Raw genomic sequence first — 121,896 nt, forward strand, 5'->3', positions numbered from 1 at the left:
CTAAACCACGCCCCCCTCGCCACATACCCCCACCGCCCGACTCAGGCCGGGGAGCCGTCCGGCCTGCAGGGGCCCCCCCCCCCCCCCCCCCCCCCCATTTCTGGAGAGGAAGTCGGCCACAGCCATCTGAACACCCGGCCTGTGGATCACCTTGAATTTAAAAGGCTGTAAAGCAAGATACCAACGAGTGATCCGCGCGTTGGTGTCCTTCATGCGGTGGAGCCACTGCAGAGGGGCATGGTCCGAACAGAGGGTGAATTCCCGCCCCAGGAGATAATAGCGGAGGGTGAGGACGGCCCACCTGATGGCTAAACACTCTTTCTCCACGGTGCTGTACTTAGCCTCTCTCTTAGAGAGCTTGCGGCTAATGTACAGCACCGGCCGCTCCTCACCCTCTATCTCCTGGGACAGGACCGCACCCAGCCCTCTGTCCGACGCGTCTGTCTGCAACAAAAAGGGGAGAGAGAAATCAGGGGAATGAAGTAACGGCCCGCCACATAAAGCAGCCTTCACCTGGGTGAAGGCCTGCTGGCACAGCTCCGTCCACTGGACCGTATCTGGTGCATCCTTTTTAGTCAGATCAGTCAACGGGCTGGTGAGGTCCGAATAATTAGGAACAAACCTTCTGTAATATCCCGCCAGCCCGAGGAACTGTCTTACCTCCTTTTTGGTCTTGGGACGCGGACAGGTTGCAACCGCTGCTGTCTTATAAATTTGGGGACGCACCTGTCCATATCCCAAGTGGAAGCCCAGATACCTTACTTCCACGCGCCCAATTGCGCACTTCTTCGGGTTGGCCGTGAGCCCAGCTCCTCTCAGCGATCTCAGGACAGCCCTCAAATGCTGCATATGCCGCTGCCAATCATTACTAAAAATAATAATGTCATCCAGATAGGCAGCCGCATACGCAGCATGGGGCCGTAAGATCTTGTCCATGAGTCGCTGAAAGGTAGCCGGTGCCCCGAACAGCCCGAACGGAAGGGTCACGAATTGGTGTAATCCAAACGGCGTCGTGAAAGCGGTCTTTTCTTTGGATAATCTGCCAATACCCTTTAGTTAAGTCCAGTGTCGAATAAAAGCGAGCTGTACCAAGCCGGTCAAGCAATTCGTCCACACGCGGCATTGGATACGCGTCGAATTTCGACACTGCATTCACCTTGCGATAATCCACACAGAACCGCACTGAGCCGTCCGTTTTGGGAACCAAAACTATCGGGCTCGCCCAGTTACTGCTGGATTCCTCTATTACCCCCATGTCAAGCATTGCCTCTAATTCTGCCTGAACCACTTTTTTTTTGTGTTCAGGTAACCTATACGGCCGGCTGCGAATCACCACGCCCGGCTCGGTCTCGATGTGGTGCTGAATGAGGACAGTACGGCCCGGTAGGGGAGAGAACACGTCGGCAAACTCAGCCTGTAATTTGGAAACATCAGTGAGCTGTGAGGGCGAAAGGTGATCTCCCCCCGGGGCCAGAGCGAGAGATTGTTTTTTTACATTCGCCTCTGGCCCGAGATCATCCTCTCCGCTAATCACCGTCGCCAGCATCACTGACTCCGCCTCACTCCACTTTTTCAGGAGGTTGAGGTGATAAATTTGACGTGCCCCTCTCCTATCGGACCGTATTACTTCATAATCGAGATCACCAACTCGCCGTGTGACCTCAAATGGTCCTTGCCACTTCGCCAGTAATTTTGAGCTTGACGTGGGGAGTAATACGAGTACTTTCTCTCCCGGTGCAAATTTACGCAGATTAGTTCCCCTGTCATACAACCGGCACTGTCTGTCCTGGGCTTGTAACAAATTCTCCGTAGATAGCCGCCCCAAAGTGTGGAGTTTTGTTCTCAAGTCCAGCACATACTGAATTTCATTTTTCGATTGAGATGGTCCGTCCTCCCAAGACTCTCTTAGGACATCCAGCACCCCGCGGGGGTGGCGCCCAAAGAGAAGCTCAAAGGGGGAAAACCCCGTGGAGGCTTGCGGGACCTCTCGCACAGCGAACAACAGGGGTTCCAACCATTTATCCCAATTTTTGGCGTCTTCTTGAACGAACTTACGAATCATGGATTTAAGCGTGCGATTAAAACGTTCGACCAACCCGTCCGTTTGTGGGTGAAAGACGCTGGTTCGAATCGATTTAATGCCCAACAATTCGTACAGTTCGCGTAGCGTACGTGACATAAACGCCGTGCCTTGATCAGTGAGGATTTCTTTCGGAATGTCATCCAGATAGGCAGCCGCATACGCAGCATGGGGCCGTAAGATCTTGTCCACGAGTCGCTGAAAGGTAGCCGGTGCCCCGAACAGCCCGAACGGAAGGGTCACGAATTGGTGTAATCCAAACGGCGTCGTGAAAGCGGTCTTTTCTTTGGATAATCTGCCAATACCCTTTAGTTAAGTCCAGTGTCGAATAAAAGCGAGCTGTACCAAGCCGGTCAAGCAATTCGTCCACACGCGGCATTGGATACGCGTCGAATTTCGACACTGCATTCACCTTGCGATAATCCACACAGAACCGCACTGAGCCGTCCGTTTTGGGAACCAAAACTATCGGGCTCGCCCAGTTACTGCTGGATTCCTCTATTACCCCCATGTCAAGCATTGCCTCTAATTCTGCCTGAACCACTTTTTTTTTGTGTTCAGGTAACCTATACGGCCGGCTGCGAATCACCACGCCCGGCTCGGTCTCGATGTGGTGCTGAATGAGGTCAGTACGGCCCGGTAGGGGAGAGAACACGTCGGCAAACTCAGCCTGTAATTTGGAAACATCAGTGAGCTGTGAGGGCGAAAGGTGATCTCCCCCCGGGGCCAGAGCGAGAGATTGTTTTTTTACATTCGCCTCTGGCCCGAGATCATCCTCTCCGCTAATCACCGTCGCCAGCATCACTGACTCCGCCTCACTCCACTTTTTCAGGAGGTTGAGGTGATAAATTTGACGTGCCCCTCTCCTATCGGACCGTATTACTTCATAATCGAGATCACCAACTCGCCGTGTGACCTCAAATGGTCCTTGCCACTTCGCCAGTAATTTTGAGCTTGACGTGGGGAGTAATACGAGTACTTTCTCTCCCGGTGCAAATTTACGCAGATTAGTTCCCCTGTCATACAACCAGCACTGTCTGTCCTGGGCTTGTAACAAATTCTCCGTAGATAGCCGCCCCAAAGTGTGGAGTTTTGTTCTCAAGTCCAGCACATACTGAATTTCATTTTTCGATTGAGATGGTCCGTCCTCCCAAGACTCTCTTAGGACATCCAGCACCCCGCGGGGGTGGCGCCCAAAGAGAAGCTCAAAGGGGGAAAACCCCGTGGAGGCTTGCGGGACCTCTCGCACAGCGAACAACAGGGGTTCCAACCATTTATCCCAATTTTTGGCGTCTTCTTGAACGAACTTACGAATCATGGATTTAAGCGTGCGATTAAAACGTTCGACCAACCCGTCCGTTTGTGGGTGAAAGACGCTGGTTCGAATCGATTTAATGCCCAACAATTCGTACAGTTCGCGTAGCGTACGTGACATAAACGCCGTGCCTTGATCAGTGAGGATTTCTTTCGGAATGTCATCCAGATAGGCAGCCGCATACGCAGCATGGGGCCGTAAGATCTTGTCCACGAGTCGCTGAAAGGTAGCCGGTGCCCCGAACAGCCCGAACGGAAGGGTCACGAATTGGTGTAATCCAAACGGCGTCGTGAAAGCGGTCTTTTCTTTGGATAATCTGCCAATACCCTTTAGTTAAGTCCAGTGTCGAATAAAAGCGAGCTGTACCAAGCCGGTCAAGCAATTCGTCCACACGCGGCATTGGATACGCGTCGAATTTCGACACTGCATTCACCTTGCGATAATCCACACAGAACCGCACTGAGCCGTCCGTTTTGGGAACCAAAACTATCGGGCTCGCCCAGTTACTGCTGGATTCCTCTATTACCCCCATGTCAAGCATTGCCTCTAATTCTGCCTGAACCACTTTTTTTTTGTGTTCAGGTAACCTATACGGCCGGCTGCGAATCACCACGCCCGGCTCGGTCTCGATGTGGTGCTGAATGAGGTCAGTACGGCCCGGTAGGGGAGAGAACACGTCGGCAAACTCAGCCTGTAATTTGGAAACATCAGTGAGCTGTGAGGGCGAAAGGTGATCTCCCCCCGGGGCCAGAGCGAGAGATTGTTTTTTTACATTCGCCTCTGGCCCGAGATCATCCTCTCCGCTAATCACCGTCGCCAGCATCACTGACTCCGCCTCACTCCACTTTTTCAGGAGGTTGAGGTGATAAATTTGACGTGCCCCTCTCCTATCGGACCGTATTACTTCATAATCGAGATCACCAACTCGCCGTGTGACCTCAAATGGTCCTTGCCACTTCGCCAGTAATTTTGAGCTTGACGTGGGGAGTAATACGAGTACTTTCTCTCCCGGTGCAAATTTACGCAGATTAGTTCCCCTGTCATACAACCGGCACTGTCTGTCCTGGGCTTGTAACAAATTCTCCATAGATAGCCGCCCCAAAGTGTGGAGTTTTGTTCTCAAGTCCAGCACATACTGAATTTCATTTTTCGATTGAGATGGTCCGTCCTCCCAAGACTCTCTTAGGACATCCAGCACCCCGCGGGGGTGGCGCCCAAAGAGAAGCTCAAAGGGGGAAAACCCCATGGAGGCTTGCGGGACCTCTCGCACAGCGAACAACAGGGGTTCCAACCATTTATCCCAATTTTTGGCGTCTTCTTGAACGAACTTACGAATCATGGATTTAAGCGTGCGATTAAAACGTTCGACCAACCCGTCCGTTTGTGGGTGAAAGACGCTGGTTCGAATCGATTTAATGCCCAACAATTCGTACAGTTCGCGTAGCGTACGTGACATAAACGCCGTGCCTTGATCAGTGAGGATTTCTTTCGGAATCCCCACTCGGGAGATTAAACTGAAGAGGGCGTCCGCAACACTCTTAGCGGAAATGTTGCGGAGAGCCACTGCTTCTGGATATCGTGTTGCATAATCCACAATGACTAATGCAAAACGATGCCCTCTCGCTGATCGCTCTAATGGCCCAATGAGGTCCATGCCAATTCGTTCGAAGGGAACCTGCATTAATGGCAGGGGGCGCAAAGGCGCTTTTGGAGTGGCCGGAGGATTTACCAGCTGACATTCACGACAAGACGCGCACCACCTGCGCACGTTCTCGTGAATGCCCGGTCAAAAGAATCGGGTCATGAGGCGATTTAGTGTCGCTGTTTGTCCTAAGTGTCCAGCCATTGGGTTAGAGTGAGCCGCATGGAAAAGCATTTCCCTGCGGCTCTTTGGTATCCCCGTGCACACACCGTACCCTAACCATGCGGCCTGTATCCAATGCCCCGGATGAAATCAGGCTTTGATGCACAGAGGTTTGGTTACAACCTGAGTCCACCAAAGCCTGATATGTACCCCCCTTGATACTCACTGGTATCTGGTACTGACCAGCTTGACCGGGGGCAACCTGCAGGTCGTCCGGGACCCGGATCAATGTCCCCGCTCCAGTGGCGGAGAACGGGCCGGATGATTGGCGTGGAGAGAGGGGAGAAGCAGGCGCGGGGTCCAGCCCGGCGGTGGCCAGTCCCGCCCCCCTGGGCGGGCCTCTCGGCGCCACGAACGGCCGATGATCCGTTCCACCCCGCCCCCGGGGCGGAACACGAGGCGGGCCGGGCGGACGGGACCTAGGTAGAGGTACAGGTCTGGAGAGAGAGAGGGGAGGAAGAGAGGGAGAGAGAGAGACAGATGGCAGGGGTTCGCCGACCCCTGGGCACGCCACCAGGTGGTCCTCCGCCAATTGGATGGCCGAATCCAGCGACGTGGGCCGGTGGCACTGGACCCACTCGGCGGTCTTCTTCGGGAGCCGAGTGGTGAACTGTTCCAGCACCACACGATCGATCATCTGCTCCACGTCGCCTCCGTCGGCCATCAGCCATTTGCGGCACGAGTCCCGGAGCTGTTGGGCCAACACGAAGGGCCGGCCCGCCTCCCCCAGCTCCAGAGACCGGAAACGCTGACGATGCTGCTCGGGGGAGCGGCCGACCCGCTGTAGGATGGCCCTCTTGAGGTCGTTGAAGACCAGGAGGTTCTGGATGGGCAGCTGCTGTGCTGCCACCTGCGACTCGCCCGAAAGCAGCGGGACGAGCCGCATGGGCCACTGGTCCCGGGGCCAACCTGACACCTCAGCCGACTTCTCAAACAGGTCCAGGAAGGCCTCCGGGTCGTCTTGCGGGCCCATCTTCTGTAGTGGCAGCTGGAAGGATCCAGCAGCTGCCATGCTGGTCTCCGCGGGAACCTCCCGGTCTATCCAGCTCCGGAACCTCTCGCGGTCCTCCTGTTGGCCCCGTACGATCGCCTCGAAGCGGCACTCCTGATCGTTCCTGAGATCTAACAGGGCCCGGTGTTGTTCTTGATGAAGGGCCGCGAGGGATGAGATGATGTCCGCAAACGGCGTTCCCGCGGCGGAGGTTGCCTGCATGGCGGCGGCTTCCGTCTTCCTTCCCGGGTTTCGGCACCAGTGTAATAAAAGTTCTTGTATCGAAGGAAGGAAGAGGACAGGGATCGGCTTTGGGCTGCTGACAGTCTTTATTCTCACCAGAGAAAAATATCAAACATATAAACAAAAAGACGGTGCAACGCACACTCAATAATTCCACATCCAAGGACGGGCTTCACTCCACGAAACGAGCACAGCTCACTCAGTCCGACTGTTAGCAGTCCCTCTCTCTCCCACGCTCCTGCTTCTCCTGGCGTTTTATCCTGTCTCCACGCCAATTACTGGAACGAGAAACAGGTGTTCGTGATTTACATTCAACCCGTTCAATCACCGCACATCCCCAGACACTCCCTCCTGTTGCAGACCCCGCTAAACCACGCCCCCCTCGCCACAGTTATCTTAAAGGGGGGCAAGGGTAGAACTTATATTATTTAAAAGGGGTGAAGGGTCAAACAACATAACATCAGTTTTCTTCTGATTTAATTGAAGGAAATTATCGTCCATCCAAGCCTTAATGTCCTCTAAACAAGCTAGCAGAGAGGAAACTGAATCAGTACCTGATTTTAATGCAAAATAGAGCTGAGTATCATTGGCATAAATGTGATATGAAACTTTATGGGACTCAAAAATTAAATGAAGAGGGAGTAAATATAAGGAAAATAAGTGGCTGAAGTCAATTGTAGTTCTTGTGTTTCTCGTTTGTCAGTGATTCTGCTTGTTAACAGCAGGTGTTCATCAGTAATGCTCAATCATCACTTAATTAATCTCTTAATTATCTCATTAACTTTAACTTTGCTTCAGTGTTATTTTATCACTATTTAGAGAGGGACCAAATGTACTCTGAGTAGAGTTGATTTAAGAGTTTTTTTAGAGTTTGATTTAGGTTGTTTGTGCCTACTCTTTCACGAGTACTGTAAATTTGGATATATTTCTTTTTGTCACATACTGTTTTTCGCCTACTACAGTATATCATAGGGGGTATATACGATTTTGGATGCAGCCCTTGATTAGCTGGTTCAAGTAGGCTTAATTGATATGCATAACTGTGGTCCTCCAGAAACAGGTTTGGTCACCCTTAAAGGGGACCAATAATGCAAAATTATCTTTTATAAGGTGTTTGAACACAGATGTGTTTCCACAGTATGTGGCCTATAATGGTTAAAATCCAATTTTTTATAATACCCTTAAATTATAAACAGTCTCTCCAAATGCATGGTTCCAGTTTTCACCCTACTCTTACATAAGAGTACGGAAACCCCACCTATGACTGGTGATGATCTGCCCTATTAGCATACTGCCTAAGAAGAGTTTTCAATTATGAAGGAAATGCGCCAAAGAAAGTCGGTAATGTGTTATATATTTGTACAAATCATTTTTCGCAAAACTGCTTCACAAACAAGGGTCAGTGTAACCCTGGTTTTGCACAAAAGATTAACATGATGGTACATGCTAGTCAATGAGTTGAATCAACTCCACAACAACTACATAATCTTATCCATTAACCATTCAGAAGTGTCCAGTTGCATTCTAAAAGTTGTGACTTCCTAAAATTCTACATCAGTGTCCGACTTTGGTTTGAACAATGTAAGGCTGAACACTACTACTGACAATCCTCATTTTGACTATGTGAGATTCTCCAGGTTTGTTGTTGTTGATCAACCAAAGCGCGAGCTGTTGAAGCTGGAAAGGGGGCGGGGAGCAGCAGCTCATTTGCATTTATAGGGACACACACAAAAACACTATTTGGGTGTGTTTTTGCTCACACCCAAATAGGGGCAAATTTGGCAAGCTATAATAAATGATCTGTGAGGTATTTTGAGCTGAAACTTCACAGACACATTCTGGGGACACCAGAGACTTATATTACATATTGTGAAAAGGGGCATAATAGGTCCCCTTTAACATAAACACTTCACCATTCAAGGCATAAAACAATCTAAATCTGATATCAAATGCTATTATTAATGTTAACAGGCATTCCAAATTATATGGGCATGTTCAATTATCTGTATCATGTCATTTTTTCTTCCTCCAGAATCTTATTCATTGGTTTCAGATCCTCAGAATTCATGGAGGGTCAATTACGCCACGATACAAGAATAAGCTACATCCTCAGAAGCAGCCTGCCCTCTTCTAACCTGACGACTGGTTCAGTCAATGGAACACACGCCTTCAGTGCATTTGAAGGGTGCGAGCAAATGGTGAGTGGTATCATTTTTGACTTAACTATACAATCCTTCAACGTGATCGTAGGAATACCTGCCAACATCCTGGTCATAGCAAACCTAATAAACACCCGTAAGGAGCCTTCAACTTCTGACATCTTCCTGGGCTGCCTGGCTTTCATGGACGCCTACTTTGGATTTATGACAATCATAGCTTTCCTCAATCTCTACCACTGGAGGAGTGCTATGGGTTGGATGGCTCTGAAGTTCTCCTTTGGGGTAAAGGACACCAGTGGGCCGCTCTTCCTCTCATGCGTCTGTCTGGATCGCTTTATAGCCGTTCTTTTCCCCATCACATTCGGACAGCTGAAGGACATCAAATACAGGATCGGCCTGACCATTGTGGTACTGCTGCTCACTTTTTCTTATGCTTCAGCCAAAACCGTTGGTGGCATTCACAACTTTGAGAAGGTTTTCACTGGTGAGGTCTTGTTTGCTTTCACCTGGATGGTTGTGTGTAACGTGGCCATCCTCTGGGCACTGAAACGCTCACGAGGCTCTGGTAAAGATGAGATGCATCCAATGAAAAGAAAGGCATTTAAGATGGTGCTGTCTATCTTGATCATCATCGTGAGCAACTATCTCCCACCAGTTGCCATGTTCCCCTTTGAAGACCATTATCCACGTAGGGTCTTTCATTGCTATGTGCAGCCAGTGGGCTTTGCCTTTGTAAACATCAGCAGCACTATCCAGCCCTTAACTTACTTGTTCCGTCTAGAGAAAGTACCATTCTTGCCTGAATCTTGTGTGGAGAAGTTAAGCTGCAAGGAAAAAGACAAGCCTCCAAAGGAATGACTTCTGCCTGAAATAATGTCTCAAATATGCTTTTGAAATATTTAAAGGATTACTGAATTTTTAAATGAACTTTTCCTGATAATTTACTCACCCCCATGTCATCCAAAATGTTCATGTCTTTCTTTCTTCAGTTGAAAAGAAATTAAGATTTTTGATGAAAACATTCCAGGATTATTCTTCTTATAGTGGACTTCAATGGCCTCCAAATGGTTAAAGGTCAAAATTAGTTTCAGTGCAGCTTCAAAGGGCTTTAAATGATACCAGACGAGGAATAAGGGTCTAATCTAGTGAAACGATCAGGCATTTTGCGATAAAAAATATAAATGTATATGCTTTATATAAACAAATGTTTGCCTTATAAGTGCTTCCACCAAAACACGTTTTCGTATTCTCCAAAAGGTTTATGCTGTATGTTTTATACCTTCCCTATTCTACTTACGGAAAAAAATGGAACTGGCGCTGCGTTCATTCATTCCGTAAGTAGAATAGGGAAGGTGTGTGACATACAGCGTAAGCTTTTTGGAGAATACGAAAATGTGTTTTGGCAGAGGCACTTAGAAGGCGAACATTTGTGTATAGAAAGCATGTAAATTTATATTTTTTTCTGAAAATGACCGATTGTTTTGCTAGATGAGACCCTTATTCCTCGTCTGGTATCATTTAAAGCCCTTTGAAGCTGCACTGAAACTAATTTTGACCTTCAACCATTTGAAGGCCATTGAAGTCCCCTATAAAAAGAATAATCCTGGAATGTTTTCATCAAAAACCTTAATTTCTTTTCGACTGAAGAAAGAAAGACATGAACATCTTGGATGAAATGGGAGTGAGTAAATTATCAGGAAAAGTTTATTTGAAAGTGGACTAATCCTTTAACAAACTAATGTAGTAGTACTGCATTTTCATAGCTTATCGGTTTCTATATGACCTTTATATAATCATCATTATAATCTATTATAAATTGAACTTGGATCTTTGTAGCAAAAATAATTATTGTACTGAATGTTTTAGACTCTATTACAGATATGTCTTTAAATTGTAACACTGAATTCTGAATATTAAATCGTTATATATGCAAATATACATTGTTTGTAACTTTTCAAGCAGTACTATGCTTTGTGAATCCTAAATAAAACATTCAAAGGTTTATTAAAGTGTTGTGGCGCCACCATGTGTAACAGAGCAAAAATGAACAAAGTACTTTATGGGAAGTTGTTTTTTGGTCTGTTTGTAATGGACCCCAGAAATTTGTGTTTAATCTATGTTCACACATTTGTTATTTGTCATCCTTGACCATAATTATCCTTTAATTGATTAACTTAATTTAAAATGTGATCCAATGAGTTTTTGTTGGCTCTGACTCATCATAAGTGCATCCAGTTGCTTCATCTTTTCTGCGTCTCAGGTTTGTGTTGATTCAAGAGTCAACCAAAGCTTACAATTGGCCCCAGTCCTCTGCCAGGGTATCCTGGCTCTCCTACTCATTGAAAGCTAGGTTACAGGTGAGTTAAGATCTGGATTACATTCATCACTGCAACACATGCACTCAAGATCTCACATGCAGGCATGTCATGCACCTAGGTTTTTTGAGGGGACACCAGTTACAGTTCTGACACTTTTTCCTGAGGCTGTGAGTGGTATACCTTTATAGTATGCATGGGGACTGTGTTCGAATCCTGATATAATCTAATTTTTATAAAATTGGAACTGAACTCAACTCAATAATTGTCCTGACTTTTTGATAACACCATTTGTGTTTCTTGGGAAAAACCCAAACAACACAAATAAAAATAAATAAAAAATAAAATCATTATATACTTATCAATTATGGACTATAGCAAGAACACACATAATCTCTGCATTTGGAGTAGATATTTGTGAATCAGAGACATGTCTTTAGCCCTTGACACAGATTCCCTAGTGAGTGTCATATTCACATGGGTGACATTTAAATTAATATATTCTATATACACTGCCCTCCAAAAGTTTGGAAACGCCCTAGAAAGGTGGGGTTTTGGACAATATTGGCATGAATCCTTTTTAATTTGTGATAATTTTGCACTGATAAGGGACAACACAAACTATGAAAACATATTTTATTACATAAACATTTTATACATAGAAAAAAATAAAATTTTCAAAATATCCACCATTAGCAGCTGTCTGACCTAAAATGGGTTCTAATTGGTTCATTGTATTCTAAACTTAATTGGCAATCAGTTGTTGAAGCTATTAAGGTGTGCTGACCCAAAAATCTTTTACAAACCTGGGCCAAGTTTAAACCAGTAACCAGGCATCACAGCTGGCAAAGGGGCATGTCTGACTTTGACATGTATATATTGCCATTATTATATAATCAAAATGAAAATTATTATTGCTGGTCTTCAATGATAATGTCAAGTTACTGTAATGTATTAGCAACACAAAATGATAAGCATTTATGCTGATATCGTCCAAAACCACACTTGGCCAGGGGTGTTTCCAAACCTTTGGAGGGGAGTGCATGTGATTAAATCCTCTTCAGTTGTGTTGTGTTGACAAATTCATATTTTGTCAGATTTTGGATGGATTCCCCCAACAACCAGCATACAAAAATTCCTTGGTTCTGGCTGATTCTAGGCTGATTTAAAGATTTCAAAAAAGGTCCCAGTTTTGAGACCCTATTAATTTTGCATCTACAAAAATGTTTATTTTTTGTCTTTTGGAAGTTGCATTCTCAATCACAGAGACAATCATTGAAACAGATTCAGAAAATATTGTTTTTAATAGCAGTAACAATAAACTTGCATATTAATGCATAAAAATCAAAACTGTACAAAAAAAACATGAAGACTCAAAGTGTACAGGCATATTAAGGGCACGTTTACATGGCAACAATGTACTAAATATGGAAAGGTTTTTCTTTCGCATTTTTTGCATTCCTTTGTGTTTTTACAGTGTCAGGTAAACAGCCTCTTAGGCCCCATTTACACTGCACGGTTCAAGTGACCCAATTCCGATTTTTTCCTCCCATGTGGCACAGATCGGATATGAGTCACGACCGTGTAAGCAGGAAAAAAGCGCATGGATTCCGATTTTCACAGATCGGTTTCAGGCCTCATTCATATGTGGTTATAAATCAGATATGAATCGGATATGTGCGTTTGCGCCTGCAGTGTAAGCGGACAGATCGGATATTCCCCTGTAAATGCGACTCCTGCGTCATTGAAAAGTGATGGTTTTTCAACATTTCGCAGTACAGACATACCTATAACAAACGGAACATCTCTAGTTGACTGGTAAATTATTAATTTAATTTGTTTGTGTTAAATAAAGGCGATCTGACGTTGAAATGAGTGCTCGTTGCCGCTGTTGTCAGTTGAGACGGCTCGTGCACAGACGCGCGCTTCAGTCCTGTTGTGGAGACTCTAACTATTCGTTCCATTAAAACCACAAAATAAAAAGCACATAAACTTGCAACTGCCCTTGACATACAATCTCTGATGAACTTATTGGTTTTAATGGAAAAAAAAAAAAAAACTAGTATAGTAGGACGGCGGATTCGAACCCATTAAGCTGTGCTACCCATACCCGAGTATTATTCAACTCGCACGCTTCCAGCAGAGCTACGTACGTATACTGTCATGGAAAATTTGTATTATTTTTATGTAGGGATATAACTATTGCATTAAAATGGTTTCTATATGAATTCATGTCAATAAATTAAGCTCAATGTACCATTGAAACTGATTTGTGATGTCATATAGGTTATTTTTGGTACGTTTCGCCAAGTGCAGTGTAAAAAGGAGACATCCGATACAGGTCACTTTTAAAAGAAATGTAAGCACGTCGTCCAAAAAATCGGATATGGTCAAAAGATCGGATCCGTGCGTTAGGACATGCAGTGTAAATGCGGCCTAAGACACTTCATAAAGTTGGAGTCACATGGATTTCCTTTAATGATGACTTCTGGGGCTTGAAAGTGGTAGTTGTGTAGGCTATCAATGGAGGGATAGAAATTCATTAAAAAATATATATATTTTTAAATTTCATTTAAGTTCTTTAATTTCATTAACATTTGTGTTTTGAAGATGAACAAATGTCTAACAGGGTTTGGAACAACATGAGGGTGAGTAATTAATGACATAATTTTCATTTTTAACCCTTTAAAAGCTTATATTACACTTTTAAAAATAAAGGTTCTTTATTGGTATCGATGGTTCCATGAACTGGTGGATGGTTCCATTCCACAAAAGGTTTTTCATAGTGGAAAAAAAAGCTTCTTTAGAATATTAAAATGTTCTTCACACTTAGAGAAATAGGTTCTTTTAAGAACTGTTCACTGAAAGTTTTGTTGGGGAACCAAGAATGGTTCTTCTATGGCATTCAATGTGAAAACCCCCTTTTGGAACCATTATTTTTTAAGAGTGTACCCTACTGACTGCTTTAGCTCAAACAGGCACTATATGGCAAGATCAGGGGTTAATGTACACGAAATGGATTAACTGATAAAACATAAATCACTTTAAGTATCTGGGTCCCACTTTATATTAAGTGGCCTTAACTACTATGTACTTACATTTAAATTAATCATTTGATACAATGCACTTATTGTGTACATACATGTTTTTACATTGTACTTATATTTTAAAAACACCTGCATGTAATTACATCTGTAATTAATTTTTGTAATTATAATTACACTGTTGACCCATCCCTTACACCTATACCACCAAACCTTACCCGTATCCCACCTCAAAAGCAGCAAACGTGTTTTGCAATTCAATATGAACCCAATAAGTACATTATACTTATGTTTTGATGTAAGTACATAGTAGTTAAGGCCACTTAATATAAAGTGGGACCAGTATCTGTCAAATGTGTATATGTAAAATAATTTTCACAATTTATATTTTCAAAATAGAAAATGTCCCTATTTTAAATGATATTTTCATGTAGACACTAACACAGGCTTGGATAGAATTCGCAAAGGCTGCTTACTCTGCGTGTAGAAGTACGGCAATAACTTTTCTGTGAAGACCTGTTTGAAAGTGTATATCATTTCTTGACATGATGGCTTTGAAAAAATCACCTCCCCTCTGTCCCAGTTCAACTGTACCAAGACCCTCTCCAGTTTGTCCTCCACTTTTAGAGCTATTGGGGGTGATGCCATAGCCCTGTATTGCCCATCACGGAGGCAGATGGTCCAGAAGCCATTCTCTGGTCTCGCATGTACTTCCTGATCTCTCTTCACACGTTCGCTGGCCAAGCCCAGGATCCAGTCCTCATTGTCACCAACCTCGATCTCCCAGCTGTGGCTTGCTGAGTTGAAGGCAGTGCAGCCCAGCACCTCTGCACTGATATGGAAACGCTCAGGGTTACTGGGCAGCCCTTGGTTTGGGGTGCTATAGTGGAGACTGGTGAGGTCATCGGACAGCATCAAGCAAGGGTGGGCTGTGTTTGGGTCCAGAATTATTGGGCCTGATGAAAGAAGACAGACATTGAAAACATACAGTGATCATGTTTACATATACACCGATATGCTGAAAAAAATCAGCTTGATTGAATTAACCCATTGTCCCAGCAATGCAAGTAAACACTGTTTACAAGACTTCAGTAGTTTCACTGTACCACTGCACAAGATGAGAAAACATTTTATAATTCCTTGGGTCAAGAGAGACAAGAGTAGGAGTTTTCGATATATTTTGCCCTCCACTCGCTCTCTGGATGCGCTTAAGTCCGTAGGAAGGACACTTTCCTGTTATATTCACACATGCACACTTCAGGGGACCTGTTACCACAAAAAAATCTAATCTATTGTTTTAATTAAACCTTTAAAGTTGTAAACATTATTTTGTAGTGTTCTGTTGACATAATGTTGATCATTACATCAACTTAAAATTGTCTGTAATTTAAACTCACATTTCTGTGTTAATTGGCTTTTTTTAAATTTCCCAGCATGTTGTGCATAGGACTGGATAAGGAGAATAAATGTTAAAATTAACTGTTAGTTTATTTGTTTTTAGTGAAGGGAAAGACCTGTTAGTGTTGAATGCTGTTATGTTTGACATTTAAAAGTGTTGTTGAAGTTTTTGTGTTGTTAATAAGCAACTCTATATGCAATGACTGAGCTAATACCAGTGACAAGTAATATCTTGCTTGTCCATTAAATATACATGCTAAATAAGTTATGTTAGCATGTGCTATGATAGCTGTGGGGTTTATCTGTAATATATAAGATAAATTGGTTCCAGGGCTACAACTCTGATAGTTGGAGTGACTTTTTTTTTTTTGAGTAATCAACAACAAGGGACGAAAATCTAGCTGTGTTGATTGGTTTATATTCAGCTAATTAAGCATTATTGGGTTAAAGAATGTGCATGTAAGCGTGTTGACTGTTGTCCTTTTTATGAGGTAGTACATGTTGCTACTTGATAATTGGGATACCTGTTTCACTAGTCAACCATCTTTAAATCACATTGGATATGCTCAATTGAATAAATGAGTTGTGATTTCTACACTGACAATGGGAACTGAAAATGCTTGATTTAGTGTAAGGTTACATGGACACTGGGATCAGTAGAAATCAAATATTAAATAAAAGAAAAGGAAAAAAGTATAAATAAAAATGAGTAACTTTTGAAAACCCTTTCTATTTCTTTCTAGTGTTGACATTTTCAAAACCAGGATTTTGCTTTGTTAAAATTGCCGTTGTGAAACTAGACTGGATTTTATTCAGCAGATTAATTTACTAATACTTCATAAACTACTCAACTTTTTCATTATATTTTTTTTCAAGTATGAACTGAAGCAGGAACACATATAATCTCTGCAGTTGTTTCTGCTGGAAACATGCATGCTAAATGATACATTTTGGCTTTGAAAACAGGGAAATTTTCAGAAAAAAAATGGCTTTTTTGCGCCATGCAATTTAATACATTGTATTTACAAGTTTTTAGTCCAAGTTTGTTATTATTTCAGTATTATTTGATCATGATTCAAAACATTCTATTCTTTGAATAATTTTATTGTAGTTTGATAATAAATTAATTATAGCTACTAATATGACTAATATTATGACTAATATGACTCAATATGCAGTATGTGGTCCTATCAGCCATGATTAACCCAGCTTTAAATACTTATTACTATGCAGCAAAATAATTTGACTACAATAACCAAACAGGGTTTCAAAGGTTAAACTTTAGGCAATTCTTATCAGTGTCCATTCTGTACATTACTTACTGTAAGGTGCAACTGCCTGCATGCTCTCCCAGACCTTATATTTCAGATTCCCAAGATACTTAGATTCATCCAACAATGATCCAGACATGCATTCTGGATCCTGTAATGTGCTCCATGTTCTGCAATCAATCAATAAATCAATCAGTCAATCAATCAATCAATCAATCAATCAATCAGTCAATCAATCAATCAATCAATCAATCTATATATATATATATATATATATATATATATAGAGAGAGAGAGAGAGAGAGAGAGAGAGAGAGAGAAAATTAATAAAAGGGAGAATGCAAAGGAAAAAAGAAACAAACAAAAAAAAAATCATAGATATACTTACCCCTCTATTGTAGCTTTGAAGTTCTGTAAAAGATAAAGACAAATGCATGAATGGAGGAATGTTTTTCAGAATATGTTTTTCAACAAGATATCAATATTCTCACCTGGAGCAATGTTAAATCCTCAGCGTTTATGGTTTGCTCCATTGTCCTGATCATGTCTGTAAGAGACGATATCCTCCGTGCATTATCATCATCTCTGTTCTTCACAGCCGCGACCCGCCGCTCTTCCTCTTCCTTCAGTGCTGATAACCTGCGCTCTTCTTCTTCATACAGAAACTGATGAAGCTTGAGAAACTCATCCTTCATGTGTCTCTCAACCCGCTGAGCCTGATTCTAAGACAAATAACTGCCATTGAAGAAATCTACTGACTGACCTTCTGACAAAACTCACTTATCAGATTAAATATAATATTTACCTTAATGTGCTCCAAAGTAAAAGCTGAAGATTGTCTTGCTTTATTGAACACTTCCAGCTTTTGCTGCAGTGTCTTCATGGCAGCGCACATTTTATCCTGCAAATGAAATATCAATAGCACTTTATTTTACAGTCCTGTTCCCCATGTACATACAATGTACTTATTGCAGTAATTACAATTGGGCAATTGGGCCAAGTCATTCTGATGTGCCACACATACTGGCACGTTGGCAATAACAGAATATTGCCATGAAGATGTCTTAAGGTCAGGACTCTAATCAAACATGTGAAGTTTGGGGCAGATCAGACATTGTATGCCCGAGTTACAACAACTTCCTGTTTCATGGCCAAACATCGAAATTTGTCAGGCCGCCACAGACATGCCCTTCAGGGAAAACTCAAGATCTTCGCAATTTAACATTGCAAAGGCCTTTAGATTAGACTGACCAAATATGATGTTGATAAAATCTCTAGGAGGAGTTCATTAAAGTACAACATCTGGAAATGGCAATAATTGCAAAAATTGCAAAAAAAAATCTAAATATCTCACTTCCTGTTGGGTTTTCAGATTTTGCACTCAGTGACTTTTTTGTAGGTACTGGGCTGTTACATGTGTCTGTAGAATTTCATACTTGTACATGAAACATAGCGTGAAGTGCACTTAAAGGGGACCTATTATGCAAAATTCACTTTTTAAGGTGTTTGAACATAGATGTATGTCCACAGTGCGTAAACAACCAGCCTAAAATGGTAAAAATCCACCCAATACTTTTATTCTAATCCTCATTTATCATTTTCAATCTCTCAGAACATGCTGTTTGATATTTCCCCCCTTCTCCTACATAAGAGTAGGGAAACCCCGCCCATGACTGGTGACAATCTGCCCTGTTAGCATAGACACACCCCTGAGTGAGAAGCACAGAGTCCGCCATTTCTGTTTACTCGCTGTATCAGCTAGAGATATACAATGTCTGTGCCAAAAAACATTACAAATGTTCTGTTGTTGGATGTACCAAGGAACATACGAGGCTCCATAGATTCCCGCCTTCTGAGTCACTGAGGACACCGTGGTTGAAGTTATTACTAAAGGATGGATCAGTACAAACGTTCGTGTTCGTGATCCTCTTCGGAGCGATACTGGTCACAACAAAAAGAGAGAATGCACGCACTTTATTACAGTCCATCGTAGTTGTTTTACGGATATAAAGTTTACCAGTTTATTCAGCACCCCCGAAAAGGCATAAAGTAAGTTAGGTCTGTATATATTTGTTTACTGTTAGTTGTAATGAGTGTTTTTGTGTAGTTCGCTGTATATGTTGATGATAATGCAAGGGAGAGTTTATAGATAAAAGACTTTAATGCGCACTTCTTTATTCAGCTCTTAGGCTGATTTTCTGGAGTGATAACATATGTGTCATCTTTTGTGTGATGTACAATAAACTTCACAAACTCATCAGTAAAGATTTGGCCATCATTCGGATGGGTTCGCTACAACAGGCTTCTACTAATAGTGGATAAAAGCAAGATGACAACATAAACGCAATTAAACTAAACTATACCTGTTCTGTCTCCATGCAGTATATATTCTCTGGCTCTGTAGGGTCATTTTCAGACTCCAATTCAAACTAAACTCAGCTACAGAGAGTTTCTGACATTAGTGCGTGAGATTGTTCTGTCACTGAAGCTCAGAGCTCTTGAAGCTCCGCCCTCTTAGGCCATGAGCAGCAGCTCATTTGCATTTAAAGGGCACACACTAAAACGGCGCGTTTTTGCTTAACCCTGAAAAGTGGCAAGTTTAACATGTTATAAAAAATTCTCTGTGGGGTATTTTGAGCTAAAACTTCACATACACACTCTGGGGACATCAGAGACTTATTTTATATCTCTTAAAAAGGGGCATAATAGGTCCCCTTTAATTAAAATTTTGTAGGTGGTGCTTTGAGCCATTTTGCCACACCTAATTCTGTAACCCATAACAGATGTAAGTTTTCACCACTTCTGACGGGAGTTCAGGAGTTTTCGAGTATGTTTAGGCCCTCAAAAAATGTGATTCATTTCGGAGAAGAATAATTTATAGAGCAATTACATGTCCTAAGGCCCTAATAACTAGCCTGTCCCTAAAACCATGTAGTTAAACGCATATAGTTACCTTATATTAGTAGTATTTTGTTTAGTAAGTACACTGTAAATACATGTAAAACAAAGTATAACCCAAATATCTTTCTTAATAGTACAACCAAGGTGTAAAACAGAGCTTCAACAACAAGATTGTGCTTTGGGCATCAAAATTAAAAGTTAATATGTTTATTTATTGTGCTGTCCTAACTATGCCTGATTATAAAGTTTGTTGCATTTGCATTTAGCAATGTTTTTTTTTTGTTTGTTTTTTTTCAGAACAGACCTACAATCCAGCAGTTGAGAACAACTAGTGCAGTAGAACTAACTGAAGCCTCTCTTTTTAATACAAACATCTCTTTCCAGCATTGCCCTAGTCCAACTGTGCAAGATTTATATCACATTTTGGATGGAGTTGATCACATTTTCCTAGAATACAATGGGACGCATATGCCACAATGGGAACTCGAACAAGGGGAATGCAAGAAGGTGTTGTTTGAAAGCCTGCCATGATCTTTTTGGCTGAACAGTCTGTGATAATGTCAAAGCAAACTTGATAAACAGCATTCTTATGCGCTGCGGCTGTAAATCTTGAGAACAGCCGTATTGAGCGCAACACAATGTAACACAGTTTGCTGAAACAATGTGGCTCTGTCAAACTCTACCTTGCAGTCCAGAGCCGCCTCTTCCGTGGGAGAGCAGTCATGACCTTTGTGAATTTTTGAGGCTTGGCACACCACGCAGATGGGCTCCTGATCCACCAGACAGAAGAGTTTGAGCTTCTCCCCATGTCTCCAGCACAGGGTGTTTGATCCAGATGCACTGCCCTGGCCTCTCCCCAGCAGAAAAGCTTCACACAGGTTTTTGAGGGCCCGGTTTGAAAGAGGGCTTTTCTTGGAGGCTTTTCTCCTGCAGACGGGGCAGCTGCGAAAGACTGCGCTCTCCCAGAAGTGCTCCAGACAGCTCCTGCAGAAACTGTGGCTACATGGCAGAAGCACCGGATCCTGGAAGATCTCACAGCACACGGGACAGGAGAGGTCCTCTTCGGGAAGGTTTGCAGACATGTCGCCCAACAGGTAATGCTTTCTTCAGGTTTTAAGAGGAGGGATTGTTGTCTTCGTTAGACATCTCAGCTGAAGCTTTACAGGTGTTCTGGTTTCATGGAGCACATCACTGGTAATGTGTCTGTCTTGACATGCATCAGTAGAGAGGGAGTGGTCTGAGTACACTGAACTAGTAAAACTAGAAGTGATTGCTGAGTGATGTAGTTGTGTTGAATGATGTAGAGAGTGAATGGTATTGATCCACTTCCTATAGCCTGTTCCTGTAGTCTAATTTGAATAGTAGGTGTGGTTTGTTTCATTATTTAAGTTCTGCTGCCCATACCTCATATTAAATACATTATTAGTACATACACTGTAAAAAAAAGAATTGTTGGTTTAACTTAAAAAAAAAATTGAGTTCATTGAAATTACAAATTTGAGTTAATACAATGAAGGCAATTGGTTTAATTAACAGGAACTCTAAATATTAAGTTATCTGAACCACATTAATTATCCAAGTTGATTTTACAAAAGAAAAAATGTTATGATAACAAATCATGAAAATATTTTTTTATGGTGTATAGACAATAAAGTTTCCAAAAGGGGGTTTTCGCAAAAGAAAACAAAAAAACATGTAAAGAACATTTAAAAAATCCAAGCCTCCCACTATATAATCTACCTTTTACCACTATAAAGAACCTTTTGTGGAATGGTTCCAAGGTTCCATTGATGTTGAAGGTTCTTCATGGAACCTGTGATGCCAATAAAGAACCTTTATTTATTTTTATGTAATGTATATAGTTTAAATTATGTAACTATCTAGTGTAACGTACATAGTTTATTATTTATGCATTGTGATACACATGCAGATATCATTACTGTAATGCAAAACACTCATTCTAATTATTTAGGTTGTAATTGTATCGTTTTTTTATCATGGTAGTATTTGTTTTATTGTTTATGCTAATTAAACTTATAACAATAATTCCTCTACTATAATCTATACTGTAACGATCATTGCACAGAACCTCTAACACATGAGAATAATTTATTGTGTAAAATGACTTAAGTCTGGAGAATTTGTGGGAAATGTGGAAAGAAAAATGTAGAAAATTTCTTTATAGTGACCTTTAATTGTTAAACATCTGTGGCTGGTTGCATAAACTGCTAAGACTAGTCTTACAAGTTAGCCATCTATTTTTTTTTCTTCAAGACTGGTCATAACTTTTTTATGTAAAAAGGTAGATTGGTCTAATTTGAATCTGAAAAGTAAGAATGATTAGCCCTAAGTAACTGCTAGTTGGACTAGTTCTTAAGAAACAGTCTTAAAGGCAGGCTAGGCAATTTCGGAGAGGCTACACTGTAAAAAAAATCCCTTTGTTTCTACGGAAAAATACCGGCAGCTGTGGTTACCAGAACAATACTGTAAAAATGACATCAAACCGTAAACATACTTACGGACTTACATGTGAATTTTACATTTTAAATCTGTTAAATTTACGGTAAAATAACGTATTTCATTAACTGATATAATGTTAATTTACCAACCTAATGAAGTACTAATATGTGTTTTGTACCTTTATAATACACTGACAGTCACCAAACACAGTGGTGATAAGAGTCACATGATGAATCAAAGTTCATCACAAGCAGCTTTTCCACAAGCTCAGAAGGACAACACTAACATATAGAAGGTGCACACAGTGTCATTCACACACACACTAAACGCCATCATGGTAACATGCATGAAATTTTAAAAATGCAATAAACATTAATTTAACAACATTAGATGTAACATAAAACGCTAATGTACATAACTGATAAGAAAAAAATGAGAAAAACTAAGAAGAAACAGAGTTATTTCAAAGAAAATATATTAAATGTGAAGTGTCACGCAGGAAATTGTGGGAATGTCAATATACGGTTTTTCACTGTAAATTTTACAATGAATTGTTATTTTTCACTTCCAAAAACTGTGAATTTAACGGTATTTTACCATAAAATTACATTAAATGTACCATTAGATCTATTACAGTTATTCACCGTATATAGTGCGGAAACTTTCTGTAAACCAATTGACAGTTTTTCACCGCAGTATTTTTACAGTCTTTTACTGTTATAATCACGGTCATTTTTTACAGTGTAGCAATAGCAAGCTAGATTTGAAAGCATGAGATCCCACCCTCCCTTCAGAGTTTCTCCAAAGCCACGCCTCAGCAGAGTCTGAAAAGTGTCACAAGATAAGAGACGGTGTTAAATTACCTCATGTCTCAAAGTACATAACAAAAATAATGAATGAAAACCACTTACGAATGCAATGGTTGGACAAATATTTTTTGGTCCTGAGACTTACAATGAAGATATATGTACAGGTTTTATATTGAGACCACTTCTTTTATTGATTGCTTTCATGATGTGAAGAGAGTTTCAACCAGTATAACAAAAAGTGTTTACAGAAAAAATTGCCTACCCTTCCTTTAACCTAGTGTTTATGTGACTAGCCCCCATATATTTAGTTGTATACATTAAAAATTAGTATTGTATCAGCGTTTCATCCAGACAGATCCGGCGTTTTGAGAGCCTGAAACTGCTATTGAAACTGGGTCCCAGAGTGAATAAATCTGAAAACAACACCCTTGCATTATATGTAATATGTAAATTTTGTGAAACGATGTTATCATCAGCCTACGTCTCGACCCTAATCAGACACCGCTATGTCACGTAACAACATTAGAGGACTACATGCCGCAGAAGCTAACGAGCCTATTAGCTTTACTAATATAAAGCTTCATTACTAAGCTTTACTAAAGTTTGTATACAGCGCACAAGGTTTATGCGCATGTCAAAGTCTTCTTCTCCGCTTTTAGTGTATCTCTGTGGCAGAATTACAACGCCACCTACTGATCTGGCATGTATACTACATCGTTTTGAGTCGATTTCAGTGGTACGCAGATACTTCTTGAGATGAGGGAAAAAAAGATCGAATGGGGAAAGCTCTGGCTTCATGTAGATGTGGCCTTAGTTTTGTTGAATTTGTGGCTATGAAATTACAGAAATGTAATCAAGATCTACTGTTGCAGTAGACAGAGAGCTGTATGATCTATTAAGGACCAACCTAATATTTTAGATTTTAGCTGTATTTTCATGATATCTTATGCATCATTTACAGCTACTCATAGGCCTATGTTGATTTGATTTTATAGGTAAGAATTTATTAGTATTGTATAGTAAATAGTTGTACTTATTACTGGATGTACCATGCATAATAATTTAAGTATCAGTGATTGTAAACCAAATAGTCAAGCACTAATATGTCTCTATTATGGTTATGACCTTGCTCTAAATGTAGCCTACTTCAAAAATACCATGGTAGTACCATAGTACTTTATTATTGTAATGAGAAGCCATTCTCTATTCCCCTTTGCAATATTTTTCAGACAAAATAGTCAGTGGTCCTTCACAGAGAGTCGCCTATCATCTCTGTCCAAATCACAGCCAGCATCCTATCCGGTGTCTCCACGAGCTCAAGGTCCTCCTTCTCTCCTCCAGCCTTGGTTGCCATGGGGATGACGTCATCTTGCACCACGAGTTCAGCCCAGTAACGGAGTTAAGAGGCGGGCGTTATAGAGAGACGAGCAGAAACAGCAGCTCAATCCGAGAGCGTGCAGAAGAAGACAGAACCTCGGTTCCTGCATCCCCGCCATTGTCCTTCCTGCAGCATCATGCGCGAGATTGTGCACCTGCAAGCCGGCCAGTGCGGCAACCAGATCGGAGCCAAGGTAAAAATACACAAAGAAATTGCTTTTTGAGAACGGATGGCTCAGATTGGAACATGCGCCTTCCGACGCGACTAATCCGCACTTAAAGAATCTTCCAGAAAGTTCATTTTGATTCATTCTGCAGCTTTTAGCAACTGTATGCACGATTTAAACGCGCATTCATCAGATCTGCAGCTGAACACCTTGTGCGCAGAGATGTGCTCTCTCTCTGGGCGTGGAAACCTCGCATCCATTGTACGATGGAGAATCAATGATTTAAACGTTTATTCCCCTTTTTATAATAGCGATAATCATACAATTATGGCACATTTATGTCAGTTAGACTTTATATACGCCCTCAGGGTAATTTGTTTTTGATGGCAATGAGATTGAATTGTTAGATTGGTTCCTCCCATCGACGATAACGACCTACTTAACGCTTTATTAGCTTACGGGAATAAAATATTCTACTTTAGTGTTTCACATTTTGCTGCTCTAAACATATACATTACATATTCATATAATATAATTACAAATGCATACGAGTCTGACCTACATTTCGGAAACTGGATGTACCACAATGTGATGTTATTTGCTTTCAGCGATAACGTCACATTGTCACATTCCTTTACGCGTTCATTGAGACGCGTAAAACTGACGTAATCCTCAAGATTCCAGACATAAATTAGATAAACGTCCTTTAAAACAAGTAATCTATATATAAAAGTAGGCTATTATTTGTGGGATACAAAAATTGCAGCTCAGCAGCATTAATCGTTAAGTTTTTTTTATTTTTTTTTTATCATACATAAATAAAATTGTAACTCATATTTGCTACTAATTGCATCCTTGATTTTTATCTTTCTAACCAAATACATATGATTTTTTTACTCCGTCTCCCCCTCCCTCTCTCTGGCCGCGCCCTGTTGTCTCTCCTCTTCCTCCTCCTCCTCCTCCCTCTCTCTCTCTCTCTCTCTCTCTCTCAGTTCTGGGAGGTTATCAGCGATGAGCACGGCATTGATCCAACAGGAACATATCATGGAGATAGCGACCTGCAGCTAGACAGGATCAGTGTTTACTACAATGAGGCCTCAGGTATTTTTTTTTTATTTTTTAAATTATTTTAAAGGTTACAGATGCAAAGATTGTCAGCATTCTTATGAAATATTTAAATAAATATTATGATATTTGGTGACAGCATAAATATAGTGGGATCCAAAATCCTAAGACAGCACTGAATCTGGGATGTAAAAGCAGTGTTGTTATTGTTAACTTTAAATATTAAAACTAAATTGTTAAATGAAAGGCTGAAATAAAATAAAATCATCTGATGAAAAACCTAAACTAAATAAAAATAAAAAGAAATGTTGCCTAGCTCTGCAATTGTTGAAATACTAAAATTAATAAGTGAAATAAAATTAAACTAAAACTGAGGGGGGGAAATGAAACTGAAATAGTAAATTAAAAACCTAAATAAAGAAAAAAATTAAATTACAATTAAAAAGGAATATAAAAATAAAAGCCAATACTACCCAATCAATATAAGATGAGGCCTATAAATATGTAGCTGACTCACCAAAGTTCCTGGACAGTTTTTTCAGCATCCCTTCACCAGCCAGTCTCCTCACACTCACCTGATTACTATCCTAACCAAAGATACGGGGAGAGTTCAGAGCCCTCTCCTCAGACAGCACGCCAAATACGCATTCTTTTACTATTTTATCTGATTATTTGTAAGTGTGAACTCATGAAATATCAGTAAATTATGCATAATTACATGAAACTAACCCTAAACCAAACCCTAATCCTATAGTAAGTACAAATTGTCAATTTTGTCACTAATTGTCACTAAAGAATGACAAAAACCAAGCTGATGCTCTTTGGGTTGTTCTCAAATCATGTTGTGTAAGATGAGGGGCTTTTGCACCAGAGGAATGTTTTCATAATTCCTATTACTATTGGTGGAAGTACCTGCTTTTGGTGTGTTTGCACCACAGAAACCGGGAACAATTTTAGCTATAGGAACGCCTTTTGGGGGAACTTCAGAGTAGGTCTACCCTTGCAATAGAGTGGTGCAGGTCAGAACCCTGAGTTTGCCGCTGGTTCATTGGAGATTTTCCTATGGGGTTTTTCAATTAATTTTGTTTACATATATTTACTTCATGAACTTACTCCAAAAACATGGAAAACACTGACAGATGAACCGACATTGAGGTCCAAGGCACTTCTCAAATGATCAAGGCATCTTCCATCCTCCAGTCATTGACGCTGTCATCTGGCTTACGGCACTTCAGAGTTCCTACTGGCGTTGTGAATGCAACCAGGAAAATGGCCCTAGGGGAAAATTTTGTTCTCATGAGGCCGCCCTGGTGACTAGTTCCTATAACTGAGTTCCTATAATTACCCAGTGCAAAAGCCCCTATTGTGCAGCAGGCTTTACACAAATAGCTCGAGTGCTGCCATCATTAAAGCAAAAGGAAGACAGAAAGACAATTTGAAAATCATTCAATTTCACTTAAATTGTTATGCTGATTTTGTATAAAATGTTGCTTTTTCCTATGCAAAATGTAAGCAACAGTGTGTTCTGAGACTTTAAAGCCTTATTGTATGTGCACAGAAATTTGCATGCACATTGAAACAAGTGTGTGGTTGGTATAACCTACTTTATCTGTCTCTCTGTTTAGGTGGGAAGTATGTTCCCCGTGCCATCTTGGTGGACTTGGAGCCTGGCACAATGGATTCAGTTCGTTCTGGACCCTTTGGACAGATATTTAGACCTGACAACTTTGTGTTTGGTAAGTGTTCATCAAATGTTAAAAACATTGTAATGAGTGCAATTAGTAGGTATGAATCTACACTCTAAAAAATGCTGGGTTAAAAACAAACCAAGTTGGGTTAAATGTTTACCAAATGTTTAAAACAACCCAATTGCTGGTTTTGTCAATTTTCAACCAAACGTTTTTTTTTTACCCCAGCATTTTTTAGAGTGTACACTGACAAAAATTAAATGGTCTCTTCGATTAGGTGCTAGTAGGAGTTCAGATTTGACTTGGTAAATACTTGCAAATTTGTGTCAGAATGAACATGCCAAAGACTTGATATATACAAGGACAGTGCACTCGTATTACTATGAACGGGAGAACGTGCAATGCGAAACATGGCGGAATAAGCCCCACCTTCTAAATGAAAGAGCCAGTCGCCATTTGGTGAAGTCATAGAAGCTCCAGTAAATAGGAGTTTGGACAGCAGGTTAAGAGTTTTCAGGATTCCCCATTCCTCCATCAAGTAGATAGGTCAGGACTTGGTCCTGGATGGCCAAAATAACCACAAGGAGGCGTACATCCTGATTTTGCCGAGTTAGACATGTTCCTGGGTCAACCTATTTAACATTCCTATCTGAAAATTTAATCCTAACCATATCCCTACCCCTAAACCTAGCCCTACCCATAAGTTATCCATAAAATCAGAGGGAAATGATAGGTGAGAATAACACTGATGTAGAAGCACTTAACCTTGGTTGGAAGCCTAAACTTGACAGAAACTCTAAACTTGTCCCTCAAATCTGATTGGAATGCTGTTCCAGGATCAATGAGGATGCTGATGTCGGTGCTGATAGCCTAGTGGTTAGTGTGCCGACACATGGCGCAAATGCGTCCACGGCGACCCGAGTTCAATTCTCGTCTCGAGGTCCTTTGCCAATCCCGCCCTCTCTCTCCACCCAATGCTTTCCTGTCTGCTCTCTACTGTCCTCTCCGAATAAAGGCACAAAAAGCCCATAAATATAACTTTAAAAAAAAATAAGGATGCTGATCCAGAAACATGTTTCACTTGGCAAAATCAAGTTCTGCCCAGGAGATGTTGCAACTATGGCCGCAGAGTGAACTGACTTTCCTCTAAAGGGACTATCAATGCTCAATTCAAATTTTAATGATTGCAGGTCAGAGTGGTGCTGGAAACAACTGGGCTAAAGGTCACTACACAGAAGGAGCAGAGCTGGTGGACTCAGTACTGGATGTTGTTCGTAAGGAAGCAGAAAGCTGCGACTGCCTGCAAGGCTTCCAGCTCACTCACTCTCTCGGCGGAGGCACTGGCTCCGGCATGGGCACCCTCCTCATCAGCAAGATCCGTGAAGAGTATCCCGACCGCATCATGAACACATTCAGCGTGGTGCCCTCACCTAAGGTGTCTGACACCGTGGTAGAGCCCTACAATGCCACGCTGTCCGTCCACCAGCTCGTGGAGAACACTGACGAGACCTATTGTATCGACAACGAGGCTCTTTATGACATCTGCTTCCGCACACTCAAGCTCACCACACCTACCTACGGCGACCTCAACCATCTCGTCTCCGCCACCATGAGCGGCGTGACTACCTGCCTCCGCTTCCCCGGCCAGCTCAACGCTGACCTTCGCAAACTGGCCGTCAACATGGTGCCCTTCCCACGTCTCCACTTCTTCATGCCCGGCTTCGCTCCACTCACCAGCCGAGGCAGCCAGCAGTACCGCTCACTCTCAGTTCCCGAGCTCACCCAACAGATGTTTGACGCCAAGAACATGATGGCTGCCTGCGACCCGCGTCATGGCCGCTACCTAACCGTGGCCGCCGTCTTCCGCGGACGCATGTCCATGAAGGAGGTTGACGAGCAGATGCTGAACGTCCAAAACAAGAACAGCAGCTACTTCGTCGAATGGATTCCAAACAACGTCAAGACCGCCGTGTGCGACATCCCACCACGTGGGCTCAAAATGGCCGCCACCTTCATCGGCAACAGCACGGCCATCCAGGAGCTCTTCAAGCGCATTTCCGAGCAGTTCACCGCTATGTTCCGCCGCAAAGCTTTCTTGCACTGGTACACCGGCGAGGGCATGGATGAGATGGAGTTCACTGAGGCTGAGAGTAACATGAACGACCTGGTGTCCGAGTACCAGCAGTACCAGGACGCCACCGCCGAAGAGGGCGAGTTCGAAGAGGAAGGCGAGGAGGAGGTCGCCTAAATAGCAACCAACTGCCGAAATAAAGTTCCACTCAATCCCCAACATTTCATCCTTCTCACCACAAACCAATGCTCTCCAGAACAATTAATAGGTTTTTACATTCACTATCCACCAACGACAGTCATTCCCCGACCAGTGACATTTTGAGGAATTGTGTACATTTGGTTTGGTTTTGTGTTTCTGAGTATTGTGAATGCACGCCATCAAACCCCCCCTCACATCCAAGTGAAACGCAAGTGATTTTAACTGTGAAGCCTTCAGATTCCAGAACGATAAAACTATTGACAATGTCAATCTGAATAAAGGCTAATTCTACATCTGAAATGCTTTTGTTTTTGATGTCAATCTGAATAAAGGCTAATTCTACATCTGAAATGCTTTTGTTGTTGTTGTTTTTTTTCAGAGGTTTACATGAATGTCAAATTTACATCAGTGGTTCCCAACCAGGGGGCCAGGATGGTTTAAAGGATTAGTTAAAATTTCCTGATAATTTACTCACCCCCATGTCATCCAAGATGTTCATGTCTTTCTTTCTTTAGGCAAACAAAAATTAAGGTTATTGAGGAAAACATTCAAGGATTTTTGTCCATATAGTGGACTTCAACGGCTACCAACAGGTTGTAGGTCCAAATTGCAGATTCAGTGCAGCTTCAAGGAGCTCTACATAATCCCAGACGAGGAATAAGGGGCTTATATAGTGAAATAATTTGTCATTTTATAAAAATAAAAATGTATATACTTTTTAACCATAAATGCTCGTCTTTCACTAGCTCTTAGTGAATTCCAAAATCACGTTAGAAAGGTCACGCGTATGTAGACGGAAGTACCGAGCAAGTTTTTACAAAGTGAACGTGCAAAGACTGAGTTAAACGCCCTTTACAAAAAAAAAAAGTAAAACAACGATGTTGGACAATTTTGAAGTTGGAGCAGAAAATGAGATGGAGTTTTTTGCCCTACTGCGGTACTTCCGCCTACATCATGCGTAACCTTTGCAATGTGATTATGTAATGTGTGGCGCATCGCAGAGCTAGTGCAAGACGAGCATTTGTGATTAAAAAGTATATATATATATATATATATATATATATATATATATATTTTTTTTTTTTTTTTTTTTTGTTGTTTAAGAAAATGACTGATTGTTTCACTAGATTAGACCCCTATTCCTCGTTTGGGATCGTGTAGAACCTTTTGGAGCTGCATTGAAATTGCAATTTGGACCTTCAGCCCGTTGAACCCCAGTGAAGTCCACTAAAAATCCTGGAATCTTTTCCTCAAAAACCTTAATTTCTTTTTGACTGAAGAAAGAAAAACCTGCACATCTTGGATGGCATGGGGGTATCCAAAATTGGATAAATCAGGGAATTTTAAAAGTAGGATTTCTAGACCTGAAAAAAGTTATAGAAGTTATAAATTATGTCATGTGAATTTATTGGTAGTAAAAAGCATAAACTCTGAAGAACATTTTATTAGCTATTGAAACTTCTAAGGCTATGGAATTGAATTATTTATCATTTAAATTTTATTTAAATATTTTAAATATAGGCCTATTGCCACTTCCCATTTTTGGATCTTTGGTGCCAATAAAGGTTCAGATTCGCTTATGGTAGTGCCAAAATTAATTCAAGCACTTTCCGTTCTGTGGCCGTTGCTTCTCTCCCGCCAAAGAGCCACGTGAAGAGCTGCAGATGACGCGGTTATTTTAACAACAGAAGCAGAATCACGGTAAGCAGCAAAATAAATTCATACTTTAGCTAAAACAGCTCAGAAAACGAGAATCCAGCATACAATTATTTTTTATCTGTCATATGACTCTGACCATTCAAATAGGCTAAACAAGTTGATTGACAAGATGTTTTTTTTAATCTACATTTGGCATTAATAACCATCATTTCGTAATAAACAATGTTATAATAGGGGAAATTAGCTATTTGTAGATGGCAAGGAAAGACAACTCAAACTTTGAAATTTGTCAATTTGTTCTGCTCATGATGAGGGCATTTTGATTATGTAGGTTGTTGTTTGTTTTAATTTTAAGTAAAATATAAAATGCTCCAGACTTCAATAGGAAAACCCTGAACCCTCACACAGTATATTTCTATCACATGACCTTCTGCCATATATAGGTATCTAAATATAAAATAATAGCCTGATAAAACATCTGACAATTGCCTGTAAGCGGCCAAAATACTCATCTTTCATGACTATTTTGACTTTTTTTTTTTTTTTTTTTTCCTTTTTTTTTTAACAAAGTAGGCTACTGCTGCCCAGATGGAAATTGAAATGGAAAAGCCTTGAAGTCAAGGCTGAAAACCACTGATTTACATGATAATATAGTTTCCTGATATTATCATTCAAATGTATATATCATGGTTGCCATTTTTCTAAAGCAAATGCAATATAAAAAAAAAGACTGAAACACTTTGCAACCACTAGAAGGCAGTGTTCCTGAACAGGTCTTCCTTAGATTCAGTCCTCATAAGTCTTGCTTTGTTCTTGGCAAGCAAAAAGACACTCCTCCATGCACTCCCAGATATTATTATACAAGTGTCAGCAATCATATGACATTTATGTAATGTTATGAAACCTCAAAGTAGCCTACACCTTTTCCAGTTACAAATTCAGAAACCTTTAACAGGCCTTGTTATCCACCTTATTTTTCAATGAGGAATTAAGCTTGCATCGCATGGAATTAAAACTAAATGTACTACAAACTAGTGTGTTTATGATTATGATAATAAATTAAAATACTATGATAACAAATACCAGTTTTGCAACATCATGCAGTGTAACGGACTGTTTATGTACAGCTCAAACAACTGAAACAGGCTAGAAACAGCCACAACATAAACACACCTGTTCCTGATATCACAGCTCCCATTGAGAATCAGGACCATTTCTTCAGTAGAATAACACTTTATGAATTAGCTTAATAAAGCATGTTTTAATGAAAATGTGTTTTGTGTCCTCAATATTTTTAATATGGAGTAACAGCAAGAGCACCTGAGGCCATGCTGAATTGTAAATATAGTAACTCTGCTGAGTGTTGTGCCTAAAAACACCCTTTAGCCCTCATTATATTCGCATGATTATATAGCATAACCTCTCATGCATTTTTGCTTAAATATAAATTGCACAATTTATCAAATTCTAAAAAGCTGAAATTTGAAAAGCCATTTAAGTTAAAGAAAACACATGAAATATTTGAGTGTAAACATTCATGCTATCAAAAAGAAGAATCAAAAACGATTCTAAGTAGAATTCACTGTTGCATTGATCAAATTTCAGGACAATTAATATTAGATTAAAATATATAGATAAAGAAATGTAACTGAGGTAAATCAAGACAAATGCAGCTACTGAAATAATTTGTGAAATGATCAAAGTGGTTTCAACAAATCAGATGTGAGAGTAAAAACCATCCTATATTGTGAGCAAATAAAGGTGTAGTGTGCAAAATCAAGTGCCAGCAAAAAGAAACGCCCCCCAGCTTCAGTCTAACAGGTAGCCCCGCCTCCAAACTCACACTATTGGTTGAGCTGATGTTAAGTCTCAGCTTTAGATATACAAAGAATGTGCACTCATATTACTACAGCTGCGTCTCATTTCAGAGGCTGCGTCCTCCGGAGGTCGTATTTGTAGGCTGCATACGCCATCAAGGATGTCTTATTTAGGAAAAGTAACAGCAATAAAAATTCCTTGAGAGGTGTTATTTCTTTCTTACTTTGCAATCTAACGGTTACTTTTCTTAAACGAGACTCGGTGACATATGCGGCCAACAAATGCGACGCAGCTTATGAATGGGAGAAAGTGCAATGCACAATATGGCAGAATAAGTCCCGCCTTCTAAATGAGCCAATGGCCAATTGGTAAAGAAACAGTCAGCGTTCTGACATGCGTGCTTATGACAGCGCATGCGCATTAGCTGGTCCAGCTTGAAAAAAATGCTGTTTTTTTTGTCATGATTGAGCATTTAGAAACAAAAAATTATGAGATAATTTTTCATTGGTGATTTCAAATATGAAATTTACTTGTAAGCTTGGTGAACAGCTTTGGAGAATTTGATGTTTCCCCATTCAATAAGATTGCATGACTGAAATAGCTGTCCGAGAGTCGTTTTAAAGATGGCCACCGACTGAAATTACTTGCCTTAGACCGTGTGTCCAACAAAGCGTACTTTTCCAATTGTTTTCAATGGGAGTACCATGTTTTTTAAATTCCAGGAGCGTAACGAGGCTCTGAGGGTCTTTTTTAAGCTTAAGCGCTTTTTACCAGTCGCGTTGAGTTGACGAATGTTCAACTTTGAGTAAAACGCTGCACTCATCACTGTCATTTTTTAGCCAGCTGTCCAATCAGAGTGGAGGAGGGGTGGGACAAATGCAACACCGACCAATTGCCACAACATTCTTGCTGTACAACAACATCAACAAGCAGAGAACGGAACAAAATGGATGAGAAATTCATATTGCTGATCTCTGAACATACATGGTACTCTACATTGTGTCGACATTTTTAATCTGAAACGAATTATCTGCGAAATCAGTTACAAGTAATAGTTCTGCTATTCTGTATCATAGCAACAAAGCGCTTCAACTAAAAAAAAACAAAACAAAAAAAAACACTCACAGATAGGCATTTTCAGCAGAGCGCCAAGCATTTTCAGCTGGCTAAAAACGCTTTGGTGGACACACGGCCTTAAAGGGACTTTGGTCTAGCCCTTTTCTGGATGGAAAAACAAACAGATTGCACTTCTGTTTTGTGCCACTAGGGGTGCAGAAATCACACACTTCACCTTTAAACATATCTTAACACTATAATATATCAGCATTTGTATGTGTAAAGCAACAATTAAAACACACAAAAAATATTTTTTCAGAGAAAAGCTCCAAGTCTAAAATAAGAATGTCAATGCTAGGGAGCAGCACATGCAGATCTGTATTGTGAAATATGTTGCCTTTTGGAGTATGTTTCCTTCAAGTTTCTTCCAAGTAGTCAGACTCGCTTTGTTTAGCCACAACATAGTGCCAAGATTGGGCCTTCAGAAACAGTGCTTAGTTAATGTTCATCCGTTTAACCATTTTGGAATTGAGTCACTTTCATCATGTGCTACTGGTTAGTTATAAACCAGTGTGTTAAATCAGTCTCTCCTCCTTGGGTAATTTGAGGGCGTCTGGAGTCTCTACACTACGGGTTCCTGTCTGCTCCTCTGCGCTGGGGCGATACGTCCCCTCCGTCTGTCTCTTCTTCTTTACCACGCAGAACACGAACACCAGAATCGCCGTCACAATAGCCAACACTCCCAGGACCACAGTTGGTACAACAATAGCCACAATATCAGGGCTCTGGACAAAGAAAAGTAGGAATGTTAATCATCCAAACTGAAGAAGTACTACAGAATATTGTTCCCCCCATAAGGCAAGATTTCGAGATTTAGGCAATGTTGAATAATGATTGAACTTTACCTCGTGTAAACACAATACTTCAAATCAAATTAATGTGATTAACTCTTTCCGTTAAAATCTTTCCACATTTAGTTTTTTTAAGTTGCCATCCAGCAGCAGCATTCTGTCAATGGTGGGGAAGCGTTGTGTCATAAATGATGGAAAATTCGGTCAATGGCGGGGAAAGAGTTTAGCTCATATTCGCAGTAAAATGTGGTGTATGCCAAATATAATCGTAATAAACAGGCACTTAAAGACTTATTTGCACCTGTATCACTAGCTTGTGATGTATACAAATGACAATTCATAAACAGAGATAAAAAAGGCGTCATATTTTTGGGGTGCTGAAGAAGCAAACGCATGTTGACAGTGTTGTGCGATAAATATAAGGGAGTGCATATTGATGGTCAAAACCACTGAAATGAAAACATTTTATGCACGTCACCAGAAAAAAAAAAAAAACAATATGTCAATAGAAATGTGTTTTGTATTTGACGCAAGTAGATTAAAACAGTGGCCAGTAATATACACACACTGTATCGTTCATCGTTTGCGTTGTGATTTGAGGTATGTGAATAATGGCGGTAAAAATAACCACAAAAACGGGTTCAGACTACAGAAGTTTTTAAATCTTAACCAACTGTGGAATCTTTTTGCATCACGCACAAACAAAAGTCAGTAAGATTTAAAAAAATTTTTTTGAAAGAAAATACTTTTATTCAGCAAGGATGCTTTAAATTGTTTAAAAGTAATAGCCATAACATGTTCTTTTGAACTTTCTATTGATCAAAGAATCATAGTTTCTTAAAAAATATGAAGCTGCACAGCTGTTTTCAATACTGATAATAATAATAAATGTTTCTTGAACATCAAACCTTCATATTAGAATGATTTCTGAAGGATCATGTGACACAGGAATAAACTGCATTTTAAAATCTTTTCTGTTTTTGATCAAATAAATTCAGCCTTGGTGAACATTAGAGACTTCTTTCAAAAACCATAAAAAAAAAAAATATTACTGACCCTTAACTATGAACTGTGGTGAAAGAATGACTTATTTTAAAGAATGCTCTATTTTACCCTAATCTTTCATATTTAATCTTTTATTCAATCCTGTAATTTGCCAAATCAATTCATATTCATTACTTATGAATACTACAGAGCCCTGCACACAACATATGGACAAAAATACATATATTGTGGCCACAAATTAAGATTTTGTTCCCTTGTTTTACTAAATCATTCTGTGGATATATTCATTTCTTCTCTCAATTTAGTAAATTGTGGCCACGTACTAATTCGCTCCTTTTTTCCCCAAACCAGTTCAGCGTAAATCCCGTCCTGGAGCTGATATATTGGCCATGTCAATCACAGTGACGAGTGCCTACACAAAACACTGATCCCTAAACCTAACTGTCACTGTAACCTCAGCCAATGAAATTTTTTGCAGGGCAGGATTTCCGTGGAACTTTGTTTTGGGAAAAAAAAAAAGAAAAATCATGCGTCTCAGACGATGACATCTTTGTCCTGTGTCAGCCACCATAGCTTCTCTGTGCTTCGAAAGAGAGGGGTGAGCGGTGGACTGAGCCATTAGTTTCAATTTGCAACCGCTCCGCTAGATGCTGCTACAACTTACACACTGAACCTTTAAAACAAGGGATCAAATTATTATATTGTGCACACAATTTACTTAAAACGAGGGAACAAAATGTGCTGACATATTAGTAAGTCGTGGGAACGATTTGTTAATTTCTGGCCGCGATATACATATTTTTTCTCACGTCATGTGCGGGGCTCTGTAGTATTCAAATTCAGAATTTTGGGCAACCCTGATTCTCATTGAGCAAATGAAAAGAATTCTCCAATAGCTAATCAGACACTTATAAGAGAAATCATTTTGACAGTTGATGCCCTTCAGGCTAATATATAGAGGGGAAAGAAACGCAAGGATTCTCTACTTACTGAGCTGGGAGTTGTAGAGTTACTAGACATTGTGGTTGTTTCCCCTGCAAACAGAGGACATTACAATGAGATGACAAAAAATTGTACAGATTATGAATTACGGTCTACAGACTCTAATGTGGCTTTTGTACTCATCATATGGCTCACAAATCTTTGGCTCAAATCGAGCATGTGTTTTCTTTGCGGCTCTTCCAGTATCATAATAGCGCACTACTGTCACAGTACTCACCAATAAGACTATTTTGTTAACACTGTGAAAAGCAGCAAAGCTACTGTATGAGGATGAGAACTAAACATTCATAAAAGAGGAACTTGAGGGGGTTGTTTTCCATGTCAAATGGTGTGAACTGTTATATGTGTGCACTGTGATGGTGAAATCTCACGATTTAAATGCTTTATACCAACAATATGAAATCCAGCACCCAAAATTCAGTGCATGTTCAGAGCTGGACCTTAAACCCCTTGCACTGTTCTCTGAACCTTGTTGGACATCTGGACTTTGAAAACAAAATTTGATATATTATATGATATATAATATTATATTTGAAATGGCATAAGCTGAAGGGTGCTGATTTAGAGTTTATTGTGTGATTCCATATTAATACACATATAAGCAGTATTTGCATAAAAAAAAAAAAAAAAGTCCACTGCAAACGCACAGCGCACATTCACCAGGGTCGAAAAATTAAAGGTGCAATATATAATATTTTCTGTCCGCAAAAAAAAACAAAAAAAAAACAAAAAACAACAAAATTAGTTTTAAACAATAAAACTAAACAGGTTGAGCTATATAACAATAATTCGTTTTCTGTCAATAAATATATCAAAACAGTTGTTGCCTTGTCTATTAAAACATGTAAATATTAAAGCGTCTTTGGTGTTTCCATGGTTTCTACAAAATAAACCCGGAAACCGAGGGTAACGCGGGTATGACGCAATTGACAGGTGACTCCTCACACATCCTGGAGCCTTGGTTAAAATTGCAATGTTCTCATGATTTACAAATAGTTGCAAACATTTGGGATATTGTAAGTACTCAAGTCCAACAAAATATATATCACTGGCCTAGTGGTTTTTGGATATTTTACTGCAAAATTCTTAAATATTGTACCTTTAACAGGGGGTTGGGGCAAAAATGCCAGAAAAAACAAACAAACAAACAAAAAAAAAAACAAGATATGGTACAAAAAAAGTCTCCATAAAAAGTCTCTTCTTGTTTTTAATATATACAAGCAAAATCAGAAAAACAAAAGTGATGTTTTCCTGAATATCGGCACGTTTGCAAATGTGATATTGATTTTATACATTTCAATAAACAATAAGTTAATAGGTTATGAGAAACTTACATTTTAGACACAATATTGTCAATATTGTCTGTTTTCCCCTCTTTTTTGCTGTTTTAATGATTGACTCGACGACTCACTCAGTCTACTTCTGCTTTATACTGAATGAAACAGCCAATTTGAACTAATTGACTGAATAATTCAATGACTAACTCATTAAGACAATGATTTGCGGCAACCTACTGGCAGTTTTAGTATCATTTCATTTTAGCTGAGGGACTGAGGAATGAAGATTGAATGCTGGTTTTGTTTTCAGTCATGATTGTAACAATAGTTCTGCTTAGAGATAAAAATGCGTTTATAAATTGTCTATTAAGAGCAAAATAGGACATTGTAAATAATATAACAGAGATGAATGCCACACAGAATAAGCAAGAAGCTATAAACTAAAGCCTATTGGCTTATTTAAAAAATAGGGATGAGCCTTTCAACATGTCTCCCCTTCCTGTTTTGATAGGCAACATGTTGTCTCAACATGTTATTTGGCCATTAGCTTTCCTAAGAACTGTGTCCTTAGACCAATTTGGTGGTCATTACATAACGGTATTACAACGGTAATTGCTGTTAGTAAGTTAAATTTATTTTCATTAATAATAGCTCAAAACAGTTCAGATTTAATTATTATTTTCCATCAACTCGGTAATGTTTAGAACAGTCTGTATGCCATTTTTCATTGTTAAATGTTTTAGTATAAAATCTAGCAGACAATGCTGTTCATAAATATGCACTGTTAGATTGTTAGATTTTTTTCACCGTTATTATAATGTCTCCTTGTTTAAAATTAAAGAAGGACCAGCAAAGTATCAACTGGTGCTAAACTATTAACCTCAATTCTCTAAACAATAACAAATCTCTCAAATAACAAAAACGTCAAATAATCTCAAAGTTTGGCAACTTTGTAAAATCTCACATTTTGATATGTGTGATCATTGCACTTTGACAAACCATAGTGTGATTTTGAAGGTCAGAGAACAAGTAACGGTACAAAAACTGTTCACTTGATTGAGAATAAATGTTACAATTGCAAAAGTTGTGATTTAGGGCACGTTTACATGGCAATGATGTACTAAAAACTAAAAAGTTTTTCCTTTGTGTTTTTTGTGTAAACATCCCCTAAAAATAATGTTTAAACTCTTTGACAGAACACAAACACAAATACATAGAAAAAAAGAGAGAGAAAGGGAAAGACAGAGAGAGAGAGTGGGAGGATACATAAGAAAAAGCAAAAATGTTAATCATTTACAAGAGTAAATAATCTCTGGAGGACAACAGTCCAAAGATAACTATAAAGAAGGAAAGGAACTTGTTTCATGTCTAATCATGAACCATGTGTATGTGGTTTGAAATACTTTGATAGCGAATGAAAAGTTTTTTTTAAAAAAGTGGCAAAGAAAGAGTTCATTGAAGATGGAAGTTTTTGGAAGTTTAACCTGGTTGAGTTTATTCCTGTCTTTGTTTTGGAAGAATGTGCTTATGTTGCAATAAAGAAATGATGTAATGACCCGTACATGATCTAAGAAAGGGTGTTTGTGACCGTTTACATTCCTGTATGTATGAAAACGGAAAAAAAAATAAAAATAAATAAATATGTAGCCTATTTTTAAGCATTGTGACATTATTTTGACCAAATTTAAACCAGCATCAAAGGATGTACAACAAATACTACAATAATGTATTTAAATAATATACAATATTTCATATTACTGTAATGAGAATTAGATATTTTGTATTACAGTGATTAATTACAGTTTGTGGGGGAAAATGCACCTACAGTACTGGTCAAAACTTTGGAAAAATTACTATTTTTTATGTTTTTGAAAGAAGTCTCTTATGCTCATCAAGCCTGCATCTATTTGATGAAAAAATTATAATGTGAAATTTTATTACAATTTAAAATAATGTTTTTCCATTTTAATATACTTTAAAATATAATTAATTTCTGTGATCAAATCTGTATTTTCAGCATCATTACTCCAGTCTTCAGTGTCACATGATCCTTCAGAGATCATTATAATATGAAGATTTATTATCAGTGTTGGAAACAGTTGTGCTGCTTAATATTTTTTTTTATAACCTGTGATACTATTTTTCAGGATTCTTTGATGAATACAAAGTGAAAAAGAACAACATTTATTTAAAATAGAAATATTTTCTAGCAATATACATTCAAAAGTTTGTGTTTCTCTCTTTTTTTTTAATAAATTAATACTTTAATTCAGCAAGGATGTGTCAAATTGATAGAAAGTGATAGTAAAGATTTATATTTTTAGAAAAGATTTCTATTTTGCATAAATGCTGTTCCTTTTAAAGGGGCGGTTGATTATGATTTCACTTTAACTTTAGTTAGTGTGTAATGTTGCTGTTAGAGCATAAACAACATCTGCAAAGTTACAATGCTCAAAGTTCAAAGCAAAGGGAGGTATTTACTTTTAAATAATTATCTGTTTAAGGACTACAACAAATGGCTGGTAGGGACTACAATGAGCTTCTTTCCAGGTTCGTGACATCACTAACCCTAATATTTACAAAAACCCCACCCCCAGAACACGCAACAGGTGAGGACATGTTGAGCTGCTTTAGAGAAGAGGAAGAGTTGTAGAGCGTTGTTGCCATGCCGTCATATTACGCCAGACTGCTTCGCAAACGAGGGTCAACTGACCGCTCACAAAGACCTGCCTCCTTTAGTTACTGTTGCTATGTCCGACAAGCCATGCCGCTCTCACGCCACACGTTCTCACACAGTGAAAAAAACATTGTGGAGCAAAGAGGACATTGACAACTTATCAGACAAGACAGAGCAGGTTACTTTTGATATGAAACAAAGTCTCACATTTCAAATTTTGTAATTTTAAAAGTAATTTAAACAACAAATACCATTTTGTGGCTCTTGAATTGGTCGTGACAGATGGCTGTAGTGCCCCAGATCAAGCGTCTCATGAACCAATCATCTCTTCTTACTACTTAATGTATATCATCAAATAAACATGAATGCACCACATTTCAACCACATGAAGACGTCAATACACATCATTTTTCAAGTTCAAGTCCACCAACGTTAATCTGCTAACTCCCCTGACTGCTTTGGCGTTATGATTGGTTAGATCGCCTGTCAATCAAACTCCAGGCAAAGGGTCAATTCAAGGCTTGAGTTGCACAAAAGATTGACATGACGACACATGCTAGTCGATGAGTTGAATCAACTCCACAGCAACTACACAAATTTATCCTCTAACCATTTAGAAACGTCCAGTTTCATTCTAAAAGTTGTGACTTCTTCCTGAGTCTCTCCATCAGTGTCCGACTCAATATAAGGCTGAACACCGTTACTGACAATCGCCATTTTGTCTGCGTGAGATTCTCCAGCTTTGTTGTTGTTGAGCAACCGAAGCGTGAGCTGTTAAAGCTCCGCCCTCTTCTGGAAAAGGGGCCGGGACAAGCAGCTCATTTGCATTTAAAGGGACACACACAATAACAGCGTGTTTTTCAGCGTGAACCTGAAAAAAATATCACAGGTTCCAAAAAAATATTAAGCAGCACAACTGTTTCCAACAAATCATTTCCAATAAATCATCATATTAGAATGATTTCTGAAGGATCATTGACACTGAAGACTGAGTAATGATGCTGAAAATTAAGCTTTGATCACAGGAATAAATTATTTTAAAGTATATTTAAATAGAAAACCATTATTTTAAATACAGTTTTTTCTATATTAATAAATCAAATAAATGCAACCTTGGTGAACCAAAATAAGATACTTCTTTCAAAAAGTAATGTTTCCAAACCTTTGACTGGTAACATTACATGTCATGAAAATAATGTCACAATAGAGAAAACAGTAATGACCCTAAAAATAATTACATTTTAAATACATAAAATATAATTTTTTACAGCTTTCTTGTGATTTTGGAGGTAAAATGTGATCTGGGCGGGTTTTAATAGCCTCATAGTTTATGATTACAGAGCTCTCATACCTTTTTTTATCTTAATGGTGAGAACAATTTTATGACCTCCCAACAATACCTTAAATGTTTTTGCAGAAAACTGACATGCTTGAGCTTGCCCGAAGTCCTCCACACACAATCTAGTATAACTTAATACAAGTTAGAGGAGTGTTTCTCAGCTGTTCAGATTAATCTGACGCAACTCCACTGAGCTGTTTAAATGTAGTGAGCTGCAACAGTGATTAATAATCCGGATACTCTCAAAGTTCAGTTTCGGACATGACTGCAGAGGTGGAGCGAGTGACTCACCCTGGGCCGAAACATTCCTGAGAAGCAGCAGCATGAAACTCCCTGCCAAAAGTCCAACCTGCCGTATCATCTCCGGGATGGAGTCAATCTGCACCCCTACCCCCGACCAGAAGGTGCTGATGCTCCCGGTAGGGTGGAGCGGAGGGGGATCAATAAATCATGACCGAGATCAAAGAATAAAAATATAGTCCTATCTGCCTCTTGCGAGCTGCAAGAGAAGAGTAGAAACGTATGTTAGGATCTGAAATTTGATCAAATCACTCACCGATGTGAATAAAAATCCTTCATTTTTAAGAGTGTAGAAAGAAACCATTTGTTTTATAAGTGACTTAAAATTTAGCTCAATAATCTCAATGATCTTCCATATTATAAAAACAAAAACAAATGCATTGATTCATTCCAAAATATGCATTGTTTGTATATATGTAAACTTGGATTTTAAAAAAGGTCACCATTTCTGTTAATTTTTTTAAGATGTATCTGACCCCTGGCCATATGTAGGCTGACAGAAAAAGCTATTTTATTTTCATTTCTGTACATGTAACCTTTATCCAGTTCAAGACATACACATACTTCCAGCTTATCTGTGTTGCTATGGAGACATTCATCCATAGGCTACAATACGAGAAACAAACAAAAACAAACTCATACCTGTGTGTAATACACCTTCATAATCCACGATGTTTCCTGACGAGTTTTTCCTGAATATATGTAGACTATACGTCCAGTAGAAGTGACCACAGGTCGCTTCCGCCTCACCTTACCGGTCGAATTAAGTATTTAAACCGAAACTAGCTCGACACTCCGGCGACCTGCTCATAATAAAACATTGTTCTTCGGGATCCTGCCCTGCTTTCAATGGTGGTCTTGTATTTACTAGTGTGTTGAGTGAATGCTCGAGCTGGGTTTGTCTTCTTCCTAAATTCTCATCGCTGATCACATGGCTCAGTGTCGTGTTACAACACCTGAATCCAGCTACTACCTGCGGCGCGAGACAGGCGCGCTATTGTGCGCAGAGATCCACCTGCGCACTGGAGCGATGCGCGCACTCGCGTCCTAACGACTTCTCTGACGCACGTCGTCAACGGTTCAATCTTTGTTTCCTCACTTTTTTTTTTTTTACGGATTTTTAAGGGTTTTACTCTGTATCCGACTGATTTGGGGTTTTCATTTGAAGCCATTTTTAGCTTTTTATTTGAAGTTTTATTTATTACCTGACATTTGTTAAATAACATAAACAAGCTCGCTCTCTCACACACATTTATCAATCAATAATACCTACAGTTTGAAATGTTCTCTCAGTGTTGCGACCTCCAGTGGTAGTGAATGAACTTTTAATCTTATAAGAAAAAATTCTTGACATACCACACTTCTGCTAATCCCTTTCTTCCTTTTAGGAAAAGTATTAACCACTTCATGCCTGTTTTTTTTTTTTTTTTCGTTGATGTTCCACATAAGAAATTAGCATAAAACCTGCTCGGGAGGAAGTAAAAATATACGACAACAACAACGAAAATAATAATAATGTCCCCAGGCGATCTGCGAATGTGAAGAAATATTAAGAACACAATTTTAAATATGTTGTTGAGTAATGTACAAGTTCCTTTCTTTGCGTATAAAAAAGGTTAAAAAGGTGTGCACATTTATCACACACTACGTTCATTTTATATATATATATATATATATATATATATATATATAGAGAGAGAGAGAGAGAGAGAGAGAGAGAGAGAGAGAGAGACTTAGGCTATATATCTAACTCATATATAGACTTCTATATAAATAAACTTCTGTCCTCTGTAGTGGACATTATATTTTAGTGATTTTCTCTGATATCGTACATGTCACAGTTTTAAGTTTACAGATGTCCTGCACATTCAGGGGTTTTCATAGATAACAAATTTTTAGAGGTTTCCCCATGACAACAACAACTTCTTGGTCTTTAAATATGAATGAAAATTAGCACTCTTATGGAAACATGATTATATTTAGTTTAATCTTCAAATTGTTTGTTATAAATCAGCATCTCAGGAAAATGTTATTTTAATCAAAATACTATTTTCTGTTACAAAACAGGGCATTTATTTCATACATGACCACTGTAGAGGACACCAGGACTTAAATCATGTTTATCAGGCATTTTGGGAGTGAATAGGGAAATAAATTATATATAAATATTTATATTATTAGATATTATTATGAAAATGTTGCCAATTATTAATTCCTTTATATCTTTCATAACATAGTCAAGAATCAACTTCATACAAAGTTTGGTTAAAAACAATCCTGAAGCCTAAAAATTCCCATTATTTTTGCCTATACATTTATACTATACATTAATTTAATGCCATTTTATTTTTTTTAAACAACTTAGGCGTGGTGTCCACTACATAGGTCATAGCATAACATATGATTAAAATATAATTTTTCAAAATGTTTTTTTTTATTATTATTTGTTTCTTATGATCTAAACAATATAATGACATGAAAAAATACTAAATTCAAAAAACGTTTTATTTTTCTGGGTCTCTTTCGCTGAACCCAACTTTAGCCATGAATGACTCTGAAGACAGTGGGATGGCTCGTCGATTTAACATCTGTCACTGTCGTCCAATCAGCGTCCGCAAAATCCGGGACCTTCGGTTCACTGACCAATCAGCGCGCAAACCAATCCGCTTTCCCTGCCGCGTCATCGGAGCTGTCTGAACAGTCTGGCGGGAGTCAGTTTATGAACAGGGCTCGCGAAATAATATTCGTTTCACGTCTCCACGTTACTCTCGATTATATTTTTCTTTCTTGTTTTTGTTTTAATTTGGGAGGAGAGACAACCTCGACGTATCTATTCTCCCGCTTTAACAGTATATAGTCTTCCGTGTCGGACTTTCACAACATAATTACCTTTTAGCTCGCAGGCTAACAAGTGAAGCCAAAGTTTCGAGAGTTGGTTTCATAACGTCTGTCGAGTATTTAAACTTGTTCTCGGTCTATTGAGTAGTTTTTGGGGCACATTGAGACAGTTTCCTTGTTAGTATAATAGAGCTATGGCAAAAGTACAAGTGCTAAATGTAGCTGTCCTGGACAACCCCAGTCCATTTGGAAACCCGTTTCAATTCGAAATAACGTTTGAGTGCATGGAGGATCTTCCCGAGGGTGAGTATTCAAGTTTATTTACATTTTAGTGCATTTTCTCAATGTCTCTTATTAGCCGGCTAGCTAACGCGCTAACGCCTCCGGATGACGTCAGAATGGCGGGTGATTGAAGCGTGCGCGAGGAAGCTGCTGTAACTTATCCTTTATTCTTCATCTGACCCTTTGTCTTGCCATAGAGATAGAAAACCGCTGAACCTATATTATGTTATGATGATGAACCTTACCAAATAATTATCTGCAGTAATACATAGTATTTAATTATTAAAATGACTGCAATTCCTCTGTGACTCTGGAAGCGTCCATGTTTTCTGTGAAACTTAAAGATGATCTCTGAACAACATCCTTATCAAATATGCTTGAATAATCTAGATGAAATGTACATAAATGGTCAAAAGTTTTAAAAAGTTTTTGAAGGTCTCTTCACCAAGGCTGAGTTTATTTGATGAAAAGTGCTGTAATATTGTGAAATGTTTTTAGATGCTTCTATTGTAATATAAAGCTGATTTTTTTTTAGCATCATTACTTCAGTGTCACATGATCCTTCAGAAATCATTTTAATATTCTGATTTGATGCTCAAGAAACATTTATTATTATCAATGTTAGAAACAATTGTGCTGCTTCATATTTTCGTGTTTATGAAAACTGACATATTTTGAGATTTTTTTTGATGATTCAAGAAATTAAAAAAAAAACAGCATTTATCTGAAATATAAAGCTTTTTCAATGTTATAAATGTCTGTACTGTCACTTTTGATCAATTTAATGCATCCTTGCTGAATATAAGTATTAATTTCTTAAAAAAAAAGCTTTCCATTTCAGATAAATGCTTTCTATTCATCAAATAATCCTGAAAAAAAATTGTAAACAACTGTTTTTAATGTTGATAATAGTAATAAATGTTTCTTGAGCATCAAATCATCATATCAGAATGATTTCTGAAGGATCACGTGACACTGAAGACTGGAGTAATGATGCTGAAAATTCAGCTTTGATCACAGGAATAAATTACATTTTAAAATATATGAAAATAGAAAACAGCTATTTTAAATTGTAATAATATTTCGCAATAATACTGTTTTTATTATTGATTTTTGGATCAAATAAATAAAGCCTTGGTGAGCAGACGAGACTTCTTTTTAAAGAAACGTTAAAAAAAGTCTTACCCTTCAAAAACTTTTGACTGGCAGTGTATGTGTTTCATATGGAACAATCCGATCTTTTGTTTCTGTGTTCTAGATCTCGAATGGAAGATTATTTACGTCGGCTCAGCAGAAAGTGAGGAGTATGATCAGACTCTTGACTCTGTCCTGGTTGGTCCAGTTCCTGCAGGCCGACACATGTTTGTGTTTCAGGTGAGTTGATAGCATTGCCATTATGAGCCACAAATCATATTTTTGGAGTTTATCAGCCATTTTTGTAAAAACTCCAGGTAATTTCTCAAATTGCTTTACATTTTATTCAACTCCAATCTAGATAAATTAAATAACAAATAATGAGATATAAATTAACCATTTTTAAATGAATTTCTCTAGTTAATATACAAACTCCTTTGCATTTCGGTATAGTTCACCCAAAAATGAAAGATGGTCATCAATCACCCTCATGTTGTTCGAAACTTTTGTTCATCTTCGAAACACAAATGAAGATGTTTTAACCCTTTATGCGCCGGCGCTCCCGTTTGTATCAATTGCGTGTCTCTGTTTAAGAGCCAATAGAAACCAAGTAGGTAGCACAATAATTCTTTTTGTATACAAAATCGGAGACTACACACGCGAGTCACGTGACTACACATGCGATATTATGTTTTTAAGGGGAAAGTATTAACAGGATTAAAAAAAGCGAAATAACCAACATGGAAAAATTCTGAACGTCGGTTTAGATTACTTTTCGATTAATTGTCCAACCCTACTTTTCATGTATAATTTATCGTATAAAGTGCTATAGAAATTAACATGAATTTACTTGACTGGAATGCTGAATTACAGAGCAGGTGCAAATAGGGCTGAACGATTTTGGAAAATAATCTAATTCCGATTATTTTTACCAATATTGCGATTGCAAATGAATATTTTTTTTAAGCTCTTGATCTTCTGTATTATTCAACAAAGACAAGAAATAAATCAATTTAGGGGTGGGAATCTTTAGGCACCTCACGATTCAGTTTCGATTCTGGGAGTCACAGTCCGATTCCAAAATGATTCTTGATCTCTTTTTTTGTTGCTTTCAGTTAAGACGGCTCAAACATTTATTTTAGTGTGGGTCTAGGCTTAAGCCTTGTCTGTGAAAAGGGGGGAAAAGTTATTTATTAATAGAGGGAAAAAACCAAAACCACAACCAAACTATTACAAGCGATAAACAAACAGTGCTTTCAGTGTTTAAGAGTATCTGAAGATTTTCCTCTCAAGAGCTGTGAGTGATTTTTCTCAGCTTTACTGTTCTTGATTATTAAAAGAGGAGAGCAGGAGATCTAATAAGCTGCATTCACACTAATGCACAGATCTCTTTTGAAATATAAGATGTGGTTTGTCCTGTCTGTCTGATCCCTAAGACATAACTGACTGTTTACATTCATTTCATGTCATAAAAGCATTTTGGGATTTTTAACCACTTAAAATGAGTCGCACACAGCCGCGTGACCAAGCACTCTTGACAAAGCGTGCATCAGTATACTACTTTGCAGTGAGTATATCGGGGCATTGAGATTAGGTGACCTAACATGAAGAACAGGGTTTTACACTGTACAAAAATGTCTAATGACACACAATATTGGTAGATTACTGTATTGTAAAATTGTAATTTTTTTCACCTTACTGTCTTTCGAAACAAATCTACAGTATGCCTCAGCAACAATTTAAGTTAAAACTTTGTGATCACAAAGACTAAAAAACAACAGTCATGTTCTCTCACTAAAGGTCCCGTTGAATGTTGACCGGTCAAATTTTTGCAGTGCGTTCTGCACTGTCAGCACTAGTTGGACATATTTTGGCTGATTGAGCATGTTGAAACGCCGTCCATCATCAGTGAGAGAGAGAAATCTGATTGGCTTTTCAGCTTAGCGAAAAAAGTCAGCGCACAAGAACAAAAACAAAATTGATGAAAGTGAGCAAAGAAGTCAAAACGGCGCAAACAGAAAGCTGTTCTAATGTCTTACCTGAGCGTTCCAATATGTGAATATTTTCATAACATGAGCCACCTGGAGTGAAGAAAGTGGTCAGCGTTCAAAATGGCGATCAAGCACTGCTTTGTTCACGGTTTGTATATCTGCAGTGCTATTATCAGTTTCCCTTTTTGAATGACGAATATAGACTATTGATATTTCCTTACATGCAGGAGCAGAATGCACATGCTAGTTGACAGTGTTTGCAGTCCTTTTGGTGTTTTCAAGCGCAGCTTTTTGTCCAAGACGTAGCCGACACAAGTCGACAACACAGTCCGTCGCCGCTAGTTCTTTTACTTCGCCTTGGTGTGACCCGGCCTTAAAGGCGCTATAGAGGATGTTTTCGTCAACTGAGAAACCAAAGACCGTTAGTGAGTTTTTGAAATGAGCGCATGCGTAAGAACAACCACAGCTCATTTCGAGGGAACGCCTCCCAAAACTCGTGCACGAGTATTGAAACACGAGTGTTTACCACCGGCATTCGCTGTGTCGTGTTAGTGGATTCATTATGTCGGACTCACCGCAGGTAACTCATAATCTGCAGTTGTTACTCCTGACAAAAACATTGCATGCGGTGCCTGTGGAGTGTGGAAAGTCTCTCACAAGGAACGTCATGGCAGTGATTGACAAGCCAGAGGGCCAATCGTTTACGTGATGATCGCACAAACGATTGGCTGATGTTTTTAAGGCCCTACCTCGTGCACAGATGATGTATATTAATATTATTCCTTTCAGTGCACCTAATAAATAGTCTTTTATCAGTAAGTAAAGACAATATTGTAATATTGTAAAGTAATATTGTAAAGTAATATTGCAAAAATGTATAAAACAAAACATCCTCTTTAGCACCTTTAACAATATAATGAGAGGACAAAAATTAAAGGGAAGTCTCACTCAAATGAAAATTCACTCTTTTACTCACCCTGTCATTACGAACCTATGTAACTTTCTTCTGTGGAGCACAAAAAGAGGATTAGCAGGACATAAGTGAATTTTGTGTCATGTGTTGGAAACTACATGAGTTTCTTTAATGGTTGAAGTATTTCTGTAATGTTGTTCTGTATTAAATGTACACACAAAGACAATTAGTGCACTTATCCTGTCGTTACACCCTGTTAGTCATGCGAGTGTTCAAAGTAATTTTTGACTTTCATGCAACAGGCGGATGCTCCAAACACCGCCCTCATACCTGAGAGTGATGCTGTGGGTGTTACTGTTGTCCTGATCACATGCACATACAGAGGACAGGAGTTCATACGCATCGGCTACTATGTTAACAATGAGTACACGGACACTGAGCTTCGTGAGAACCCGCCCCTTAAACCTGACTATGGACAGGTGAGTGAACATGTTTCTTACAGACCCTGTGAAATTAAAACTGCAGTTTTGCAGCTTTTAGTCGATGTGTGTTGTATACGGAGCCCCGGACATGACATGCAGGAATCGTGCACATGTTTTAGTGAATCGAGGGAGCGAATTAGTAAATCGTGTGCACAATTTAATTTTTTTTCTTGCATGTCATGTGCGGGGCTCCTTACTTGTATATTAGAAAATTCTTAGTTTTCCCTTTTGGAGAGAAAAAAAAAAACATAAAACAAAATTGAGTCATCTTGCATTCACATGTGCTCAATACAAATTGTTGTCTGCTGAAATGCTTTTTAGAATAAGAATGTCCCTTAAAGTCACCATGAAATTAAAACGGAATGTTGCATTATGTATTTTAGGTTCAATCCCTTTTCTCCAGCAAACTGTCACTCCACAACTGACGAACCACTTGCCTCTGTTTAGTGTACAATGACCAATTTTCTATGATCCAATTAATTCCTAATGGACACAATGCATTCTCGCCCTCTTTTTTTTTTTTTTTTTGTTCGTTTTGTTTGATAAGCAGTTTGGCTTGAATATCACAATTAGCAAGAAAAGTCTGTTGACTTCAATACCACCTGACTTGGACTAGCATCAAGTAGCAAACCATATTTCATGACTGCTACATAAACTAAAGGCTAGCTGTTTTAAAAACAAAGAGCCACCTTATATAAAACATACAACTATAGTTCATTTGAGTATATATGATTAGACATTAGTAACAGTTCAGATGGTGATAAAAATTGGTGCATAAAAGTATTTCTATTATGAGTCACCATAACTTGCAGTAAATAAAGTAAAATTATTATTTCTAAATACTAGTTTTACAGTACAAGACTATTATAATTACTAATAGTAATGTATTCCTTTTACTCAGTTTAATTTACATAAATGTATTGAAGTATAATATTTATGAATAAATTAGGATAATTATTATTATTATTATTATTATTGTATAGTCATATTAAATAGGTTTCATGAAACCAACAGTGAAAGTGAATGTAACCCATACTCAGAATACGTCCTCTGCATTTAACCCATAGTGCACACACATAAGGAATGGTGAGTAGTGAACACGCACACTGCAAACCCTGGACACACACACCTGGCACAGTGGGTGTCATTTCCTGCCGGTATTGAGAATCGAATCCGCAACTTCCCGGTTACCAGTCTGACACTCTAACCATTAGGCCACAACGTGACCTGAGATGACTGAAACAGAGGTTGTTGTTGTTGTTGTTGTTTAACTCTACAATAGAATTATTATGATAGTAATATATTGCATCATTGGTTTAATTAAAATAATAATAGTCATACTGAATGGGTTCGGTAAAAACAAGAAGTGTGAATGTGGCCTGAAAAAACTGAAGTAGATTTTTAGACTGCTTTTAAAAAAAAAATAATAATATATATATATATATACACACAGTATAGGGTGAGTTTTTCTCTACAGTAGTGAACACACACACTGCAAATCATGGAGACACACACCCGGAGCAGTGTGTGTGTGTGTGTCATTTCCTGCCAGTATTGGGTATCAAACACGCAACCTTCGGGTTACCAGTCTGACTCACTAACCATTAGGCCACAACTGCCCCAATTCAGTGTGTATGTGACCTGAGATGACAGAAGTAGAGTTTTATTTATTTATTTATTTTTTACTGTAACTGTTTACAGTACAATAGTATTATTATGATAGTAATATATTGCATTATTGTTTAATTAAAATAAGTCATATTGCATGAGTTTCGTAAAAACAAAACAAAGAACTGTCACTATTGTCACCAGTGGAACCTGGAAGTCATCTAGTGGAAAGGTTTGTTACTGCATCCAAAATTTATTTAAATTTACTGAATGTTAATTTTTTTACATATCAACATAAAATTTGGCACAGAACTTGTTCAGATGTTTGGCTTTGATTTTCTTGACATTTTAGAATTTAAACTCGGCAAGACACTGGTGCTTCAGGACTAGACTTGAAGAGCTCTGACATGCAACAATAAAATATTATTTTGTGTCTGTACACTTGAATAGCTGTCTATATGGGTCAAATTGACACACAAACTTCAAAATCATATAAAATTTCTATATGCAGATTTCACAACACAATGAGAAAGTCACAAAAATGTCAAGAAAAACAACATAGGTTAAATACTAGTATTTCAGGCTATGTCTACATTAATCAGGATAAAAATGGATCTTTAATTTAAAAATGCTCCTTATCCACATTAGCGTTTAAGCATTTTCCAAAAGTTGCTCATCCACACTGAAACGTCTGAAAATCACCTTACTGCACATGCGTAAAACTTACTAAAAGCTCACAAACTGATGCAGAGATAGCCGATATAATAATGTTCTCACGCTATTCTTCTGGCACGATTATGTCACGTCCAGGTCGCACTCAAAATTGTTTAAAATGCAACTGTCATCATGTTTTGCCATGCAGGACAGCAAATGTGAGTAAATTCTCTGTCATCTTTGCAGGAATGTAATATGAAGATTCTATAAAGGAGCATTTATCTTGAGCAATACTGTTAATGTAAATAGCAGGCACAAAAATTTTCAGAAAGCTCCATTATTCTTGACAAACATGCCATCTCAGTTTGGACGGAAGGCAAAAATGGAGAGAAAAAGATGCGATTTCGAACAAAAAATGCATTATGGCGTTTTTCCACTGCATGGTAGGGCATAGTACGGCTCGCTTAAATAGTACCACCTCGGTGGAGGTCCCAAGTGTCCCATACCGATACTAAATGTGACGTGTAAACACTGCAGATCACTGATTGGTCAAAAAGAATCGTCACTACCAGCGTCATTGGATTTAAAACGAGAAACCAATGGTCAGTATCCATGGTCAGTAACAGCCACCGCAGTATCATTTGTTCGCACAACTTTTTTTAACAACTTGCTTTAATCGACTGTCGCACACAACTTGGAAAAAGAAATGACTGTATTGTGGTCAGTAAACGAGGTGCAGACTTGATGGTAGCCGAGAAGAGGTTGCAGAGAAGTAGAGGCGGTTCAACTACATGATCAGTGTAAAGCAGTACTAAACTGCAGTGGAAAAGCAAACCGAAAGTAAAGCATGCCAAGCCGAGCCGAACCACGCAGTGGAAAAGTGCCATTAGTGTGGACAAGGCCTCAGATAGCTTGAAAAAGAAATGAAAAAGCTCCTTTTTTACCATCTGTGGGTGACAGTATTTTTCTATCTTAAAATAAAAGCTCCTTTTTAGTTTCACAGGCTAGATAAAAACCAACATAACAAAATATAACCAATAAATCTTTTTATTTTGGGTCTGTACAGTTGCCTTGTAACATTAAAATATGCGGGTCAATTTGACTCATGAACATCACAAACCTAATAGAAACTCTGTGTATATGTCAAAACACATCAGCGTGTTGAATCTTTGCATGCACCCTTAATGAGAAAAAGTTATAAAATGTCAAAGAAAAAATGGGTTAATCATCATTTCAGTAAACTTAAAAATGGAAATGGGTCCAATTGAGATTCAAAGACCTTTCTGCATCTGCTTTCTCTCAGCTCCAGAGGAACATTCTGGCTTCCAATCCACGTGTAACCAGATTTCACATCAACTGGGAGGGATGTGCCGAGAAAATGGAGGATTCGGAGAACGTGGACCCCGCGCCTAACACCATGCTGCCGCCGTCCTGCACCCCGGGAAAAGCACCTCCACTGGGACTGGTGCCAGACAACTCCATGGACTGTTTGTAGTGACGCAGGCTCCTGTGAATAATCCTCACATCTCAAGGCTCATCCATGAGCTCAGGTCAATCTGGACACTGTGGAGGGAGTGGGAGGGAGGCGGGATTATTCAAACACATCAGGAAAAGAAAAAAAAAAGGTTAATTTTGTTACACCTGTTTGAAACCAATTGGTGGTGTGCAGAATACGGTAGATCCTCCGGTACACAATAAACATGTTTGCTTTTCACTTCGGTGAGTCATGTATCCAAGACATGATTTAGGTATTAGGATGCGCTGCATCTAATGCCATTTGATCCAAAACCGATCCGTTCTCAAACCGAAAGGGGATGGGAGATCAGCTCAGTAGATAAGATATCAGATGCATAGTTGATTTAACAGACACAGTTGGCAATACTTTGTGTTTAAAAGGTTGCAGCAACTCTGGATGATATTGTGTATTATATTGTGTATATATATATGTATATGTCTTTTTGTATGAGTGTTCTCATTGAAATAAATGTTTTGTTACGTGATCATGCTCACTGAAGCAGTTTTACTTTGATTTGTGATGTGCACAGAGTGGATGCAGCTGTGCAGTCTATCTTTTCATTCATAAAAAAAGCTGTTGTGTTGCATTATGCAGGAGTTCACCATGTTTGGAGTGACAAGCTGCTTGCTTGTTGTTGCTTGGCAACGTGGACTATTGCAGCATCTGTGACAAGATCCCTTTTTTAAAATAAAAATAAATCTGCGTTCAATTAATATCAGCGTTCAATTAATATCAGCGTTCAATTAATATATATTTTTTACTCCTTTCTTTTATTGCACCGCATTATTAATGCAGTTGCTATGCACAGCAAAGGTGTGCATCACAAAACTGCGTTGCTAAGGACTCGTTTTCCCGTCTTTTCGCTTTATTGCAACCGATCGCGCGCGTTTGCTGCCGAAATGCAATGCTTACACCTGCACATATGACCTCAAGAGTGGTTGTTTTGCAGAAGACAGACCTCGTTTTAATATTCCATAGACGTAGGGTGTCCGCGTGCCTCAAATTCTGACCAACTTTCTAAAAATAGACCGTCTTGACGTCATACAGCCTATCACGGATTAGTCTAGCGGGAGGGGTCTGCGCGGCCATTTCGCTAACAAACACACCGCGGAGGATCATCAAAGGATTATGAATGAAACCGAATCTGTATTGAGAAAGCTAAATAACGCGTACGCTTACAAAGACGGAAGGCGAGCAGAGAAACTGGCGTTATTGGAATGAAAATAGATGACGTTATTTGTCAGTTTGCGGGGGCGGGATAAAGTTCTCGAGATAGATATCGGTTGGCCAATCATCGCTCGCCCTGCGCTTGATTGATGACCTCTTGTCCAATCGGCTTCGGACTCGGTTAGCGCGTCATAAGCGTAACCGCCAACAGGCAGCGCGTGGAGGCGGGTCTCACTGAAGCAGGAGTTCCCTCTAGCTGTGGATAGAGGATTAATGGAGGGGGTCTGACTGTCGAATTATGCGAACTACATAGTGCACAAGAGCGAATTGCTTTATCAACATAAACAAGCAAACGCTCACGCTACCGAAAAGGCACGGAGAAGTCGGCGTGCTGCGACAGGAATCGCGCACGGACGGTTGAAAACAAGGGCTTGTGTCGCTCAAGTCGAGGGCCTCGCTGAGGGTTAGCAGAGCGAGGAAGAGCAGCGATAGAAGGAGAAGAAGACAGGCTCTTAGTGCTATTTCTACGGACTGGACCCGACTCAGGAGAACTGAGAGACGTTACCGAACCCGAAGCACAGCAATCGGACAGCTGCTGTTAGCTAGCTAGCGCGCGCTCGCTAGCTAGCTAACCAACTAACCAACCAGCCACTATCAACCTCCAGACTTTATGTGATCTGACAGCATACTGTGATCCAGTGAGTTATGACCAGACATAGCTAGTGCAACGGCCGCAGAAATCGTATGATCATTAAGGGGACGGAGTCTGAAGACAGTTGGCGTAAAGAAAAGTCGATTTAGATCTGTTATACCTGGCCTGCAATCATGGGCAACGCGCCCACCGCCAAGAACAAGGGCAATGAGATGGAGAGCGGTAAGTGCTTGTGTGTTTACTTGAATTAGTCACACTCAAAGCTGCCTGTCGTCCTTGGCTGATCGTGGCCATTCATTTCCATTGAATGAATGGCCAACATGATGCGACTGGCATTATGGTTAAAGGGATAGTTCACCCAAAAATGACTTTCTTTCTGTGGAGCACAGAAGGGGAGTTGCATTCACTTTCATAGTATGGATAAAGATTAAAGAGTTAAAGTCAGTAGTGACTGAGGCTGTCAGTTCATAATAAACATGATGGTTAGTAAATTATGACGTTTTTGGGTCACACTTTATATTATGTGTCTTTAACTGCTGTGTACGTGAATTTAACATGTTCTTATGTTGTATTGCAAATACTTTTGCTACTATTGAGGTGGGATACGAGTAAGGTTAGAGACGGGTTTGGAAGTGTGGGTATGTTTAAGGGTGGGGTAAGTGAAGGGTTAAGTATAATTATAGACGTTAAAGGGTTAGTTCACCCAAAAATGAAAATAATGTCATTTATTACTCACCCTCATGTCGTTCTACACCTGTAAGACCTTCATTCATCTTCAGAACACAAATTAAGATATTTTTGATGAAATCTGATGGCTCAACGAGGCCTGCATAGGGAGCAATGACATTTCCTCTCTCAAGATCCATAAAGGTACTAAAGACATATGTAAAACGGTTCATTTGAGTACAGTGGTTCAATATTAATATTATAAAGCGTTGAGAATAAAAAACATCAAAACGACTTTTCAACGATATCTAGTGATGGATGATTTCAAAACACTGCTTTATGAAGCTTTACGAATCAAATCAGTGGATTGGAGCGCCAAAGTCACGTGATTTCAGAAGTTTTGTGGTTTGATACCGGATCCGAATCACTGATTCGGCACAAAAGATTCGTAACGCTGCGAAGGAGTGTTTTGAAATTGGCCATCACTAGATACTAAGTCGTTTTTGTTTGGTGCACAAAAAATATTCTCAACGCTTTATAATATTAAGATAGATCCACTGTACTCGCATGAACTGATTTAAATATGTTTTTAGTAACTTTATGGATCTTTAGATTTTATTGTCATTGCTGTCTATGCAGGCCTCACTGAGCCATCGGATTTAATAAAAAATATCATAATAATAGATGAAATTATTTTAATTTTTGGATGAACTAACCCTTTAATTACAGCTGCAATTAAATTCAGGTATTTTTAAAATATAAGTACGATCAATGCATGTACACAAGTTTATTTTATCAAAAATGATTAATTTACATGTTAGTTATATAGTTAAAGGCACTTAATATAAATTGTCTGGGACCCATTTTTTTTCACTTTTCACTAAAGTCATGAAACGGAAGTTGCGATCATCTTTTCTTCCATATTGTAACAGCTTCTCGAACAAGAAAAAATGTAGGGTGGGACTTGATTTTGATCAGGAATTGATTGGATGGTTGTGGTTTGCTATTGGTTGATCTCATGTGAGTGACAGGTTGCCCCGCCCTCACACCAGTAAACACGTCATCAGAGATGTTGCTGCAGGAGGGAGGGGAAGCTATTTTGATTAAAGATTATGAGGATATTCATTAAAAAATGATATGCAATGTGCACAGACAATTTATAATAAATATCGCAATATTTCACAAAAAAAATCAAGAATCATCAGTTTTGATTTCATGGTCTTCCAAGATGCTATATGATCTTCTAATAAAGGCCCCATGATCTTAATCACTTTCACTGACTGCTTTGAGATGTTACAGTTAAGTGTGATTGTCAAACCCGGCTTGTCCTTGATTATGACACTGAGAGTGAGTCTAAAAATTCAAACAAATTGCAAAACACTGTCTATTTTTCATGTTCAGACTGTACACTTCCTTTGCAACTAGTCATAACCATTTAATAGCCTCTTGTTAAACATCAGTACCTTTTGGATTTATAGGTGCTAGTGTTGTTATAGTGCTCTAAATTGTCACAGTTTAGCATTACATTTGATACAACTGCGCAGTAATATGATAATGGGTTTGCATTTTCTCCCTGAGAAATGGCTTGTGGAGTGAATTTCAGGAAATGTTCTCAAGGATTCTTTTGTGTAAACACTTGAGATTGTCAGAAAGTTTTGGTGAATCTCTCCAGCCAGCCTCTTGTAGTAATGTTGCACAAGCCAAGAACCTTTTAGGACACATTTGTTGCTTGCCAAATGCTATATTATTCTATGCTATACATCTAGAAATGTTAAAGCAGGATAAATGTAGGCTTATTACTTTAGTTCACCCAGAGAATTACAGTTCTGCCACCATTTACTCACCCTCATATAATAACAAATCTGTTTTGTTTTTTTTCTTTAATTGAACACAAAAGATATTTTGAAGTATATCCAAGCTGCTCTTTTCCAGACAATGAAATTAAATGTAGACTAGGGTTATTGATCTCAATAAATGTCCAAAAGTGTTATATGTACTGTGGGAGAAGGAAAGATTTTACGTTAGTAATCCCTTCAATTTGTGTCCGATTGTTTTTACAACTGCTGAACGAACTGATGACAAAACTCAGAGTGCACAAATAATAAACAATGTTATCGTCCGCTGGTGTGGACGCTAATATAGCTATTGTTATAGTTACCTTTACAGTTATCGTTCTTGATGCGAACTGGTCTTTAATCTTTGCAAGAAGGTCATGTTAGTGCTTTTCTTTGAAAAAGGTATCATGATTGGAAGCCAGATATGCAAGAATATACTCCAGTGCTTCCCACAGGTTTGATACTTGTGGTGGGAGCCGGGTGGAAAATCCTCCTATTACCCACGGCACAAAAATGGTCTACAACATGTTATAATCACACATTATTTGCTGTTTGTCACATCTTTTTAAAAATGTTAATTCATTTTAATTACATGGGCTTCTATGATGATTTTATGATGCAAGATTTGTAATTTTCTTCAACCTTCTCGAACTTTATGAATGATTAGGTTTAAGTGTTGTGTGTAAAGGTACTGGAAGAGTACGGGTGTTTCTAAAGCACGAAGTGCCATCTGCTGTTTAAACACTAAGCTCAGAATTGATTCGAGAGAGAGTCGCGATGCATCGGAAAATATCAGAATCGCTCCAGATTCTTTGTATCGCGAATCGAGTCTATCAAATCTTTGTATCGCGAATTTGTTGTATTGTCCCAGCCCTATTGAATAATATGTATCAAATAATGTTCTTAGCCTTTTCTTCCTGTGCGGGAAGAAAAGAGACTACAATAGTTTATTATTAATTAATGGAATCGAATTAAATACAATTTATTGTATAATCAAAATACCAATAATGCAAAAAAAACTTAGCGTGTGACTTAATTATTAACAAGACCGAACAAGACTCTTATTTTGAAATACTATACTATTGTAGGCTGATCCTTCAGATGAGAGATATAAAATATGTGTTCTTACAACCATCTGTAAAACATATTATATTAAGGCAATAAAGTAGACATTGTCATAATTCATCAACTCAAGTTCATTAGCAATTGCTTGGCATAGCGCTATTCATTGTAGCGCTTTTTTCTTTTTTTTTTAATAAAAAAAAAAAAAAGCCTTTTGAAGTTTAATAATTAATATCTCAATTTGTTTTTCCGCCCCCAAAATATAAGATGTCTTAAAATGATAATTAAAATGTTTTTTTTTTTTTTTTTTTTTATGGCATTAAATTTAAGAAAACTCGCCCAGAGGGTGAGTTTTTGCTTTATTCGCACACATGCTCCTAAATACATTTTACAGTTCGTGTGGCCCACGCTGTCGAACCCTGTAGCGCTGCCGCTGCTCGCTGTGACTCCATTATGCTTTCAAGCGCATCATTCTGCACAAGGGATGCGCATAAGCGCTTTGTGCCACTCTGTATGGGAGCCATTCATATTATAATACTTTTGTGCAATGAAAGATTGTTAATAGCATTTTTTTTGTTCTGTCCTATCTATCAAATGTTGCTGCATCATTTTAATTTTTATAGTTTAATTATAATACATTTAATAGCTTCTGATTTCGTCCACATTTTCATATTTATTCACAAACTTATAGGATAAACAAATAGGTCTAGGCTATGCATTTATTTATATTATGAAAAGAAAGTATTATTAAAAAAAAGTTAAAGTCTGCGCCACTTTTCAGTTTTCATCTTCATCATGCGATCATCTCTTCCTCTTTATTACTTTACAGAAAGAAATAAACATGAATGAATATCAAATGTTGAAAGTTGCAGTAGCTTACCGAAATCTGTATCACGTCTGTTCAATCAGTGTTGTAAACAATATCCCGAATTTACCTCAGAAAAGCCATTCGTTGACCATAAACTTATAGCCAGCAGCAAGAAAAATAAAACCAACTATTTAAAACAAAACGGATTAGAAACTTAATTATGTAAGCATAAGTATTATAATATAATATAACATATAACAAAATGGACACACTGGGTGTGTGTAATCAAACACATTGTTTTCATTTTATTCTGGAGACTGAACTCACGCTCTGCTGCCACACTGGAGTGCGGTCACCACCTACTGGACAGGGGTGGGAATTAGTTACAAGCTACATCAGCCTCAGTAAGCTGTCAAAATTATGGACAGGCTGCAGATTTTTTCCGTCACTGCTAAAAAAAAAATCCATCAATGACAGAAAATTTTCGGTTAATGCGACCTTTGAGATTTATATATTACATACACGCCACATTACCGCCGGTGACACTCCACGACCGCTGTGGCGCGATTGTCATGACCATCACAGCCCTATGTGAGGCATACAGTTTATTAGGTAATTGAGCACTTTTCTTATTACTTGAATATCGGATCGGTATTGACCGATACTGAATCCCAGGTATCGTATTGGACGCAAAAAAGGCAGATCAGTGCATCCCTACTCTGCAGCGCACATGAGAATATCAGTGGGAGTAAACAGTTATCGCGCACACAGAACAAGCAGGTACGAAATGCGTAGGGCGAGGGGAGATTTTCCATTTTATTGATCGCAGATGATTTCATTATCATCTAAAAATGATAAAAGCAAAAACGTGTCTCCAAATAAACTTGGGCGGCCCACCCAAGTAAAATCTATGCGTGGGAAGCACTGTACTCTGAAGATTTTGGGTATTGTTAACCTGTAAATTGAATGTTTACCATGTCCTTTTTATAGCATTATTAGAGAGCAATAGCTTTAAAGGTGTGGTCACGCTAGCAAAATTTATTGTGGAAAGGGACTCCATTGTCAGTAGTGTAGACTGAGATGCATGAAGCACTACTCTACACAGACGTCAATTTCAAACCAAGCAGCTTTCTGTTGGTCAGTGTGGCAGATCTGATCAACTTTTTCGCCCTCACATGATACTCCCTGATCATGTGTCTCCTTATTGGAATGACTATATTTCACCTGCAAAGTTTTGCTGAGCAATGGTAAATGTGATTGCACAAGTGTGAGAACTATGTCTTGGAACCTATGGTTAGTTTATTTGGCAGTTGAAACAAATAAACTGCGATTAAACTAAAATAAAGTTACAGGCAGTCTTCATAGGTGCAGTTGTCTTCTTGCATATCAGTTGAATCTTGAATTTATCTCTAAGTCGAATAGCCTGATGTCCTCGCCCATTTTAACTTCATAGCGTGGCGAAGATTGCATATCATCATAAATGGAAGCGTGCTCCAGGAACAGCTGAGGAAAGGGGCCCTAATTCGGCAGTGGCAGTGGATTTCATGAGAAAGGAATCTTTGACCCCATGGGTCAAACCAGCAGTAATTGTATTTATGAGGGGGATGTGAGTGAAGAGGACCCGAAACATAAACACAGGCCTGCCATGAGTCTTCAGAGAGCACTTGGGAACCGTTGCAAGGAGGAGGAGGTGGTCCGGGCTGGAGAAGTCGTGGAGGCGGGGTCATATGATGCAGCCTGTGTGATCCAGTCAGCCTGGAGTGTTGATGCTGAACAGTCTCTTGAACATCATGTGATGACCACTGTTATGAACAAGACCACTTTGTGTGTGGCCTTCTGTCTGCATCTTCAGGCGATGTAATCTCTATGCTTTCTGTCTTTTCCTTTTGGAAAACTTTGCTTTGCTTCTGCTTTCTTGTGTGAGTTTTGCTTCACAGCATCAAATGTCTCCAGGATATTCCTTCATTTTATAAATGCTTTATGCCTGCTAGGGATGGGTGGTATGATAATGTTTGTATACACTGCGACCGTAGAACTGTTTCACCTGGCAGAGACTTTGCTATGCTTTATGGGCATAGCGGTACACATAATGACAGTTCGGTACGTACCTCGGTTTTGAAGTCACTGTTTCGGTACAGGAGGGGGAAAAGGCTTTTTTTCTTTTTTTATTTAAACAGTTGTTTACTGAATTAATTGTTTTTCTTAAGGATAAAAAAATCTCTCTTCTATTGCTGTAAACTTGCCTATATAGGGAGCCCTTACTTACACATTACTATAATATAACAAAGGTTACAATTAACAACAGAGCCCTATTAACTATTGAATTCAGTTGCTATTTATTAGATATAATAATCAACACTTGTATGCAAACATGTAAATTGCATATAAGGCAGTTTTTGCATTAATCTTAGTGGTGGCCGTCATAATTTGTTTTCATGACAGATTTAAACAGGCCTACATTAAACACATCATGCATTTATTTAGTGAAAAAGTTAATTTCTCTAGCAAACTAACGAGCGGTGGACCCTGAATCATTTACCTCAGAAATGTAATGGTACATGACATTGTTCACAAGCTGTTTTATTGATGTCTTTCTGCTGTTAAAACACTGATTTAGCAATTACATGAGATATGTATCAGTAAGTTGTACTGTATCTTTCAACACGCCTTCAAATGTTTATTCTGTTTATTCTGTAACTAGAATTAAAGAGGAAGAGATGTTCACGTTCACTCGTGCTCTGCGCTACTGCTCTATACAGTGATTGGTCACGCCACATCAAAGAGCATCAAAACGGCATTTATTGTTTGAATTTCATGATAAAATGGACAGAATTTGAGAACTGAGACTTTTTTTCTTATAGGAAGAAACAAAACACAGGTTATTGCTATTATTGGTGGTTAAAAGTTGTTAATGGGCTACAACTCTGTATTCGTCGGTATGTGTACCAAACCGAAAGACATGAACCAAAAATTCACGGTACGAATATGTGTCCGTTCACCCCTACTATGCTGTTTACCATGGTACTGACAACATATCAAGCATGAAGTCTGCTTTGCCTTATTTGCATGCGAGAACAATCGGGTAACATGAAGTTATCCAAAAATACAGTGTTACACAAGGAAGAATTTGCCGCTGTCGCCTCTGGCTTGCTTAGTTGGGGACACTTGATATTCAACAATGTTTTTGTTCTGCCTGCATTGATACTACTGTATGCGAACTGAACTGAGCTTGTTGATGACATCACTGTTTTCTTCTGAGCTGCTGTATAGATAAATTAACTAAATTAATAACTAATGATTTTTATAACAGAATCAATACTGAACTTACTCAAGCTGGACAGTGACACCATTTTCTTCTAGAGGGGCTGTACAGCCAAAATTAAGTTCCCTCTATCACTGTAAAGTAGGGCTACGACTAACAATTATTTTGATAGTCGATTAGTTGGCCGATTTTTTTTATTTTTTTTATTTTTTTTAAATCTGATAAAAATCCAAATTTTATTTATTGACCAAAAACACATTATTGTACATTATTTCCAATGTACTTCAAACAAATGTGCCAACTGAATGCTATGAAAACAGTCATTTATTACACTACCTGTCATAATAAAGAGAGAACACAAATATCAAAAACTTGTTTGAAACTAAAAATGGTATTGCCATTTATTAGGAAAATAACAAATTGAAACAAATAATCACACATAATAGCCAAAAAAAAGTTAAGTCTCTCTTCGTATTGACTGTAACTGGGCATCTGAAAAAATTCATGGATAACAACAATAAATATATTGTTGCTATAGAAATACTGCTGTAACTGAAGAGCTTACACATACTGGTGTATTAATCATTACAGAAACATGAAAAATGATTTTAGCACCAATATAGTTTAGGCTGCCCTGACCTGTGGCACAAACCATACATTAGGTATCAGATGTCTAATAACTTTAGCACTGTATAGTGAATATAGTTTAAATTTCTACTCTATCTTTATTACTATTTTCATTTTTAATGTAAAGAAAAACACAAACTCAGTGTTAACCAACAGGCAAAATAAATGTTCTGCAGGAACACACGTTCACAGTCATTTCTTTATCCTGTAAATAGGCAATGAGAAACGTCTTACACTTATATTTAATTACATGTTGTTATCCCTTTTACAGTTACTACTATCATAAAATACTTGAATGACATGTTAACTTTTAAATCTAAATTGAACTTTAAACATTTCAGCAAAATTAATATTTTTGCACTGAATATTAATAGTTTCCCTCTCTACTGCGTTCCGTCTGTCTGACGCGGGTACATGCGCCGGCGCTCATTCAGTAAAGTTTGAAGTTCAACGCAGACTGTAAGGATGAGCCTTTATGCAAAATGGAAATGCTTGCGTGAATTTGTAACATTTACAGATAAGGATATAGCTGTAGAATTAACGTTTTGCGCTGACAGCGCCTGACAGGGCAAGCCATTACCTTAATGCATTAGCTTGAAGCTTAAAATAAATAATTCTCATATTTTGATAAGCTTTGATCAAGTACCTGTCCCGCAGCAACTCGCTCAGTTTCCTCCACTATTTTTAGATGCGTTTTGGTCCATAGAAACACGTTATTCAGTGCCATAATTTGACGCGACTGGCGGAAGTCCTCCGTACAAGGCGGGCGGAGCCAACTAATCGATAATGAGAATCGTTTTCGATGATTTTCATTATCGATTTTATCGAATAGTTGTTGCAGCCCTACTGTAAAGCTGCATTGTCACAATCTGCATTGTAAAAAGTGCCATATAAATAAAGGTGTCTTGACTTAAATGATGTTAAGCCTTTGCGATGGAGATCATGATATAAAATTCCTTAATATTTTTGGTCACACCATCCACCCCTAGTTCATAGTTCAAGTGTTTTCATAGAAAAATTTGAAGCCCTATGAAGAAGAACCTTATTGAAGGACTATAATTTGGTGGTTTAGTGGGATGCTATACTTCATTTAAAACGATTTTAAAAAACTCGTGTGACTGATGCACAGTTTCATCCAAAGTCAAGAACCTTTCAAGGCCCCTTTCAAGCCTAGCATGCATCAGGCATAATAAGTGTCGGTGAAACAGATATGTGTGAAATGGATCTCGGTGGCATGCTGCTGCTAGAATCTATGTGTGAAGAGTGGATTTCTATTTGCATGTGACTGCATGTCATTTGAATATGCTTGATACATTCAGTTGCAAGGATGAATAGATTTTTTTTTTCGTGGTGGGCTTTTGCGCTCCCTCCCCTGGTTGGAATGGGGGACTTTGTTCACGGCGTTCTTCACATCCCTATCTGCTCCATTGCCGGTGGACTGCCCTGATCCCCAGAGACAGGTGCTGGCTGCCATCCGGGGCCATGAGCCGGGGAGATCCATATTTTACCATCTGCTCGGACAAGAGAGGACAACATGGCAGACAACGCTGTGGAAAAGATCAAGGTACAACAGTAAGGGTTAACGCTAAGGTGGGCTGTGGTGGAAACAGAAGTCCCTGACTGTTCAAGGAAGCCCACGGGAGGAAACGGGGTGTGTGAGCCCGGCACAGGAAGGCAAGGAAACGGAGAAGGTTCAGCCCTGCCTGCCTGCCCTGAGTCCCGAATCTTCAGAGAGGTCAAGACAGAAGAGTTTCGTACAAGAAAGGACCCTAACTTCTGTTTTGCGAAAGAGTTTTGAAACACAACTGTACAAAGTCGGATGCCGTTACGCCACGCTTACTTTCACGGTTGTCTACAATGTCAGTGCTGCAGAGGTTGGCAGAGAGGCTGTTCCAGCGAGCTGGTCCCTGTCTCGGAGAATCTAGCAGTGGGGAGGGCGGCTACTACCAGTCCCAGGATGAGTCAGAGGCCTCTTGCTGGAGTGAGTGACTGACTTGAGGCATTATGTGGGTTAAGACTGCTGGCACAGTGAGTGTTTGGATATAACCATGGAAGGCGGGGCTTGGTAAAGGGGTGGAGAAACCTGCATGTCTAAAGGTCTCCAGAGAGAGAGAGAGAGAGAGAGAGAGAGAGAGAGAGAGAGAGAGATCAACTGATTATCATTTTAAATGTTACACCTTTGATTATGGATGGTGTTAGACTGAAGTATCAGCCAAGCTGTTTGACCAATTGAGGTCAATAGATTAGATTATACAGTTTCTTTTTGCATTTAAATAAATGTTGTTTAAAAGAAGAAATAAGAAATAAGAACATTTCATTAGTATTGTATAATGTATAACATTGTTTTGAGCACCCTTGCATCCCTTTATCATAATGGGGATCCCATTATGATAAAGATATTCGGTTTAACAAAAGTTATGTTGTAAACTAAAGTCATTTGTGATATGGAGATTGAGTTTAAATTAGCACCTCTCTGTGTGCTTTGTGGATTGATGTGGGACTGCTGACACACACATCTTGGGTACAAAGCCCTTTTTTATTCATATCCTAATGTTTGTGCTGTTGCCTGGTGTTGGCTGCGTCATACAGGAGTTCCAGGGAAGCTGGCTGTCTGTCTCCTGGAAACCTGTCAGTGTATCCCACTTTGTTGGGGTCCCAGTCTTCTGCTGTTCTTGCCAGTCTGAATTATGAACTAATGCTAACAGCATTACCCATTCATGCTGTGATTACCCACTCTCAAATGACTGTTGGGTGAGATTTTTTTGAATGTCTGCCGATTGCACTACAAGCGCTTAATTTGTGGTTTGACATGTTTAACAGGTGGAGTTCTTCATAGCTTCTGTTAAATCAGTCCTTTTTTTTTGGTCAACTTTCCTGTTTTCAAGTTTTCTCTGGTTGACTATTCTCTGCTCACTGACACTTTAAAAGGCTCAACCTTAAAAAACCCACCAGGGAACATGGACGTTTACTTAAAATAACTCCTACCTTTACCAACTCTGTATCCACAAAGTCAGCCTGCAGGAGCATGGAAGTATGTGAGAGCTGAAAAGAGATTATACCTAGACTAGAGCAGCACCTATAGTCTTGAGAAATGAGGTCATGGAGAGACTTACCAAAGGTGTCCCTGTCCCTTGAGTCTCCACCTGGCCAGGGTGGCTGGATCTGGCTCAGTCTTTAAATCCATCTGTCCCTGACTCTTCCTGTGCCTCTGCCTCACTTTTGCTGTGTCACTGCATTTATTCCCTGAAAGAGTCTGAAATGCCAGGCCTGAGGCTGCATGGTCTGCAAATGGGTGCTGTTCTCATATGTGTGTGTGTGTGTGTGTGTTTTTGTGGACCAGCGGCACTCCTGTAGTCAATGCACCACTAGCCGACCCCTTTTGATGTGCGTCAGAGTGAGCAACAGCAGCCGAGGGCAACACACTGATTGATCTAACTAATCAATTGTGGACCTTGTCCACTAGAGGACAATGCCAAAGATTGAGGCACCAACGGGATGCACTTTATGCCTACCCCTTTATGTCCACTTTACTTCTCCACAAGTTGGAGTCTTTTTAACCTTCATTTCTCCACTTCTCCATTCATTCGCTTCTTTAAGTTGATAGGAACTGCCACACTACCTGTTTATTGTCCATGTGCCTCATTAGATGCAACACTGCTGTTATAGGTTTGCCCCTCCCTTTAGCGACCAGGTCCCTATTTGGATCAATCTAGTGCATGTGTTTGTGTATGTGCTTGCATTTTAGGTGTGTGTGTTCCACTTGAGGGTGAGTGGAATGGCACTGTGTACAGAATAAATATTGATACAAACGAAGCATGAGGCCGATTGATTTACCAGGGTGATGTCCGCAGAGTGGAGCTGCAGAAAGCGAGGGCTTTAGTTCAGCATTCGGCGCTCGAAGAGCAGGAACGGCAGACTGAATCATCAGCTGCGCTTTGAGACAAAAGCAGCGTTGAGCGCACACCTGTAGCTTTGAGCTAAAGTGGATGCGAGGGTCAGGAGTGCAGGGACCTCTTGGGAAGAGGCGTAGGGCTATGAGCCTGATGCTGTGAAGAAGAGAAGAAAGGAGGTACCGTCTCGGCAGGGCCCATGTGTGACCGAAAAAGCTCCAGAAGGCATGGTTCGAAGCGGGAATCTCGTTCTTCAGGAGAATCTCGTTCTTCAGGAGGATCAGTGGAGGGAGGGGGAGGAGGTGGTGTTGGTGGAGGAGGAGTGGAGGGTCCCACGCTCCTAGTGGATGGTAAGGGCAAGGCTAACTTTGTGTGGGAATCGGTTATTTCCCTCCTGTAGTCATGGCACACGTTTGTCAGGGAAGCCAGCACAAAGGCAAGGATCATATCCTGAGCCATTTATGAAATTGCAGCAGGGCTATTTTTATGTGTGGCTGATGTTATTCTTTGATTTTTCTTTCGGCTTGTTTGTGCAGTGTAGCTGTTGAGGCCTGACCTTTTTGTTTTGAATCTGTTTCAAGCACCTTTTTGTTGTTTTATTGAATGTTGGATCAGCATCGAGTTTAGGTGAACTTTGGACACTGCCTCTATCTTCTACTGTAGTTCCTCTACAGATTATCTAAATAAAGTAGAAATATGACCCTGGAGTGTGTGCAGTCCCATCAACCACTGCGTTTGTGAGAGAGACACTCCTGAATCTCTCTGATATAATAAGTCAGGGGAATTGACGGGAAGTTGTGGGGTGAGGCTCTTTCTCTCTCTGGCTCTGCCTGGAGCATGTGGATCGGAGATAATGGCAGTAGATTTGAGCGTGACTAACCTCGCTTTACGCCGTCTGCCTCTTTCACCACTGAGAGAGATCGTTTAATGCCCCTACTTCAGATTTAAAAGCATTGCACTTTGGGAGGGTCTTCAATGGCAGCAATCTCGCTGCGTTTCTTTGGAAAACTCCTCTGGGTGCAGCTGTTGCAACAGTTGGATCTTCTCAGTGGCAGTGACAGCTTGCATTTCCCCAGAGTGAGCGCTGGTGTTGTGGAATGAGGAAGAGCCTGTAATCTGAACGTTCCCACACAGCCCCATAAGAAAAAAAAGGGCAGCTTGCTCAAATACATTTGTGTAACTTCATTGGTGCACTCACTCAGATTTCTTTTTCGCTGTTTCTGAATAAGGAATTCCCACATACATGCACACATTGAAAGATATATGAAGTGAGAGAGTCAGAAGATATTGATTTGGGTCTGAGCTTTTGTTCTGTCATGGTGGGCTCAGGAAGTATTAGATAACATGAGCTCAGTCGATGTGGTTTTAACAACAGTGGAAATTAGAACAGGCCTTACCATGAACAGGCAATGAGAGTGATTGCCAAAGGCTCTGAACACACAACAAACATGATGAAAAACGGAAGTGGCCAATACTGTGGGGACCACTTTTTTTTTTCTTTTTTCTTCTTTTGTGGCAGAGAACTTAAAGCTAACATATAATGGAGATGCTAGTGTAGTTTTGCCCTGGAATTTAAACCAAATCCTTAAACTGTTCTTATTTCTGTTTTAGATAACACTTGAAACCTTTATAACTTTTGTTAGTTATTTCTGAAAATATAAAATGCATTGCAACTTACATTATGAATACCTTTTTTATAATACATTAGTCATTAAGCCTCATGTAAAGACATACAGGCCTCAAGTAAAATATTAGCTAATTTTACATTAGAGCATTTATTATGTTAGTTTGAATAATGGCAACCGAAGATGTAAATGCACTGGAAGTTAAATTACAGTATATGGGTCATTAATGAATAAGGTTTTTAAAAATGTTATAATGGAGATATAATTAATTTTTAAGTTTTATTAAGTGTTAACAATTGGGATTATGTGGTTTTTATAATCAATTAACACTGTTTGTCTTTTTTTGTCATTTTTGTTTTTTTATATATATATATGGGCAATTCCACGCAAAGGTCATCTTTACCATGAAAAAAAAAGGTTTTAACCAAAAGAACGAAACCCTTTTTAAATTGTCCATTTAGGTCTGTAATATACTGTATTAATGTGCTCTAACAGAAATTTTAAGAAAATTGCCTTGTTTATCCACAATATATGTGGTAAGCAACAATGCTTAAATTAAATTTTCAACCAACCATATTTCATGCTTTCAAAAAAGGGATCAAAGACCCCATTTTTTTAAAATTTATTTTAGCAGTAAGCATTGTGTAGAAAGATGGATACATGCCTGAGAAATAAATACACTGATTTAATCATAACAGCACTGCCTGATGAATTTATAAGAGCTAGAATAAAGAGGTCAGGACGCTTCAGTGCTCTGTCACGTCCGTAACGTTTTAAAGATTAAGTTTATGTCATATAACAATTATAAATGCAAATAACTTGAAACTTTATATGCAAAGCTAAATTATGTTTATGCTTATTAGGATCAACAATTCATTTCACTACGTTGCTCTGAACAACCATAATAAGCGTTATGGACGTGACCGTTACGGACGCTTCATATTAAATCCTATGAGTTTGCTTCTTTATATTGCTATCATCTGTTTCAGGCTTATCATATCAGGAAATATCAAATAATCGCAATACTCTTTGTGCTTTGTTAGTTTTAATATGAAAAAGGTTTAACTTTCAAATTCAGTCGATTTTATAACAAAATTTAAACAATAGATGTCGCTCTTTAATAGCCTATGGCGCGTGACAGATTAGCTACTGCAGCGCCTGTAAGCGGCGGATCAGGTGCACATGAACCGATCTTCTCTTCCTCTTGCCAGAGAATGAAATATGAACATCAAAAGGTAGGCTTATATGATACAGTACAACTTATACGTAGAAGAGCATTGTGTCTCATAGGACACAATTCGGATGTCGCGTTTTTACCTGTTGGTTAAAAAATGAATAGCCTAGCCTATTGATCACAATCCGCTCGATCAAGCTGACAAAATGAAAATAATAAGATTGCAATAATTTTGACTTGAAATAAAGTTTGATCATTTTGACTCAAGACTCCGCTTTAAACTCTGAAAACTAGACGAAAAAAACGTGTGGTCATTCATACACAAAACATAAAACTGACATGATTGCGATTGGCAATAGTGTCAATCGGTTCACCTGACTCTGGGGAAAACATGCGATTTTAAACTGCTTTATGATAAACATTAATATTTGTCAATGTATTTTAGCAAGCAGTTCTGTAAGAAGGAAAATCATGGTCTCTAAATTGAGCAACGCACATGCTTGTCAACATGAGAAATAGGTCTAATCCATAACCTTTGGCACTACAGAGTATAACGTTATATTTGTATAAAGTTTAGTAAAAAGTTGATAAATTGTGGAGTCTTACCATACTGGTATCCCAGATTTCAGTATTTGGTGGTTTAAATGCTTGCTTGAGGTCTCTGTGAAAGTTTTAAAGCAGTTTTAAACCAGTCTTCTGTGCCGCTTTCAGACCGGTCACATCCGTAACGGAAAACTGTCACATCCGTAACGTTGTTTTTTCCTCATTAATGCGAGCATGAAAAATGAAATAAAATTATTATTTTATGCTCTGTAGAGAGCCAACCCTTCTTCATTCAGTGGGCAGTATTACTTTTGGTTTGCGCAATGTAATTCACAGAATTCTTAAAAAATATGTTGTCACCCAAATCTTAGTGACTTTTTTTGTCACGTCCGTAACGCTGTATATTTCCCTCATCTAAAATATAAAACAGTTGAATAGACTGACATTTTTCTAATGTCTGGACTCCTTTAGTAAGGGATTATGAATATATAAATAGACGGTTCAATATGTTACTATTAAATGCATTCTTTGAGCGTTTATATTTCAAGTTTTGACTCCAAATGTCACGTCCATAGCGCTGGAATTGCCCATATATATATCTATCAAAAGGACAATTAAACTATTACAACATTTTCCATGTTTCCTTTTCCAGGCAAGGCCTTTGGACAAAAAAAAAAGACCCGTCACGTCATTGACCCATAAACAACATTGCGTAGAATCAAAGTCTGTGGAAAGCTAGACATATTTTTATTTATTTACAGTGACATGTGACGTTTACACAAGCTTCACTTTGTGTACATGCAATGTGACGTGTAGAAAAAGTAGTAGTTCTCAGCAGTCTTCCCAGACTCAAAACAGCACAGCTGACTGAAATGCCGCAAGTTGCTGTCATAAATAAGGGTAGACCAGCAACTCTGGACTTTAATGTGCTTTAGAGGCTGTAAAAGGTTGATGTTGGCTGCCACACTGCTATAGTCACCTCTACAATCCTACTTGTGTTGACATTTTTAACAGATTCAATAGGCAATATCCCCTTGCTTAGAACAATAGTATGTCCCTGAGTGCAACATGGTACTTGTTGTTCTGTTGTGCACATAATCACACACATTATTCTCTTTGTACAGTTAAGGAGTTTCTCGCTAAAGCCAAAGAAGATTTCCTAAAGAAATGGGAGAACCCAGCACAGGTTAGTTAATCCCACTTTCTGCACTGCACAGAATCACTTTGTCGGCCAGTTAGTTAATGTGAGATGGTTTGCGCCCCCTTCTGGACACAAGTTGAACCGACCTGTTAAGTCTCTGAGTTTCAGTACACAACTTTTGTACTTGATACCCTGAGGAAGTAATAAAATGTGAATGTAATTTGTTTGCTGTATTTCATTACATTTTTTGAAAATCATACCTTGAAATGTAGATATTTTTGTTAGTGTACATTGATATAGTATAATAAGGAAAATAATCACATCACAGTCAAGAAAGTTTGAGTACACAAGAACAGACGGTGTCAAATTTGTTTTTGAACAAGCAAAATGTATTTAGCTAAATTACCATCTTCTGTTCCTCATTATTATTCTCAATGTACAGAACACCGCATCTCTGGACCATTTTGAGAGGTTGAAGACTCTGGGCACTGGCTCGTTTGGGCGAGTCATGCTAGTCAAGCACAAAGAATCAGGCCAGCATTTTGCCATGAAGATCCTTGACAAACAGAAGGTAAGACATCATCACTGAAGGGTGTGTGTACAGGTTTGGCTATATTTGTGAGGCCCAAATGTCCTCATTTATTTAGTGAAATATGATGAGTTAGATAATAAGTTTACTTTTTTCAAGTAACTAGTAAAGTAACACATTATCTTTAAATTTACAATAAAATTTAGTTTTTAAATATTTACTTTTTTTAGTATCATTAAAGGTGCTAAAGAGGATCTTTTCGTCGACTGAGAAACCAAAGACTGGTAGTGAGTTTTTGAAATGAGCGCATGCATAAGAACAACCCCCCTCCTTCACAGCTCATTTCGAGGGAACGCCTCCCAAAACTCGTGCACGAGTATTGGAACACGAGTGTTTGTTTACCACCGGCATTCGCTGTGTCGTGTTAGTGGATTCATTATGTCGGTCTCACCGCAGGTAACTCATAATCTGCAGTTGTTACTCCTGACAAAAACATTGCATGCGGCGCCTGTGGAGTGTGGAAAGTTACTGGAGCGCGCAGCCGCGCTCATCTCTCACAAGGAACGTCACGGCAGTGATTGACAAGTCAGAGGGCCAATCGTTTACACGATGATCGCGTAAACGATTGGCTGATGTTTTTCGTGCACAGATGATGTATATTAATATTATTCCTTTAAGTGCACCTAATAAATAGTCTTTTATCAGTTAGTAAAGACAGTTTCAAGCAATATTGCAAAAATGTATAAAACAAAACCTCCTCTGTAGCACCTTTAACAATATAAAAACAACGGAAGTATATGCAATGTCCTCGCTTACATAGTCATAGATGCAAACTCCTCACTTTTCAGTGAAAACTCTCCTTTTTGAGATCAAAATAGGTCAGCTATGGGATTTGCATAGATCCAATGAGAAAGTGTATTATGGGGGTGGGGGGATCTTACAAGGGTACTTGTGAACTTACAAGGGCAAACAAAGAACTGGTTGTTTCAATAAGTACTGTGCAGTGTTTACTTTAGTCTTTACTTTAAAAACTATGTCTATAAACGGTAATATTTTATGTATTTGAGGTCTGAGATGTGGGAACAGTGAAGAGAGAGAAGCCAAACAGTTTGCAGTTTAGAGCAGTATTGCCAATAACGTCTTAAATAGCATGTATAACATTTCATCTTTTATAACAGGAGATTTTGACAATGTTAATTTTTGGTAAAATGTTGCAACAATATGTTAAATTGTTTTTCGTGAAAAATTACAGTTTGGGACATATGAGGTAATAAAAAAATAAATGTAAAAAACCCTAAAGTAGCCACAAATAAGCATGTAAAGCAAATATTTTATTTTATTTATTTTTTTTAATGTTGTGCGGAGTATGCCCTCTGCCCCACGCAGTGTTCTCACCTTTTTTCCCCCTTACCTGTTTGCATCCCTGATAGTGAAACAAACTCTCTCTGTGTGTTTGCTGGAGCTAATTTTCTCGTGTATTTCAGGTGGTGAAACTGAAACAGATAGAACACACACTGAATGAGAAACGCATCCTGCAGGCTGTCAGCTTCCCGTTCCTGGTGCGATTGGAGCACTCGTTCAAGGTATCAGCTGTGTGTGGTTGTGATTTGTTTGTTTTTGTGTATGTGTTAAGAGGGTTAGAGCTGCACAATATATCGAAATATCGCAAATGTACATATCGCAATATGCGTATCGCAATGGCTTGTGATATCAGAATCATTTTATTAGGCTACTTCAAAAAGTTGTGAAAAGTCAAAGTTTTAGGTCAACGCATTTAGCAGAGAATAGACTGGGCAGGCGACTGTTACTTACGTGTGAATTTGCTTGATGTTAAAAAGAGTTAAAGGATTAGTTGACTTCAAAATTAAAATGTCCTGATAATATACTCACCCCCATGTCATCCAAGATTTTCATGTCTTTCTTTCTTCAGTTGAAAAGAAATTAAGGTTTTTGAGGAAAACTTTCCAGGATTTTTCTCCATATAGTGGACTTCAATGGGTTGAAGGTCCAAATTGTAGTTTCAGGGCAGTTTCAAAGGGCTTGTCATGCTTGTCAACAGTCATGTGTGTATCTAAATGGTTTTGTACTCTTTTCTTTTGTGTATTCTCTACTCAGGATAATACTAACCTGTATATGGTAATGGAGTATGTTCCTGGAGGAGAGATGTTCTCTCACTTACGTAGAATCGGCCGGTTCAGGTGGGTTTTTCTTTATGCAAATCACTCTATTGGCATAAGCTTGCTCCATTCAGGCTTTAATTTGGTCTATTTTTAGTTCATTTTAAAGAGTTACTTCTCGAAAAAATGAAAATTCTGTCATTAATTACTCACCCTCATGTCTCAAAATTTTTAAGTAAATTTTTAGAGGTATATGTCTCCTCCATAGACAGCAATTTAACCAATACTTTCAAGGTCAAAAAAGCTACTAAAGACATCATTAAAATAGTCGATGTGACTGCAGTGGTTCAACCTTAATGTTATGAAGCAACGAGAATACTTTTTGTGTGCAAAAACAAAACAAAAATAACGACTTTATTCAACAATTTCTTCTGCTCCCTGTCATTCTTCTATGCTGTTTATGTTGTAGAGAAAGTGCAGCGCTTCCAGGTTCTACATCAGAAGCAGACTCATTATTGGCTCATCACACTGCTTTCGTGAACAGCATCGGCCAATACGGAGTCGGTGTTCTGACGTAGAACCTGGAAGTGCTACACTGTCAATACCAGTGTTAATTTTGACAGCAAATTTTGATTTAGCTTTAGTCATAGTCTTTTGACTAAAATGCCATTTAGTTTTAGTCATATTTTAGTCATCGGAAATTGTTTTAGTTTTAGTCTAGTTTTAAATCTACAGTAGAATTAGTCGACTAAAATCTAATTTAGTTAAATTGTAAGCATTAAGCATTTCTAATAAAAATGCTTCCACAGATCCAATACACTGATATAGGCACATCTGATATTCCCCAAACTGTTTATGTTCACCCAACTGTACTTTGCTCACCAAAGCGGACGGTTTTTGACCGTTCAAGTGCAAAAACACGTGAAAGAGCAAAATTCAGTACTTTTCAGGGATTGACACACTTATCATTGAGGTAGGCTACTATTATAGATTTCATTTAAAAAATTTTATTAGATTTGTTTTTTAGTTTTTCCTGCTTTCATTGTTATTTTAGTTAAAAGTTTTAGTAATTTTTTGTGTTTGTCTTTTAGTTTTTGCTTTTAAATGTCTATAACTTTTTATTTTTTGTTTATTTTAATACCTCAGGTTATGCTAAAGCTTAGAAACTGTTAAGTTTACATTTTTATAAATTTACATTTTTATATATTTATCTTTTATTTCAGTTAATGTTTATTTCAAGTAATGAAGATTTCTTTGGTTTTAGGTTTAGTTAACAATAATAACCCTTATACTTGTAAAATATATTGAATAATGTGTCAAATAATGTTCTTAGTCTTTCTTCCTGTGACAGAAGATACAGTGGTTTACTATGAATTAAACAGAAATTAAATTAAATACAGTTTATTGTTTAAACAAAATAACAATAATGACCAGGAAAAAAATAAATAATTATAAACCATCCTGAAATACACTGTGACTCTTATTCTGAAATGTCTGTAGTCTGCACTGTAGCAGGCTGCTCATGAGGGAGATAAATATGCATTCATATAAACATAGTGTAGTAAACATTGTCATAATTCATCAACATCAGCTCATAAGGAATCGCATGGCATAAATGTGCGCTATTCATTAATTGCGCAGCAGTCACATGTGCTGCTGCACGAGCCTGTAGAGCGTGCAACAGCGCCGCGGTTAGATCAGCACCTTACAATTCAAATGTGCGCATCTTCCACACAGGACAGCAGTTCTGACTGGATATCTTCCCAAATCGTCCCTCTTTAATTTTCGTCTCGTTTTTATTCGTTGACGAAAATTAGAGTAGATTTTAGTCATAGTTTTAGTCATTCAAAACGCATTTTTATTTAGTCATCGTCTCGTTTTCGTCCGTGAAAAAATGTCGTTGACGAAAATTGACAAATTATTCGTCAACGAAATTAACACTGGTCAATACACATCAATCTGCAGTTCAGATAATGAAATATTTAAGGGTAGTTGACATGCCACGTGGCAACAGTGTCCTGACATGCTGTTGACCCCGATTCATCTAAAACCATTCAAATTGATGTTTTTCTCATTCTTGAATAGTTGCCATGTTTGCAGGTCCCATGATGTCTGTATATTTACGTTGTGTCTGTCTGTCTCTGTCCGGTGCAGTGAGCCTCATGCCCGATTCTACGCCGCCCAGATAGTTCTGACCTTTGAATACCTTCACTCGCTTGATCTTATCTACCGAGATCTGAAGCCTGAAAACCTGCTCATAGACCAGCAGGGATACATACAGGTAAACATTCAGGGTTTTGAATGAGATGGCTTTGTGTAATGATATCAACTCTCAGACTGTCATGTGGCTGCAGACCATACATGTATTCCTTCAGAATCTGTTCATGTACAATCTTTATCATCATTCTTCTTGCTCTTTTCTTAGGTAACAGATTTTGGTTTTGCTAAACGTGTAAAGGGCAGGACCTGGACACTGTGCGGCACACCTGAGTACCTGGCGCCAGAAATCATCCTCAGTAAAGTTAGTAACGAAGCTGCTTTACTTGATCGGCATTGGCTACTCCATTCCAGCATAACCGTACCTTCTTCTGCTTTCTCTGTCTCTTAGGGTTATAATAAAGCAGTGGACTGGTGGGCGCTGGGAGTGCTGATCTATGAGATGGCTGCTGGGTACCCTCCGTTCTTTGCCGACCAGCCTATTCAGATCTATGAGAAGATTGTCTCTGGAAAGGTGAGCACAGGAAATATTCGGCACTGGATTTCATTCAGTGCAGCGTGTTAGTATTGTTGATATAAACCAACTGTTAAAAATTGTTCCATGAAATAATGGCAAAATTCAATTTAAGTATTAGATGAAAAACTTAAAGGGTTAGTTCACCCTAAAATGAAAGTTAAGTCATCATTTACTCACCCTGGTGTTGTTCTGATGCCACATGCCTTTTTCAGACCACAAAAGGAGAAATTAAAAAAAAAAAAATGTCCCGCTCTTGCTTGTTCATAAAATGAAATTGAATTGCAACCAGTATCAAGCTTAAAAAAATAAATAAATAAATAAATAAATAAAAAAACAAAGATTCAAAAGTATCACAGAATGATCCCATGCTACATGTCTCATATATTCCAAGTGTTTTAGAGGTAAAGGTTTGGTAAAAGACCTTGAGCCAGACCTTGGCCGTTGGTCTTCTGTGCACGGCTTTGCATCATGGGCGTTTGTGAGACTCTATTAGTGCCGTAGTTCACTTCGACTCGCCCAGAAAATAAAGTTGTAGGAAATCAAGATAAATAAAACCGCAACATGTAATGCAACTCCTAGAAATCCAAAAAAAAGTATCCGTGTAGTTTGTCTGATGACAGAATGACAGTTGACAGATGTGAACATGATGACTTCTTTTCACAATAAACACAACGAATATATTCATCTCAGAGAAGAAGGTACATGGATTATATTTCGTGTCGCGTTTTTGTTTTTTAGTTTTAACTTTTTTTCAGATGGTTGCCAAGTAAGGCAACATTTCTCATTTTCGTTTAAGTTGACGTACTGAAATTACTAAAAGTAAAACTGAAATAAAAATAAAGTTAATAGAAATATTAAAAAGAGAAACTAACAAATGACAAAAGCAAATAACAAAATTACTAAAACAAAACTAAGGAAAATGAAAACTGAAAATATATAAAAATAAAATCTATAATGTCAATAGTATTAATAAATACTACAATAATATAATATATAAATAATTCTGAAATAACTTTAGTAACTATTAGTAATTGGTAGCTAAGAGCAAGGTTATCAACTAAAACTATTTAAAAAAAAAAAGTTGAAATTTAGTTGAAATAAAGCTAAAATGAAATATAAATACTAGATGGAAAAACTAAATGAACATTAGGCAAATTACTAACTGGACATTAAAAAAAAAAAATAAAACTGAAATAATTAAACCTTAGATGTAATATTTTAAAAGAACAAGAACTAATACAAATGACAAAGCACATAACAAAATTACTAAAAATTAAACTAAAATAAAAAATGAAAATATAAAATGTTTAAAAATTCACAATTTTTATCAAATATTAAACTAAACAAAACAAAAAATATGAAGTTATTTTAAGTTAAATTGCAAAATGTATTTTTTTTTTTTTTCCCCAGCCATAAAATATATCTTTAGATTTAGAAATGACACTTAAAAATTAACTATGAACGGTGTCATCTCAAGGTTTAAATCCACCCAGTCTTCTTTTGCAGCTGTTTCCATTGGTTTTGTGGTTTAGCTGTGATATGCTGCACTGTTACAAATTTAAGTATTCAGTCGCTGTCAGTTAGTTAGGATTTGGCAGATAAACTGCTTTGACTTGTTTATTAAATAACATTGTATCAATTGTGATTAGGTTTTGTGGTGTTTCGGAGGTCAATTCGTAATGAATCCCAAGCACTGAGTCAGTGTCTCAATCTTCCTCTAGGTCCGCTTCCCCTCGCATTTTAGCTCTGACCTGAAGGACCTGCTGAGGAACCTGCTTCAGGTAGATCTGACGAAGCGCTTCGGTAACCTCAAGAATGGCGTCAATGACATCAAGGGCCACAAATGGTTTGCAACCACTGACTGGATCGCAATCTACCAGAAGAAGGTACTGAATCAGACTGTGTTCTAACTTATTAGTAGGGTTGGGAATTGTATGAATTTTTCTGGTTCCAATTCCAGTTCTGCCTAATGATTCCGGTTCTGATTCCAGTTCCATTAAAGTTATTAAACAACCAATTAAAAAAAAATGGTAGCAAGGGGGAAAAAATGCACAATACTCAACTCAAACAGTGTGAGTTTACTGTACTTGTAAAATGAGTTTAACAGACTGCTAATCTCAACAAATTCACTAACACTTTATAGTAAGGTTCATTAGTTAACATTAGTTAACTACATTTAACTAATAATGAATGGCATTTCTACAGCATTTATTAATCTTTGTTAGTTAATTTAAACATTTATTATTTGTTAACATTATTTAATGCACTGTAAACTAAACTATGAACAATATAAACAGCTGCATTTTTATTAACTAATGTTAACAAAGATTAATAAATACAGCAACAAATGTATTACTCATGTTTAATTCATATGGTTAGTTCAACAAATGAAACTTATTGTAAAGTGTTACCACAAATTCAACACAAATAAGATGCTTAAACGCGTATAAGATCCAGACAGGTGAAACAGAACATTTTGTAAGTTGGATTCATAAAGACTTCACTTGTTTCTGTAAGAAAGATTCAGTGATAGATACATCTGTAACAGTAATTTGTTGCCACCTAGTGGCACAACAATGCAATCGATAAAGTCGTTATTTGAAGGAAAAAAATCCACCCATCACACCAGAACCGTTTTTGGAACCGAAACTTATTTTGCACGGTTCCGGTACTTTTCAAAATGACACTACCGGTTCTGGATAAGAACCGGTTCTCATTTCCCAACCCTACTTACATTGTTCTCACCTTTTCGTCAATCTTCAAGTCTACCTGATATCAAAATTTACCCTCATTTTGTGAATAATTCATCACTACATGTTAAGGCCCTGATAAACTTCTTTTTTAGGGTTTTAAAAAGAAGTTCGGAATAAGTGACCAGCTATATATTGCTAGCAAAACATCCCAACCCAAATCCCAGCTGACTCTGCTGAGAGTGACATTTAGATGAATATGTAAATATTTCTTGCATGCTGTGCTCTCAATAACAAAATAATCACATAACAGAAATGACAGCAGTGAGAAAACAGCAGTTAAGAAAACATCTGATCATAGCGATGTAATTCAACACTCCAGTCTAGTTACGTCATGTTTAATTATATAGCATGTTTTACAGTAGACTGCTTTAAATCAATCAGTTTTACAGTTTTAAAAGGGTGTCAGTTGGGGCTTTTGCACCGGAGGAACATTTTCATAGTTCCTATAACTATTGTTGGAAGTGCCTGCTTTTTGGTGTGTTAGCACCACATGAAATGGGAAGGATTTTAGTTCTAGGAACTACTTTTGTTGAGACTAAATTATCTCTTCCTAATAAGAAAGAGAAAGAGAATAATCCATGAGCCATAAATTTCTCGCTGACATGTTGCAAGCTTTATTTATAATCACAACTGACATAACATATGTAAAACATATGGAATAGTCAGATAAGCAAATTATTATTTTTGACGTCACTACAGGGAAATAACCCGATTTATTAATAAAGTCATGTAAGTGCGGTTTACCTGGGTTGTCAGTTTACTGGTTTGCATGTAAATGGGGAAAGCTGATAATTTCAATAAACTGATATTTGTGAGTTATCAGGTTACTGGTGGGCATGTAAACGTGCTCAATAACACCACAAATACGCAGATAAGGACTTTATCCCGGGGTTTAGGAATATGCAATGTGAAACGGTATTTTATGAATACCCAGGATTAACTGTCAATCCCGGGTGTAGTATGAGAAGTGTGAAACATGAATAAAGGTAACCCAGGATTCTGTTTACCAGGGGTTTAGAATGACCCAGGGTTAACTATTTCAAGTGTGAAGAGTGACCAACGCTGAAGTCCAGGCACTTCTCAACCTTTATGCCAATTTTAAGGTACCAAGCAGAACATGATTATGTATTTCCGCTCAAGCCCCGGGTATACTTCACTTTCTGCACCCGACACGTCGCGCGCGCAGTTGAGTCCGCGAAACTTTCAAAGTATACTACACCATGGATGCGCGCGGATGACCGCGTTCGACACATACGCGGTACAGTTTTTTTCTATGCCCTACCAGACATGTCATCAACGGTACATTCGCTGTGCATGATCGAAGAAAAGTAGTGCATCCTTTCCCATATTTTTACTTATCTCCCTCCATGAATTTGCCACCCTAAACATGTCTTTGTACTTTTTCAAACGTGAATTGTACAAATGTGGTTACTTTCTAATCTCTTTGCACAAACGCTCGTCAAGTTCGCCGTCCATTGTCGTGTTTTTCTCTTTTTTTCAAGCGTGTTGTTTTTAAACCAGTCTTTTCACACTATTCTTCGACGGCTAAACACTGTGCGTATTGCCACCTAGTGGACTCTTCTATAATGCTTGCGCATGTGCTGTTGCACATGGATGGTCCGTGCGGTCTAGAAATTTGGGCTGCACGCGAACGGGGTGTGCAGCCGGCAGCGAGTCCTCCGCATGATGAAAATTACGTCATGCTGACGGTGCACGAATGCGGACGGCTGTTGTATACCTGGGGCTTCAGTTGACGGCATTGGGCATCAACCACACAGCAAACGCTATAACACTTCCATATACTGTTTACTTTCTTTCTTCATTAGTTTATGATCTGTTTAACTGTCCTGTCTAATACATTATTAGATAAAACGGTTAAACAGATTGTACGCTAATGAAGGCTGAGAAAGGGAGCACTGTGTGCTCAGGCTCTGGCTAAGCCGTCCTCAGCATTGTCAAAATTAAAGTCCCACACAACAACCAGAGCGGCAGGACGTAAGTGACAGCTTATGTCATATTTCAAAGTCCCAACTGGCAGTGTAAATGCAACTAGGAAAATGGTCCAAGGGGAACAGTTAGTTTCTATAACCACCTGGTGCGAAAGCCCCCTAGTGTCACTTTCAATTACAATTACAACTTAATTTTCTACTATAAAGCAGCTTCAAAATGTAATAACCTTTTCTGCTGACTCATCAGTGAATATTTGTGTCTGTTTTCAGGTGGAGGCCCCCTTCATCCCTAAGTGCAAAGGCCCTGGGGACACCAGCAACTTTGACGACTACGAGGAAGAAGAAATCCGGGTCTCTTTCACAGAGAAATGTGGAAAGGAGTTTGCTGAATTCTAGAAGCAGCAGCAGTGGAGGAGAGGGATGGAGAGAAATGAGAAGCGGGGCAACGGTGAGAAGAAAACGTTTTCCAGGGTGAGATGATGGACTGAACTGAGCCTGTATCCGGTAACAACAACAACAACAACAACAACGTAGAGCCCTCACACACAGATGGAGGGAGAAGAAGATCAGAAAGTCCTGAGAGAGACGCCAGCAGTGTTGCCTTTTCAGATCCTTCGTCACTTGTTACTTGTCCATTTTCATGTTTTCCCTCTTGTTTGGTAGCCAGGGTCCATTGGGCAGAGATTCAGTCACTTCTCTGTGACTGGCTGGCATGGGGATATTTGTGACGACTTTTTTTTTTTTTCTTTTTTTTTTTTTTTTTCTTCTTCTTTTTTTTTTTCCAGAGATATAGAGGTTACTTTCTGGTACTGAATTTTGGCTTCTCCAGAGAAAATTACCCCCCTTTTTTATCAGCAGAGGTGTCCTTGCTCTGTAGTTCTCCTCACATCTTGTTTACTTCCTGTGCACCTATTGGCACCCAGTACCAAATCAGTCCATCTTACACTGTTCCAGAATTCTGGCTTTTTGTTTGCGATATCACCCATTTCCCATTTGAATTTCAAGCATCCTTCAAATTTATCATCACATATTGATTGGCTCTAAGATCAGGCAGAATCAGCCGCTTAGTTTGAAGATTGTTGATTTGGATCATCGTTCTATTTCAAGCCAATATGTGTCCTAAAAACCCTACTTGTCATACGAATAGAACTTGCTTTGCCTTGCAAATGGCCGCCGATAAGACCGTAACAGTACTTTGTTTCAGATCTGTAGCATGAACAAGCATACTTGAAGCTCCAATCCATGATTTTACACTTTTTCTCAGATGGCTTTGATTCAAAGGTGAATTTTCCAGGAGTAAATCAACACAAAGCCGAGTGATGGCCAAGCACAAAGACTTGTCTGGTTTTTAGAATGATGCTTTTAAAGGAAAACGTTAAAGGAGGGCACTGTGTCTGTGGTAACACTGGGTTCCTGTTGGATGACTATTATGATGATGTTGTTTATTATTATTCGTTTCTGCCATGTCACCTGCCAGTGGTATTTCGTTTTTATCCTTACAGAAAACATTGTTCGAAAATTAGGCGGATATTCAGTATGTTTTAACTCTAGGGCTTCACTAATCAATCTCAATTTCTGCTTCAAATAAGCTTGTTGTTCATGTAGACTTTATTGTGCGTTATTAAGACCAGTTAGCGAAGCTCCATTCAGCCTGTTGGAATATCATCCAAGTATGAATTGCTCAAAATTGAACTTTCTATCTTGCTCTTTAACTCCGTAGGATGCAAGACAATCTAAACGCAAATGTCCCCATGATTGTTTTGTTTTAGTTTGCAGAAGTGTGCAATAATGCGTAGTGTCGCAAATTTTATTTCGTTATGCTTTGAAAGCTTCTTGTCGATTAATATTTAATTAGATGTAAAAGGTGAAGTGCGCCATTAGTGGCACCAAACTGAACTGCAGTCTGTTTGATTGAGTAACCAAATGAAAAGGACTATATATATATTAGCTCAAATGGATTGATAAAAGTCATTATTTTTATGTTTTTGTTTGCTGCCTCTAGTGGCACAAAATGGACACGCTTCACATTTAAATGTGAGACACCAGTTGTCGCTTATAGCTCAGTTCTTCAGAAGTCAGCTGCTCATTAGGTGGCGCACTAGATGCTTCTCTTTCTAAATTGTGCGATTTTTGGTTTGTTTTTTGTTTTTGTTTTTTATTACGATGAGTAGTGTAACTTGAGTGTTTGCAAACTACAGATTGGTGCCAGGTTAAAATGGTATTTCAAGCAACTCTTTGTATGTCTTTTAATCATTGTAGCATCTATTGGACACTAGATGGCTGTTCATTGAAGATGATGCCATTCAAATTGCAGTATAAGATCAAATTAATGTTCATTTCCATTTCCTGCTCAGGAAATGACCTGTAACCTGCCAGGTGCACAGCCAAAATGGAGCAGATTGGGTCAGTTTTTGATCATTCGGGTACCTTTTTAGAAACAGACAAGCAAAGGCAGACGTTTGTTTTTCACCAAACTTTTGGGATAGGTTTAGATTTTCTTTTCCTTCACACTTTTCCCTGCATGCCTAGCTATCGCTGGGACATTTACCCACCCCCCCCTCCTCCCATTTCTGGAGACTTCATAAAATGGGTGTACAAACAAGTGGGCTTCAATAGCTGGAAAACAAAACAATCAGTGTTCAAAGGATGCTTCTGTACATTTTGATTACCCAGAAGGCTCTTCGGCACTGGTTTTGTGATGTTAGAAGCAACGTAAGACTATCTTCAACTGGTGCACTGAGTTTTAATGTACAGGCTGGCTTTCTTATGAGTGTTTCCCCCTCATCTTTGAGCTTGATCGTGATACGGAAGGATTGTGTTTTAAGCAACAGCGGTTTAAATCGTTGGAGATTATGGGAAATTAAGGCTCAAATGCACCTTTCATTACACACCTTTTTTTGTCAGAGCATGACATTCTTGGTGGTATTCATATGTCATCCTTCTATGTCTGCCTGATTCTCGAGGCCCAGTCCCTCCCTTTCAAATACATGGGTGTCACACATCTTCCAGTCTCTCATTCATCTGTTCATTTACATTTGTCAATCATCTTTTTGTGTGTGTGTGTGTGTGTGTGTGTGTGCGCATCAGTCCATGATACAGTTTGCCTTTCTACACATCCAGTTTCCTACACTCTATTTGCTTTTTAAAAGAAAAAAATCATGAAGAAAACATTTGATTTACTTTTGCATATTTTCTAAGTGTATTTTCAATAACAGGAGTCTCTTTCCTCCCGACATGGGTATGGTGATGGTGTAGTCTATTGTACCTTTTCGGGAAACAATACTGTATATTCTCTGCCTTTAACAGTCTTAATTATTTTACCTTCTGGAGAAGTTGACGGATACCCGTAGGACACATCGAGTATGTTTAAAAATAAAAAAATACACAGAATAATATTTTGCAACATGTATCATTCCAATAAAGTTTTAATTGTTAAAATTACAATAATGTGGTGCTGTCTTAAATGTTATTTTTCTGAAGTATGAACAAATTTATCAGTTAAATTCAAGGCTGCTTAAAGGGATAGTTTCCCTAGAAATGAAAATTATTCCATGATTTACTCACCCTCAAGTCATTCTATATGACTATCTTCTTTCAGACAAACACAATCTGAGATATATTTAAAAACATATCCTGGCTCTTCAGAGCTTTATAATGGTAGTGAACAAGGGGGTCTGTTTTTAAGCCCACCCACAAAAATGCATAACCCCTGATGCCATGTATGACGCAGGATGTAGGAGGATCGTAAGCTTAGACGCCTCTCACGGTTTAAACAAATAGGGCTGTGCAACAAACTCCTCTTTACATCAAAATCCTCTAACATTTCTCTCTAAAATTTCTTGTTTTAGACTTCTAATTTGTGACCGGTGTTTTGTTTTGCTCTCTCCTCTGCGCTTCCGCGTTCATCATTTCGTCATTCGTCAGGTCAGGGGTTACTCTTCCCCCGCAAATTGATGCGTATGGCCGTCTGTTGTAAGCTAGTCATTATAGTTAATAAAGTTTTAAATATGGATATTTTTCTTACAAAAATGCATCGTTTCACTTTAGAAGGCCTTTATTAACCCCCTGGAGCCGTATGGATTATTTTTATGATAGATTGATGCATTTTTGGGGATTCAAAATCACACCCCCCCTTCAATACCATTATAAGAAGGAAGAGCCAAGATATTTTTAAATATATGTCCGATTGTGTTTGCCTGAAAGATCGTCATATACACCTAGGATGGTTTGAGGGTGAGTAAATCATGGGATAATTTTCATTTTTGGGTGAACTGTCCCTTTAAGGACATTAAGCATAGAACAGATTATCATATTTTATCATAGCAAATGTTTTACCATTATGTGAAGAAAGAATTTGACTTTTTTCCCCCTTTAGATTAAGTGGTGCATCAGTGCTGTCATTTTCCTGAGTCTAGTCATTAGTCACATGACATTTTGTCTCAAAATGACCTGGCTGCAGAGCTGAGCGCCCATGAGCAAAGATGGCGGATCACTTATCATGAATTTCAGCTGCTCATGCACCAACTGAGAAAGCTCCTCTTGAGATGCATGGAAATGCAAACAGACAGCATTCTGCGGGAATATAAATCACCTTGAGATGATAACACATTTGCTAAAGCGTGCAGGATACAGCAGAGCGCACTGCACAATGCCGTATCCCACAATGCTATGCACTTTACTTGACCTTCCATTAGTGTCATCAATAACCTGGGATTTTTTAACAATCTAATCTTCACTAATTGATCGGGTTTCCAATTTAAGATGTTTAAAACAGTTTTTTAAATAATTTGCCAAATGACTCTGGGATTATATTCATGTTTCCTCACCTGATTAAAGTCAGCGTGAAACAGAACTTGCGATAGTCTTCTCCCTATTGTGATGTATAGTGAAATGGCTTCTGGAAGGAGAAAAAATGTAGGGCGGGGCTTGATTTTGTCCGTGGGAATTGATTGGATGGTTGTGGTTTGCTATTGGTTGATCTCATGTTAGTGACAAGTTGCCCCGCCCTCGCACCAGTAAACACGTCATCAGAGAAGAGAAATTGTAAGGGAGAATTATTTTGAGGACATGTAAATAAAACAAAAATAATGAATACTTACACATTCCATAAAAATAAGAATTGTCAATTTTGATTTCATAAGCTCTTTTGACAATGATTTAGCATAATGCTGTGTGAAATGTTTATTGTTGCATAATGCCTTGTTTTACGAACTGTACTGTGCAGTATGCAGCTTATATTTCATTTAAATAAGTTATATTCCAAATAACTTATTTAATTTTTTTTTTCTCTCTCTGACATAACTGGTTTAATTAAGGAATGTGAAATGAAACGTTTTTACCGTCGAATATTCGCGTATTATTTAGAAAGAAAATGCAACTAGTGTTGCAAGCATACTGGTCTCACATTAATAATACAGCATGTTAGTATTGCATTCCAAAACAGACCTTTAAGCTGCACGCAGAACAACAGAACAGAACAAAGCCTCCTTAAATCTCCTAGTGGCGGGACGCGCATCTCGCGCATTCCACCTTAAGCGCTCAATGTGATCGACGCACGCACGCGTACAGTATGTTTCCGTTTTTTTTTCTTCTCCAGCGCGCTCGCGCCGCAGCTCGAAAGAGTGCGAGCGTCACGTCGAAGGCAACACTGACGCACTTCATCCACTCTATCAAGCTTGAAGCCCATTAGGAATAATGTCTAAGCCGTACCGCGAATGGATCCTGGGCTCCATTGACTCGCTGAGGTCGAGAAAAGCGCGACCGGATCTGGATAGAATTTGCAGAATGGTTAAAAGACGATACGGCTCGGACTGGGACCGAACCCGTTCAGAACTAGAGAAACTGATAGAGGAGCGAACGGTGCTGAAAGTCAACTATAAAGGCTCGGTGTCCTATCGCAACGCGGCAAAGGTGTTGAGAGGCAGGAGAAAAACCGAGCAGAGCAAGTGTGCGGTGAAACAGCCTTCTCCCGCGGACTGGAGCACCGGCAACAGCGCTCTGGGTCCCGTGGATGAGGATCACATGGAGGATATGGAAGTAAGTAAACCGAGCGCTGGCGCACAGAAAGAGAGAGCGGCTGCGCGCCGGCAAAAATCACGCGCAATGCCAAGCATTGGTGTTTTATCACTAGTTTAACTGTTCTGGCGCATGAAACATAAAGGCAAGTGCACACGCAAACACGCGCGCGCGGACTGGCGCAGACGGGGAGCGGCACGAACCTTCATGAGCGTCGGAAAATCGCCAACAATGGAAGCGCTTGTCGAAATCTTTCAGAGCGAGTTTTTGTTTTTAGAGCGCGGACTAAACTTTAGCGATAAAATCCTTGTCAGTTTATCCAAACTCGCTTTTGCACATCGGGGGAAAGTCGCCAAAACATCACGGCTCCGCCGACTGACGCATTTCGCACAAGGAGCGACACATATTTGCAATAGCTAGACAACTGCAATAGCGATTATTTGATGCATTTGTGCTCTTGTACGCGTCGTGACAAAGTCAATACGACAGTTTATCGGGATCATTGAAGCGCAAGTCATTAGACGGGCTGCTAGATGATCCTTTATGTCCGCGCACGCGAAGTGCGAACGAAGTCGTCAGTGCTTCTCGTGAACTTGCGGTACTTATTGATCACGGGTTAACATGTGGACTAAGGTGAACGTTAGCTTTTGATGTGTTTTAAGGGGGAAAATGTCGGCTACAGCCACGTTTAACATTGGCTTGCCTTGGGACGCGCTTGTCTCAGACAGGCAGCGCGCCTCGGAGCGAAGCAGGGCGGGTTTATGAATATTAACTAGGCTGCGTGAAGTTCGCCTGTGGCGTGCCTAATTAATATGAATGAACTCGCCACGCTTCTCTCTCAAGCCGCTGAGGAACCACACGCAACTTAATATTCATGAGCCCGCCCGCTTCGTTTTGATGCAGTTGGAGAACGTTATGTAACTTAATATTCATGAGCCCGATCGCTAGGTTCTGATTCAGCTGTAGAATGTTATGCTACTTAATATGCATGAGCCCGCTCGCTACGTTCTGATGCAGCTGGAGAACGTTACGCTACGTAATATTCATGAGCCCGCCCCGCTTCACTCGCATATCAGCGCGCCTCCGTTCAGCAAACTCTCTCCGTCCGTAATGTCACTCGTTGTACTGTATAAATAAGTTATTTAAATATGTCCACTGCTCTGTTAGTAACGTTACTAATACCTTAGCGCCAACCACCGCCATAACAGGTTTAAAGTGTACGGCTAAAAAAACGGGCGAAGATAAATTTCTGTGTGAATAGACGGTGCGCGCGGCCTTCAGAAACCACTGAAGCTCGATTCGACGATCATCCAGTTTTCTTTGGGAGCATAATCACAAAGTGCGACAGTCGAAATATACTCGTTTAAATGTAAAATGCAGGTATTTGTTGTATTGATAATCAGCATTCAGTTCTGTTTAAAGCCCATGCTGATAGATGTTTTCTTTACTCCACCAGCTTGGCTGCTTATGCTTTCTAGTGAAAATATTTCTGGGCTATTGAACATTCCAGCGTTATTGCCCAGGGTGGTTCACTGAACCCTTAGCAAGGCATGTTGGCACACTATTTAGGTTAAGTTGACATAATGAGAGTCCGCCATTAAATAGTTTATTATAAATGTAAACAATTACAAAACAATTCATGAAACAAAAACAATTAAAATATACAAGCTAACACAAAACTGCATTACATTACAAACTGCCTCATTAAAAATTGGGCCATTTATGTAAAACATTTTAATTCTGAGAACTGAGTTCAACATTTCGGGTTAAAAAAATGCCTTCGTTATATGGTTTTCTGTTTCTTTTGTTGTTTGATTGACATTAATGACATACACAGCAGCAGGTAGGCCTGTAGGCTGCATTTCATAGATGCAAACTCCTCACCTTTCAGTGACAACTCTCCTTTTTGAGATCAAAATAGGTCACTTATGGGATTTGCATAGATCCAGTGAGTGTTTCTATGGAGTGGGGGGTTTGAGATGTGGGAACTTTTGAGGTCTGAGATGTGGGAACGGTGAAGAGAGAGGGCAAGTAACTACAAATGAGCATGTAAAGCAAATATCTTTAAAAACAATTCTGTTCGGAGCATGCCCCCGCCCTACACAATGTTCTCACCTTTTCCCCCCCTTACCTGTTTGCATCCCTGACTTTTACACTGCAGGTCTTGATGCCCAATTCTGATTTGTTGACTATATTTTATTTTTTTTGACAACCTGCTTACATCTTCTTGTTAAAGTGACCCATATCTGATATTTGCATTTACACTATACACTTGGCGAAACAACCAAAAGCAGACATAGTGACCTGGAAAAGCTTTGGTCGAATTGGAAGCGTATAGGTGTGATTTGCAATGAAAGAAGACAAATTGATATTAGAAGCTTTTGGTCTCCAGACCATCTCTAAAGGATTAGTTCACTTTTAAATAAAAAAATCCTGATAATTTACTCACACTCATGTCATCCAAGATGTCCATGTCCTTATTTCTTCAGTCGAAAAGAAATTAAGGTTTTTGATGAAAACATTCCAGGATTTTTCTCCTTATGATAGATTTCAATGGCCTCCAAACGGTTGAAGGTCAAAATTACAGTTTCAGTGCAGCTTCAAAGGGCTTTAAACGATACCAAACGAGGAATAAGGGTCTTATCTAGAGAAACCAAAAAAAAAAAATTTAAATGTATATGCTTTATATAAACACAAATGATCGCCTTCCAAGTGCTTCCTCCAAAAACACACTTTTGTATTCTTCAAAAAGCTTGCGCTGTATGTCCTGCGTTTTGACGGAAGCACTTGGAAAGGCGATCATGTTTATATAAAGCGTATACATTTATATATTTTTTTTTTTGAAAATGACCGTTTTTTTCTAGATAAGACCATCTGGTATCGTTTAAAGCACTTGGAAGCTGTAGTGAAACTAATTTTGACCTTTAACCGTTTGGAGGCCATTGAAGTCCACTATAAGGAGAATAATCCTGGAATGTTTTCATCAAAAACCTTCATTTCTTTTCGTCTGACGAAAGAAGGACATGGACATCTTGGATGACATGGGGGTGAGTAAATTATCAGGAAAATTTAATTTGAAAGTGAACTAATCCTTTAAAGATGGTGCGGAGACCAAAAGCTTGTAATATCAATTTGTCTTCTTTCATTGCAAATTGCACCTATCTGCTTCCAGTTCGACCAAAGCTTTTCCAGGTCACTATGTCTGCTTTTGCCAAGTGTATAGTGTAAATGAAAATATCAGATATGGGTCACTTTAACAAGAAGATGTAAGCAGGTTGTCAAAAAAATCAAATATAGTCAACAAATCAGATTTGGGCATCAAGACATTTGACATTTGAAAGTGAACTAATCCTTTAAAAGTCAGCAAAACATTAGGTTGAGCCTTTGTCCTCCATTGAAAAAGAGTCATGTGATCACATTTGGTGTCCACCTTGATGGCATTCACCATGTCACTTTTTTTAATGACTTTTGACTCGCATTGACGGGAATATCTGATCCGTCTGCTTATGGCAGACGCAGCAGCACATATCCGATTCATATCAGATTTATTTCCATATGTGAATGAGGAAAAACGATCTGAGAATATTGCAATCATGTGCCTTTTTTTCCGGCTTGCACTTTCATGGGTCATATCCGATCTGTGCCAACATGGAAGAAAAAAATCTGAATTGGGTCACTTGTACCATGTAATGTCATTGCAACCTATGAGGCTACTTTAAAGTTGCAATGAAATCAAAATCGAAGTTTTTTGGCTTTTAGTATGAATATGTTAGCCTTACTGTTATCTATAAGCTAGTGTGCTCCAAAACGATGACATAAATTCGCATTTAGAAGATATCGGCGTTTAAAACGTAGTTTCTCACTTCCGCTAAAATGGATTTTCATGACCACCACAGACTTCAGCTTCTCATTAAATCTTCTGTCCAATCAAATGCTCTCTAGAATCTGAAGTCCCACCCCCTCCAACACTGTAAACAGACGCTGAAGCTGCACGGCTGAAATCGGTCACTTGTTCACGTGAACATTTACTCTTTTCTACATGTTGAATGGCACATAGTGCACTATATAGAGGATAGGAAATGAAGACAGTGTAAATATACTTTCCATTGACATGAATGAAGTCTGGTTTCATGTTAGTGTCACTCGAACCGCTGCAGCACGCACACAGTCTGCTTCGGTCCAGAGACAAGAGAGCATATATTCGCAAGTTAAAACGTATCGGACCAATTTGAATTCTGCACAATGCTGTATTTTAAAGCGATATGGAGGAGATTAGGAGGAGAAACGGTTAGAGATTAGAAGAAAACTGTGGTTTTACCGAGCTCAACGGTTCTGGCTGAGCTGTGATATAAACTAAATGATATTGGCTATTTTAAAAAGGGGGAGGGGCTGTTTGATTTGTCCTGCCCTGTCTTCATGTTTCAGTGGAAATTACGTCAACACATTGAATAATGCTGAGCATTCCAAGACACTTCAGTGGGCCTTTAAGACCTTATGCATTGATCCAATATAATGATAATTTCCCCAAAAACTTTCACTTTAGACATAACTGACTGTTTATGTGAAAACATATGACATATAAATGTGTGTATTTGTTTGTTCAAGTGCAGTAAGCCTCAAAAGTGAACTGAATTCAGCGTTCATGTGGATATGCGCCACAGTAAGCCCCCTGTCAGTACCGAATTCAGTACTCTTTCGCAGTTTATTGTGCTTTTAACTCATCATCAAGCATGTCCTGCTTTTTTTTGTCTCATTTATCTGTTTCTTTGCTGCTCTATCATGTTTAAGCAGTCCTGCGCTGCATAGATCTATACATACAGATAAACTATATAGAAATATCGCCCAGCCCTACTCCATGCCTCCCCTGACATGCTCTAGTGCCCCTCACTTTAAAAACCCCTGTAATATGCTGATTTGATGCTCATTGATTATTATCAGTGTTAAAAACAGTTGTGCTGCTTCATATTTTTCTTCTTGAAAAAAGTGGTAGTGATTTACTTTGTATAAAGTTGTATGAAAACACAGTTTCAAATGGCATACCTGATGCGTTCGGTTCAGTGTTGGGGAAAGTTACTTTTAAAAGTAGTGCATTACAATATTGTGTTACTCCCTAAAAAAGTAACTAATTGCATTACTTAGTTACTTTTTATGGAAAGTACATCACGTTTGCGTTACTTTTTCTCACCTGGTCTGTGCTTTCATGTTTGTTTTTTAATAACAACAAATAAGTTATATTTTTTTGGCAAATGTTAAAGGATTAGTTCACTTTCAAATAAAGTTTTCCTAATAATTTTTCTCACCCCTATGTCATCCAAGATGTTCATGTCTTTCTTTCTTCAGTCGAAAAGAAATGAAGGTTTTTGATGAAAACATTCCAGGATTATTCTCCATATAGAGGACTTCAGTGGCTTCCAGATGGCTGAAGATCAAAATTACAGTTTCAGTGCAGCTTCAAAGGGCTTTAAACGACACCAGACAAGGAATAACGGTCTGATCTAGCAAAATGATTGGTCATTTTTGAAAAAAATGTAAATGTATATGCTTTATAAACACAAATGTTCATCGTTCAATTGCTTCCGCCAAAACCGCACTTTCGTATTCTTCAAAAAGCTTACGCTGTATGTCCTACGCCTTCCCTATTCTATTTACCAGTTCCTTTTTTTCGTAAGTAGAAGTTATTTTGACGGAAGCACTTGGAAGGTGATCATTTGTTTATATGAAGCATATACATTTAAAAAAAATTCGAAAATGAGCGATGGTTTCACTAGATAAGACCCTTATTCCTCGTCTTGTATCATTTAAAGCCCTTTGAATCTGCACTGAAACTTTAATTTTGATCTTCAACCGTTTGGAGGCCATTGAAGTCCACTATAAGGAGAATAATCCTGGAATGTTTTCATCAAAAACCTTAATTTCTTTTTGACTGACGAAAGAAAAACATGAACATCTTGGATGACATTGGGGTGAGTAAATTATCAGGAAAATTTTATTTGAAAGTGAACTACCGTAATCCTTTTAAGGCCCTTTCACACCAAAAGTGAAACGAATAAGCCTCAGGCTGAAGGAAATGCATATTTACGCCTGAACAGTAGAGGGCGCAACTCAAACAAACCTTTCAGCTGTGCTGCCATTCTGGATTAAAAAAGAATGGGATACAGGAGAAGGAAGTTCATCACTCTTATTTCTAAATCTAATATAAAATAGTTTTGCTTATTAGTATGGTTGAATTAGATCATCGAAGGTCAGCAGAAAATACATTGGTTAATAAATTGAGATTAAATACATATAAAAGTATATTTGTGTAATTTAATATAATTATTACAGGTTTGCGTACAATTCTGAGATTCCATTTCACAGTTTTTATTCATTTTGAGGAATATTGAATGTTTTCGTGCAAGTGAGATGAGTAAATGGATGTTCACATTTAACTTTGTTGTAAATTGAAAAAGTAATGCGTTACTTTACTAGTTACTTGGAAAAGTAATCTGATTATGTAACTCAAGTTACTTGTAATGCATTACTCCCAACACTGGTTCTGTTGAAGCCTTATGTTGCACTGGGTTGTAGGTAGACTGTGGCTGTGTATTTGTCTAACAGTGATCAAGTAAAGTAAAATAAAATCTGCAATCGTTTTAGGACGAGATGTCGACGACAGCAGGAATGGACAGCAGTATGGATGAGGAGGGTGATGAGAGCAGTCTGGATGCCATGTGCGCTCAGAGCACCGCTGACTCGGGCATCAGCATGAGTCCCATCACCAGCAGTAACACCAGTCTGCCTGTTCCCTCACCCACTTCCTCAAAGAACTCTCCTACCCATGATGGTCTGAGGCAGGACGCCGACTGCGCTTACACTCTGCCCGAGCACATACAGTCAGCAGCCCAGCAGGACACAGGTATGTACAGTAATTAAAATAAATTGGTTAAAGAATCAGTCTTTTGAAACCGTACTGCAAATTAACATGATGAAGTCAGCATGAAATGGAAGCTGTGATCATCTTTTCTTTCCTATTGTGACATACATCCAAGTAAAACAGCTGAACAAGAAAAAAATGAGAGCGGGGCTTGATTTTATCCACGGGGAATTGATTGGATGGTTGTGGTTTGCTATTGGTGGATCTTATGCGAGTGACGGTTTGCTCCGCCCTCACGCCAGTAAACACATCATCAGAGAAGAGATGTTGCAGTAAGAGGGAAGGGAAGTTATTTTGATCAACGATTATGAGGACAAACGGACATTCTTGCAGTGAAAACTCACCAATAATCTTTATATATTATGTTTTAGTTGCAGTATGAATACAACTGCCTGTACATTTTTTTTGTTTAAAATTACTGAAATCAATTGTAAACCTGTCCCAATTTTGAAATATTGTTTTTGCATTTTTACAGCTTGTATTATTGCAAAAAACATGAATATCCTGTAAAAACAATGTCCCTGTGTAAATCTATTATTGAGCATTATGAGGACCAGCAAATAAAAGTATTACATATAGTAGATTAATACTATCATTAAACCTCAAGCCTATAAACATTGATTTTATCTTACTTGCTGACATGAGAGGATCACTCACGCACTGTTTGGAAGCAAACAGGTTTGAAAGACGATAGACAAGTGTAGTTTATAAATAAATCATTTGGAAAGATCACTTGAAAATATGAGAAATTAATGGAATTTACTGTAACACAGTGGGAGGATGGTTGAACAGATAGCAATCTATGGGTGCTTCTCGATGTCCCTCCTCATTTCCTCGCTCCTCCGTCCTCCATCCTATGACCCGGAAACCGATCGAGCTCAGCCATCTTGAAGGACATCTCAATTCTCTGATTGCACCATGAGGAGGCGGGGATCGAGGAGTCATGAGCGAGGATACAGAGGTGTATCCTTTGCGGACGTTTTTCTCGTCGAGAAACATGACGCATGCATAAATTCTCCTCCCCCTTCATATCTGTCACAAAAATTTAAATATATACAGTTTAAATAAACTTTACATTTCACATATTTCAATGGGGCATCTTGCTTTATTAATATTTATTATATATTTTTTTAGGGATGTCCAGATCCGATCATGTGATCGGAAATCGGGCCCGATCAAGTGGTTTCAGACTCGATCGGAATCGGACGTTACCTCCCGATCAGGACTCGGATATGTATTAGGGGTGCAACGGTTCTCGGTAAAAAAAAATCGAACCGTACCGTATGGTGTTTAAAATAGCAACGTGGAAAACGGACAGAGTTCAAATAATGTACGTTTCAGTCGATGGATGCGCAAAACGTTACAACAACGATAATCAAAACGCGTGGACAAAACAGTCACTCTTTGTAAACTGTTCACTGCGAGTGCCGTCTGCTCTCATGTCCAGTCATTTACGCCGTCATAACCCGGGTGTTGATACAGGTGAGACCTGAACAGCACACGTTGCTATCTGTGTTTAAACTAACTCATTTAAGCCTTGCTGATTTAAACCTTCAAGAACAAGACGCGAAAGAGAACTCGCACGCGCTGTGAGAAGATTTGTGTGCGCTCATCCGAAGCGCGCACACGCTTATTCCAGTCAGCGCGCAAATACTGAGTTCTCTTTCAAGTCTTGCGCTTCGGCGGACAAATTCATACAAAAATTATTTAAAAATGCCCGTCCTAGCGAGTATCCTAGCAAACATAGTCGGTTATGTCTTAAGTGAACGTATATTAGTCGAGAAAGACAGCGCATGTGGAACAGTATATGTACTGGATTGTGCATGCCTTAAAGGGAGAAAAACTATTCCTGCTGCCTGTTTTTAATGTTAAATAAAACAACAAATAACAAAGAAATCACTCACTGCTCTTGACTGAATAGTTTTTTTAACTTCAATAATGATTAATCTTTATTTATTTTATACAGTAAAGATAATATGCAGTGATATTTTATATTTGATTACTTTATCCATTTTCTGTTCGTGAAAACGACTGTTAGATACCTGAAAAACATGAAAAGCACTCTTCCTGGATCTGTTTTTTCGCTCTTCTTTATTCTTTTTCATGTATTATAGAAGTATCGGATCGGGACTCGGTATCGGTAGATACTCAAAATCAAATGACTCGGACTCGAGGGCAAAAAAACGTGATTGGGACATCCCTATATTTTTTTAAATAACCAAACTTTAATAACATGTGGGTAGATCCCTCGCGTGCAGCTGATGACGCTTTGAAGTGACGCTAAAGGGAGCGAGGATATATAATTTTACTTGATTCACTTCCTCCATCCTTGTTTCTTTTCCTTGTGTCCTTCCCTCGCATCCTGAAGGGGTGGAGCTAAAATTTGAGGATAGGAAGCGAGGATAGGAAACGAGGATGCACAAATAAGAATTGAGAAGCACCCTTCATGTATGGGCTCTTTTGATTGGATCATATTGTTTCATATGGAGTCCCTAAAGGGACATGGTGAAGGAAAAAAAACATGAGATGGGAGAAAAAACTAGATGTCATTGGTTTTGCGTTTGCTAGCTAAACTTTTGCAAACACAAAGTTCCTTGAGAGAATGCAAAATATTTTTTGAGTGAGACACATTGACTAATTTCCTCCCATCATATTTTTTATTTCTTTCAAAAATATTTTTTTCCCTTTAGGGCAGGGGTGTCCAATCCTGCAGAGTTTAGCTCCAACCCCAATTAAACACACCTGAAGTATCTAATCAAGGTCATACCAGGCATAATAAAACTTACATGCAGGTGTGCTAAACTCTGCAGGACATTGGCCCTCCAGGACCGAGTTTGGACACCCTTGCTTTAGGAGCTCCGTAGCATCAGGTTATCATTTTTGTTTTGCAGAAAAATTGTGGAAAAAGACAAAAATGCCGCAAATAATGCAGCAATTTGCTGAATTGAATCATTTTTGTGATCACAAGTATCTTGACGGCCACTCAAATGTAGTGATTTTTTTGAAATTGCAAATATTTTATTAATATATTTTATATAATATATAATATATACTTAGGCAAAACTTATTTTCCCTGCCACAGATGATCCGTGGTGATAGTGTAATTAAATGTTTTTCTGGGATTCTCCTACACTAAAGTGACAATTAAAATAATCTGTGTGTCTTGAATTTCACAAACAAGGGTCCATTCAACGCTGGATTTGCACAAAAGATTAACATGACGGCACATGCTGGTCGATGAGTTGAATCAACTCTACAGCAACTACATAAATTTATCCACTAACCGTTCAGAAATGTCCAGTTTCATTCTAAAAGTTGTAACTTTCTGAGTCTCTCCATCAGTGTCGACTCCAGTTTGATCAATGTAAGGCTGAACACCGTTACTGACAATCCTCATTTTGGCTGTGTGAGATTCTCCAGCTTTGTTGTTGTTGAGCAACTGAATTGCAAGCTGTTAAAGCTCCGCCCTCTTCTGGAAAGAGGCCGGGAGCAGCAGCTCATTTGCATTTAAAGGGACACACACAAAAATGATTTTTGTTCAGACCCAAATATAAACCCAAGCTATAATAAATGATCTGATTGAGCCGAAACTTTACAGACACATTCTGGGGACACCAGAGACGTATTACATATTGTAAAAGGGTTATTATAGGTCCCCTTTAATAATTGATGAAAGTGACATAGCTCTGACAGAAGAAGCCAAGATTTCAGCGAAAACAGTTGGTAAATGTGTAAGACGCTGGCCTAAAGAGATTTCAGCTGATGTTATTTGTCATTGTAACCCACAGGATCCGTGGAGTTTCTGCCGCAGCCAGCGGCCATCTGTCTCTCCGCTCTTAAAGCCGAGGAGGAGCCGAGGGTGGAGGAGAGCGTGCCCACCCCTGATCCAGTCATGCCTGTAAGCACGTCCGTCCTGCTTCCAATCACAGCACATCTGTCATGTTCCTCTGTGTCATATTGTGTGTGTCTGTCTTCAGGAAGAGGCGGTGATGGCAGACGGTGGGCCTCATGCTGTCTCTGATCATGCTGAGGAGGGTGAGGATTCTGCCTGTGTTTCTTAACCTTCATAGCATAACAGGGGCAGAAATGAATTTTTCCATTTAAAGGCAATTTCTGAGAAACGCTGTTGAAAGTGGATCGGACCGAGCAGCACAACACATGTAGCCAATCAGCAGTAGGGGGCGTGTCCACTCATTATGGGGGAGGAGAGAAGGAGAGATTTGAAGAAAGACTGTAGACTGAGAGACATTACAAAAGAGAAAAGATCAGAGGAATATCACTGTAAAAAGAAGGGTTATGATCAGGCAAGTGCTTTAGGACCCGCGTTAATATTAGAAAAGCGCTGGAGAAACCAAAGTTTTGTGGTTTCTGCTCCATACATGAGTAACATTGGTTTTGTTGTTGCACAGAACTGAGATATGCTGTTGCTGTTGTAATGTTAGCGATAGTCACAGGAGGGTTTTGAGTGTCATTGTATGTCTGGAGCTGCTGTGCTGCTGGTGACAACCAACCCTTGCTTGTATATACTCTTGTGTACTCATTTTTTGTTCTTACATGCCATTCATTCATCATCATCTTAACTTTATTTTTGCTTCGCTTCAGCTATGAAAAAGAGACATCCACTCTTGCATTGTGTGTTTGTACATTTTGGGGGTGGAGCAATGAAGGAAGGGGTGTGTTTGTTTGGGTTCATTTCAAATATCAACAGTGTTTCTCAGAAATTGCTTACAGCACCTTTTAAAGCCCCCAGAAGTGATTTCCAGAGTCTTTTTTTTAACCTTTGTGATGGTAATTTTTATGTTTACCTTATTAAATGTATCTGTGTTGTCTTTTTTTATGTGTATCTTGTATAAGTCAAATATGTTAACTGACCAATTACTTCAGTCTTTTAGAATACTATAGACTGTTGCCAATAAAATTTATCAACATCAGAAGCCATCATTTGAATTTTAAAGGAGAACAGAAGCTGCATCTGAAATGGTATTAATGTTTATTTACACATATACATTGTAAAATGCTGCTCATAAGTGATATACATGCATTTACAATACAAATACATCATGTATAGCCTACATAAAGTATATACATTATAAAATTAAAAAAACATGAACTCATTACAGGGTAGGGCTGCAGTTTTATTACAAAAATCATTTCTGTTGATTATTGTTCTTGATATTGTAATAATGATTGTTAATGTCAATGAATAGAGTATAGAAACCTTTGTGTTTTGGGGAAACAGCTTATTATATTCCTGTAGGCTACACAGACAAAACAAGCTGTTTATTAATACATTTTTACACATTAGAAAATCAGGACTTCAGATTGGTTATTTTTAGTAGCATAAAAAACAAAACGTTTATTTAAACTACGAATAAAATGAGTGAGTGAGCATTTGCACTGAACAGGCGCTTTCACCAGTGACTAATGTAAACGCCTCTGATTGGCCATTGCTTTCATATGCTCGACAGAAACACACGTGATTGGTTGTAATGCTCAATACTACTACTACTACAAAAAAAAAAAAGTGTAAAAAATGAGCAGATCTAAATGTTTTGCCACAATCGACATTGCTTCAGTAATGTCCACCCCCCCCCCCCCCCCACATCTTAATTTTGGGGGCCATTTTAGTGGCATTTTTGCCCTAAATCCCCATTAATTTTCAAACCTGCACCATATCTATTAACTCACTATACATTCATTTTTTTCTTTTTCCCTAAATTGTGCTTTCTCAGGTGACATGTGCAATAAGGAGCCCAAGCTTACAACAGAGGAAGAAACAATTCCAAACAATGGAGGGATGAATAATGGAAAGTGAGTGAAAGCTAACATTTTCTTTGTATCTTTGTCAATAAACACTGAAATATTGAGACGTAAAGTTCTAGTGTGTCATTGCTGTGGCATCAAGCAGAATTGGACAAATAGTAAATGTTTTCAAACAAACCGCTAACAGGGAACATTCTCAGATCATTGGTTAACGTTCTGGCAAGGTTCTGTCAAAGTTCTTACGTTTATAGAACGTCCGTTCATAGTTATCTAGTCTTTAATAACCTTCTCACACTGTTAGCCCGGATAAGTTGAATTTACTTAAAAAATTTGAGGAAACTGGTTGCCCTAAAAAAAATAAGTAATGATTAAGTAATGTGAACTTAATAATTCGAGTTCATTTAACTTAAAATGTTTTGTAATATTAATTACTTTGTAGTTACTACAACTAGTATATTTAAGTTCAATGTACTAAGCAAGTTAACTTGCCACCAATCAAAATTCATCCATGCCTCCCATCATGCATTGCTGCATGAATAAATTATGAGCTGAATTGTCTTAGTAATTTTCTTTATTCTCACTATTTAAATTTTGCTGTTTTTCTGTGACTTTTTAGTAGCTTGTTTTCTAATGTTCAGAGTTGATCTGTTTATCAGAACATGTTGCTTGTCACCGTCGTTGAGATTCACAGGCTGATTCTTGATGTCTGTATGTGCCTACAATATATATATATCTATATATATTTTTTTTGTGATAAGGACAACTTAAAAAAAATTGTATTGTAGAAGTTGATCCTCTGCTGTAGAATCACAGTGCTGCTGTAATCAATAATGTAAATCTAACTCAGAGATTGGGCTCTAAATGAGTTCAGTGATTCAGATCAAATAATGATTATGTGAAAACATAACCAACACCACCTGATCATCTTTTAACTTTGCTTGTCTGGTTGGTTTTAATGCAGTTAAAACTGCCCAAACAAAATCTAATATTAAAAAGTTAAGGGTCAAGAGCTCAACTAAAACAAACCCTGACCTCGATGATGGTAACTTTTTCTCCTTTGGTGAAAAACTATAAAAAGGTAAATGTTAGGAAAAAATGTCTGTAGAACAGCCAAAACAAATGTTCCAACTGCTCATCAACAGCTCCTTGAATTCATACACACCACGACAAAATGGCGTCATTACCTCCCGCAAACCAGTGTGAAGGAGGCGTGGTCAGGAGAAAAACTTCATAATTTAAGTGCATTTAACTTACATTTATTAATACATTCAAATACACCCACAAATTAGTAGAATTTACTTATATTTTATAAGTAATGCAACCAAACTAAGTATATTGTAATTATATTTTTAAGTAAATATAAAATCCGGGCTAAGAGTGCAGAATGTTGTTAATGGAATGTTTGTTTCTGAATATTGTATCTAATGTTTTTAAACATTACTAATTGCTACTTGTTTCAAAACATTCACAATTCAAAAAGTAATATTACTATATTATGTTTGTAAAATTATAAAACGGAACAAATTCCCTTATTTTTTTGCTAACCTTCACATAAACAAGAGCATTTTTAAAACATTTTTAAAAAATGGACACTTTGAACATTCCGAGAACATTCAGAAATAACATTTCCATAACTTAATGGGAACGTTATCAAAAAGTATTTTTGTCAGCTGGGACGTGCCATTAGTCAGGTCGCACCACCTCAAACTCATACCATTGTTATGATATGGAGAAGCCTAGTCTGCATTTGCTCATAAACTTTGAGGTGTTGATCTGTTTTTGTTTTTTTCTCAGTGATGTGGTAAAGGAAGAAGTCGGGCAGGACCCTTTGCTTTGGAGCGTGACGGATGTGGCCCGATACTTCACGTCTGTGGGTTTCCCTGAGCAGGCACTGGCTTTCAGGACACAGGTTAGAGCTGTAGTCAAACAAACCTGAAAAAAACATGTGCTTGTTATACTTTAACCCAAAATCTTAAGAAAGAAAGAAAGAAAAAATATATGTTTTGCCAAACAGAAATTAAGTCTTAATTTTACAATGCAAAAGATGTAATTTTCATGATAATTAAGTATATTTTCCCCCAATACATAATACTATAATGGCAGAAAAATGCACAACATGTTTCTTTAATTTATGCTTATTTTAAACTTGCCACAGTGTTGGAAAAACAAATGTCAGGATATTTTTAAATGGCTATTTCCAGTAATAAAAAACAGTAATTTTGTGAAATATTATTACAATTTAAATGAACTGTTTTCTATTGTAATATATATTAAAATGTAATTTATTCCTGTGATATCAGCATCATTACTCCAGTCTTCAGTGTCACATGATCCTTCAGAAATCATTTGAATATGCTGATTTGCTGCTCAAGAAACATTTCTTATTATTATCAAAGTTGAAAACACTTGCGCTGCTTAATATTTTTGTAGAAACCATAACACATTTTTCAGGATCATTTGATGAATAGAAAGTTTAAAAGAACAGCATTTATTTGAAATTAAAATAGAAACATTATAATTATCACTTTTGATCAATTTAATGTGTCCCTGCTGAATACAAGTATTAAACCTTTGCACTCAAGTGTACATCATGTCTTTTTATTGCCACAAGTTAAATGCCCTGGATCGGTGCGGCAGATCTCCAGTAATGTTCGTATCTCTCAACAGGAAATAGATGGGAAGTCCTTACTGCTGATGCAGCGCAGTGACGTGTTGACTGGTCTGTCGATCAGACTTGGCCCCGCTCTCAAAATCTATGAGAATCATGTGAAGGTACTGCAGAGAAGCCACTTTCAGGAGGACAGCCGACTCTTCTCATAGTGCTCGTTTCCAGCAAAACGGACTGAAATGCTCCTGGTTTAGAGCGCAGGCCATGAAATGAGGGGACACTTTAACTCTTTAAGACTTATTTTGCACAATCCTCCTCAGTCGATCTTCTCTTCTTCCTGGTGAGGACATGCCGCATGATTCAGCCCTGCAGTCTGTTCTTCTGTTCTGTTCTGTCTGCGTCCATCTCTCCATCCCTCACAGGGCTGATGGGACCATTGATCTTAGTAGAAGTGTTATTTTTTTTTCTATGGTGGAGCTTTTCATTCACCAGTGTTTTTTGTCAGATATAATTTACAGTGTAGCAATATTGTATAAACATTGTTCTTGTCCAGTTAAATGTATGATGTTCAGTGATGTTTTACAGCAGTCTTTAAATGGACATGCAAAGTTAGGAAATAAATTCCAGTTTCCGAACCTGAAACTGCACATTTGGCATCAATCTTTTCTGTTATACGTCGCGCCTGCCAAGCAGAGACGTGGAGTGAGTTATTAGCTATGTTTCCAGCCACCTTATTTTCATGTCAGTTTTGGGATATCGCCTGAAAATATGTGACCCGTGTTGGCAAAAATGAGTCAGAATGCGCATAGGCTAATTACAGGCAAAAGTCAAAAATTTGGTTGAATTTGAGGTTTTCACTAAAATGAGTTCATTTAGCATTCATCTAGCGATCCCAATGCTCCAAATAGCAATTAAGCATCTGAAAGTATCTTTATCTGTATGTATTCTGAGAGGAGTGCCTTTCCTTTGAAAAGAAAAACTGAAATACCACATGGTCCTAAGTATTCAGACCCTTTGCTGTGACACATTTAACTCAGGTGCTGTCCATTTCTTCTGATCATCCTTGAGATGGTTCTACACCTTCATTTGAGTCCAGCTGTGTTTGATTATACTGATTGGACTTGATTAGGAAAGCCACACACCTGTCTATATAAGACCTTACAGCTCACAGTGCATGTCAGAGCAAATGAGAATCATGAGGTCAAAGGAACTGCCTGAAGAGCTCAGAGACAGAATTGTGGCAAAGCACAGATCTGGCCAAGGTTACAAAAAAAATTCTGCTGCACTTAAGTTTCCTAAGAGCACAGTGGCCTCCATAATCCTTAAATGGAAGACGTTTGGGACAACCAGAACACTTCCTAGAGCTGGCCGTCCGGCCAAACTGAGCTATCGGGGGAGAAGAGCCTTGGTGAGAGAGGTAAAGAAGAACCCAAAGATTACTGTGGCTGAGCTCCAGAGATGCAGTCAGGAGATGGGAGAAAGTTGTAGAAAGTCAGCCAACATTGCAGCCCTCCACCAGTCGGGGCTTTATGGCAGAGACACATGAAAGATTCTCTGGTCTGATGAGACCAAGCTAGAACTTTTTGGCCTTAATTCTAAGCGGTATGTGTGGAGAAAACCAGGCACTGCTCATCACCTGTCCAATACAGTCCCAACAGTGAAGCATGGAGGTGGCAGCATCATGCTGTGGGGGTGTTTTTCAGTTGCAGGGACAGGACGACTGGTTGCAATTGAGGGAAAGATGAATGCAGCCAAGTACAGGGATATCCTGGACGAAAACCTTCTCCAGAGTGCTCAGGACCTCAGACTGGGCCGAAGGTTTACCTTCCAACAAGACAATGACCCTAAGCACACAGCTAAAATAACGAAGGAGTGGTATCACAACAACTCTGTGACTGTTCTTGAATGGCCCAGCCAGAGCCCTGACTTAAACCCAATTGAGCATCTCTGGAGAGACCTAAAAATGGCTGTCCACCAACGTTTACCATACAACCTGACAGAACTGGAGAGGATCTGCAAGGAGGATTGGCAGAGGATCTCCAAATCCAGGTGTGAAAAACTTGTTGCATCTTTCCCAAAAAGACTCATGGCTGTATTAGATCAAAAGGGTGCTTCTACTAAATACTGAGCAAAGGGTCTGAATACTTAGGACCATGTGATATTTCAGTTTTTCTTTTTTAATAAATCTGCAAAAATGTCAACAATTCTGTGTTTTTCTGCCAATATGGGGTGCTGTGTGTACATTGAGGGGGAAAAAAAAGAACTTAAATGATTTTAGCAAATGGCTGCAATATAACACAGAGTGAAAAATTTAAGGGGGTCTGAATACTTTCCGTACCCACTTTACATCATTTTTAAGATTTGTTAGTAGAATGAAAATAATAACTCATTTTTTAAAATTTGCTCATTGTGACTCATTTTGCCAGCACGGGTCACATATACTGAATGGAGACGCCAATATGTGCATAAAAAAATGCATGCGCTTGATTTAGACAGATAGAATTTTTTTTATCTTATAAGAAGACTGGCATTACCATTTACCGAATAAATGCTGCATTCACGCCATATACTCCCAGATAGCACACATACGTCTGCAAGATGTCTGATAGACGTCTTTAAGATGTCAATTTTACATGTATTCTAAATCATAAACATCTTAAAGACATTTTCTAAACGTCTATTTGACATTTGACAGGAAACGTCCTATAGGCGTATTGCAGATGAGCAAACACATCTTACAGTCTCCGAGATTTCAGTGTGCTATCAGGGCTGTAAAAAAAGATGGACGATGCACCTTCACTCTCTACCATTGTAGAAAAGTGAAGACGCCACTGTCCCAATATGGTGCTGACATCTTGTGCTGATTTGGGACCCGAGTTTGTGCAGTAGTGAGCGAAGTGGAGCCGCGGAATCAAGGCCCAACCCACCCTCCCACAGACTCGATCGCAACCAGAGTCTAACCCTATCCTTAACTCATGTTGGTGTGAAATAAACAAAGTAAAATTATAGCTCCAATCTCCTCCCGAATATCCCAGGAAAAGTTCATTCAGAGAAGCGGTCAATCTCAGATGTCAATTATGACGTCACACTCCTGTTTTTATAGCATCAAATAACTAACTAAAACCAAACTTATTTAAAAAAACAAACACTTACATCAGTGTGTTTAAAAAAATATATATATATTTGAAGTGTAATTTAAAGGGTTAGTTCACCCAAAAATGAAAATTCTGTAATTTATTACTCTCTCTCATGTCGTTCTACACCCATAAGACCTTCATTCATCTTTGGAACACAAATTAAGATATTTTAGTTGAAATCCGATGGCTCCGTAAGGCCACCATAGCCAGCAATGACATTTCTTCTCTCAAGATCTATTAATGTACTAAAAACATATTTAAATCAGTTCATGTGAGTACAGTGGTACAATATTAATATTATAAAGCCACGAGAATATTTTTGGCGCGACTTATTTAGTGATTGCTGATTTCAAAACACTGCTTCAGGAAGCATCGGAGCATTATGAATCAGCGTATCGAATCATGATTCAGATCACGTGTCAAACTGCCAACGGCTGAAATCACGTGACTTTGGCGCTCCGAACAGCTGATTCGACACACTGATTCATAATGCTCTGATGCTTCCTGAAGCAGTGTTTTGAAATCAGCAATCACTAAATAAGTCATTATTTAGGTTTTTTTTGGCGCTCCAAAAATATTCTCGTGGCTTTATCATATTATTATTGAACCACTGTACTCACATGAACTGATTTAAACATGTTTTTAGTACCTTTATGGATCTTGAGAGAGGAAGTGGAGGCCTCACTGAGCCATCAGATTTCAACTAAAATATCTTAATTTGTGTTCTGAAGATGAACGAAGGTCTTACGGGTGTGAAACGACATGAGAGTGAGTAATAAATTACAGAATTTTCATTTTTAATCGTTTAGTTTTTCTTGCATCCCATTAGATTACATGGAACAGGTACTTTTCAGAACTTGTGCGGCACACTAGGCTCACGCCATGTTGTAATTACCATAATTTTGTGATGACAATACGCACGTTCTAAGCTATTCACATCCTCGGACTGGGAATTATGCCTTTTTTATGGCAACATTATCAACACCTAAATTAATTTGCAGCGGTCAGGTGAAACAGCAGTCATGCGGTACAAGAGCTCTCAGAAAATTAGCTGTGTTCATGCCATGTCATAAATAAAGCTCTGTATGCTTTCGAATCGCTCTCAGGGTACTTTAATGTCATACACCGATCAGTCTGCACAGCACTGCTTCAAGTCAAACACACCTTAAATCTGTAGTGGTCAGGTGGTACAAGTCTCCGAAAATTACGAGTTTACACATTGTAATTACAAGCACCTGAAGTCTTTTTACAGTTCATGATCATTACGGTAACTGCGACATGGCGTCAACGCAACTATTCTCAGGTTACAATTTGTAATTACGAGTTCTACTTAATCGCTTTTTACAAGTTACGATAATTACGACATGGTATGAACACACCTAAATCCCTCAATATCCCTCAATATCCCGCAACAAAATACTCACGTGACTTTCCCTCAACCTGTGATTGGATAACTGGACTAAGCAGCGGACCTATCAAATTGCAGCATCTCTTTTGATCTTTCTGAAATGAACACATGGGATGGAGACATTGCTTTATTTGCAAATGTTTTAGGAGACATTCCAATTTTGTGCACAAGTACAATTCGCAACTTTGGAAGGAAGCATGGCTAATGACTGCACAACAAATTAATTTACTGCAAGAGAAGCGTTCATATTGGTTATAATAGTGAAAGAGAAAGCATAGTTGATTGTGATTCAGATGGCTGAATCCCATATAAACAAGTCCAGGTCACATTTCAGCCGAAAGTCAAAAGAAAGTACACTACTGTTCAAAAGTCTGGGGTTAGTAAGATATTTTAAATAAATGAATACTTTTATTCAACAAGGATGCATTTAAATGATCAAAAGTAACAGTTAAGTCATTTATAATGTTAGAAAACTTAATTCTTTTGATCTTTATATTCATCAAAGAAAATAAAATAAATGTTTCTTGAGCATCAAATCTGATTAGAAGGATCATGTGACACTGAAGACTGGAGTAAGGATGCTGAAAATTCAGCTTTGATCACAGGAATAAATTACATTTTAAAATATATTCAAATAGAAAACAGTTATTTTAAATTATAATATTTCACATTATTCATGTATTTTTCATCAAATAAATGCAGCTTTGGTGAACAAAAGACTTTTGAATGGTAGTGTATAACAACTGTCTGCTAATTGAGTGTTTTTACTTCCATACATTTGCACAATTTTCTGTATATGAACAATAAAAATAAAATCAACTTTTTAATTTATTATTATTAAAATAGAACGACTTAAGTGTCACATAATTTACTGCAGTTGTTTCATACAATAATATATATTAAGACTTGCTGTATATGTATAAACTAGCAAAATACAGATTTATATTTGTAAAAAAACAAAACAAATCTCATTTTCAGTGGTGTTTTTTTCCAGCTAAAGGATGAAAGGTAGTATTGGGGAGCGCAGAGTGGGATACTCTTTGAACTCCTTCAGGTAGCTGCGATGCTTTCCTTTGGCCCAAACCGTCATCTGTATGAATCCCACCACAGTGAAGAACAACACGGGCACACATTGGGTCATCAGTGTGAATCCAAGCCAGGAGCCCAGCTACAAAAGGACAGGAACCACAGGTCAGATTCTGTGACTTATTTACTCTGTGTGACCAGTAGAGGTCAGCATTTTCATTATTTTTAATGGGCCGTTCCTACAGGAGGACACATTCTTGTCCAGGAGGTCTATGGTGTGGCAGGGATGATGTATTTTTGTAGGCCAAAACCGTAACGAGTTGCATTTAAGTACTTGTGATTCAATTGTCCTGAAGTGAAACTTATTCTATGACATAAAATACAAGGGTACTATCCCTTGTGATTTATTTAAAAGTGGCCAAGTGGGAATATAGCCACGCCCCCTTTCAGCGCTGCACTCGTTGTGTTCTGTTTTCCGGTTTGTATTTCCACAATGTGTTCATCAGAAAGAGGAAAGTCATATACTCCTATAGGATGGCTTGAGGTTTAGCAAAGCTTGGGCTAGTTTTAATTTTAAAGTGAACTAATCCTTTAAAGGATTAGTTCACTTTCAAATGAACTTTTCCTGATAATTTTTTACTTACCCCCATGTCATCCAAGATGTTCATGTCCTTCCCTCTTCAGTTGAAAAGAAATTAAGGTTTTTGATGAAAACATTCCAGGATTTTTCTCCATACAGTGGACTTCAATGAACACCAAACAGTTGAAGGTCAAAATTACAGTTTCATTGCAGCTTCAAAGCGTTCTTCGTGATCCCAGATGAGAAATAAGGGTCTTATCTAGAGAAACCATCATTCATTTTCTTAAAAAAAATTAACATTTTATACATTTTAACCATAAATGCTCATCTTGAACTAGCTCTCTTCTTCTCTATTAGAATTCCAGCAGTATAGACACTGCTAAGTGTATTACTGCCCTCCACAGGTCAAAGTTTGAACTAGTTGTTATATACTTGCACTAGCATATTGTATATGACAATTTAGTTCAAACTTCAACTGTTTGGTGCCCATTGAAGTCCACTATAAGGAGAAAAATACTGGAATGTTTTCATCAAAAACCTTAATTTCTTTTTGACTGAAGAAAGAAAGACATGAACATCTTGGATATCATAGGGGTGAGTAAATTATCAGGAAAATTTTATTTGAAAGTGGACTAATCCTTTAAGTACATAGTCTTCATAGTCTTCATAGTACCTCACATCATCACAGAGCTTATTTTCTGCAATAATTCAAAAGTAAGTGGAAAATCCTATTGGGTTTTTGTTGAGGGAGATTCTTAACTTACGGGTTGATCTACAAAAACAGGTCATCACTGCGGCACTCTCACTCACACCACAATCACTCATGGGTCTCACCTCATATGTGTAGTTTGGGCAAGAAACAAGTACAAATATCCATGTAAAAGGATTCTTGGTTGGATAAGGAATCTTCTTATTCTTCGGGCCTTTATTAAAAACAAAACAAAAAAATGCATTACATTCAGAAAGCCATAGAGGTTACATTGGGATTTATTCTGTGTAGCTCTTACCAGATAGTTTGAGACTTCGCAGAGCCATGTGAATCGAGAAGCTGCCGAGTTGACAAAACTGCAAAAATCACAAATCAGTAACTGAAGAACACTGATAAGATAGATACACGACACATTACAGGAGGAGGCAGTGCAGTGGAAAGTGCTTACTAGAAAGATTCCCAATGCTGCTTTCACCTGCTTCTCCCCATAATCTGCATGTAAACAGATTAACTTTAAGGACAGAAGTTCAGCACATTGATTCAAGGTACAATAATCATCTAAATGACAAAGAGCAGAGTTGAGTGAGGTATTACATACATGGCGGTGTGTAGAGAGGGTGATTGATGTAGTAAGCCATCCATGCTGCAGAGCACCAGTAGAAGAAGCAGTTCTGTTGAAGAAACAATATTGCAATTGATTTACAGACTCCCTGTTTTAAAAATAAAAGTTTCATTTAAATTCTGTGATTATTTTTTATTTTGCATGTCAACCATATCTTCATTTCTTCCAACACTGTTCAAACTTAATCTTCTAAACCAGGGGTGCAAAACTCCACTCTTGGAGGGCCACAGTCCTGCAGAGTTTAGTTCCAACCCTGCTTCAACACTTATACCTGTAGTTTTCAACTTGATTAGCTTGATCGGGTGTATTTAATTAGGGTTGAAGCTAAACTCTGAAGAGCTGTGGCCCTCAGGAACTGAGTAGATGGGTAACTAAAGATGGGTAACTTAGGGTACGCTTACACAACAACAATGTACTAAAAACACAAAAGTTTTGGATTGCATTTAAAATGAAAATGACCAAAAACGCTGTATTATTCATGCCAATGCAAGCTTAAAGACAGTGTTTCCTAGTCCTACGCAAAGTTTTCCCTTGGAATTGGGCTACTTTAAAACTGCTGCTGTGGGATGTTTTTCATGTCCACGGGTTAAAGCGACCCTAAATAACATGATATTTAGCCCCTGGAATGCAAATTTTACCGGGTTAACCCAGCAAAAACACAGATTTTACCTACAGAACGTGATTTTTCCAGTGGACCACCCTTTAAACATGATTGGCCTAGTTTTGAGTAGCAATGGTCTGGATTTTGTTGTGAAAACCTGGCAACCCTGTTTATAGACTGAACAAATGTGCAAATTCGTGTTTTTGTAGTTTATACGGAGAGGATAACAGCATTTGGTTGCAAAAGTTTGCATTTAAAGGACGCCAAAATGCAGTTGCCGTGAAAATGAACAGCCAAAACGCATAAAACATTTTCAGTTTTTAGTTGAAAATGGTGTCGTGTAAACAACCCCCTAAAACTCAGATAATTTCGTTGAATTAAATAAAGAAACAGTCTGTAGAAATATATTCACATATGTTTCACTTGAATCGAATCATATACACTACCATTCAAAAGTTAGAATACTTTTATCCACCAAGAAATCATTAAATTCAGTCAAACGTAACAGCAAAGACTTTTATATCGTTAAAAGATTTATATTACAAATTATGAAATTTTCATTTATCAAAGTTTCATATATAATTTAAAAAAGTATCAGTTTTCATAAAAAATATGAAGCAGCACAATTGTTCTCAACACTGATAATAATCAGAAATGTTGCTTGAGCAGTAAATCATCATATTAAATTGAAGGATCATGTGACACTGAAGACTGGAGTAATGATGCTGAATGATCACAGAAAAAAAAAAAATGTTTTAAAATTATTTTAAATTGTAATATTTTACAATATTTCTGTTTTAGTCTATTTTTGATCGAATAAATGTAGCTTGAGAACAAAATATTTCTTTCAAAACATGAAAAACTTTTGAATGATAGTGTATATAAACATAAATAACACTGAAAACACACACGCATCCTCACTTTAAAAATGTTCCGCATCGGCATGGTGCCGTGGGAGAAGCGATGGACGAACAACGTCTCCAAGATGCGCTTCCCGTAGTGGAAGGAGTGACATATACAGGCTATACTGTGGAAAACAGACAAACGTTTGGTGTAATATCAGATCATCAAATAAAGGTTTACTCTCGAGAGACATCAATCAAATGCTTCTCAACATAACTCCCAAAATACATATGTGGGTCAGTATTTTGGTGGACCAGTAGGTCAGCTGTTAGGAGACACTGTCCATGGCCTGAATCCAGCAGACTAAGAGAAAAGTCACATCTGAGGGCAGTTGGCTTCATGATACTTACTGCACAACCAAATGCTTACTGGCGGTGAACTCATACTTGTGAGCGTAGATGAAAGGGAGTCGAAAATAAAACATCAGGTATATGACAAGTGGTCCAATGCACTCGACTAGGAACACCTGCAAACACACATACACACTGATAAAGTCAACAGTGGACAATCTATTTTAATAATGTAATGGGAAGTATGTTAAATGATTTTCAGGGGAAAAAATGTATGTCAGGAGGATTTGTTTTTTCCACTAACTGGATGGTGAAAACTGGGTGTTACAAAAACCTTTTGGCAATGGAAAACTTCTATGGATGTTCTTCATGGAACCACAGATAAAGAACCTTAATTTCTAGGAGTGTATCATGAACTGAATTGTACATTATAAGACAAGGACATTCAATGAGGAAGTAAACATGACCCTACACAGTAACACTTAGTTCTTAATCTGGAATCTGATTGGCTGAAAGCCTTTTCCAGCCATGAGATATTCTACTAATATCACATTTCACAATTTGTATAACTCCGCTTGTTTCTACCGGATCTATACTGGCAGCATTTATCACAGCGAGCAAACCCACACTAATTTTACAAATACTAAAATCTAGTTGTTTAAACCTTAAATATGCGATTTATATATAAAAATAGCACCCATTTGAGAATTTGTTTAGACATTTTTGGAGATGGGAGCTCCAGGCCGTCGGCGTCGATTCAGCATTTGTGTACCCACAGAGAACAGCTTTATCTCAGCCAATCCTTCTGGAATTTTCTGCTGGCTCTTATATAGATATATGGTTAGACATGATATAATATGTTTCTGGTATATAAAATGGTCTTATTAATCTATTACTTGTTCCAGAGCGAATCAATTTGGCTGAGGGCAATGTTAGTTTCATACCTTAACATTTTTTTATTTAACTTAAATCCTGTACTAACTAAAGCTCTGCTTTTGTACTTATGACTGAACTGACTTCTTTTGTTTATTTCCTATTGTAAAAATTTCTTATACTTTTACAATGGCTATTATTGTTCATTTAAATATTAGTCTTATTGTTCAATAAATAATATTTTACTTTATATAGACTAAATAATATGCCATATTTAATAATGAGAAAGAATCCGTTAGTGATTGCGATTTTGACTATTAAATTTTTATGCCGTTAGATGGCTGCAAAGACTGTCTGTATGAGTGAGTCAGTAGCAACGGTTTTTATATTGAAATGAACTGCAACAATGTTGTAAAGGACATTATTTTTTACTATAAACAGGACCTTATGAGATGCAACCTACAATTGTATTGACCAGCTCTGTCATGGGAAATCCCCTTTAAAAGGATTCAAAGACAAAGATATCGCTTTCCTCAGCAGACATTAAAAAAGATTTTATTACGAATATAAGATTAACTGTCAACTTGAGATTTGAATCTGTAGCGGAAGGAAGTAGTTCCACCCAAAATAGTGTTTTTTTTGTTGTTGTTGTTTTTTATTACACACTTGTGCCAACAAACTGTTGTATTAAAGCTATATAACACAATGGGCCCTATAATACAAGGCGCAGCACAAGTGTGTTTTCTAGTTTGCGTCTGGCGCCGTGCGTGTTTTCCCGTTCCGCGCCACGTCCTTAAATTAGTAAATGCATTTGCGCCAGTTAGTGCGCCCATGGGCGTGCTGGTCTAAAAAAGAGGTGTGTTCAGGCGCATTGCCAGCGCATTGCTATTTTAAGGAGCTAAAAATAGACTGCGCCATAGACCAACTCAAACCTGGTCTAAAGTCTAAAGTCAATGGCGCAATATTTTTTTGTTAGAGCGCGTTGGTAGAAACTTCGCCTCTGCGCGCCGACTTTGCTTATTACACACAGGGATGCGCATCACACAAACATGCCAAATATTGAAAACAAAAAGATTACAGTGTAAAAGAATATTATTGTGTAGGCTACATAAATATAAAAATGTAATGATGAATAGTCATTGCGTGTATTAGAATTAGGCTACCTATTTTCAGTTCAGCCTATTATTACTTATAATGATGAACGAAACTGGATAATTAATTGAACAATCATACCAATACACACACATATATATTAACTGACTCATCGCGCGGAGCTATTTGAAAGCCTGCATTTGCAAGCCCGCTTTAACTTCACGCACGCGCAAGCGCATCTCGCTCTTAAAGGAACACTCCACTTTTTTTGAAAATAGGCTCATTTTCCAACTCCCCTAGAGTTAAACAGTTGAGTTTTACCGTTTTCGAATCCATTCAGCCGATCTCCGGTTCTGGCGGTACCACTTTTAGCATAGCTTAGCATAGTTCATTGAATCTGATTAGACCGTTAGCATTGCGCTTAAAAATGACTAAAGAGTTTTGATATTTTTCCTATTTAAAACTTGACTCTTCTGTAGTTAAATCGTGTACTAAGACCGACAGAAAATGAAAAGTTATGATTTTCTAGGCTGATATGGCTAGGAACTATACTCTCATTCAGGCGTAATAATCAAGGAACTTTGCTGTCGTATCATGGCTGCAGCAGTGCAATGATATTACGCAGCGTCTCTCACAAACGTCTCCATGGTTGCAAGGCACGTTCCCTGTGCAAGCAGGGGCTCACAGGCGCTGCGTAATATCATTGCACTGCTGCAGCCATGGAACGGCAGCAAAGTTCTTTGATTATTACGCCTGAATGAGAGTATAGTTCCTAGCCATATCAGCCTAGAAAATCACAACTTTTTATTTTCCGTCGGTCTTAGTACACGATGTAACTACAGAAGAGTCAAGTTTTAAATAGGAAAAATATCAAAACTCTTTAGTCATTTTTAAGCGCAATGCTAACGGTCTAATCAGATTCAATGAACTATGCTAAGCTATGCTAAAAGTGGTACTGCCAGAACCGGAGATCGGAGCCTATTTTCAAAAAAAGTGGAGTGTTCCTTTAAAGGGAATGGGAGATGACACTCTGATTGGTTTATTGAATGTTACGCCCATTACTCATTAAGAGAATAGGGACAACCCATTTCAAAAAATGCGCCCCGGGGCACGGACCGTTTTTCCGTCGTTAAAATAGCAAAAGTGGATTTGGACACGCCCTGATTGCACCTGCGCCATGCGCTTTACACTTTGCATTTAGATCGTTAAAATAGGGCCCAGTATCACACATCAAACTATAAAGAAACAGATATATAAATGAAAAACTATGTGAGCTATCACAGAATTCTGGGAATGTCAATTTATGTGTTTTTACTGTAAATGATAAAAAATATGTTCTTTTTCACTTCCAAAAACTGTATATTTAACAGTATTTTACAGTAAAATTACATCTAATGTGAAATGTTCCATTAGATATATTTCAGTTTTCACTGTATTGAGTAAGGGAACATACCAATTAACAGGTTTTTACTGTAGCCATTTTTACAGTCATTTACTGTTATATTTATGATCATTTGTGCAGTGTATGTGTCCCATGTGCTGACATCATCCTGCCCTGTGGGAGTCAGTACAGGGGTGGGCTACGCATGCAGAAGGTGAACTGGAGGTGAACGGGATCAACACCTGCAGGGAAACAGTGCCAGAGAGATTACATGTTCTGAGAAAGAGGATTGATTACAAAGGAGGTGAGAGAAAACCGAACCAGAGGACTGCACATACCTTACAACCACTGAGCTGACTTTTACATAAGCTGGACAGATACAAGCAAAACTTTCACCTACTAACATGCCAGTGAAAAATTAGACACAGATCATAACACTAAATCTAAATTCTGATTGGATGAGCCAATCTGTTCTGTCAATGGATCTGTTCTGTCGTCATTTACTCACACTCATGTGTTTCAAAAGCTTTTGGTGCAACACAAAAGAAGTTATTTATTTAAGCAGAGTTATGTCAGGTTTGTTCTCTTTTATGGACTTTCTGTTCGAATCACATTTTGTTTTCTTTGTTCTGTTTTATTTTGTTCCCCACATTCCCATATTTCATTTGTTGCCATGGTAACCTGTTGCACACCTGTTTCTGGTTGAGTTTGTCATTCCCTTGTGTATTTAAGCCCTGAGTTTAATTCTGTCCGTTGTCCTGTACTGTCTTTGAGTTGAAACCAACAATGTTATGTTTTTGTACTACTGCAATTCCTGTTTTAGATTATCTTTGTTTTATTTATTGATAAAGTTAAATGGCTGATATCAAGATTTATCCTCTCCATGCTCCTTCATTTCCTTCTGCTTAGTTCAACCATCATTGTCATTACAGCAGAAATAACAGAATATCTTCTGAATATTGTCTTGGACAATGGGGGCCCATGACAGGTTGTGTGTTGGTCAGAACACTCACAGTTCCCCAGGCAATCTGAGGTCCCAGGTCTCTGAAGTAGAAGGTTGTAGTGGTTCCCACTGGGAGCTCCTGAAGGATTTCCTCGTCTCTTAAGGGTTTCCCTTCTAAAACCAGCAATATAACACATTGCTAAGAGATCAGCGATTAACTTATATTTTCACATATATTGTGTATCCCAAAAGTTTATGGACACCTTTGGTCACAATTCATTTCACTTCTCTTTAAACAAAAAATCGTTACAATTTTAAATCAACTATACATAAACACTGTCAGTTTTTGGGATTGACAACCACATTTACCTACAGGTGAGAGTCTTGAAATGTCTCATTCAAACAGCAACGTACAGTAGCGTCTCGAATACTGTATGAACATGCAATGTGAGTCAAGCCTGTATTCTTTTACCAGTAACCACCCAGACAGCAACATAGTGTGGGGCCAGATCCGGCCCATATCTGGTCCGCATGTAATCCACATGTACCAGATGTGGGGCGGATCTGGGCCACACTATGTTGCTGTCTGGGCATAAGTGACCAAAGAATATCAAAGATGGCAACGTCCATAAAACCGAAAAGTCTTATCACTTTTGATACAACAAGGGTCCAATCTAGCTGCAAGTTCGACCTTTACTCACCCTCACCCACACCTTTCCTAAGTGTACATGACTTTCTTCTAATAAATGCCTGAAGTGAAGTGTAAAAACCGCCACCCAGTGGCCTTAGGGAAACTTTGAACTGGGGTGACATACGTTTAAATATAGCAGGTAAATATAGGAGAAATATGGCAAAGTCATGAACATGGTCTATATGTAGTCAGTTCTCCTCTTCACACTGATGTAATTCATCACTTTTATAAACACTGTTTGGAAGTTAGTCGGACCGACACAACAACAAACGTGTAACCAATCAGCATTAGGGGGCATGACAGTCGAGGAGAGAGAACGAGCAACAGGGAGATTTGAAGAACGACTGCAGAAAGAGAGATGAGAATATCTTTGGAATGAAGGTTTATGACTTGGCAAGTGCTTTAGGACCCGCATTTATATTAGAAAAGCTTTCTAGCGCTGTAGAGAGCTAAGCGGGAAAACCTGAAAACCGATGCGGAGGCTGCTTTGATTCTGCTCCACAAGTGAGTAACACTGGGTTTGAGTGTCATTGATTGTCTGGAGCTGCTGTGCTGTTGGCGACAAACAACAAACTCTTGTTTGTATTTACTCTTGTGTACTGTACGTTCATTTTTGTGCTTCCTTGTCATCTGTAAATCTTCTGTGCTTTATTTTCCGTGAAGCATTAATTTGTTGCGCATCAGCTGTGATAAACAGACATCCACTCTCGCATTGCGTGTGTAACAGTGGCCAGATAGTGAGAGTTTTGCTGTTAAAGCACTGCGCACTGATGCCTGCTAGAAAATGAGGTGTTTAGTGCCATTGTTAGTGCACTCGCCTTGCATGCCAGCAGAGATCAGGGTTCAAGACTGACTCAGAACAGGGTGGTTAGGATTGGAGGGTGAGTTTTGGAGGCGGAGCAATGAAGAGAGGGGTGGGCTTGTTTGGGTTGATTTCAAATATTAACAATGTCCAACAGCGTTTTTGAAATATTGCTTACCCTACCTTTAACTATGAACATGATCCACTAACGTCTGGCAACCACAAAGTGCCCAAATATTTTTTTATATTAATTTTGAACACTATTGAAATTTGAAAACTATTGAACATTTTTTAAATAAATGCATAAATAATACAATAATAAATGTTATGCATGCCACTTGTTTTAAAGGTGCCCTAGAATTAAAAATTGAATTTATCTTGGCATAGTTGAATAACAAGAGTTCAGTACATGGAAATGACATACAGTGAGTCTCAAACTCCATTGTTTCCTCCTTCTTATATAAATCTCATTTGTTTAAAAGACCTCCGAAAAACAGGCGAATCTCAACATACACCGACTGTTACGTAACAGTCGGGATCATTAATATGTATGACCCCAATATTTGCATATGTCAGCTCATGTTCAAGGCATTACACAAGGGCAGCCAGTATTAACGTCTGGATCTGTGCACAGCTGAATCATCAGACTAGGTAAGCAAGCAAGAACAATAGCGAAAAATGGCAGATGGCGCAATAATAATTGACATGATCCATGATTACATGATATTTTTAGTGATATTTGTAAATTGTCTTTCTAAATGTTTCGTTAGCATGTTGCTAATGTACTGTTAAATGTGGTTAAAGTTACCATCGTTTCTTACTCTATTCACGGAGACAAGAGCCGTCGTTATTTTCATTGTTAGGGAGCGCGTGATTTAAAGGGGCCGCACGCTGAATCGGTGCATAGTTAATGATGCCCCAAAATAGGCAGTTAAAAAAATTAATTTAAAAAAAATCTATGAGGTATTTTGAGCTGAAACTTCACAGACACATTCAGGGGACACGTTAGACTTCTATTACATCTTGTAAAAACTGGTTCTAGGGCACCTTTAATATTGTAATATAATGAAACAACGTTAACAAATGTACCATTTGTTTGTGTGTGTGTTCATATTTTTAATTTGTTGCCCATTTTAGTTGTAATTCACACATTTTGGTAGGCTTTTAAAGTTTTTAAAGTGTCCAAGTACTTTTTAAACAACTGTTATAAAGCAGATGTACTCACTTGGGTCCAGGCTTAAAGACTGTCTGGCAGGATACCAGTGTGGATCTGTGAAAATTGAAGCCTGACATGTAAGACTTTAAAACCATTATTTCAGTGTCATCAACTTATCAGTAGAAAGCTATTTAAAGAAAGGCTTTGCGATTTCATAGCTTGTTTAGCACAGAGCGCAACTTACTTGATTTGTGGAACATAGACTTAATGTCCAAAACGGTGGCTGTTGGCTCTACCTGCAGAAAGATAGATGTGCTGCTTAATACAGTATCTAGAACATTATAATAGCAACATATATAGGGTGAATTCAGATTGATTGGGGTACTTTTTCCAATTCATCTCAATGGCAAAAAGTGTCCCAATTACCCTGAATTCTCTCTCTCTCTCTCTCATATATATATATATATATATATATATATATATATATATATATATATATATATATATATATATATATATAGTTAACTACTGCAATTTTACTCATGCTGTCATAAATCAGGTTTACTATTCTCGACATGCATATCTAAGCAATGGATCTCACATAGGAATTCCTGGAAGCTCGGAGAACAAGATCATGTTCCAAAAGCAACATGACTAATGCAAAACCTGACCGATAGTTACCACCGTTACTACAAAGTTACAGCATGTGCTGTAGATGTACTCTCATTACTGTTGGCTGTTGCTATCTGTCATCAATAACAGCTGATGATTATTGATGATTTCTATACTTCTCTGTGTTATGTTCACCCTGTGAGTCGCAATTTAAGCACATTCCTATTTTAAATAAAGGCAACAAAGACACGACAATCATGATACTGTATGTAAGTAACTGTCTGTCCTTTGTATGGTATTTTTTGCTTATAAAATAAACACTAAAAAGCACATACCTTATCCAGGAGCATTAATTTTTCCCGGGTTTTGATATGTAGTATCTCCACCTCAAAGTAAACAATTCGTTTTGCTTTTTTCGGAGGTTTTGGTCTGGGCTTGGAGGGCGCCGGAGCAGGAGAGCCGTCATTCTTGGCAACTTTTGCCTCTAAAGCTAACGTATCCATGATGCCTCCTCAAACTTACTGAACACTGAATCCTGTGTTTAGTCCGTAATTCAAAGGTCTGTCACATCCCACATGTCACTCTTAAGTCCTCAAGTTCTTCATCATATATTCCAAAATCCAACTCAAGTTCCTCTTCGTTGAATGAACGCAGTGCAGACAGAGAGTATCCAGAGAGGAGGAGCGACAGAGAGCGAGTGCAGTGTGATTGAAATATCTCCCACCTCTTAACACCTGAGGGGTGGTCATCACAACCACTCCTCTGAAGATGAAATTTGAGAGTCCCAAGACATAATCCATGGCTTTTCATGAAGCTAAATTTATATGCTTGCCTTGCTGAATACCAGCCCCGTGACCTTGTGGGACTTGGACCATTCTAGTATAGGACGTTGCTCATACCTCAACAGTGCCTGGCTCTGTTTACCTCTGGTCAGAAGCATTTTCGTCGATCGAATCACAAGTGGACGACGCTAAATATTAGGGGTGTAACAATATTCAAACCGAACTGAAAAACCGCGATACACTACCCATACGCTACCGCGGTAGCCTACTAAAAACTAAATTCTTCCTTGATTTGATTAAATGGCTGTAACTGTAGCTACATGTAGCTATTCATCCCACAAATTTTCGGTACATGTCTTATGTGTACATGATTCGTCCTATTGCCTATAACCACCAATAATCTCTGCGTTTTGTTACTTTCGATAAGAAACAAATTGTGTCCTCTTTAAAATAGACCCTTTTCACATTTCCGGGTTTCTCAGAAGTGGAAGTCATCATAGATGGGTAAACTTTTATAATCAGAGACTTTGTTATATTTTTTTGTGTTTCCATTGCACAAATAGCAAAAGAAAAAATTCACAATAGTGTTTTCATAACGTTCAAAAAGAAGACAAAATAGAGAGTGATTGATAAC

The 121,896-nt window shown here is 38.5% G+C and overlaps 8 protein-coding genes across 8 annotated transcripts; 5 read left to right on the plus strand and 3 right to left on the minus strand.

The window, feature by feature from the left end:
* Positions 1-8,559: 8,559 nt before the first annotated feature.
* Positions 8,560-9,510, plus strand: LOC137009634 (G-protein coupled receptor 183-like). The gene has a single exon (XM_067372009.1). The coding sequence runs from the start codon at positions 8,560-8,562 to the stop codon at positions 9,508-9,510; it is 951 nt and encodes a 316-aa protein (XP_067228110.1).
* A 2,923-nt stretch (positions 9,511-12,433) lies between these two features.
* On the minus strand, positions 12,434-21,225 carry LOC137017303 (zinc-binding protein A33). Its single transcript, XM_067381400.1, has 6 exons — positions 20,265-21,225; positions 17,486-17,581; positions 17,172-17,402; positions 17,069-17,091; positions 16,732-16,850; positions 12,434-14,967 (listed from the first exon to the last, which is right to left on the minus strand). The coding sequence occupies exons 1-6, from the start codon at positions 20,661-20,663 to the stop codon at positions 14,438-14,440; spliced, it is 1,398 nt and encodes a 465-aa protein (XP_067237501.1). The 5' UTR covers positions 20,664-21,225; the 3' UTR covers positions 12,434-14,437.
* Positions 20,548-29,915, plus strand: tubb4bl (tubulin, beta 4B class IVb-like). Its single transcript, XM_067381401.1, has 5 exons — positions 20,548-20,675; positions 24,080-24,421; positions 25,387-25,495; positions 27,085-27,195; positions 28,338-29,915. Exons 2-5 carry the CDS (start codon positions 24,365-24,367, stop codon positions 29,393-29,395), a joined length of 1,335 nt encoding a protein of 444 aa, XP_067237502.1. The 5' UTR covers positions 20,548-20,675; positions 24,080-24,364; the 3' UTR covers positions 29,396-29,915.
* A 900-nt stretch (positions 29,916-30,815) lies between these two features.
* Positions 30,816-43,434, minus strand: crb3a (crumbs homolog 3a). The gene is made up of 4 exons (XM_067381402.1): positions 43,046-43,434; positions 42,395-42,602; positions 36,799-36,842; positions 30,816-34,737 (listed from the first exon to the last, which is right to left on the minus strand). The coding sequence occupies exons 2-4, from the start codon at positions 42,462-42,464 to the stop codon at positions 34,528-34,530; spliced, it is 324 nt and encodes a 107-aa protein (XP_067237503.1). The 5' UTR covers positions 42,465-42,602; positions 43,046-43,434; the 3' UTR covers positions 30,816-34,527.
* A 1,667-nt stretch (positions 43,435-45,101) lies between these two features.
* On the plus strand, positions 45,102-54,299 carry asf1ba (anti-silencing function 1Ba histone chaperone). Its single transcript, XM_067381404.1, has 4 exons — positions 45,102-45,544; positions 46,782-46,897; positions 49,864-50,040; positions 53,609-54,299. The coding sequence occupies exons 1-4, from the start codon at positions 45,436-45,438 to the stop codon at positions 53,798-53,800; spliced, it is 594 nt and encodes a 197-aa protein (XP_067237505.1). The 5' UTR covers positions 45,102-45,435; the 3' UTR covers positions 53,801-54,299.
* Positions 54,300-54,917: 618 nt separating this feature from the next.
* Positions 54,918-85,775, plus strand: prkacaa (protein kinase, cAMP-dependent, catalytic, alpha, genome duplicate a). Its single transcript, XM_067381403.1, has 10 exons — positions 54,918-55,862; positions 72,257-72,318; positions 72,716-72,844; positions 74,287-74,385; positions 74,918-75,000; positions 77,074-77,200; positions 77,345-77,440; positions 77,528-77,650; positions 79,375-79,539; positions 82,626-85,775. Exons 1-10 carry the CDS (start codon positions 55,814-55,816, stop codon positions 82,749-82,751), a joined length of 1,059 nt encoding a protein of 352 aa, XP_067237504.1. The 5' UTR covers positions 54,918-55,813; the 3' UTR covers positions 82,752-85,775.
* Positions 85,776-87,961: 2,186 nt separating this feature from the next.
* samd1a (sterile alpha motif domain containing 1a) lies at positions 87,962-106,917 on the plus strand. The gene is made up of 7 exons (XM_067381405.1): positions 87,962-88,391; positions 95,007-95,265; positions 99,072-99,181; positions 99,261-99,318; positions 101,016-101,094; positions 102,841-102,955; positions 103,714-106,917. The coding sequence occupies exons 1-7, from the start codon at positions 88,050-88,052 to the stop codon at positions 103,864-103,866; spliced, it is 1,116 nt and encodes a 371-aa protein (XP_067237506.1). The 5' UTR covers positions 87,962-88,049; the 3' UTR covers positions 103,867-106,917.
* Positions 106,918-108,960: 2,043 nt separating this feature from the next.
* tecra (trans-2,3-enoyl-CoA reductase a) lies at positions 108,961-121,241 on the minus strand. The gene is made up of 11 exons (XM_067381406.1): positions 120,816-121,241; positions 120,113-120,164; positions 119,938-119,982; positions 117,290-117,393; positions 112,991-113,106; positions 112,659-112,764; positions 111,113-111,185; positions 110,963-111,006; positions 110,813-110,870; positions 110,640-110,728; positions 108,961-109,367 (listed from the first exon to the last, which is right to left on the minus strand). Exons 1-11 carry the CDS (start codon positions 120,981-120,983, stop codon positions 109,194-109,196), a joined length of 1,029 nt encoding a protein of 342 aa, XP_067237507.1. The 5' UTR covers positions 120,984-121,241; the 3' UTR covers positions 108,961-109,193.
* Positions 121,242-121,896: the final 655 nt, after the last annotated feature.

The sequence above is a fragment of the Chanodichthys erythropterus genome, chromosome 3 (genome assembly GCF_024489055.1).
Source record: "Chanodichthys erythropterus isolate Z2021 chromosome 3, ASM2448905v1, whole genome shotgun sequence".
Lineage (NCBI taxonomy): Eukaryota > Metazoa > Chordata > Actinopteri > Cypriniformes > Xenocyprididae > Chanodichthys > Chanodichthys erythropterus.

Bases quoted from the DNA above. Each gene is read 5' to 3' on its own strand.
- LOC137009634 (XM_067372009.1), top strand. From the start codon at position 8,560: ATGGAGGGTCAATTACGCCACGATACAAGAATAAGCTACATCCTCAGA.
- LOC137017303 (XM_067381400.1), bottom strand. From the start codon at position 20,663: ATGTCTGCAAACCTTCCCGAAGAGGACCTCTCCTGTCCCGTGTGCTGT. The intron at 16,851-17,068 runs GTAAGTATATCT...GATTGATTGCAG, and splicing joins TTCAAAGCTACAATAGAGGG to AACATGGAGCACATTACAGG. The intron at 14,968-16,731 runs GTAAGTAATGTA...TTCTTTCATCAG, and splicing joins GCAGGCAGTTGCACCTTACA to GCCCAATAATTCTGGACCCA.
- tubb4bl (XM_067381401.1), top strand. From the start codon at position 24,365: ATGCGCGAGATTGTGCACCTGCAAGCCGGCCAGTGCGGCAACCAGATC. The intron at 24,422-25,386 runs GTAAAAATACAC...TCTCTCTCTCAG, and splicing joins GCAACCAGATCGGAGCCAAG to TTCTGGGAGGTTATCAGCGA. The intron at 27,196-28,337 runs GTAAGTGTTCAT...TAATGATTGCAG, and splicing joins ACCTGACAACTTTGTGTTTG to GTCAGAGTGGTGCTGGAAAC.
- crb3a (XM_067381402.1), bottom strand. From the start codon at position 42,464: ATGATACGGCAGGTTGGACTTTTGGCAGGGAGTTTCATGCTGCTGCTT. The intron at 36,843-42,394 runs GTGAGTCACTCG...CTCTGTTTGCAG, and splicing joins CAGGAATGTTTCGGCCCAGG to GGGAAACAACCACAATGTCT. The intron at 34,738-36,798 runs GTAAGTAGAGAA...TTCTTTGTCCAG, and splicing joins ACTCTACAACTCCCAGCTCA to AGCCCTGATATTGTGGCTAT.
- asf1ba (XM_067381404.1), top strand. From the start codon at position 45,436: ATGGCAAAAGTACAAGTGCTAAATGTAGCTGTCCTGGACAACCCCAGT. The intron at 46,898-49,863 runs GTGAGTTGATAG...TTCATGCAACAG, and splicing joins GACACATGTTTGTGTTTCAG to GCGGATGCTCCAAACACCGC. The intron at 50,041-53,608 runs GTGAGTGAACAT...GCTTTCTCTCAG, and splicing joins TTAAACCTGACTATGGACAG to CTCCAGAGGAACATTCTGGC.
- prkacaa (XM_067381403.1), top strand. From the start codon at position 55,814: ATGGGCAACGCGCCCACCGCCAAGAACAAGGGCAATGAGATGGAGAGC. The intron at 72,845-74,286 runs GTAAGACATCAT...CGTGTATTTCAG, and splicing joins AGATCCTTGACAAACAGAAG to GTGGTGAAACTGAAACAGAT. The intron at 77,201-77,344 runs GTAAACATTCAG...CTCTTTTCTTAG, and splicing joins ACCAGCAGGGATACATACAG to GTAACAGATTTTGGTTTTGC.
- samd1a (XM_067381405.1), top strand. From the start codon at position 88,050: ATGTCTAAGCCGTACCGCGAATGGATCCTGGGCTCCATTGACTCGCTG. The intron at 95,266-99,071 runs GTATGTACAGTA...TGTAACCCACAG, and splicing joins AGCAGCCCAGCAGGACACAG to GATCCGTGGAGTTTCTGCCG. The intron at 99,182-99,260 runs GTAAGCACGTCC...GTCTGTCTTCAG, and splicing joins CCCCTGATCCAGTCATGCCT to GAAGAGGCGGTGATGGCAGA.
- tecra (XM_067381406.1), bottom strand. From the start codon at position 120,983: ATGGATACGTTAGCTTTAGAGGCAAAAGTTGCCAAGAATGACGGCTCT. The intron at 119,983-120,112 runs GTAAGTTGCGCT...CAATTTTCACAG, and splicing joins GTCTATGTTCCACAAATCAA to ATCCACACTGGTATCCTGCC. The intron at 112,765-112,990 runs GTAAGTATCATG...TGTTTTCCACAG, and splicing joins AGTAAGCATTTGGTTGTGCA to TATAGCCTGTATATGTCACT.